At 44.4% G+C, this 144,179-nt stretch overlaps 1 protein-coding gene across 1 annotated transcript; it reads right to left on the bottom strand.

Annotated features, from left to right (window-relative positions):
- Positions 1-28,750: 28,750 nt before the first annotated feature.
- Positions 28,751-111,562, bottom strand: meis1b (Meis homeobox 1 b). The gene is made up of 13 exons (XM_085799455.1): positions 111,085-111,562; positions 108,946-109,166; positions 107,435-107,576; positions 107,009-107,059; positions 106,375-106,425; positions 104,885-105,031; positions 95,122-95,233; positions 72,281-72,426; positions 52,981-53,057; positions 38,905-38,967; positions 37,053-37,138; positions 35,971-36,068; positions 28,751-30,871 (listed from the first exon to the last, which is right to left on the bottom strand). The coding sequence occupies exons 1-12, from the start codon at positions 111,094-111,096 to the stop codon at positions 36,010-36,012; spliced, it is 1,167 nt and encodes a 388-aa protein (XP_085655581.1). The 5' UTR covers positions 111,097-111,562; the 3' UTR covers positions 28,751-30,871; positions 35,971-36,009.
- Between the last annotated feature and the right edge of the window lie 32,617 nt (positions 111,563-144,179).

Raw genomic sequence — 144,179 nt, 5'->3', positions numbered from 1 at the left:
CTTTAAAGTTGCAATAGTTCATCACCTCCGGAGGTTGTGACGCACTCTTCGGGGCCAAGAGACAGAGTGATAGAGGAGGGAGAGAGAGAGAGAGGGAGAGTTTACGGAGTTCTCCTGCATGTTGTGATACAGCTGACCCTGTCCTCAACTCTGACCCCTGACTCCAGCACAGATCTGTCATGAGAGGGAGCTGCTTAACACAAAATGGAGCCTGGTTCAAGAGTCAGGAGAGAGAGAGAGAGAGAGAGAGAAACATAGACGGAGCAGGAGAGAGAAAGAGAGGGAGAGAGGCACACAGATGACTCATTTATCTTCGCTCTCTCAACCACAGTTTTTTTTTCTTCCTCTCGTTTGCTTTCTCTTTTGTTTTCACTGCACAGAAACTGTTGCCCTTTCTTCCTATACATCTCTTCTCTTTCTCTCTGCCCCCCCAACCCTCTCACCCCCACCCTACTTCATCCCCCTCACCCACTCGCCTGGTTGCTCTTGGACAACAGCATGCCATCATCAGCAGCGGCCGCCACCACCGCCACCGCCACCACCACCACCACCACAGGTACTACGGATTCATGGCGGCGAGGACCAGCAGGATTCTGGGAGGGAATTTGTGAGACGAGGCTTTAATGAGAGTGAGAGAGAGAGACGGAGAGAGAGACAGAGAGAGAGAAAGAGAGAGAGAGAGAGAGGCCTCATCAGCCGGAGAGAAATGTATGCAAATGAGATGCACACACCAAAAAGGACCCTGGGTAGGCGAGGCGAGCGCCGGCCGAGCTCCCGCTGAGCTCTGAGGAAAGATGAGCGGCTCAGGTCAGAAGAATGGCAACAAAACACCTCCTACTCCTTTTCTTCTTCTTCTTCTTCTGCCTCTTTCTTTCTTTCTTTCTTTCTTTCTTTTCCTGCAGCCTGCGTCTGTGAGCGAAGAGACGAAACAAACTGGTTAACACATGAACTGAGAGACACGGCTGCAGTGTTGCTCCACAGTGATGCTGCTGTTGATGTGTTTTCATTTCTGGACTGCAGTTGCTAGGTAGATTTTTTTTTTTTTTTTTTTACTCATCTTTGTAAGCACACTGGCATTTGTGGGATGAACTAGCTGGAGATTAAACATCTGTTTTCCTCTTTTAATTGTCATAAATGATGACAGTAAAAAAAAAAATGAATAAAAGGCAGCAGAGAACTTTTTTGTCATTGGATAAATCTGACAATTTCTGTTGACACTTAATTTGGTCATTCAAGCTCACAGCATGATTATTTGCTCATGTGATTTAATTAAAAAACCTGCTTTAATTCTACAATAAAATGCATTTGTCCATGATTACTGGTAGTTATTTCATGCTAAATGTGGTGTAAATTTACTTTTGGTATTTTCAAAACTGCTTCTAATATTGTGTATTGTAATAATTATGAATTGAATATGATTTTTCTTTAAATATCCTACATAGAAAAAAACGTAGCATTTTTCATTATTAGTCTGTTTCCTAATTCAGTAAATGAAACGCATTTATTTCTCTTTAAATCTAATTAAATAAATGAAAATAAATTTTAACTGAAATTAAAATTTTAAAATGCAATTTTTTCTGACTTCATAATAATTATGTTTTATTTTAGGCAACTTAATTGAGGTTTTAAATCACGGTGTTTATACCTAAAATGACGCTCTCAATCCAGAGAAGAATAAAAATACACAGATTTCCTCCGCATTGAACAAAACACATTGTTTTCATCTTTAATTGGTCTGAAAATGATTTAGTTAATTTGGAATAATAATTTAACCTGTCAGGGTTTTTTTTATTTAATTTTTTTTAAGCAGCTGAGCAACATCAGCCGCAGCCCCCCGCTCTGCTCCGAGCATCGCTGCTGCACTTAAATGCACCGTCGAATGAGAAGAAAGAAAAAAACAAACATGGAAAAAAGGGAGAAATAGAAACGAATAAAGGATGATGGGACACGTCGCTACGACAATCTCCACGGCGTTAACTAGTGCGCCTCCGTCCAGACGCATCACACATGGAAACCTCTTTTCTTTTTTTCCACCGTCGCCTTCGGCGGGAATAAACAAGAAGAAACGGGAGGAGAAGCAGAAGAAAAGGAGGAAGAGGAAGAAGGAGGAGGAAAAAAAACATCCAATGAGTCTTGGGAAGAAAATGAGAGTGGCACCTGATGATGTCGACTTTGACACGTGTTAATTGCTGCTCAGCTCTCCTCATTAGGGAGTCTCAAATTATTTTAGCGCTCCGGGCCACAACGCCTTGTTTGCTTTGCTTTGCTGAGGACAGGAGGCAATCTGGTCCAAACCTGAGACGGTGAGAGCTTTGGCCACGACGAGAAGGAGGAGGAGGAGGATTTTGGCGTCAAATATCACAAGAAATGAAATTATAAACGAACCTAGAAAGATTTTAAATTTACTGACAAAATAATAAAAAAGGAAAGGAAAGGAAAAATGCCGAAAATAAGAAAAGTATCGTAGCTACTAGTTAATTGCTGTGGCTGTAGGCTGTGTTTATGAGGGAGGGAAATAATTAATTAGTTTCATTTAATTTGACATAAATTCAGATTTAAATCTAATTTGTTTTATTGAAATAAATTACAATCCCTCTGTTTTCTCTCCAATTAGGATTTTTATTTTTGCTCCTCTGCCAATAATGAAGACTCTGAGTGTCATCTTTCTCTCTGATAATCAAAGATTTACAGTGGAGTATTTGCCTCTATTGCTAAATCAATAACATGTTCAAAATCAATAACATTCCCAGATAAAAATGGCCTCATCAATAGTGTGACAGAACTGCTTCACTGCGTTTAAGCCTCCAACAAATAGTGACTTGCGCTCAGTCAAACGTATATACATTCACACACACACACACACTAAAGTCCTCTTCCTCATGTGATTATTATATATATTCAAATGTGTGTTTGCAGCCTCGACTTCAGTGTGTCGCTGCATCCTCACAGCAGACACACACACACACACTATAACACACACACTGATTCAGTCCAGTGCTTGAGAGCACCAACCCTCATCCATTCAGCTAGATTACTTGTTACCTGTTGACATGTATTTATATGGCCTTGCATGGTGAATTATAAAGCCTTTGTTATTGCCCTGGCTTGGGGTCGGCCACTTGTTTATGACACCAGTAATGGCGGTAATTGTTATTGTTGAGATTACCTGTCAAGAGGACCCGGGCGGCGAGCTCGGAGAAGGCGTCCCTCTCTTGACAAGGGGTGACAGCGAGGGGATGGGGGGGGTGGTGGGGGGAGTATAGAGAGATTGGGGATCTGGTATGGAGGGAGAGGAGAGGAGGGGAGGAAGGGGGGAGAGGCTGGGACACCCTGATGACTTCTCCGCTGATAATCAGTTGCCGCGGCCTGTGGGATAATTCAGCTGTCAATGCCACCTAGCAGGGCCCAGCATCAGCCGGCCGACCCCAGCTGGCGTCATTCATTTGGACCCAAGATGGGGTTGGAGAGGAGGAGAGGAGGAGAGAACCAGGCGGGGGGGGTGAAGAAGAAGAAGCAGGGATGGAGGGATGGAGGGAGCGGTGGTGGTGGAGGCAGTGTCTCCATGTCATGGCCTTCAAATGCACTAAATTCAGCCATCATGAACCATTTTGCAGTTCCGACGTGAAATATCTCGGCTTTTAAAAAATGTCTGTCCCCCATCATTTCATCATTACAAAATGACACCATCAGTTATCTTTAATATGCATTGGATGCTCTGACTCCTGTCTGCAACACTAAATACTCAGAAACTCAAAGCTTCCAGTGGTGATTTTCTGAAGATGTTTACCAGACACTAACCCCATCTTTATCATCAAGACCATAAACCTCCTATATTCACTTTTTCACAGGATAACAGTTGTGTTTTTTTTATGTTTTACAAATGAAATTAATATCAATGAAAGGGAATTGATTTTAATATGTGTGCAGCAGCTCCTCTGTGGTGAATAATCTGAACGATGAGTTGAAGCATTCCTGCAAACACCACCCACTAAAGCGACTGCGACAGATTCTGCAGACGTGGCCTTATAGTTGCATCTGAAAATTAATGTGACACTGTAATGGTGGATTTTTTTTTTTTTCTTCTCAACTTTAAATTGATTCACTCGATCAAATTTGGAAGTTTAATAATGCAAAGATTAATTGCATTTAATATTTCATGTACATAAATGGGGAGGGGAAAGTTGAGCACCTATTTGTGCCCTTTTAAGGTCCCACCTAATTCCTCCTGTATAAGCAGTCTCGTTGTCTTCCCGGACACGTGTGCATCATAAAGAGGGCAGCGGCAGCTAAAATGGCAGGCAAATCACTTTTCGAATGGTTTTGGAGCAGCTATCAGTGTCATCCCTGAAAGGCTGTCTTTATCAATGATTCTGCCTGATATGGAGGAGGAGGAGGCGGCGGCGGGGCGGTGGGTAGAGGGGTTTCAGGGCTGGTGGGGGTTTCCCTGTATCTGTCGCTGGAATCTTTCACAGTTTAAGAGCTGGGAGCTGCTAAGAAACTGTCAAAGATTTGGACAGCTGAAGTCCCCGGGTAGCGAGCGCTGAGCTGTTCTCTATCTGTATTCCACTGTGGCAACACGCAGGGTTGTAACACCGCGCCACTGCTATTCCAGTGGGATAATGTCACTGAGGAAATAGTGCCAGGAAATTGTCTGCACTGAGTGTGTGTGTCTGTGTTTCTTCATCATATGCAGGATTGAGGTATTTTTGGTTCCTATTCTTTTTAACTTCCTACATAACAATAGTGAAAATGCACAGTTTCTAAATATAATGAAATGAATGAGCACTTTACCCTGATGTAGTGTGAATAACATGGTTCCCCTCACTCAGGTCACGAAGGTAGCGTTTAATAAATTAGACAAAATACAGCAAACACCTCACACAGTGTGACTATTAACACATATTTTTGGTGTTTTCACTGTTATTTGGTTCAGAATTACATAAATAATAATTCAGTTTCCTGCTGGATCATCCAGTTATTCTGTGAGGTTGGTGATGATTCTTAAATTAAAAGTTTTAAGTGAGTGACTGAACTTTTTCTCCTTTTTTTTCTTCTTTTAGTCCATTTAGCAATCAACACGTTCAATATTTCATCCAGCTGAAGCGTGATATTATTTTCATAACAGCTCCTGTGTTATTGTGATGATGTTTCGAGCAAGATTTGCTTTTCCTCCGTCACTTTAACAGCTCGAAAAAACTGCACTTCGCTGCACTGGATCTGATGTTATACGGCCGAGGCAGTTTTAGTAAATGCGTCAGAATGGAAAATAAACACAGCGAGAACTTCTGCACATACATCAGAGCTCATGTGAGCGAGGTTGGATTTAGAGAAACCTGTTTCAGCGTTTGAGTAATGCTCACAGAGCATTTTGTTTTCTTTCTTTCTTTTTTTTTATTTTTTAATGTCTGACTCAGTAAATCCACTTTTCACTTCAATGCAATTCCCTTTTCTTTTTTTTTTTTTTGCTTTTAACCACTCCTGTTTATATCTTATTGTCACGGCCCATGAATCACAAACAATTGCTTCATAACTTCATTTTGCATCTTCACAGTTTTATTGCCACGGCTTAATCCTTTGGCTGCTTGACAAAATGGAACATCATCATCATCATCATCATCCTCCTCAGCATAATCATCACAACTTTACCAAGAAATTTATATTAACACAATCTCTCCCCGATATTAAAATAAAGCACAATCTCATTTCTTATTCTAATGATAGCATTAGGCGCGTATGCATTTATCACCCCATACAGGAGTGAGGTTATAAACAATGCCATTCATTATCTGGCCCAGATGCAGCGATTGTTGATTAAAGGGGCTCTGAATATAACAGCCACACACACACACGCGCACACTTATACACACACTTACACACACACAGATGGGTGGACATTAGGAAAAGAGAGAGGCCATCTGAATAGGCTGGAGGGACATTAACGGCAACAATGATTGATATTTGCCGCACAGGCTTTTTAATGGTATTGTTATTCCTCAGAGTTATACCCCGTCCTCCCCACGTCTCGTCTCGCAGATAAATGGAGGTGTAATAATGAATAGAAATTATCCTGATTATTTTGGTGGTGGTGGTGGTGAGAGAGCCACAGCAAGGAGGGGTGGGGTGTGTGATTCATAATCTAACATGAGGCTTAAAGCTTAGTCAACAGTGTGTTATGGATATTCTTTAATGTTGAAGGAGAAAAATATGTTAATGTTTTGAATGCTGCATTTTTTTTTCTTCCTTTAATCAAAATTTATTCAGATTGCTCAGTATTAAAAAGCATAATGCACAATTTGCATAGTCCCAGCAAATAAATGAAGGTATATATTAACCTGAAAGAGATTAAATATTCATATTTATAATCAAATGTAGAATAAATTTGTTTTTTGTTGTTTTTATAAAGGGTTGAATAAGTCAACCATGCAGAGACCACAGGTAACATTAAAATACATATGAATATACATTATTCTTTATTAATTTAAGATGCACAATGTTGGCATAAAAGATGTAAGAAACAGACATGAAATATTTTCTGAATTTTTAATAATATATATGATCAAATTGTGTAACGCTCATTTCAAAATAAAAGTCTCCATTTACCAGATTTGATACAGTGGTTGAGAGGAGGCACCATGCAACAGAGGAGCTGTGACTGAACCAAGATGAGACTTTAGATGTCGTGGTGCTGGAGGATCCCTGCTTCCCTGTGAGAAACTGTAATATTAATTAGTGGCGTTTCCTTGAGAGGCTTCGCCGCTGCTGAGTGTTGATCGTGAGAACAGCTGAGGTGGACATCGCCAGAACACATTATTTGATGTGAGAGGCCAGCTTGTCCAAAGCAGTTGTGTTTATTACACACTCCTCTGGCACCTGCTGCAGTGAGTCGGTCTGCCAGGACACACACACGCACTCAGACACACACAGTCTTCCAAAATCTCTTCTCCATTTAGCCACTTTCCACTCAAATGACGGCCATTATCACTTTCCAATTACATTTGCAGGACTCAGCTGTTGTTTCAGTGGCGAGCTGCACTGTAAGTGTGAAGCTTGAAGATATGCAACCAAAACACTACTGTATGAGCCTGACGTCTTTTAATTTAAACTGTTACTATCACATCATACACCTGGAAAAATGTCATTAAAATAACATTTTTAGAACAATGAAGCACTTTATTGATCTTTAATGTGCTGCAGAAATGCAAGAAAAGAACCTAAAGCTGCAGAATGAATATTATCCCATTGACCCGTCTCTTGATGCTCGTCCTCTGCGGCTGTCACCTGTTGTTCCTTATTCTCTATGTCTCTATTTTCTCCTCTTCTTTTTTATTCTCCCTCCTCCCTCCCTCCCTTAGTCATTGTTGTCTGTCTCGATCACACCACTGGAAACTGACATAGTTCTTGCTTGAAGGAATAATTCTTTTTGCTTTACGGCCACAGTGAGAACATGACGGTCCGTACTTTGTTACTCCCATGCTACGGCTCCTCGGCTCATCTTGCTTCTTGTTTGCAGAAATGAAACGCTGCATTTTTTTTTCATTCTTTCTTTTTTTCTTTTTTTCTTTTTGTCTTTTTCTTGGCATCTTGCGTTGATCGGATTTTCACTTGAACCAGAACAAAAAATGCGTCTCAGTTCCCCATTAAAGCTCATCTACTGGACGCACTCACAATAAAGTGAAATGAAATTTCTTTGACTGCTACTTATTGTCGTCTCTCTCTCTCTCCAGACCACTTGGACGTCTCCTGGTCTTCTTATCCTTTTATTTTATTTTTAACATCCTTATTCTCTCCATTTCCCCCCCTGAGGTGTTCTTCCTCCCCCCTCCTCCTCCTCCTCTTCCTCCTCCTCCATACCAACATGTTGTGCATCATCCACTCCCTCCATCCCTCCTTCCTCTCTCCTTTTCCTCTCCTAGGGTGTAATGGTGTGATGCTTCCCTCCAGCGCCCCCCCCACTCCACCCCACCTCAACCCAGCCCACCCCGCCCCACCACACCACCCTTCCACTCTCCCAGTAATCAGGGCCAGATGGAGGCAGAGATGGAGTGATGGAGGGAGGGAGGATTGGGTTTGGTCCTAGCAGTGTCTTAGAACGTGGGGAGCTGTCAGCCCTGCAGGGAGAGAGGAATTCTCCAGCAATAAAATAGGGATTTATCACCACTCTACCACAGAGAGAGAGGAGAGAGATGGAGGGAGTGGGTGTGAGGTGGAGAAAGGGACGAAGAGATCAAGAAAGTCAGATAGAGACGGGTGACGTGGGGGAGAAAAGGATATGGAGGGGAGCAGAAAGAGAAACCCACACAGGGATAAAGAGAGAGGCAACAAAAAAAATAAAAAAGATAGAAAACTCTTCATCATTGTAAAGCTCCAGACAGATGAGGGAGGTTGAAGGAAGGAACGTGCGCTGTGCGGGGATGATAGACACCGAGAAAGGTCTGGAAGGAGGACAAAGTCAGAAGACGAGAGGGGGAACGAAATTGAGAGAGACAGTTGTGTGATGACACCCGCGGCTCATCTGCTCACTTTCTCGCAGCCTGACAATTTCTCTCCCGCCATCTGTAGCATCAGGAGACAGGCGAGCGTCTGTCCACAAAGTAATGCCCGGTTGTGTTGTGTTCGAACGAAGGGGATGGGGTGTTAAGCAAAAAAAAAGACTCAACCTCCCCTACTGGGCCAAATGAACCTGCTAAAATAACCAGCTCTCCACAATCGGCTGTGTAATTGAAACCAGAATGTGCAGGATTTGATAAATTGCTTGACCCTGCAGGAATGTTAAGGTCGTAAATTTTTAGTGCATTTTGGCCGTGCTGAGGTGTGCAGAGGTGTACGTTAAGAGCATGTCCATTGGTGTGTGTGTGCGAGTCTGAGATTCACACAGAGACGCCGTGTGTGTATTTATTGTTTCAAAACATAAAGGTCCTCCAGAGTTGTGTCGAAGGTGGCAAGACGCAAAACACTGGTGCGTACATACCCACACTGTGCAGAGACACACACATGCACATACCTACAAATTACACTGCATGTTCCCCCTTCAGTGACCAGATAGACTATAAATTGTGCAGCAGCCGTTTACATCAAAGGAGTCAATTTGGAAATCTTCCTAAAGCAGAAATGCAGCTGCTCAGAGTGCACACACATAAAAACATACAGTGTATAGTATTCAGTTTTAAATTTACCACATCAGATACCCTCAAATCTCAAAAGGACATCGCTGATAAACCTACACAGTATAAAGTCGGTGGATTTTAGCAGTTCATCCAGAACCTGATGCACGCAATAAATACACCATTTTCAAGAATGTACCTGAGTAAAACCTCCATCTGCTCTGATGATACGTTTAAAATGTTTATGTCCCTCTCTAGGAGGAGGCAGTAAAGCGCTGCCTTACTCCTCTGCATGCGTGATAAACTGAAAGCTACTTTCCTTAAAAGAGCTTCTTTCTTTCTTTCTTTCTTTCTTTCTTTCTTTCTTTCTTTCTTTCTTTCTCTCTCTTTTTTACAGTTGAAAACATCTTCCCCTCTTTCTGTCTGGAGCGAACGGTGGTGGTAATGAGCGTTTTTTTCACACGAGTCGGACTTTATGACTGCTGCTCACACGCGGCTCCGACTCTTCCAAATGCTCTGCGGCTGGCAAACATTTCTGTTCACTCAATAGTCTCGTGTTCGTAAAAGCTGTTTGAAATGATCTCTCGAAACGTGCGTCGGTCCATAACTAACCCTTGCACAGTCAGCTGTAAAGCCTCGAGGTCAGGTCTCAGACATCGGTGATATTCAAGAGTTGAGAGGTGATAAAAACAAAAAATCATTCAGATCCATGTGTCTCGATTTTATTCAGTTGCTGTTTTGTTTTCTAAATCAGTCTGTGGGTATAGACAAAGTTTATTAGCAGGATATCAGTCAAGCAGTTTGCACTTGTTTACCTTATAAAACAGATTAGTCCTAGACTGTTGCCTTGACCTTGACCTCGTCTTCCTCTTCTACCGAAATCCCTATCAGTGCAGATACCATAAGTGCACAGGAAGTCCACAGTTGCAGAGGCAGAATAATGAGTCTGTGGACTATGTCAAAAAGCAAATTCATTGGTACCTGGTCCAGGCCTCTCCTGAGCATCCATGCTGCTGCTGCTCTTGTTTGGCATGAAAAGAGACAGAGGTAGATGTGTTAAAAAAAAGAAAAAAAAATTATAACTTTGACTGAAAAGTTCAAAACCTGCATACTTTCTCACTCCTGCATACCAGTCGCTGAGTAAAATGGATGTTCCTCGGTGGTTCTGCCAGTTGGATGAAGCTACAAAAAATAGTCCGACGATGTTCAACAATTCAACAACCACCTTGTTTGAATCATATCATTGCCTCAAGTGCTTCTTCTCATCTCTCGGGTGGGTGCCAGACAAAAACCTGGCTAATGTAGAAGCTGATTATCTACTAATCAGATGATGGCTGCCACACCCCCAATGTGGACTCAGTGGTCTTCCTCGAGCCAATGGGTTCACCACCTTAGACCAAGGCAGCAACCTGGACCAAACAGGACCATCAGTACAAACCATCCTTAGTCATCAAGACAAGCCCAACACATACATGCATAATTACGACCTGTACTTTAGTGAAAACAGAGATTACAGGATGATAAACATCCACAGTGCAAAGACAGTCTGACTACAAAACCCAGTGGCATCACAATATGAATGGAAACAACAACAAAAAAGTGTACGAAAATATGGAAAATGGTCTAAAATCATCCCGGTGCAGACATAACACAAGTCATGGAAGTTTAGCAAACTCATACAGTGCATGTATATAATGTGCACTAGGCTCCATGTGTATGTATGTCAACAGTGCTGAGGGCATGGAGAGCCCAGCCAGGACCAGAGGGCATCCAGAGGTCAACCCAATGTAAACACACAGCGCCACACGATTTACGATGTTTGCTGGCTGCTAAGACGAGGGTCTGCACATTCTCACAATCATAATTGCTTTTTGCAGCTTTTCAATCAGCCCGACTCCGTGGACATTGTTTTTGTATTTTTTCACCTCTCATTTTTGGCCCCCCCTCTGTGTCGTCGGAGGGGGAGGGAGGCCGCTCCGTGTGTCAGTAGCTACCCTTGCGTAGCCGTGACTCAAGACTAAACGTAAGCAAAAAGTCTAAAACTCAGAGATTCTTTCTCTTTTTTTTCTTCCCGTCTCTTTTTTCGTAATTAGGAGCAGACATTGTTTCTCTCTCTCTCTCTCCCTCTGCTCCCCTCGTTCTTTCGAAACCCCGACATTGGCCACTCTGGCTAACTGAAAAGGGGAAACCCAATCACACATATGGACATCTGGTTGGACACAGGGATCGTGCAGCTGGTTGGACACGGCGAGCATGCAGTCGACCCCCTTCTTCCCCCACCACCACCACCGCCACCTCCTTGCCTGTTGACAGTCGTTACCTGTGCCCCAACGGGCCCTCGCTGCCCCAAGATAAAACGACGTCTATCCAGAGCCAGACGCATAAATATTTCTCTTTCTATTTTCCAAAATAGCTTTTAATTTTACAAGTTTTATGACCCTAATATTAAGTGCACATGTTTTACAAGACACTGTGTCCTCTGCCTCACCCCTCAGGTTCACTATTGCAAGTTTTTTTTCCTTCGTCTTCTAAAGAAAGAAGGGAAGAAAAGTAAAAAGCATAAATGGAGGAGGGGAGAGGTAAGCCAGAGAGGGATTCTTCTGCGTATCTTTGCGAGGAACCTTTCCACCTTCATACCTGTGGGGTTCACTTAATGAGTATGTTTCATTTCTCTGCTAATGCTAATGCTAATGATTTTTAAATAACAGCTGACATGCTCATCGCCATGACAAGGAAATGAAACGAAAATATCAAAAAGGGCGTTTTCTCTCCGACTGCTTCGCTTTTCCATGTGTATCTGTGTTCATAGCCTCCCCGTGACCTCCCTCTCTCCCTCTCTCTCTCCTCACTGACATGTGTTTCGCTGACCAGTCACAGCACCGAGCTCTGATTCATCTTACAGGCCAACAGATTTTAAAATTTCATCAGCATATGCAACCCAACGGCAGGAGGTCGAGTTCACTTCACTTGAAAAGAGCTTCCTCTGAGAAAATAATAGGATCAATATTCACTTAACACGTCATGACAAGCTTATTTATTGGATAATTCAAAAGTCCAAAATACAAACATAAAGAAAAGTTATCTGCCCCTCTGTAATTAATGCGTCACAGATTTATTAGTCTGCGATAACATCACTAATGTGAAAAGAAATAAAGAACATGTGACACGTAGACAAATTGGAAATGATAAACATCATAAAAATGTTACAACTGTCGCTCCAAGTGAGGTTCGGTTGAGCGATCTGAGTGTGTTTTTAATTCTTCTCGTGTTTTAAGTCGTTTACCATTAAATAGTGCACATTTGACTCGATTCTTCATTTTTCTCTGGCACAGCCACAAGTGAGATCACACTTTTTTTATAGATCATATACTGACGAGCGTATGCCTTCAGTCTTTGTTGCATGAATCCACAAGATGTTGGAAACGTATCTTTGAGATCTGCTCCATGTTGACACGACCGCTTCACATCATTTCTGCAGATTTGTCAGTTGCCCGTTCACGCTGCGAATCCCCCGTTCAAAACCATGATTGGTTCTTAGTAAGGGGGCCGAAGCGAGCCAAGGAAACAATCTGTTGTTGCAGTACGTACTGTCTGCGTATACCTCAGTGGAGATCCAGACTCAACAGACCTGGCTATGCTTTCCCAGTCTCTGGTGAGTGTTGTATCCACTACAGACTTAGATTTCTGCTTGTCTGCTGTGCACCATCCACTTCATGTTGTGCTCTCTGAGGTGCTGTTGCATTACAATAGTAATGGTGCAGTTTTGAGTGGTTCTCTGTGTTACTGTAGCCTTTCTGTCAGCTCCAACAAGCCTGGCCTCCTCTGAACCCTCTCACCAACAAGCTGTTTCTGTCTGCAATTTTTTTGTTTTTTAGGGCTTCATTCTTAGGAAAAGTTCCCAGGAGTTTTGGAAACCAGCCCAACTGACACCAGCAATCCTGATCCTGACATTTACCCACTCGGATGCTCCTGACTGATTCTGTTCATTGCCCGCTACCACCTGATAGCTGATTGACTGGCTGCTAGCATGAATTAGCAGGTGCACAAGCCTTATACAGTGCTTGGTGAGTGTATGTAGAGTAGGCCTGTCAGTTGATTAAAAAGTGTAATCATGATTAATTGCATGAGTCTCCATGAGTAATCAGCAGTTAATCACAAGTTAATGTTTTGTAATTGTTCAAAATGAACCTTTAAAGTGATATTTTTCAAATGTTTAATCTTGGACAAAGATGCAGCTTTTTTGCAAGTGGAACTTTTATTCTACATTAACCAAATATTGTCCAGACACCCTCAAATGCCTCACTGCTTTTGGCTTAAAACGATTATGATAAATTGCATGAAGGCTGTGTCCAAGTGGTGACTGTTAGCAGAGACGGTTTAGCTTTCTATTGTGAATTGATTCATTTCCATGACCAACTAATTCAAGTTCAATACAACAGATGTGTGTTAATTGCATGTTAAGAAAATAGGACTTTGCTTAAACGTGTGTTTATTGTGTTAACTTTGACATCCTTGATATAGAGATCATAAAGTTATGATGTTAAATCAAATGAAACGAGACAAAGATGAGGAGAGTGTTTACGTACCTTGATGCTGTTTATCGTACGACATCGCCGTCCCGGTGCCACTCTGCACAACGATCCCAGCCCACAAGTGCAAAACAGACATCAGAGCAAGACCCTGCATTTGCCTCGGATGAAATATGCCACCATAAATCCCCCCCGTGTATATCTCCAACATGCTTGCATCACGTTGTCCGCTGTGCTCAGATTGAGCTCCAGTGGCGACATGAGTTACGGTGCTTTGTCTGAAACCACCTTGTGAGGATTTATGACTGTGGCATACAACTCTGAAAGGAGGAGTATTTTGGACGGGGCAGAAAAGGGGACAAGCAGGAAAATTCATCCATTTTGCTTTTGAGTGGAGACAGAGGCATTTGGATGAAGGACAGTGGCAGGATTGTGGCAAAGTATGAAATTGAGCGAATATATGGTCTTGTTCCAAAATGAGATATTCACAGTTTGATAAAGATGACACACATCACAAGAAGATTGATAGAAAAATGAAAACAAAGTAATGATATCTTAAAGCTAATAAATAACTGGATGTCTGTTAATGACACATTGATGAAACTGTGATCGAGTCTCTTATATTTTAGATATATCGACTGATGAACTTTGGTATTTTTTTTCTTTCCAATGAAACAGATGTTTTCAAATGTTTTTTTGATAAATGGGAGATGTATACGAGGGAGCAATGGAAAAGTCGTTGCTTTTGTTTTATCGCTTCCACTTTACAGATGGTGGAGACAGAGAATAATGAGAGAAATGAGAGTCAGGCAGAAAAAGTCCCCCCATCCTTTATATTATTTGTCTTTTGCTACTTTCTACGACGAGCTGATATAAAACAACTGTGATTCGGCCAAACGGTTCATGTGAGTTTCTACATCTGCTCTTCCAGCCACCAGATGCTTGATAATTCTTTTCTCGGAAAAAATAGTCTCTGGCAAACAGGAAGTGAAACGTTTTAAATATTATTTGCGGAAAACAATAAAAGAAATATTGATATATGTATACATGCATAGGCCTATAGTTTATTCAGTAAAGGGCAATGACAGCAAGATAGAAAGCAAAGAGGGCACAGAGAATATCTAAAGAAGATGAATGGCCTTTGGCATCAGATGAAATTCCCAGGAATCCTGAATCAGTTTTCAGGAACTTTTGACAAGAGCAGAAATTGGGTTTGAATTTTGGCTCCTGGTCTGTTTTTCCTGGTGATAACAGCAGGAGAGGAAAATTTATTGTAATGTTTATTTACATTGTTTGACCTTCTTGTGTCCTTTCTCTTTAAAAGAAAATGTGTAATAAAGTGGAAAAACTTTGCTTTTTATATTAGGAACAGTACCAGATACCAGAAAATTTGAAAATCTTTCATACCGTTTGTCCAGTCTTCCTGTTTGCTTCTGCACGTCTCCTTCTCAAATATCACATTCTCATGGCAAGAAATAACCAACATAAAGGACAACATAAAGACTCTGACTCCCAACCTCTGCATTTTTATTCACATGTTGCATGAATCTGAGTTAGTTTTTTTGTTCCTGGGACAATTTGCTTGAAAATAACCAGAGGTGACTGGGAGCATTACGACACAATGAGCTTTAAAGTTGCTCATTATTGTTTTTTTGCAGCTTCTCACTTTGTATCTAAACTGAATGCGGAACAAAGTCTGCAGGATTTAATCTGGCAGTTTCAGACCGTTAGTCTCGTTCATCAGGCCACAGTCGTCCATTTGTTCGTCTCTTTCATTTCTCCTCAGATTCAAAGGATCCCTAGCTGACTGTGTCTTCCAGATGTTTTCTAAAACTTGTTGGTAAGTGCCCTCTCATTATCTCAAGTGGTGAAAATCTGACAAAACAGCTGGAAGAAATGAGGAGAGCTGATTTGGAACAAAAAACAAGTTCTGAGTGTAAGATTATTTTTTTCCTTGTGCATAATGTAAGCACACACACTCTCTGTCATGGCACGGAGATTACTCACAGCACGGATTTGTTTTATTCTCAGTCAAATGTTTTGTCATCAACGACCTTCCATATAACTGGGAGGAGTGCAAAAAACTGTCCGTGACCCTTTTTATCACCATGGATCTCGCCAAAATAAAAACATAACAGTCTCTCGGACGATCACAAGTTCGTTTACAAGGCTCATTTAAGACAACAGTGCGTCAGACACTGAGTCAAGGAGAGCTGCTCAGTACGACTGTGATCGTCTGTTTGCTACTCACCTGTAAATTCAGGTGTAAAGTGCCTTGCTCGAGGACACGTCGGAGTTCGTTCTGCAGGGAGAGGAGGCAGTGTGTCTTTTCCAGCTTGTCCCATCCAGATGTTTTGAGGGGGGGGAAAGACAGACAGAGAGAGAAGAAGAAGAAGAAGAAGAAGAGCTTTTGGCCGGGAAACGGAGAGGAGAGAGGGTTTAGGGAACTTGGCCTGGGGCCCCTCCCCTACAGGGACAAATTGATGTCAAGTCTCTGTATCCAGGAGGATTAAGTGTGTGTTTGCTTTGCGTTCACACGTGGCACCGAGGACAAAACAGCTTGAGTCCCCGCACGTCCTCACAAAGACACTGAGACCAGTGTTTAAGCTCAGACCGGGAGGAGATAGCTAATCTTTCCACCTAATCTGTGCACACACACAGACACACACACACGCACTGTGTTCTTGGACATTTAAATGAACTAAACCAAGAGCTACCATGCTCAACCTGCAGATAAATACACAACAGCCAAACGGGGAACATGTAAAGCAGCGTAGTAGTAGTAGTAGTAGTAGTAGTCGTACAGTATGTGGTGTCGAGTATCTACAGACCATTTGCTGGTCATTTCATCACCTTCATCCTTTGCACACCATAATATTTGATTTGCCGGTAAATGTCAGTGCATTAATTACCACAATGTTATCCATCAGCATTACTGCATAGCCACAAATTATTGCACAGACAATGTGACTTGTGTTCCACCTCCCAGCTCCTCTCACCTCCTAACAACAACATCGCCCCCACATCTGAATTTAAATACTGGACACTAATGAAATAAAATGAGTTTGAGTTTGCTCTGCTCCATTAGTTTTATATTGAGCGCAAGTCCGCTGAGAGATTTTTATCAGACTTCTCTCATAATATAATAGTTATATAACTTGTGTTTGTCAAGTTTTATATTTGTAGACTTTATCCGAGAGATGAAATAAGAATTAAAATTAATCACTTGTGTGCACGGGAATCACAAAAGAGTGTCTTAATGTGGACACTAAAGAGACTCGCCCTCAGATTAAGCCCGTAATTTCTCTCTTTAATGGCAGACTGGATGTGCAGATTAGATTTCGGATGTAGAGTTTATATGATATCAACATATCATATGTATGAGATACACACATAGAAATGTGTTATGATGCACCCTTAATAAAAACAGGCCTGTCTCTAATTTCTTTACTGAGGCTACAGGAATAATTTGGAAATATTTCACAAACAAATCTGTTTTATTTTGTCCCTCTTTGTGTTGTTTTTTTTCTTCTTTATTTTTTTTTTTAATTCCAGGTTGAAGTCGTGTCCAGATTGTTAAACACAAACACAAACTCAAACCAGCGTTTCTGTTCAAACCTTTCGTCTCCAAGTGACGCTTCATTTTTCTCCTCTGCTCAACAGACCATAAACCCCCGGTCTTGGACCGCACTCCTCCAGCCTGTGTGTTTTTAGAGAGCCTCCTTGTCCATAATGCTATATAACATAAACACATTGTGTTTGATTGGTAGACATAAACATTGACTGTGGCTGGAGCACAGTTTAATGCCAGGCCACAACTCATGGCCGCTGTTAACGGGCTCGCTGCCATAACGGAGGGAAGCCAAGGTCGACCGCTGCCCCGCGCGCTCAGGGTCACAGAGGAAGACGAGAGAGACATGGGGAGGAATGCTGGGAAAAGGGGCGTGAAAAAAATGACACCTGCTTTTGTAGAGATGGATAGATGAGAAGAAGACAAGAAAGTAGAGGTGAAGTAAATGTGATGACGAAGCTGCAATTTACCAACACGCTGTGGTGTGAGCAGCTTCGTTAACATACATAACTTAACCTGTTGGCAGCCACGGAGGTTGCTGTGTTCATAATGTTAAGATGATGGCAGACGTTACTTCACTTAATAATTGATTTCTGATTGAACACAAACATGGAGTGAGGAGTGAGCGGCCATATTGGCAGCCCTTAGTGAACGGGCAGTTGGATGTATGGTTTATGATACTGTACATTTGATCATTGTATTGTGTTTCAACTGTTGTTGGGTGATTGATGTCTTGTAGATAAAAACAAACAAACAATGCACACAAGCTAATGTGAAGTCAGAGTTGGTGGTGACTGCTGCCTGTGATGTATCAGGCAATTCAATTTTTACTAAAGCTATGACTGCACAGATGTAATGGCAACATAGATCCACATACATTTAAAATAATCCACGGCTATAGACCACACTCAGTCACCTGCACCTTAATAATTGCCCTAAATGACTTGCTAAGTGATCTGTGAGTGAGGATATATAGCAGTTATTATTCAGTCAGGATAGCATGTAGAGTTTGACTAACCACACTCTGGTGGGACATGTGTATCCAGATGTTTTGATCTGTGGGGATATGTTGAAATAAACAATGTAGGTCTTGTTTACAAAGACTTGTGAACTTTTACTTATGTCCTCTTGATATAAGTAAACTCCGATTTCACTCGTTGGTCCACATGGGGAGCAAACATGAGCTTCAGGGATCGTCCAACACAGGAACAACTTATCCTTATTTCTTGTAATTGCAATATATTTTATATTTAGCTGCAACGATCTAATGTCACAAAATAATTTGAATATCCCGTACACTTTCACTGTAGGTAGTATTTTCATGTCTCATTATTTGGTCATGTTGCGCTGAATTCTTAAGTTACTCTTTGAAATGCAGCGCTGGCGTTTTTACAACCTCACCACAGACACAGATCCCGTCTTCACAAAGCAACACAAATGACACACAATCCACTGACATGTGACACTACAGACTGGAGGTGTAATGTGTTTTATCACAGCTACAATCCTGCTGTTTTCACCGACTCTTCAGATTCTGTCCTCACTTTCCTGTTTTATAGGAAAATAACATGCAGCCCCCTCAACCCCCCTCTCCCTCTTCATCCAGCCACCCTCAGTCCACAGTAATACTAAACCATAATGTACTCCATGTTCATGTTCAGGTTACCTTCTCACACAAGTGCTCCTTATTTACCTTTAAATTGTATTTGGCTCATTGGCGTTCCATTTGGAGGTGATGACCCTGCTTATCCGCAGCCTAATAAATTCAGCCGTGTTGTAGTCGGTTAACACTAACATACCTCCGCTTCATCCATCACAGAGCTTAACAATAGCTGCGTCTTCAGCTGCTCCTGCTCTGCTAAAAGCTTTTCATGAGAAACCTGCAGACCTGCTGTGTGTGTGTGTGTGTATATATGTGTATGTATGTGTGTCTCCAGGGCTGTGCATGTGCTCATGTATGTGTAAGTGTGTGTGTGTTTGTGTGTCCTGAGGCCTGCAGTTCTCGTTTAAACCTCTTATCAGATGGATGTGTTTGATAACTCTGCTGCCAAGGATTTCCCATATATACATAAACAACGTCTGAACCGCTGGCAGGTTGCACCGACGGAGGCACGCCGTTGAAACTCTCCCATGTTTAGGAGTTCAGTTTCAGAGCTCTTATGTCGCCCACTTTCTGCTTCAATCTTTCCCCTAAGCTACATTAAACAATATAAACCCAGTTGATGAAAAATGGCCTCATATTCGATTTTTCTCTCTCTTGACACCGGAGCTGCTTTATTTAAAAAAAACAAAACAAAAGACGTTTGAGTATGTGAGCAGCAACGTGCCGCCCATGACATCTTCATTGATGTCAAGCTATAGCTAGCAGTTTGGCCTGTCAGTGTCTCACGGGGGACGAATCCCCCCACCCCCATTTGCATAACAAGCCGCCCTGGTGACACCGACGCCTCGACAGATGTCAGGCCTGTGAGGGAAGTTGTTGGTCACATCCTTGTATGATTTAGTTGTGGCTCCTTGTTCTCTAGCTGCCTCTGCAACAAACATTGTTATTTTGAGGTGAGTCACGTCTCATCGAGCCTTTGCCTCGGAGTCGTCACAGTGTTTGAGGAGTCACTTGACAGTCATAAACATCATGTGAGGACATAATAAAAGTGGATCATTTTTCAGAGGGAACATATAAAGTTTCATACTCGATTTTATTGGAATGGAGGAGCTGTTTTATTTTGGTTTCAGATAACAAGTCGTTTGGGCTATTATAAATTATATATGACATATGTATTATGAACTGTAATAACTATTCTCCTCCTCTGTCTGTAAAGCTGCGGCTGTGTCTTTTTAAAAAAGTGTTTTCGAGGTGAAGCTTCCTCTCAGATGATTGCACGGTGCGGAGAATCTTCATCTTACTCATTGCTGACAAAAACCTGCAGGCACAATACAAATTCCTACCTGTTTCCAACTCGCTCCAAGTATTCCCTAGAATTCTGAGCTTTTATTTTGAAAACAAGAAACATGAAAACCAGTGGCTGCAGAAGACACATGATTTTTAGAAGATGCATTAGCTGAAACTTGTTGTAAAGATACTCCTTTGCATACTTGCCCTACATTTAAGTAAGTGTGCAGCTGTTACAAGTCAAACTTGCAGCAGATGTAGTAGCGCTGGTATTTAATAGTGGCAGGCAGCAGAAGCCTAGGGGCAGTATTTTTTATGGCTAAATTGGTATTGGACTTATGTCCACACATTGAGATACTGCATAATAAACTATTGATGTCATGCTCTTTTCAGTAATTATCCTCTACATCCTGACTCAAATACCACTGACAATTACTTTTGGGAACTGAACTGAGTGATGAAACAGCCCACAAGCACCACAATCTCAACATCTCCACATTTCACACAAAGCACACACTGGAGGCAAAAAAAAGAAGTATGGCAGCTCAAAGACTCTCTTTCATATTTGGTTGGAATAGTAAGTGGCCGTTGGTGCTCCCCGCTGTTTTACGTCACAGGGGAAACATCTTTATCACGGCGTATATTATTCCAAAACACAGCTTCCTGCATGGAAACGAATCCCCCCTGTCCTCACTTCGCCTGCCTCTCTGATAGACTACATTGCTTCTTATAAACTGTCCATGGTCCATAAATTGTGCAGCGCCGAGCATAACACTGCACAGTGTTGGCCTGCAGGGACACGCACATTCAGGGCCCCCGCCTCTTCTCTCTCCCCTGGCTGAGATTTGCTTAGTAAATTGTGCGATGAGATCCCCGGGTTCAGAGCAAAGACAGGGAAAGATCGACGTAGAAGAGAAAAGTCTTGAAACGTGCCATCTCTGTGTGTGCTTCACCTAAACGTCTGCTGATGAGGCACATAGTCACTGTTTATATGCAAAACACAGACTATGACTATAGTATACTGTGGGTGAAGCCATAGAGATAGTACATGCCTTACTAATAGTCTGCAGTAGTTTTTGTTCTTTATTTATATCGTGCTTCAATTATATTATTTATGCAGACATGTTGCCTTAGCTCCAGTTTTGTATCAGGTGTGTTTTGAAAAGCTTTTACTTCTAGTTGTTGTGAATAAATAAAACTCCCAGTCATCGAATTTGCACAATATGTTTTGGAGAAGAGCTAGAGGATTATTATTATATGTAATATGCAGTTTACAAATGAATATCAATCAGTATTTATAAAATCTGACATATGACAATATGAATTATAGCACTATAAAACTACCCCTAATGACCACCAGACTTCTTAAAAAGAGAAAACACAATGCATACACTGCAATGACCATAAATGTGTTACTCCAGGAGTCACATCTGTGTTACACTGAGCAGTTTAAATAAAGGACAGAACTGCAGTAATGAGGCATATTTCTTTGATCCATAGGTCCATAGGATCATAAGTGCAGACAGAAGAGGCAAATAGGACAGAGTTGTGTTGTAGAGACAAGACAGACATCACAACAATATTACAGGATATACCACAGCTGAAAGTTTAAGACGAGGAGGAGGAGGAGGGGAAGGAAAAAGCTTTCGTCTGAGACTCTGACAGAATACAAACCAACGATTGGAAGAAAAAACTCTACTTCAGGTGTAACGTTTGTCTGTAAACTAGAGCACAAGAGTCTGAATCTGCTGAAACTCGCTGTAATTAAACTTTTACCTAATTAGAAAAAGGTGTAAAAAAAAAAAAAAAAAAAAGTTGAATCAGGAGAGAGACAGGGAATACCCTTCTGCTTCGTCCTGTTACTCTGTCCACGTCCACAAATTAGACCAGAACTAAGATTCTCTGTAAATGACAAGGTCACACACACACACACACACACACACACACACACACACACATACAGACACACACACACAGTCCCAAAGCTGCATTTTCCAGCAGACAGGGAGAAATGGAGACAGAACAGCAGCAGCAGCAGAGATGAAGACGCACATTGTCACGGCTGGAGGGTGGAAAGCGGCTGACAGGGTGAGAGCGCGTGGAGCTGACATTTTTCTTCTACCCATCACTGTTGTGAGGCTGATGAATATGCGAGATGGGTCGCACATTCACCAGCTCCAGCAGGAGTGTGTGTGTGTGTGTGTGTGTGTGTGTGTGTTGGGGGGGGGGGGGGGGGTGTTTCACTAACTGTTTCACTTCCCGGCTTTATTTAGATGAAATTCCAGATGCAAATGTTGCTGTTCATATGTGTATTAAAAAAATTACAACTCCTTTATTGAGATCAGAGATTATTTCTTAATGAAAATCAACTTTAAAATGAACCTTTATGTTGTTAAAGGTTCATTTCCATCTTAAAACACATTAAAAATGTCAAATACTTCTCTTATCTATATGGTATTAGAGTAAAAGTGTTGCATTTAGTGACTCATTCCAGTATATTGCACTTTAAAAGCAGCTGTTCTCCTTCCTACAAATAATAAACTCACTATTCTACTCACTTTTTTTAACAGCCCAGCGACTCCCTAAACACTCCCAATCACCACCATCACCCTAAACACAGAGTGAGATTATAGAGCACGGATTGGATTGTGGTACAGTGTATGATGAATGGTGAAGTAGCCTCCACGTATAAACTTAATGACAGACGTGGCTCTGGGCCAATAATTTATCAGTATTGTGCCGTGGCTGGAATTCAGCCCCTCTGTCCTGTCTCGACTCGCCTCCTCGCTGTTTACTTTCGGAGGCCGAGCCAGTCGCTCACTTCCCCGCAGCCGCTCAATGGCGCGTCTGTCTGTGCTGCAGAGGAGGCGGCGGCGGCGCGCGGCCCTGCCACTGCACACGCAGGCCAGGCGCGAGACAACAGAATTAAAAGTCAGCCATGCACGAGCTGATTGATGAGGGCGGCTCCTCATCCTAAAGCGCAAAACTGGTTTGACGCACTGGAAAGCTGGAAACGTGAACCTTCATTTAGATCATAGTGTTGCTTTGAAGATAATAGAAAATTATAAGTGATTCCCACATTAATCTTTTTTGTTTTTAACGCACAAACAAAACAAAAAAAGAGTAATCTATAAATGTCGTATAATTGTTTGGGAAAGTAAACATATTGTTCAGACGCAGTGCTTGGAGCCTGTTGGTGACGTCCGTTTTTACACACAACTACAAACAATGGCGCCTTTCTTGTCAGACCTGGTTTCAGAGCTTGGCAGCGACACCGAAGTTTTTTTTTGTTTTTTTTTCAAGATCCTCTTCCTACAGGACTCGAGGCCGAAGCTGAACGGCTGAGTCACAGCTTCTTGTTGCAGTGGATCATTCACTGACGGGCTACTTGGAGAAGAGAGGCGGGGAGGGGGGGTAGAGAGTGCTGGTTGTAAATAAGCGTTTACTTTATGAAGAAAAACAAAACAAGGAGCTGAGACTCTTGTGCCAAAGCTGCTGCTGCTGCTGTTATTATATCCGCGAGCAGGTGGGAGGGAGGGGGCGAGATAGGTGGGAAGCGTGAGCGTGTGTCTGAGAGGAGAGGAGGGGCGGGGGTCACTATTATTGGATCCGGCCTCACCAGGTGAGCTGAGGAGCCGACATCCCCCACCCCACCTCACCTCACCCCTCCTCACCCCCTGCTCCTCTGGCCCTCCCTCCCTCCCTCTGCCTGGCGCTGCCAAGGTGACTTTCCAGAGTGTGTGTGTGTGTGTGTGTGTGTGTGTGTGTGTGTGTGTGTGTGTGTGTGTGTGTGTGTGTGTGTGTGTGTGTGTGTGTGTGTGTGTGTGTGTGTGTGTGTGTGTGTGTGAGAGAGAGAGAGAGAGAGAGAGAGAGAGAGAGAGAGAGAGAGGCGGATATTCAGGAAGGTGCTGACAGGAACATCTCTGGTTATGAAGCAGCCGTGGTTTGCTTCTCTCCGCTGGAAAGGTGCGCTGCCAGCGGCGTCTCCCTCCTCTCCTCCCGGCAGGAGCAGCGGAGCACGGGTGGGGTGGGGTGGGATGGGGGTGTGGGGAGGGGGGGGGGTGCACCGAGGCCAAACCCGTGTGTTGTCCCGTCTCTGGTCTCTGGTTTGGAACCGGAGAGAGAGGGAAACACACCGAGCCGCCACAAAAAAAACACCCCGCGCTGCTTAAGTCAGTTTCTCCACAAACCGGTCACAGGGCTGTTTACCTGTGTGTGTGTGTGTGTGTGTGTGTGTGTGTGTGTGTGTGTGTGTGTGTGTGTGTGTGTGTGTGTGTGTGTGTGTGTGTGTGTGTGTGTGTGTGTGTGTGTGTGTGTGTGTGCCACGTACCGCCGCTGTCTGGCTCATGATGCCCACCACACATCCACTCTGCTACCTGCTGACAGGCCCCCCACCTTTTGGGCGCCGCGAGGGCCAAGCGCCCAGCAGCAGCCGCAGCTTCTCTCCCACAGAAACTAAAACAGATCACTGAGAGAGAGAGAGAGAGAGAGAGAGAGGGTTTCTCAGAGCATTCAAGGAAGCACGGGAAAAAAATATTCCCCCAAGTAGCAAAGGAACCTTTCAATCCACGGTGACTCCCCCATTTAATTTTATATTTCAAGAAGCAGAAGATGTGAAAATGCGAAGGAACCACCGAAGAACCGCACTTAACTTTAATGGGAAATGTTGTGTTCATGCGCATCAGTCACGTCTCTGACAGGATGAATAACTTCAGCATCTGATTCCTCCACCAGAGCCCTGAGAAAGACTTTGTGATAAGAGATGTGGGTCCTGTGCCCGTGAAGATGCGGTGGTAGGGTGTATGTGTATGTGTATGTGGGTTGGGGTGGGGGGTGGGGGGGTTATGGGCCTATACTTGAAGCTATACCACGTCACAGCAATTATGTCGGTTTTCCTTATGGTCGTTTGGAGAGGGAGGGTATCACATTCAGTTTGACGCAGGAGAGGGGGGGGGGGGGGGGGGGGGTCGGTTGGCCTCTGAAACTGGATCTCATGACTTCATACCCCCCAACAAGACCAAGAAACAACTTCCACACACTGATGCCCCGTATCAAGTCCCAAACCTTGGTGATCTCAAACGCATCACTTCGACGTTTCTCTCTCTCACACACACAGATTCTCCACTTTTATTCTCTTCTCTTCTGTTCTCTTCTGTTCTGTTCTCTTCTCTTCTCTTCTCTTCTCTTCTCTTCTCTTCTCTTCTCTTCATATGCATAAGGTCAATTTAAAGGCTTTAAGCACGAGGGCATATTGTTATAGATATTTTAAATCATCACAGGTTATATGACCAGTACAAGACGGATGCCCAAGGGCTTAAAGCTGTGCGCTTTAATTCAGAATCTCGTTTTTCAGACTTAATGGAACTAATAACATAACACTTAATCACGTTACTTTCACTCTCCCTCTCTTTCTGTCTCTCCTTTGCATTTCTAATTTTTTATCTGCAGTGGCTTGGGGTTAAACAAATGAAACGAGCTGTTCCCCCCCTCTCCTCCTCCTCCTCCTCCTCTTCCTCCTCTCTCTGTGAAACCTCAGAGGGGAGCAGACCAAACGTTACTTAGCCTGAACGCAGAGAGGCTGCAGATAATGAGAGCCTGGTTGCATTAAATGGACAAACAGCAATCCGGCATCTCCTGACCCCTCGATGCTCCTCTCGGCTCCATTGATCATCCCCCCTTATGAGATAATGCAATTACAAACATCAATAAGGAGCTGCGAGGGGAATCATTATGTGGTGACAGTGATAAATGATGCTGCAGAAAATAGCGGGCTCCTCTCAAACAATCCGTGCGCCCAAGGGGCTTTTGAGGGCCGGGGCCCCGTCGCCAAGGAGACAGATGACATCCAAAATGGCCCCCGCTCAACAGTCCTCCTCTCTTCTTCTCCTTCTTCTTCTCTCTAACAGATTTTTCTGTTTTTCTCTCCCTCCCTCTCCCCCCCCCCCTCCTCCTTTTGTTTCAAAACCAGCTGCCGCTCGACCTTTGAAGGTTTGAGGTTTTTTTTTTTTTTGAGGGGTTTGGAAAGTTTGTCCTGTGAGGCGTTTGGAGGCCGCAGTTTAATTTGTGCTTGTGTCTATATTGATCTCACAAAGCACTTGTCATCCCGGCCACGTGTGTAATTCCTTTATTATACATTTCTATTGGAAATCATGGGAAGTTGATTGGCTGGTTATTGTCTTGTTGTGCGTTCACCTCACATCTTCACTGTCTCCTTCCTGCAGTGGCCGTGAGCAGAGGCATATCTACATAATCTGCACATTTTATGACCAACATTTAACTTTCGGCTCTCAGGAGGAGAGTATAAATGTAAAATAAAAATATCTATGGCTATATCGCTTTTTGTGTTCAGTCACTTTATGAATGAATTTACAGTCTAACTTGTGGTTTTAATTTCATTTCATTTTCTAAAAAAAAGCAAACAAACAATCTAATAAACTCTCAACTGAAACATCCGGTGTAAAAACACCGCTAAAATCGTTTCTACTGACAAAATATCAACATGAATATCTTGGTGAGAAAAGATACATAATGCTGCAAGTGCGCGTATTTCAGCATGAGAGAAAAAAAATACATTGAAATAAAAGCAGTTAGAAGTGAAACACGCTCAGCACAGAGAGAGAGGAGCAGCTTGATTAACAGGCCGCGTCTCAGCAACCGGTGACAAATCGCTGCTTTGAATTAATAAGCTCACACACACGTTATTGCAGCCGAGATTTGTCATGGCTTGTAGGCAAGTGAAGCAGAGAGAGAGAGAGAGCACGAGGCGCACGGTGACTTGTCCAAGTTCCCGCTTCAACCAAGAAAAGACGCATAAATATCTGCGTTGTTGTGGGAGGAAGACAGGCCTGTCCGGGCACCTCCACTGCTCTGGAACACATTTCTGCTCCATTCATTACTCTGACAGTTCACTCCGCGGTCAGTGTGTGTGTGTGTGTGTGTGTGTGTGTGTGTGTGTGTGTGTGTGTGTGTGTGTGTACACAGACCGACCACCGTCATACTTCAAATTACATTTTGTGACTTTCAGCTTTTTTTAAAAAACTGGCACAAGTCAAACTCTATGTGCACTTTTACGCATCAAATCTGTTTCAGACAAAAAAACCAACACGTCAGAAGTTTGAGTTGTTGATCAGCTGTGACTAAAAATGCACCCAAACATGCAACATCACAGTCATGTAAACGTTTCTACATCTGAAAAAACAAAAGACAATTTACACCAGTACTCACAATAAAAACTCCATATTTAAATAAATATATAAATGATAATACATTATTATTATTTCATGGCGTATTAAGACATTTTAAAAACTTTTGAAACGTAAAAAAAACTCGTTAATTCAAGAATTTATTGAATCAAATGTCTGTATCATTCATGGACACAAGTGTTTGGTTTATAACAGTCAAACTTGCTGAAAAGAAAATCAAATGAATAAAAGCAAACAATAATTTTACATGACTCAAAAAACTTTTAAAAGATCATAAAAAAAAATCTGGATTTCCATATTGCATTTCAGACATGTGTAGGCCTTGGTGAGAAAATAGTTTTCATTTGACTTCACTGTTGCAGTGCACTTTTTAAAAGCAACGCACTTTTTCTGTAACTTGGCGTTTACACTTCACTTCCAAACGCGTTTTTTGTGCGGTTACGTCCGTGCGTAAAAAGGAGGGTTTGGTGCTGTGCTGTGCGCCATCTCCAAACGCCCCTTACCCCGGACAGTTACCAGGCCTCCCTAAAGAGGGCAGTCAAGTATGGGCTTTCTCCTCCTGTCTCCACAGCTCCCAGCGGCCACAGGCTCAGGAATTCACATTTCACAGCCTCGGATTTTCCAGCCATGGTGGAGAGGCGAAGCAATTAAAACGTCGCCTGGGTTTTTTAAGAGCGTGTCTTTATTCCTTCTTCTTCTTCTTTTTCTTTAGTGTAAATATCATTCAATTCGGCAAAGGCAGTAAAAACACAATAGTTGCGCGGGGCACAGATAGAGAGGGAGAAGGGGAGAGTATTGATTTATACGCGTATATTGTTATGGATAAAACAGACTCTCTCTTGTTCGCTTGTTTTTGAAAAAAACACAAGACACTGACTTTGGGATTCTGGGCTGCTTCTCCGAAAATGTATCAATTAGACTATAAACTCGCTCCTCGGCTTCTCCTCCTCTCCTCTCGTCTCGCCTCGTCTCGTCAGTCGGCTCAGCCTCTCTGCCTCCTGAAGTGGAGTGTATCCCGGAGACAACATCGGCTGCAGAGCGCTGGGCTTCAAGCGGAGCCCTTTGACTGCGGGCAACAAGGCGTGAGGGAGAACTAATCTTCCCATTTACATGTTTGTAGCAATTTTACCTAAATGAATTTTAATGCTAAATGAAGGATAATTCGCTTTCTGGCCGAGCCCCTCTTTCCTCGCCTCCTCCTCTCCATGTGTGAGAAAATTACTGCATAACGCATGCATTAGCTCCACATTATCCACAGCAGTGGGAGGAAGGTTGACTTAAGTGCATGTTCCTTTAAGTTCAGAAGTGAACCTCCTGTTTTCTTCACTGGGCATTTGTTGACATGTAAACATGTTTGTGCCTAATTTAGCTTCACAACATTGGGTTAAAAATGACTTGGGAAGTAATAAATGTCTTAGGAAGTCATATCTGTAAACAGGAAGATAATGTGAGACTAGTTATGATTCTGTTATTTGAACAAAAAGTATTTATTTACAACACAGATGCACATATATACCCTTCAAAGTAAAAGCATAAGAAACATGACTTGTCTTCAAAGGAATCTTAAAGATGTGCGTTATACATGTTTGAAGCAATGGATAATGGATGCATTGATAACCCACACAAGGATGTATGCACACACACGCACACACACACATACATGTACCCTCTCGCATACATACTGCGCCCCACACACACACGCACACGCACACATTGTGACTTTTACATTCTCTCCTGTCTGTTGATCAGCATTACATCATCTGGTTAAATCAAAGTGGACTGTGGTTTAAATGGTGTTTTCCCATAGCCTCTGCCTCTCCCTGTTATCAGGCCGCATCAAACACTGAGGGGGAGAGAATCCATTGGTCAAGCGAGTGCTCGGCCTTGTGACATAAAACACATCAATAGGACACTAGAATAGACTTTCAGAGGCCCTCAATCATAGACACAGAGAAAAACAGGAAACAACATGTTTGCGGGACACACACTTGTAGTTTCCCATCCACAGTGACTTTTTTTTTTTCTTTTTCAAGATTGTTTGTGAGCTTTGACCGAAGCTCTGTCTCATGTTTGTTAGCCTGTCAGGATGTTAGACCATGTCGACACCTTTACATTAAGTGTCTGTCCTCATTTGAACCAAGTAAAAAAAAAAAATAGATCAAACGAAGAATTGGACAGTGGCAATTGGATTAAAAGCCTTCTACATCCAAAATGTTAGCGTCTCGAAAAACTTGTATTTATCTTGATATCACTGTGTGTGTGGAAGTTAATCCACAGATTCATACTGTAAGAGTTTAAAGTCCCCAAATAGTCAAGAGAATTTTCTATCCCAATAAAGTCATTGCACCAATAGAGGAACATATAATCAACTGATATGACAATATCTTTAAAAATAATCACCAAAATTAAAGTCAGAAGGTGAAGACACAGCAACAGTAATACACTAAGCTTCACCCTGCCAGTATGTGGATGGGCTGTGTACTGTATGTAAAAAAAAAAATTAAAGAAAAGAAAAGAAAAAAAAACAACAGGACGTCTGACTCGCCATCACACTCTCTTTACCATCCAAAAAAAAGGCTTGCGAGAAATGACAGACTGATCGAATTGTCTGTTTATTCACTTTTTTTTCTTTTAAAAATGCATTGTGATTTAATGGAGGGAGGGGGCAGGAGATCAAATTCGATGGAGAGACGGCACACACACATAGTGTGGAAAGAAACCAGAAAAAAAAAAACAGAAAAAAGTTCACATCCTTTTTTTAAAAAATCTATTAGAAACAACATAATATGCAGAACAATACAATAGCATTTACAATACTTAAATTCCCAGTTCTTGTGAGAGTCCAGCGTAATTTTACAACAGTATACAGTATATTTTCTTTCTCCACTCGTTTCCCAAACTAGGGTTTGATATAGTTATACTTTTAATTTCTTTTCTCTTGCTTTCCCTCTTTCCATGTTTCAATCCACTATATTTTTTAAAGGGCACCTCTGTTGCTTTGTTAGTGTCCTGTCAGATACAGACATTGGCTTCTCCTTGGTCCAATTCCATCGTCCCAAAGAGTGGAGTGCTCTTCGCAGGAAGTCTCTTGTGTTCGCCAAAGAGTCTAGAAAATATCACCAAGTGCCACATTTGCCGAAGGTACAGGCGGAGGACCCAGTGTGTCTCTCGTTTGTCATCTGTTCTCGCAATCGCAATCACTTTCATTGGAGGAATCCGTGTAAAACTAGTGGGCAGCAAGGGGGGGCTGGGGGTGGTGGTGGCAAAGTCTAGTGCCCACCAGAGAAGAAGCAGGGAAGGGAAAGGTGGTTGGTTGGGTGGGTTGGGAGCGGGGCGGTCGAATCTGGATCAGGTGAGGTTTGATCTTCTGTGCATCACCATCACTGGATACATAGACATACGTAGGATTGCAGGCAGCCATGGAGGGTTTCCATGTTGCAGATATCAGCCGAATAAAAATGACGTCGGGTCTTGGAAGTTGACAGAGGGGTCACCGTTGGTTGATGTCATCAGGGAGTCCCGTTCCCGTGCTCTGTAGGCCTCTGTGAGACTGGTGATCCCCGGTTTGCCCTGCAGTTCTGAAGACAGAGAAATCAAAAATGGTTAATCAATGATCTAATCATCAGAGAAATTACTCAACTTCAACAACTTCAAACCAACTTATCAGGGATTGTGTGTGTTCCACCTGGCAGCAGTGATATGTAAATGCAGTTGATGTATGAAGCTGAACAAATGAAAAGCTCAACTGTAAGTGCAAAGTCATGCAAATATTTTCAAGCCCTTAGCGCGCCGGCGTTTTGTCTCCAGCGCTGTGGCTGAAAGCGTTTAACTGCAGAAGAAAACTATTGAATGAGTTCGATATCATTAATCATTCATTAAACACGACAATAGACACACACACACACTAGACTTCAGAGAGCAGACTCTCATGTTACAGCTTCGGGCCAGACCATGCTGATAAGACCACAGAGGAGCAATAGCCTATAGTATATGGCAAACACAACATCGTGTTAATCCAGGTCAGAATACAGAGTGTGGCCGGCTCTTCACTAAACACTGTGTGGACGTCTGAGAGACAGAGAAGGCATTGGAAGGGTTTAGCGAGTTAATCCTACACCCTCAGTAATGCTACTTTAACAGTAGGAGAGGACTTAGAGACCAAACACATGATCAAGTTGAAGTGATACCGAGGTCCAGTACTTAACATTTCCTGGATAATCTGTTTAAACGGGCTGCAGGGAAATTTAAAATTAGCCTTTGATTGTTTACAGTCGGCGTTTGACTAAATAAGATTCCTGCATAAGCGAAGCTAAGGTATTTCAGGTTTAACCTACTAAGCTGAGTCAGTTTAACCTAAACTGTCACCAAAACCTCCTCATAGAATGAAAAATGAGGCAAAGAAATCCATCTTCACCCTCTTCTCTCCCTACAGCCCTCTCTTTAAAGCCAACAATAGCCTCCATCCATCTCTGAAGGTGGAAAGTCACCGCTGAGAAACCGCGGCCATTGTTGTCAAAACCAAAGAGGAGAGGTGAGGCTCGCGGCCGCCCGTCACCTGAGAGCGCCCGGGGCCCGTCCACGTGTTCACCGCGCACAAGAGCGCCACTACGGATGACACAAAGGCAGGCAGGGAAAAGGACAAGGTGGTGCAGCGGAGGGAGGACAATAGGGGAGCGAGTGCAAGGACCCTCGGTTTGTTATTCCTCTCATCCATCAGTGTTCACCTGGACTACTGAGGAGAATAGGTGCGACTTGCGTAAGAGAAGGGCGAGCTATTATGTGAGCCGCGCTCGCTTCAATTAGCTTGCTTTCAATGCATGAGTTGGCGGCGGTGACATAGCTTTCTGCACCGGCTGGCATCAAACCTGTGACCTTTTCTATTGTGGGGTCTAACCTGTGGTGCTACAACAAGCTAAGCCATTAGCGATGCTAGCTTAAATGCAGTGCAGAGAAAGCTCATCCTTTAAGCAATAATCAAATATTGCAAGTTTCCGATCACTCAAGTCAATCAAAGAATCTGTTGGAGATAACTAAACTACTAGGCTCTAATAAACGCTATGCGTGCTTGAAAGAGCACACATTGCTAATACGGTTTTCACCTAATAAGCCAATCAATACATTGAGCTGTAGGCCTCCATTCTCAGACCCCAGGGGGGAATCCAGAGGGGCCAAATCAACAGGGACACACATTCACATGGACAATACAAGGGGGCACAAAATCCCCATTGGGATTTTTTCCCAATGTTCGTTAATAGTAAAAGTTCATCCACCAGAAAGAGAAGTTGAGGGTGGGGGGGGGTGGGGATGACGGTGTGGGGGGTAGATGAGTGGGGATGGAGGTGGGGGTGAGGGGAGATCTTGACCCCTCAGCAGAAGGTTAACAAATTTGTGCTTAATGATTGAAGCAATGAATCATGGGACAAAAGGTCTCCAGCCGCGGCTGGCAGCAAAGGGGTTACAGGCAGCGTTCACTCAAGCGTTGTGCCCGACATTTTGGGGAAAAGCTCTGAGCGGAGCGAGAGAGAGAGGGCCGGAGAAAATTCCATACGCTCTGCGCCATAATTAATTCTTCCACCCTGTGATAACTATTGTCCTGAAACTGAAAATTACAGTTTTCGGGGGCCACCCTCGGCTAATTTCGTGGAAGAGGGGAAAGCAGGGGAGAGAGGAAGAAGGGAAAAGGGGGTAAGGGTCATCTGAGAGTCATTTTCGTTGCTATCAAAGGCTCGGCTCGCTTCTGCTTCACTTGCCGGGCTTCATCTCTGCTGACAGGTGTATTGTTTCGCAAGGGGATATAAGCTCTGTAATCATCATTGGGTGGAAAGCATAACGCTCTTCACTAAGCAGGACTAATTGGCTTTAGTTTTAACTAATGTTGCAGTGTGACTGCTAGGCACACCTTCTGTATCAAGGCTCAGCACTCCCCAGCACAATAACCGCTCAATTTAGCCCCGCGGTAACAAAACCTCAACTCTGCTAATGAAAATTGCTTATAAAATATAATGAACCTGTGCTCTCTTAATCAAATAAGATAACCGTTTCCCCCCCCCTCCCGTAATAACCTATTAATTTAATTGGTCATGAAAGAATATAACACATCACTTACATTTAATTGACCTAGAAAGGAAAGTAGCAATTTGACGGCTATGCTAGCAACTAGCATCGGCTAGCTGATGAAGCTGTAAAGAAAACGCTTAGTTGCGAGGAAGAGTAGACATATTTCTGTCACCATCTCTCTCCCAGCTTCTCTCTACTTCTCTCCCTCCTCCTCCTTCTTTCTTCCTCCCTCCCTCTTGTCATTTACTCTTTTCTCTCTAGCCATCTCTTCATCCGCCCCTCCCTCCCAATATCTACCCCACTCTCTCCCTCCCTCCCTCTGTCTTTTTTTTTTCTCTCTCCGCCGTCTACTCGTCTTCTCTGCGCTTTGCCCGTCTCGCAGAGGATTCCTCTGGTGGCCCAATTACGAGATTCAGCAGGCAAATTGAGGCTGTTTAAAGCAAGGTCTGCTGGGAAGGCTAGCAGCTGCTGGAAAGAGGCTGCTTGGACACGGCGAACCAGCCCTCATGTTTACACACTCGCTCGCATAAACACAGACACACACACAGACACACACACACGTCTCATTCTGAAAGCACAGCCGCTCTATTACCATGTCTCCCTGCATTTCAAACCTGAAAGATGCCATTCGATGTGAGATTTTCTGTTTTTGTTTTGGCCGTGGACATTTGTGACGGAAACAAGGGCGACATATTTTCATCATGACACGCACACGCATGCACGCGCGTTCTGTGGAGGGTTAATGGTCTCTATTTTTGTAAACCGAATAAGTCAAATCCATTGGTCACACCTCTGGTGATGGCATATTTAATTTGGATCTAGTCAATTAGGCCCAGCTAAGCTCCATACCCTGCTGGCTACGTCCTCCATTTTGCACTAGTTTGTGTCCCCTCCCTGTGCCAGGAGTAATCCTATTACCATACACACACATGCACATACACACACACACACACACACACACTCACAGTTGTACAGACCCACACATTTGTACGCGTGCACACACCCACACATGGACAGATGCATGTATTCCACATATGGATGTTTGTGTATGGTATAGATGCATCAACGGAGGTATAGACACACACACACACACAGAGACACAGGTGTGCACACATATGGCGTAAAAACACACACACACACAAACACACACTCAAAACAATGATATTTCAGAACGATTGGACCCTGAGCCACTTTATACACTGTGTTCACTGTGACAACACCAAGCCTGTATACATCCAGAATTATGTGGGAGTCTATTTGGCCCTGGGGCGAGAGAGAGGGAGGGAGGGAGGGAGAGAGGGGGGGTGGGGGGGGTGGGGGTTGGTGAGAGAGACAGAGAGAGAGAGAGAGAATTAAAGAGAGACAGAAAAAAGGTGTTTGTGAAAGAGAAAGAGACAGTGAGAGAAACCACAAAAGAGGGAGTGAGAGAGAGAGAGAGAGAGAGCATTAGACAGAGAGAGAAGGTGGGGTGGTGGTGGGGGGGGGGCTCTTCTAGCTGGTTAGTGTGTGTATTAATGTGGCTCATGCATCAACAGCAACCCGGCAGATTTATGACACTTAAGGGGCGCTCACTTCTCTCCCTCTCCTTCTCCTCCTTGCACCAGCGACGACTGCTTACATTTTTGCCAATCAGTCTGTTACCATGGCAACGTCCTACCTGCCCCCCCACCACCACCTTAGTCCCCCCCCACCCCAACCAGCCCTACCCCACCTCACCCCCACCACTGCCTCCTTTCCTTCTCATCACTCCCCCCAGCCCACTTTTTATTTTTATTTTTTGCCCCATTCGCCTTCTCAAACACAAACCAAAAAGAGTGGTTGTTTAATATGAACACGTGTGTGTGCAACAAAACCACAGCTTGATTTTTTTTTTTAAAGATTTTCAATTCACATGTACTGTTGATACACAAAACGCAGTCGTATCACTGATTATCATTTGTGTATCGTATACGAGCAGCGAACACGTGTTCAAACTGTCTGTTTCTTCCTTCTCTCTCTTTTTCTTGTGGCTTTTGTTTTTTTTTTTTATCCTGAAAAACATTCTCTTCTTTCCTGTCCTCCCTGATATGCAGGATGTTTAGTCCTGTAGCTACTGGATATGTGAGAGAGCTGCACACATACACACACACACACACACACACACACACACACACACACACACACACACGCACACACACATTACATACACATAGAGTTACAAGGTTGTGATCAAAGGCTCTTATCACCACACCGAGGGTGGGAGAGTTAGAGAGAGAGAAAAATCAGCCTGGCAAGAACAAGAGGCTGTTTGTAACACAAAAAAACCCATTTAAACACAGAGGGGGGAAAAGTAAGAGTGAATTATTCCTGAATATATCAGAATGGAGAACAGACACTTACAGCACATTATTTTATAGGAGCACACTGGTACAAAACGTCAGAGATTATAGGTGTTTTAAACAAACAGCTAGAAGCTGATCCACACCTGAAGTGTACATGTCCGTGTTGACATGAGTACTGTGCTGTAAACCCGAGTCTAAGACCCCCATTCAAAATGTTGTAGCTGTAGCTGTGTCTCTGCTGATGTGGAAAGTTCAATAAATCTGCACGTGCAAAGCAGTGTGTGTCAGTTTGTACTTACATCCCCCTATGTGTTGCGATTGGCCGGACTGGGGCGGGGCTACATGTAGTGCCACTGACCTTCCATGCCCATGTTCATGCCCATTCCACCCATTGGTCCTGAGAGACAAAGAGGGAGTCAGTTTAAATGTGTGTCTACGTGTGCGACCGAATCTCAGTTTACGGCAGTTACTGCAATCAACTGTGTGCGTGTTTGCACACTGAAAGTGAAAACACTGTGGTAAAAATACCAGAGATGGTCTCACCCTGAGCATAACTTGACAGACAACATAGCAGAGGAGCAAAACTGGCTTAAACCTGGCAGAGCGAGGAGGAGGTGGAGCGGGTGAGGAGGGGTGAAGGGGGGGGGTGAGGAGGGGTGGGTTAAGTAGCCTGGCAGTTTATCCAAACCTGCTGACTTTGAGTGGAGGGTGAGATAGGGTTAGAGACTTGAGAGAATCCCAGAAAACAGGGGATAGAGGAGGAGGAGAGGAGCTTAAGGACAAACTCTGGGATTAGACCTGATGGCGTGAGAGAGAGGGACTGAGGAGTGCGAGGGAGTAGAGGAAGGAGATGGTTGTGTAATGTGATTGACCACACCTGTTCTGGTTTGTGTGTGGAGGGAGTGGGAGGTATCAGTGTGTATGTGTGTGTGTGTGTGTGTGTGTTTGTGTACATTACGTGTGCCTGTGCAGAGTGTATCTTTATCACTGTGTTGAGGGTGCACAAGCTGCACAAGCTTACACTTAAATCACCACACAGTGACCATATAGCTTCCACTAAGTACTCGTGTGTGTGAGAAAAGACAAGGAGCACGCTGCTAGAATCAACCATAATAATGGCAGACGCTGCTGCTGCGTGAAACACACCGACACCTTAGAGGTCTTGTTAGAAGGCGAGAAAGGTGAGCGAGAGAGAGAGAGAGAGGAAAAGATGAAAGCGATGAGACGGGAGTGCAACTACGTGAGGAAGGACTGATGAGGGAGGGAAAGGAGGACAAAGGCGTGAAAATGAGCTCAGGACAGTAAGGAGAAAAAAAAGAAGGAGCAAGACGGGAAGAGAGAGGGAGGAAAGAAAGGGACAGACACGCAGAGAAAGCCTTACCAGGTGGTCTGATTCCCATGTGCTGCTGGCCGTCCATGACGAAGCCCCCCATCGGCTGGCCATCTGGATTGTAGGGAGCTCCTTGACTTACTGTGGATGGAGGAGGAGGAGGAGGAGACAGAGGGAGGGAGGGATAGAGGGATTGGAGGGAGGGGATGGAGTGGTCAATTAGTGCTTTTAATTAAGGCTCAGTGGCCGAAGCAGGATCATCTGTTGGCCGGTGCACGCACAGGGAGCCGCCGTTGTCTCTCAACGCCATTGTGCTCCGTGTCTCTGCAGCCGACTCTGCACTGTAAGCCCCTGGTAGACTTTAATGCGTCTAATGCTCTAATAGGGATCGGACTGAGAGAGTTCAACGCACACTGAGGTGCATTTAAGACACACACAAGGACTTTTGTTTTAAAATGAGATTTGACCCACGTGGATGAAGTTTTGACATGATGACTTTTTTTTTCCCTCTCTAAGGTTGTTAAAATCATCATAATCCACACTGTCTGACAATATGAGACATATTGTCTGTCAGTTTCTTTCAACGCTAATTGATGTTTATACTACAAACCCCAAACTGTGATTTTTAACGGCTGCTCCATCCAATCAAATGGGAGCACTCAAGATCTTTAATTTCATAATTAAAAAACTTCAACTTGATATATTTGGGATCTTTGGTAACTCCAGAATAATTGAAAGTTGTGAGGGTTCAGAACAACTGAGCTACAACTGAGTATAGTTGAGGTTGTATGTGTATTTTATCATCCACAGAAGAAAAATAACATCACTCAAAGAATAAAACATGTATACATTTTCATTCAAACATTCAAACATGGTTGCTTTTTAATAAATAAAAAAGGCACTGAAACTTTTTATGTAGCACAAACTCACACTTGATTATACATGTGATCAAACAAAATGAACTCCAGGCTAAAGCTCTAATTGGTTTCCCTTTGTGACAACACTAAGTTATTCTTGCTGACTGGCCTCAGAATCTGCTCCTACCTAAATGCTTTATCTAATAAATGCTGCCTATAACTGAGCAGCAACGATAAGTGAAACCCGATAGGGTTCCTATTTTTCGCTCGCCTCCATTGTTCTGCTCTCATAGAAATCCACTTACCTTCGATTTAGGCTGTTTGGGGGTCAGTCAAGCAAGAGCAAGAACTCAGCCCCACTGAATGCCTTTGAACTTTACTGCGCCCCTAATGCCACCCTGACCTCTGACCCCTATTACAGGTAATAAAGTTTACGGCAGTCCAAACCAAGCCATGCACCAGGGGGACCGCTCACTCACTCCCCTCGCTCCCTGAAACAGCCACAAATAGGGTCGAGGTGGGGAGTTTAAAGGAGTGAGGGGGGGTGGGGGTGGGGGGAATGGGTAAAAACAGGTCTGGAGCCAAAAAGCCAAACAACGGTCACCCAAAAAAAGAAACGGGTGTAGCTCTCTTTATGTTTTGGTTTGAGCCCAGGGAGGAAGGGTTGAGTGTTTTTTTTCCTTTGCCTGGTTGGCAAAGGGGGGAGGAAGGGGTTAAGAGCAAACTTGACTGGGAACACAGCAAGTTTTGTTTATGGGCTAAGAAAAATAAATCCACTCATCGTTAACTCATTTTCAAATGATTATATTTTATAATTAATAAATAGTTTCTCACCCCAAATGTCACGTCAAAGTTGATTAATGATTGATGTTAATGTTGTAACGTTAATGTAACGAAGGGGACAGCCCCTGGAGGTTTTGGACATTCCAGGATGGGGGAGGGGGGAGAGGGGGTCAGTCCTGTATTTACCAGCTGAGAGGCCTCCGAGTGCATGGAGTGTGGACGGCTTTCGCCTGCGCGACTTGAATACAGTAACTATAGGAGACTTGCCTGCACGGTTTGACTGGTCGATCATGGGCTGGACTATTCTCCTCCTCGCGTTAATGAACCTGGAGAAGATGAAGAGGAGCGGGGAGGGAGGAAGAGGGAGGAAGCAGAGGGGACAGAGACAAAAGAGATCAGGCAAATATTGCTTACTAAGACATAGGAAATCTTGGCACACAGCATGAAAACAAACACATTGCCAAACCAGCCTCTGTCTCTTAGCTAACCATAACAGTGATATGGAGAAATGATTCTCCTCTAAGCAACCCTGAGCCCTCGTAAAGCCGCTGCAGAGCCACAGCGAAAGTCACATCTTAATAACCTTAACAACCGAGGCGGTTGTCTTTCAAAACGCAAGAACTCAACGACTTGTGCAAACTTGCACAGCCTCAGTGTATACACAGTCACATCGACCTAAACACTGGGGTCTTTGTGGGGCGAGGCTTAACCGGGATTTTCTCTCTCTGCCTGTTTGAAACATGTCGACCCATCTCGCTTTGTTGGAGACGTTCCATCTCACGACGAGCTGAGATTGCTGACTGTTTAACACACTTGGCTTCGAGCGCAGCAGTGTGGCAAGTGTTGCTGACAGAAACATGTCACGTTGCCACTGGTGCGAGGCATTGTTTTGGGTGATACTCTGCTAAGACAGGTGACCATGTGTTACTCTGTGACAGCAGGAGCTTTTTTTAGCGTGTGTGTGTGCATGTGTGTGTGTGTGTGAGTTTCCACAGAAGCAGGATTTGGTACATACAGCCTTGGACCAACCCCTTTACCCCATGACCTCCAATAAAAGCACACGGTCAGACCATTTATTGTGCACGCAACCACTAACACACACATACACACACACCATTACTCATATTCAAGTCTGCTGCTCGCTCATTTTCAACAGCACACACACACACACACACACACACACACACACACACACACACTCTTAATCTCCCTCTCCTACCTCCATTCACACACATTCACGCCCTCGCACACACTCGGCCATGCAGGCAGCGCTCTGGCCTTGCTCAGCCTAACCCCTTGTGAAATGACCCTTTGACCTGTAATGACCCCAAGGAGAGAGGGGCTTTTGGGGCTTCTGACTTGATTTATGTGTTCCTGCTGTTGCCCCACCGGACTCTTCTATTTCATCTCTAAAAGGGGAGCATTAGCTAAACTTTAAGGAAACAATAGCCCCCGCTGCACTTCTGAAGCCGGAGAATGGAGCGTTTCAAGGGGGCGAAGGAAAGAAGAGCAGGAGGAAGAGAAACAAAAGGAGACTAGCTGGTGGATCAGTTTGACTCCTAATTAGTGAATGGGAACTCTCTTGTTTTATATCTCTCCAATATTCCCTCTCTAGCTGCTTCGCGGTGTTTCCTTTGCTTTTTTTTTTTTTTTTCCCTGCCTGCTATCTCTCCTGTATCACCTTCTAAAGACAGAGCTGCAGGGAAATGACGGGAGTGTGGGAGACAGATAGCAAAGAGAAAGAGAGAACGATTAGCAGCTTAATTGTTTCCCTGCTTTATTTTTGTATAATTGCTTTGTTATATCTTGTAAGCTGCTCTAGAAAAAAAAATGTTAATTTGTTAAATTGTTAAAAGTGGAGTTTCTCCTTGAGATAAAATGATGAGAGAGGGAGAGAGAAAAAAAACTGACAGTGATCTTGTGAATCTTTGAGCTAAATTTTTTTTGTTCTGTATTTGTTATAATAAAGTGTTGAATTGGAATTTTTCTTTGTGGGGGGAGAGAAGCAGAAAAAGCCAGGGAGGAATGCGAGAATGCACTGACATGGCAGAGCACCATCAAATGAGGGAACGTCTGGAGTTTTATCACCAACACCCCCCCCCCCATCCCTCCCTCTCTCCCTCTCTCCCCCCTCTCTCCCTCCCTTCCTCCCTCCCTCGCTGCCCCTGTTTTGTTGGGGGAGATATGGGAGGAGCAGCGAGGGAGAGAGAGGGCAAGGAGGGTTGAGGAGGCCTGAGCATTCCTTTAGCTCTCCTCTCCTCTCCACTCCTCCTCTCATGGTCCTATATAGAAGGATGAGGTCAACCCGAGGCCAGCGCTGGCTAACTGTTGACCTCTCCCTCTCTTCACCTCCTTCCTCTTGTCTTTTATTGCCGACTCCTCGCCTCTGTTCTTCCCCTCTCTCTCTCTCTCTTTCTGCCTCTTTTGCTTTTCTTTCCTTCCTCTTTATTTCTCTCCTGCCCTCCTTCCTTCGCACTGCACTGATGCAACAAAGGAGGTTGCTTTGGCAATAGGTGTGTGCACGTCTTACCAAGTCAGGGTGTGTTTCTGATACAGCTGAGCTCATCTTCATGTGACCCCCTCCCCAACCAACCCAACCCCATCACATCTCTCAGAATATGGCACCAGCACTTATAAGGATTAAACAGACTATGTATCAGTGAAGTAATAATTCAACCGTCACTGTTACGAGCTGTTATACTACAGAACAACTGCAGTGACTCTCATACCTCCCTCCCTGTCCCCCCTCTCTCTATCTGTTTCCTTCTCCTGCTCGCTCCCTCCTTATCATTCCTTCCCTGTATGGTGGAAAGTGGCGGTCCACCTCCCAGCAATGAACCCACTCTCTAACCCACAAACCCCCAACCCGCCCCGCCTCCTTGCAAAAACTCTCGCCGGTTTCCTGTCCCCTTCGTCCCCATATCTGAGGCCAGATGCACCATGGGGGCTGGAACAAAGGATAAAATGCCTCTCATAATAGCAGCCAGGGGAACGGAGCGATGGAGAGCGGGAGAATGGGAGGGAAGGAGGAGTGAGAGAGAGAGAGAGTGACGGGGGGGAAAAAAAGGCAAAAGGGGCTCTGGTCTGCAAACCAGACACTCTTGCTGTGACCATTAATAAGCTAACAGAGAGGGAGACTGTGAGAGGGGGGAGAGGTTGGGGTGAGGAGGAGAAAGGAGGGGAGGAAACAAGAAAGGGAGAAGACTCGCAGAGATAAAGAGTGATGGAGAGACAGAGAGGAAGGAGAGAGGGAGAGAGAGAGAGCGGGAGAGAGAGGGGAGAAAAGCGGAGCTCCTCTATTAGGGGAGTGAGGCTTCACCTTTGCACGACCCCTGGGTGCTATAGGGCCAGTGTTTATGGCCTGTTCATTCCCCTGCCTCCCATCACAACACAATGAGCTGCACTATTCAGCTCTGCTCGGTGCAACAATAGCTGGGCTATTTTGGCGTGACACACCCCTGGTGGTACGGCTAAAGTTGGGCAAAAACACCGGAGCACAAGAGGGAGGAAGGGGGCAACAAAAAAAAAAAAAAAAAAAAATTTGGCCATGTGTAGCTGAGCCGAGCTGACCCAGCCTGGTGCAAAAACCCCTGCCAGAGGTTTGATTCCCAGCGTGGGCACACGTGCTTGACACATGCACCCGTGGTAAAGTGCATCAAGCAACATGTCAGCCATATGTTACGCCAGAGCTGACGCCTCTTAAAAGTCATGTAGGAAGACTGGGTGAATTTATTCTTTGTTGTTTCTTTTTTGTTTTTTTTGCCTCCAATCTATTTCTCCTTCTCAGATTGCTAATGTCTGGATTAATCCTCCCGCCCCTCTCCCTCCTTCTCTCTGGAAAGAGTGGAACTGATTGCGACGGCGTCTGCCAAGCCCTTGCTAATGTCCTATTCTCATTACACCCGAGACACGCACACACACATACACAGGCACACTGAGCCGAGGCAGCCGCACACAGGTGTACACGAAGCACACGTGAAATGCCCAATTAAAAGCAAGAAATTGTCTTTTTCATCAGCTGCCTTTGATGCGTGACCAATTAGGGGATAATTTAATAACGAGCAGTGGAAAGATGCAGATTGGATATACAAAAGGTTACTCTGCGAGCTCGTTGATTTAAATTCATGTGGAGTTCTCAATTTCTGTGGCACACATACTCGCACACACGCACGCACACCTCCTGAGCCTACTACCAATATTATATTAGTAATATGAGACACACCGAATCGCACATTCACAAACGTGCACATGCACATACTGTATGTACACACATGTCCTCGGCACTCGCTACCAATATTACATTAGTAATCTGAGAGAATGTGCACGGGGCGCACGCACGCGCACCTCACGTTTTATGGACAACCAGATATTTCAGCATAACGCGCACTCATCAGGACCCGCCATTGGATGTCAGTGCATGCCAGCAGAGGTTTACATGCATATTCAAAACCGAGAGCCGCTTAAAATAACTGTGTAACCGCACGCTCCTCCTGGCTGCCAATCAATGTGATTTAAAAGCACTAAAAAAGAAAGCGAGCTCCTGACGGGTAGAATCATGTAGCTTATCATCAGGTTGTCACTGCGCGGCCAGCATCGATTGTCTGCTGCTCAACCACAATTAACGCCTTGCCCATATATCCTTCCTTTTTCACTGCTGAACACACACAGACACACAAGCACGCACTCACTCATGCATACTAAAAACAATGTTCTGTTCTTTTTATACCAGTTCAATGCCTTTGTTTTGCTGGGAAGAACTCGACATAACTTAATGCTGCATAAAATAATTATTTAAAAAGAAAAAAAACTTAAACTACACAGAAGCGCTTGTGCACCCACACAAATACAGTTACCTGCCTGAAATCACAAGATAAGCAATCACACACAAAGTTATCGCTACACACACACACACACACACACACACACACACTACACTACACACTCAATTCTATTGCTGTGTCACACATTATATCCCTGCAGTACTTTATTATCCTGTCCTGTGTCCCAGCACATCTCCATCTTCTTAAGTAATTAGTTATTTTATTATAGAGCTCACATATTCTCTTATGTGCAGCAGGGGGTGGCAATGCATTCATGTGCACGTACCTGCACAGTGAATGTGTGTGTAGATATACAGTTATATGCGTGTGTGTGCTGCGTGTGGGTGTGTGAGGGAATTACAGTTATGAGTTTCTCCCCTTGTTCTGCTCAGTTGACAAGTTAACTCGTAAATCACCTCCTTCTCTTTTCCCCACATCCATCCTCCCCCTCCTCCTCCTCCTCCTGCCTCCCTCTCTCCTCCTCAGTGTCGTTCTCAGGTCAGATACTTGGATTTGATGCTTCAGACAGGTTTAAATAGACTAAAACAGCTGCTTGCAGAACAAATCCACAAACAGTTAAGAGGTGAGGAATGTCTCGAACACTGTACATGAAACAAATGTCACTACTTTTACCATTACCGCTTCATTAATAGTGCTCGAATGATCTGGATGTGGATCAACGCTGCTAAAACAACTTAGACAGTATTAAAAACACTGAGGAGTGAATTCCTTAGCACTGGGGTGAAAATTCTTGGTATTATATTAGGAAAAAGAATATCTTCTCATGAGAAAAAAAAGATTTTATCTTCTTTGTTTTTTTTTTAAATGTTTTCTATTGTGGAGGTGTAGAACGATGATTTCAAGTGATTAAGATTTGGGAACGTTTACAATAAATAAGAAAACTTGTGACCCCTCATCTCAGGTCGTTGCCTTAGTATGGACATGAGCATGAGTATCTCAACCAAAAGGGAGAAGAAAGAAGATTTATCTTGGAACAATCTGGACGGGTCCTGACCTCCAGGCTGCCAGGAATTTTAAGCTTCGAGCTGAGATGTGGATTGTGCAAAAAAAAACAAAAAACTGCAACCGTCTTTGAGTAATCCATAACTAATATTGTGCAAAGAGACTGTTTTCTTCCTAATGTGTCTGCTCAGCCTTCAACAGGTACAAACACCTACACACACACACACAGCCACATGCACTCACATGTTGACAAAAAGCATCGTTTTTTTCCCAAAGCCGCTCAAACAGCTTCAAATAGCCACAGGTTTTAGGTCCATACCACTCCTACACACACACACACACACACACTCATTCCCGTGATCCTCTCTGTTTCTAAACCTCCTCCTCCTATAGAAAAGGGCTGTGTGAGTATCACGCTGGGGTTAGCTGTGGCGAAAACAAGCAGACGAAAACATACAAGCATGTTCACACACGCACAGACGTACAGACACACTTGAGACAGGAGGCCTGTGTTTCCAGTCACCGATATACTACATATTTATATACCTATATATATATATATTTATCCTGTGAGTCTTTATTGGCAGGCAAACAGTTCCTGAACCATCTCCAAACGCAGCCTCAGACACTCCCACTGACACACTGTGCCGGCCCAGTACACGCCGCTCTGCTGATCCAGCTCCTAATAACATGAGGTGGATTAGTTGGATCCAGAGCCACAGAAGGAGGGAAACATAAGAAAACTGTGAAATTTAAAAGCAGCGTTAGAGCGAGAGCAGCCATGGGGTCACTTAATCCCCATTACTGCACACACATAAAATACAAGTATGTAAGCACCCACACATACACACACATACACAGTCCCTGTTGCTCCACTACCTAAGAGCCCAGTGTCCATTAAGAGAGCCATGAATCTACCACTAAAGCTGGTTTTACAGAGTGGAGCGACAGGCTGGGCAACCACACACACACACACACACACACACAAACTGGAGAAGAGCTCAGTGTGTGTATGTGTGTGTGTGTGTTTAGTGTGTACGTGTGTGTCCATGACAACCAGGTGCCTCACAGAGTTACAGAGAAGAAATGTTGGCCACTTGAAAAACATACATGAACTCATTGGCCGGGCCGGCTTCAACAACACTCGCTGACTTTTAAATAGGATTTGCCAACAGGCGAAAATATAAACAGAGGGTGGGCGAGGAAAGAGAGAAAGAAAGAAAGAGAGAGAAGTTCTAAAAACAAGAGACAAAGACGAAAAAGAAAACGCAGAGAAAAGGAATAAGACGTGAGAGGGGAGTGTGTAGCTCTCACTTACGACCTCTGTCACTCTCTTTATCTCTGTTCCTGCTTCCCTTCACACACATTCAGACATTCTTGGACTCAGCTCGCCGGTCATCCATCACTGCCACACAGAGGGGATGGCTCCACGCCTGACTTTACCCAGAAACAACATGGCTGCCCTGCGCTGCCCACTCCACAAACACAACACTGGACTGGAGAGCCCGTGTCCTTTAGCCTTTGGGCTTGGATCGAAATATGTTGCACAAGCGACCGTGTAGCTCTATATGTGTGTGTAGAAACTCGATTAGCATCATAGGCTTGTATGTGTATTTGTTAATGCAAAGGCTCTGGCATTTAAAAACATACTGTATGTGTGTTCTTGTGAAGAATAAATACACAAACATACAGTAGCTACCAAAAAAAATACAGTTCACACACACAAACACAAACACACACAGATGACCACAGTGTCACACTGAGCCAGTATTGCTGACAGGGCTTGCAGTGGGGACTGCTGCAAACACAGTGGTTGACCTAAATCCCCTCACACTACCCGTGTCATATCCTGTCTGTGCGCGTGTCACTTCCCCCCGCTGGCTCACAGCAGCCATCACTATGGGGATCCCTCCCAGTGCCCAGAAACAAGCAAAAGGCAGTTTTTTTTTCTAAGCACTTTACTGTCCACAAACACAAAAAGAAAGTGAGGAAAACAGGGAATATTGTAAGAGAAAACAGACTGATCTTAACAAACGTGCTGTATTCAGAAATGACAACATGTTTCAATGAACCTATGTTGAACCTATGTATCAATTAACCAGGCACCGCTGAGGCTTTCTGATGTATTTTAGAACAATCCCTGTGTTAGCCTCATCGTTTTATGCTTTGTCTACAAATCCTTTACAGTACATAGAGCCGTCACTTCTCTTAATTGCATGAAATCAATGTCAGTCGTCTGCCTGTTAATTGTAAGGGTAGGTGTCCTAATTTTTTTCCTAGATATTTAATTTTGGCACCAAACACTTTGCGCCGCACCGCAACCCCCCCTCCCCACCCCCCCCACCCCCGCTGCGCCGCTCCACAACAGCGTTTGATCAACACTATAAAACATCAGCGTGAGAACAACAACTGACTGACGGTGGCGGTTAAGACAGCGACCATGTGTGCCTTCGACAGACACAGACCCTGGCATTCACGTTCTGCCGCCTTTCATGTTTTGGACCCCTACCCCACCCCTCCCGTTCCCCCCCCCACACCCCCACCCCACTTCTGTACTACAAAAGGAGGTTGAAAAGCAAGGGGAGAGGAGTGGGGAGAAAGGAGCAGGGAATAAAAAAGACAGAGAGAGAGAGAGAGAGAGAGGCGAATGAAGAGAAATGCAGGTTTGGCCTCGGGCAGCGTGCTGTGATGTAAGAGAAACAGAGAGAGTGAGAGGAAGAAAGGGGGGGGGGGGAAAGGGGGGGTGGTGGGGGGGTAGGGTCGGTTCAGAGAGTGTCTTTGCACATGGACACCTATATGTGAGTGTGTAAGCGCACCCACACGTCGTCTGCACACATTTTCTGTTGACATAATACAGTAAAAGACAGGGTCGTGTCTGCACAAGCTAAAGATTCCTGTAAAAGGCCGATTGGTAGCAACAACTCACTTCAGACTCGGGGAGAAAAATATCGTTTCTGACACGATTCTCGCTTTTTAACTTCAGTGTTGAAATCTAAGGGTGAGGTCATATCTAGTAAATCTAGTGTCTCTTCAACTGTGTGTGTGTGTTGTGAGTTGTGTGTGATCTGCTGTAATGTCAGGGAGTTTCAGGCTGAAGCAACTTGACAGAGCTGCAGTGTCTGTAACAGGCTTTAGGGCATGGACTGAAACTGGGCCTGCTAATTCCAAAAACACACATACACACACACTTACACACACCTCTGATGGATTTCTGTGAACAAGTTCCAGCATCTCTCTCTCTCCCTCTGACTTGTCAATATGTTGAATAATACAACTCATCTCACCCGACCTGTTTGTCTTATAGCTCTTTATTATCTAAAGCAGGATCTAGATAGTTCTACATAGTCTTTATTGTCATTGTGTCAACATCTATACAATGAAATTGTGCAGATTCTTTGTCCTTCATATTGTCTTGTCTGTCATAATCTCGTCGTTCTGACAGCAACATGTGCTCGCTGAACCGAATACCTACAGCTCCTGATCAGAAAATCACTAAGTAGCTTGTAAACAGGGCAGATTTCTACTGTAATTCCTTCAATTGGTAAGAAAACAGGAAGTAATTGCAGACAAAACGTCGCTAATAATTCAAAACCGTGTAAGAAATCTGTGAACGTGCAGCTATGCTAAGTAGGTCAAAGTGTGCATCAGGATTTCGGTATGTCAAAGGTGTGTGAGTGTGGTTTACAGTTAAGGAGACCATCAGTGTGATCCTGTCTCTGTTGTTTTTTCTTGCTATGTCTTTGAAAACCTGTCTGATCATCTGACTTGTCCTGCCAGTCTTGTTTTCAGCTTTGTCAACAGTCAGGAGGAGGAGGAGGAGGAGGAGGAGGAGCACGCTGTTATCAGAGCCACAACCTGAAATAATAGACCCAAGCTGTAATAAACCGGAATTATCCTTTAATTAGATTCAATATGCTTTGTTGCATGTACCACGGTATTACTAAAAAACTGTGATGGGATTTGTTAGGAATAATAAAAAAAAACAAAACAGGAAGTGTTTCTCTCCCTCCTCCCCCCTCCATCAGTTTCTCGCTCTCCTCCCCTTCCCTCACCTCTGCTCGTCCTTTCAGAAACCCGATAAGAGACGTATATGTACGCGCCGCGCTGCTCCTTCCTAAGTAGCCTCCGCGTCCATCCGCTCTGCCCCTCTTAAATACTACCTCTCTCTCTCTCTCTCTTTCTCTCTCCCTCGCTCTTTGCCCGTCCATGCTTTTAAGACGTTCGTAAAAGGAGGTCTTATTGACAAAACAATCGCTCGGCGAGGCTTAAACACTGCCTTTAAAGGGGCATTATTAAATTGCAGGCAGGAAGGGGAGGGGCGGCCAACAAGGGAAACCTGATGACCCCCGCCATCGATTTTTACATCACCGGAGCGTTAGGAGAACTTAGCACAGAGATACTGACTGCCTGCAGAAGACGAAGAAGAGGGAGAAGGAGGAAGTCGACAGAGAGAGAGAGAGAGAGAGACCTTGGATGTGTCGCACTCTGCTGCTTTAGCTTAAACGTGGGAGCAGGTACGGGCTGTTGATAAACATGAATGTGGGACAAACTTAAAAAATCGCAGCCATCTTGAAATTTCAAGTGGTTTCTTGTCGAGTGACCGATGGAGTCAACTCATCCCAATTTTCATGTTGGTACCACCACAGCAACTTTATATATACTGTATATACCCGTGCTGTCAAAACGGTGGAATTTATGCAAATGTATGCAAATTTACTCATGTTAACAAACAATTAAAAAAACTTGTAATACATTTTTTGTTTGTCTTAATGTAAGTAATCAACTGGGTAATTTTCATGGTGATATCTAAAGGTTAAAAAATGCCTATTCACGTGAGAAAAATAATTAATACTGTGTAGGCGTATGAATGGGCTATACAGTATTTTGGTCTTTTTCGAAACTTTCCCCTAATGGGAATCTTCTGGGCTTTTTTTCCCTTACTCAGGACATGTTGAGGATACAAAATCAGTTGAGTTTGCTTCTGTTGCATTTGTTAAAGCCATTTTGGTTTAAAATTACTGGACTAACTGATAGCTTTTATGATCTGATGTCTTATATTCATATCACGTCCATTATGGCGTCTCTTATCTGTCTGTATTTGTCACAAATGCTGTAAAGAAAAAAAAAAGTCCCCTAAAAGTATCCAGAGTGAACACCTACATGTGTATAGATGTGTTTTTTAATTAATACACAGTGGTGACTTACCTGTGTGTGTCTGTTGTATGGGTGTGTGTGTGTGCTTTGTGTGCATACCTAATGTTTCAAGGAAGTGCGTGACCATGCATTAATGTGTGTGTTGTGCTGTACGGACAACTGTGTCGGGATGTGTTTGCGTTTGGGTGTGTACAGTATTGTGTGTACATTCTCGATATATGATTCAGCTGTGCAAATGTGGACATGTATTACCACACACACATACACACACACACACACACACACACAGAGACGCACACAGAGACACACACACACAGACACTTTCTCCATTCAGAATGAGATTCCCTGGTGCAGAGTATTTCTGCCAATAATTCATGAGTGATCTGCGCCCCTTGCCGGCCTTTAGCATTTTTATTTAATCTGCTGAGCCCTACCGCGTGCTCGCTCATCAATAATACACACCGACATGTGTGTTAACACATCTATGGTGTGTGTGAGTGCGTGAGAGAGAGAGAGAGAGAGGCAGACAGAAACAGAGAGAGAGAGGGGGAGAGAGAGTTGTTATTATAAATGTGAATAAAGAGATTGTGTGCGTCTGTGTGTCCATAATGTTCCGTGCTGTAACATGTGATAGGATTCGGCTCTGTCCCTTTCAACTGTCAGTCGTCCATGTTTTTCATGGTGAGGTCTTCCCCCTGTTGGGACAATAAACATGGCCGACCCACAGTTCATCTGCGGCCATTCAATGTGAATTCAATTCACTTCTGATGGTCTGCGTATGACCGTGTAACACACTCCCACTAAGTGTTTTATGCCTCCTGAAGTCTCTTTGGCTTGATGTCACAGTTGTAGACCTGATTTGGTGCAAGTGAACGCATGAGAAAATGTGTGTGTATGTGTGTGTGTGTATGTGTGACAGAATTTGGACATGGCACACATTTGTGTATAAGTGTGTGTGTGTGGGAGCGTGAGTGTGTGTTCTTCAACAGCACTGACAAACAGAATCACAGCTCGGGAAATTGACTTCAACAAATCAGTGGGTCAGGAGGTAACATCACCGGGGGTTGCTATGGAGACACCCAATGACGGGGCTTCCCAATCAGCACAACAACACGCCTGCGAAATGGCAGTTCCCCTAACGTAACCTCTCTCTCTCTCTCCTTCACTCTCTCTCTCAGTGATTGTCTCTTTCTCTCTCTCTCCTCTACCTCCATCCCTCCATTCTCTCTTTACGTCCATCTCTTTGTCTTTATCTCTACGTCATCCCATCTTTTCACTTTATTGTTTTCCCTCTCAATCACCCTTCCATGCTACAATGTATCGCTTGCTCAAACAACCATGCATGGAAATATGCCTGTGGACAAGCGTACGCACACACACACACACACACACACACACACACACACACACACACACTTGTATACAACAAAATGTGAGGGGGCAGCGGGATCCCAGCATGCAGGGTTTAACAGCTAATACCCCTTAGATTAACCACCCCCGGTTCCTCTCTCTCTCTGACACACACACACTTACACACAAACACACAACATCTTCCACAAACCAAGATTAACCTCCCACGATTTACACTGTGTGTGTTGGTCTTGCACACACACACACGTACGTACACACACATGCACACACACACACACACACACACACACACACACACACACACACACACACATACACACATACACCTTCAGGGTGTGTTGCTATCCCCCTACCAATAAAAATAACAAACAGAATGAGAGCACACAGTCAGCCTTAAGTGACCAAGCTACTGTTCATGTGACTGTCTGTCTGACTCACACACACACACACATGTACAAAGCGCGCACACACACACACACAGACACACACAGCTTGGCTTTATCTCAGCTGTAAGAATTGATCCCCCATAGATTTCAGAGGGGTCACGTGATTTGATAACCTCGACAGGATTCCCTCTGGTCAGGAGGCCTTTTACTGCTTCTACAGTGTGTGTGTGTGTGTGTGTGTGTGTGTGTGTGTGTGTGTGTGTGTTGGTGTGTGTGTGTGTGTGTGTGTGTGTGTGTGTGTGTGTGTGTGTGTGTGCATTGTTTTTGGCCTGGTATAAAATGAATTCTCCATAGACTGATACACCATACCCTAATCTAACGTCTGTCTGTCTCTGAGGTCTCAGATTGAACAATGGCTGGGAATAATGTTAACATCATTAGACTGCTGGTAATGGGGATTTATCGTGTCTCATCTCTTTCTCTCCCTCTCTCCTTATCTTTCTCTCTTTTCTCCTCATCTCATTCTCACTCCGTCTGGCTCTCTAACTCTCTCTCTGCTGCCGCTGCCCTTTGCCTTTCTGCAGTCTCCACTTTCAAGCTCGTACCCACCAACTGACTGATACTTTCAAGGATTATTTTAAGGGCCACTCAGATCAAACACCCTCTGCCCCGGCCCTGCCTCCGTTACCCAGACTCCAGCCCATTTAATTAGACATGGCTAATAACACTAAGCATGTGCTGATAGCCATCTCTCTGATAAGACTAGCCGCACAAGGACATAGGGCCCCTTTCTACCTTTTACAGTGCTACCTAAGGTTAAAAACGGCTAGTTAGCAACCGTATTTTATGGCCCCGGCCAGTCACGCTTGTGCCCAATTAACAGGCTAGTTGGCACTTACAGAACATTAATTTGCAAAGGCAGGTTAGCAATCAGGCACTGCGCCTCTAATACAGGCTCCTCTCTAACAAGGACAACTCCACATGCTACATGCATTATGAAAGAGGTACTCGATAATATGTAAAAGGATATATGGTCATTTGACACCCAATAAAAACGGCTTTCAACCGTAACACTCAGATGAAAATGAGCAGCTACAGCAGCCGAAGTCCTTCTTGTCTCTTAATTAAAGTTTAAAGTTTAAACTGCAGGACAATGTCAGAGAAAATGGACTTTTTAGGATAAAAGTTAATAAATGTTAGTTTTACCATGGGAGCGAGATGTTCACATTTTATTAAAACAAATGTAAAAGGAGCAAACCCGCCCAAAAATAAGTCAGCCAAAGTAAAATCCTATAATTAGTCTCAGAGCTACCACTTTCCAGTAATCATTCTTGTATAACTTGTGCATGTTGGATGTTTTTATTGGATGTTTTCAGAATGTAGTTTGACTCTTAATTAACATGGATGCCTCATGTTTGGGGCTGAGTTAGGCTGTTGGTCTGGAAAATCACTCCAGGCCATATCTCTTTAGATGGATTGATCTAGATGAGGATGATTCGGTAAGTGGTGTGTGCATGTGTGTGTGTGGGATGAAAACAGGGGTGGAGTGGAGGCATTAATTCCAATCATTAAGAACTGGGATAGCCTGGGGGGCCGAACGAACCCCCTGAAAAATCGACTACGTGTAAACTCTGAGATGACTTACCAGTTGTTCACTTGTAGGATGGTGAGGCCTGTGTCTTGCGCCAGCTGTTTCTTCTGTTCTTCTGACGGGTAGGGATGCTGCAGGAGAGGAAGAGACAACACAACATGTATGAGATAAAGGCTGACCGCAAATTGTTAAATGAAGCTTCCTGTTTTCTTTTAAAAACAGGGGGGGTCTGATGTGCTTTTTAGTAGAGAGAGAGATGTTGCAGGGGCACAGGTTACACACACACAGAGACACACACTGCATAATGAGAGGTAGCGAATAAGACGTGTGCTCATGCTCACTGGTGCGTAGGTGTCAGTATGCGACTGTGTCTACGTCTATCCGAACGTATATATGTGTGCGTACGTGCGCGTTGTCGTGCCTTTCTACCCCTCCACCCTCCCTCCAATCATTAATGGAATATGAAATCTTGTAATTAATGGCAGCCAAAAAGGCAAGCCAATTAGAAAGTTAAGTGAAGTGGAGAACCAGCTCTGGTAATTAGGCAGCCTCTTACACAAATATATTCGCGTCGACGGCCCCCCTCTCACCCCGCTGCATATGTAATCAGTGAGCTGGGAATATGTAATGTTAACCCGATGGAATACAGACAAGAGAATGTAAAAAATCTCTTGTCTTTATTGCCGCTGCTTGCTTTTATCCTTATTGCAGTTGGTGCAATAACATGACTCTGTTAAGTTTGCCACTTTGCTGGAATCATTTCTCCAGGCACAGAACCGAGAGGAACCGTGAGCACAGAGAGCCGCCGAGGTTTCATTATTTTTTTAAAGGACCACCGGCTTATTATAGAACAGGAATTCCCCCCTCCCAAAAAAAAACCAAAAAAACATATTGCCATGTCAGCAAGTCATTTAATCTAATTTTTAGTCTTTTTAATCTTAAATATCTGCCACCAGGAGGATAAATCAATTTAAACTTTGATTTACTTTTTTTTATCTTGTCTTACTTTTGTCACTTTGTCAGGAATTTGTATAAGATAAGCACAAAATGACAATTTGCATTGATACACGATAGGTTTTTAAAGATTATTTTTTTATTATAATTTGAATACTCATAAATGACACACGAGCGCACGATAAACAAGTATTGGACTGTCGGAGGGACAACCCAAACTGACCCAGTGTTTAAATAGAAACTACTGACTCCATCCTCCTGACAGCTGAGAACAGTTAAAGTCGAGCCACCTGTTTAAATATATAGAATGAATAAATTGGATAAATGTGAACTTGGGGAGTGTGTTGATTTATATTAGAGTGAAGGGAGGGTGGGGGGGGGTCGCAGATGCACGGAGCCTTGTTCATGGAGGACAATGTGCTGTTCATGACTGAGACAAGACATGGACTGTGCTGAACACACCATAGGCAGGGCCATAAAAAAGGAGGAGAGGAGGGAGGGGTGGAGGGGGGGTGAGGGAGAGAATAGCACAAACTGGACAACTATGTATATTTCAAAATGCTATGTATACATTTAGGAAAGACACATAAATAGATTGGTGATCATTAATCACAGATGAATGATCCATTCTTCAAGAGTTTTCATTCGGACAACCGGAGTTTGAGTCGAGCCACAGATTTCGGAGGATTGCAGAGAAATAATAAAAAAAATGTGTTAATTTTCCACGTGTGTCGACTTATTTAAAACCAAAAATGAAAATAAAGAGGGAACGTCATATTTCGATGGAGCAGAAACTGTTAAAAAAAAAGTCTAAACCAGCGATTTCATCAAAACCAGCGACTCAGTTCTTTGACTTCATGCATCTGACTGATAGGAAGAGGATACACAAGACAAGACCCTGACATTTATCCGGTTATCATCGCATGTCACGGCAACCAACAGTTGTGTGCCGCTCATATGGCTTCTGTACAGTATGTCTACCAAGAACACACACACACACACACACACACGCACTAAATAGTCAATCAGACGTGCAAAATCAGTGCGGCGCCAGTGTTTTCATTTTTTCATTACAGTTTTTTCGGCGCATAATGAGCAGGATTGTGTTTAATGCTGGGACAACCCAGCGGAGAGAGAGAGGAGACACATTTTTCTTTTCCCAGCCTTCCCCTTGTCCATGTGATTGGTTGTGGGGGAATGGGAACACAAGGAGGCTAATTTCACGCGCTAAGATATAATTGCATTGTTGCCTCTGGCCAAATGTGTGTCCACTTCTCTTCTTTGTCCATTTTTGTGTGCATTTATGTGTGTGTGTTAATGACGTGTCCACTCATATGTACTGTACGTGTGTGTGCGTGTGTGCGTCTGTGTGTTGCAGACTGATCGGATAATATCAGTATTAAAATAAGTGCAGCAAATCTGGGGCGCCACTCGCCTCGCTCTGTGTGTGTGTGTGTGTTGCGAGTGAGAAATCATTCTTTAGGGCGTGTGTCATGTGATGTGTTGACGCACTGAGCACTTTACATACAGACGCCACACACACACACTGCTGTCATATTAAAGCTAATCGTGTGAATAACATGTCTTTTAAGTCTTTCCCTTTCAACAGCAAACACAGTTGATGGGACATGAAAACATCAATGTGTCCATTCTACATCTTGCAGATCTGTGGGAGCAGGAGTGTCTGCCTCGTGATATATGGGGGCTGCGGCCATGCCAGGGGCCACAATACAGCACAAATACACCCTGTTTCAATGCTTCCGTCCCCCCAAGCTCCTCAGCACACACACACACGCAGGCAGACAGACAGATATACACAACTAGTCACACACACACACACACGCACGCACAATCTCAATCTCACACAGCTGGGAGAAAAATGTGCTTGCTGCAATGAGTGTGTTCTCTTCAACACACATCCTGCCTGAGGTGAAATGTAACCAAGTCTATTTACTCAAGCACAGTTTTGAGGTTCTTGTATTTATATTACTCATTACACTGAGTTATCCCAATGTATATAATGTTGTTAGACTTTAACACCATGGACGTGAATGCACCGTCTAATGTAATGTAACACATATGGGAGCCGTTCTGCTGCATCATGAATATTCTAACTTTTAATATTTGAGCGTTTTTACATTGTGGTAGAACTATTTTTTACCTAAAGGATCTGAAAATGTCCTCCGCCGCTGAAAATCCTCCTCCTAATACAACTTTTAATGCGCTGGATTTACCAGAAAGAGCTGCCCCACGAAACATCCAAACTGTTTTTCTCCTCCTCCTCCTCCTTTTTTTTTTTTCTAAAACCACCAAATTAGCTGCTATCTGTCAAAACACTGTGATTTAGGCAGCGAGTCGCCCAGTTTTAATATTGTCTGTGAGTGATTCTGGTCTCTTTTAACGGCCTTTGGCTGTGGAGAGGGAGAGAGGGAGAGACAGAGAGACAGAGAGAGAGAGACATTCAGTGAGAAAAGCAATAACATGTTCTTTAAAAGAGCAGATGGAAAGTTTCTGCGCATCCTTCCCTCCCTTCCCCTCTTCCCTCCGCCTATCTTAATGATATGTCTTCTCCAAATATACAACTCCTTTCATGAGAATTTCCACCCTGCTCGCCGCGGAGCATGTGGGTGCCAGGAGGGGTGTGTGTTTTCACTTCTCTCCCCTCTGTGTGTCTTATCAATCCCAGTGTGTGTGTGTGTGTGTGTCATGAGAGTGAGTGTGCATGCGTGGGTGTGCGCATGCATGTCTGTTATGTTGCGTGTGTCCACTCGAGTCAAAGATTTTGCTTGTGCGCGCCTGTATTAGTAAGTTTGACTGTGCACAGACATGAGTATGTGTGTGTGTGTGTGTGTGTGTGTGTGTGTGTTTGTTCTCCTCTGAGCCACTGAGCTTGCTGGGTGTACGAGTGAGTTCAGCCGTGCATGGTCATCTCTCTGTGTGTGTGTGTGTGTGTGTTATGTGTATGTGTGTGTGTGTGAGTAACAGAGCATCAGTAACATCCCCTCCCTGTCTGACCGTCTTCCTCTCTGACCCCCTCAGACGAGAACAAGAGAGGGACAGATAGACGGAGAAGAAGAAGGAAGGAGAGGACGAGGGAAGGGGGGAGGCAGGGGAGGAGACATGGAAATGGATATCTGGAGCCCCAGGGGTTTAACAGAGAGATAAGAGCATAAATATTCTGCAAGACCCCCTTCTTTACTCCCCCCTGTCCCATGGCTAACCCAGGAGGAAACTATTCTGGGCGAGGTGGTAGAGCCGACCGTTCCAGTTACCAATTACGTATTTAATATGCTACAAGAACAAGAGTAAACACAGTGTAGTGTTCCCCTCTTTTTCATGTAGGTTTCAGAAACCTGATGCACCAGGTGCTGACCGGACTGAACTGAACCGAACCGAAATCTTAATCTCATCTGCAGAAGCAACAGCTCGCTCAAACTTTTGCCGACTTTAACTTCCCGGTTCTGATTTTTTTTTTTTGCACCTTGTACAGTAAACCACATCGAGCCTCGTCTTAGTCCCTCGGTGGCAATAAGAGGCGGAGAGAGGGGGGGGAACAAAACAAAAAACGAGTCTGAGTCACTCTTTTTGTCGGGGATGCTCCACTTCACCACAAGGGGAAGGCTATTTCAGAAATGTCTTTTATCTCGCTGATGTTCTCCCTTCTCTTCTCATCTCGCCTCCTCAGCAAAACCAGCTCCATTTTCTCCTCCCTCTCTCTCTCCCTCTCTTTCTCTCTCTGGCTGTCTCTTACCCTCACTCTTCCAAATACAGTTAATATTATCCCAGCTTTGCTTTCAAAAATAAGGTATACATCCTTTAATAACGACATAAACACAGATAAAATTACACTTTGATATATGATTTTACATGGTTTTCTATTCTGGCTCCTGAAACCCTACATAAATGTTAAACCATTTTGTTATATTTAGATCTATATATATTTTATATGTTCATATATTTATATATAAACATCTTCCGTGTAGGCCTGTTACATCTCTATCCTAATATGTGTGACTCCATCCTTATTAACCAATTCACCAGCCAGAGTCCTGCTCCCTCTCTCAGCCATTAGTGTTATGGTGTTATCGTTGCATATATTTCTATTTAAGGCTGCGCTTCCCAAGCCTCTGTGCATCCCATTAAAAAGGCTTGACATGCCACATTAGCTTTATAAAACTGCTTCCATGAGACAGGATGGAGGGGTGGAGGGGGGTGGGGGGGGATAAGAGAGAGGAAAATCATATGTTGTCACAGTCATGTGATGTCCCTCAAAAAAGAGACCATGACACTGCACAATCTGTGGACAACAGCCATGGGTCAATGGTATTTCGAGTTAGCTGCTTTACCACCAGATGGTTGGGGTTAGCCACAAGGCATACGGACGGCAGAAAATGCAACAAATCGCAGTAAACAACTTGTGAATGTGCGACACTTCGCTACAGTGAGCGCACTTATTAATAAGATATTCTTGGCTGCTTCCTCTCTCCCTGAACACTTATAAAAGAATTAACTGCCCCAATCAAAAGAAAAAAACCCAAAAAGTTACAGCAAACACCAGTACAACCACATTATTCATGGTTATTGACTGTTGAGGTACAAGTGAACAGCCTTGGCTTAGCCAGGTCTGCTCCCCTCGCTGTTCCCAGGTCAAATCTCTGTGGAAACTGAGCTGCCCATCAGGAATGCCTGACGGCTAATCCGGGGGCCTTTTTGGCTAGAAGGGCATCAGAGTATCATACCAAACTGTCTTTTTACACACACTCACTCACACACACACACACACGCGTACGTACACGAGCACACGGTTTACTGGAAGTGTAGTATTGCTCCTGCCAGAAGTGTATGAGATTACCTTAAATATTTGGGGAGGCAAGCACATTGTTATGCTAACAACAAATGCCCAGAACCCCCGAGCATGAGCAGACTTTGAAACAGGCGTTCCAAACTGTAAGCCTGTTGTATCTCATACAGCAAGCTTCCAATTTCCCCAAATTTCTTGCTCATTCAGTGGAAGTTTCATCCTCCGTGTGTGTGCTCACACTGCGCTGGGAGAGCTACGCCATTTCAAATTCCTTTCTGTGTAGGTGGCATCGACTGACATCCCTTTGACTTCATTAGGGAGCAGGGACCCGGCAACAAAGCTGGCTCTGGGAGAAAGGGGGGATTAAAGAAAAAAAAAGAAAAGGGAGTGAGGGCGAACAAAACAACAACAGAAAAAAACAAAGCACCCCTAACCTAATTTCCTCTGATTCGGGCTGCTCCGATGCAAAATAACAAAACAGAGCAAAAACGGATCTTTTGAGAGACTCAAAATGAACCAACTTCAGGATGAGAGCTGCAGCGTGCCCTCTGCGCAAAATAAACGCTGCCTGTCTTAATTCTGTAAAGCACAAAAAAGCAGAAAAGTCGTATTTTATGGCACTTGGGCTATGGTAAACCAACTCAAAGCTTGTCGCATGAATAATTCACTGCTGCTCTTTTCTTAAAGCCCCGATATTCGCCCCAAAAATGGCAAAAGAAACCCCCCTACAAACTGTTTGTGCCGTCAAATCTCTCCATCTCTTCTGGAAATAAAGACAATGGAGGAAAAAAAACAGATGTTCTTGGGCTCTTTATTCATTAATGAGCATTTTCCCTCTCAAAAAAACAGCTTTTGTTGATTTAGGGAAATCTCACAGCGCTCTCGCCTATGGGAATGAGATAAATCTAGTTAGCTGGAGAGGCAAAGGGTGAAAAGTATGTCATTAAAGCTCTAGTACAAAGTGGATTAGACAATGTACGGCGTTCTCCGCTATGATAATTGATGATTAGCATCATTCATGGCTTTTCTAAAACTCTACGGGCACGTAACATAATGCAGGGCAGCAGCCACCTCTGGAGCTGGAGCTGGAGCTGCAACCGCTGCTACAGGGTGTGAACAATGATCCGTGTGCTTTACAGCTGGGTGGGTCTCCGGTCTATGTGTATACTGAAGCTTATAGCATGTATGCACATGACCAAGTCTCAAGTCTTAACAAAGTACTGTATTGTCGCACAGAATGTGATGGGTAAGGTTTGTTGATACTGAAGAAAAAAGCATCTCATATTGTGTGGTGTCTGTGCTTTCTGGTTGCTTTCACTAAGAGCAAGGGTGTGCTTCATTAGTCCTCCCTATTCCAGCTCAGGGGAGGCTAAATTTATTAAGGGGGCCGGATGTTGCACAACACCTGCTGCTGTGCTTCCCTCCGTGCAATAAAGGGAAGGGGGTGCGGCGCGATAGCTAGTGGTAGTAGTAAGCGCTGCTCGTTGGACTGAGGCTGATGAGCTGGGGCTAATTCAGGGGGTGATTATGTAGTTTGCTGGACCACTAAACCTCTTTAAGCCCATAATTACCGCCTATTTGAGCGAGGGGAGGCACTCCAAAGCAATCGGTACTTGCACCAAGCGGCGCAGTGAACGGCAGCCACAGCTGGAGGTGGGCTGCCTCAGGGCTGCCTGGGATGGAGGGGGTGTGTAAATGGGGAGTAGGAGGGATCCGCGAAGCCTCATCCCAGTCAGGTAGCACATGGCTGAGGAGAGAAAACAGCAGGACGCACCTCAGAGCACCGTGGCGTGCCATCTTCAAGCTTACGGCACTCGTCGGAGCTAGCATTCTAGCAGTGATCTCTAAAAACCTAAAAAACAAATGGTCTCTTGTTACGCTGCACAGCTGCAGAGAAACATCGTGCAATCAGAGCGTTTAAAGCAACAACACAAAAACAAGCAGACCTCCAAAACTTCTTTCAGACTCAAGAGGAAGGAATCAGACTCTCAGATTGCACCTCGACCGTGAGGGAATCCATTTTCATTTCACCTGACTTTCAAGGAAATTTGACTTTACGTAATGCCACTGAAATCTGATCTCTCCGAGGAAGCAATTTGGGGACCACAGAACATTCTAATAACCCTGGCGATATTATTATGTTATTATCATAATTACCCTTTTGCTCCCGACGTTTTAATTAGAAACTCACCGTTGGCCCCTAGGGGGGTTAAAAAGAACCTGGGTTGGGGGGTGGTTGCAGGCGAGGGGGGGGGTGGCGGGCGCTGAAACTAGGTAAAGGTATTTCACAATTGCTCCCTTATGCTCTTTGGAGCGGCAAGCATGAGAGGGAAGGAGGACGCAGCCGCTGCCATTGAAAAGAAGAAGCGTATTCTCACCCGGCCCCCCCCCCCCCCCGTCTGACATCTCTGTCATTCAGAGTACACCTACACCCATCCCTCCTCTGTCTCCCAATCTTCCTCACCCGTCTCCGCCCCCTTCCATCCCTCTGTTCTATATTTAGCATTTTGCTTAACTATCTCATAGTGCCTCCTTTTCTCCCCTCTTTTTCTTCCTTCCCCACTTAACTCCTGTCTTTTACCGTTAGCTCTCATCTTTTCCTTCGATTTTAATATCCTCGCCTCCTTTCCCTCCATCTCGCTCCTCTGCCTCCTCCCTCTCTCTCTCTCTCTTCCCTCTCTCTCTGCGCTCGTCTTCAGCAGCAGAGGGCCTTCTCCATCAGTGCACCGCTTTTACAAATCAATGACTTAATCTGTCGTAACAAACAAGTGAGCAGCACCCTCAGCCGTGTTCACTTCCCCCCACCATCGCTAACACTACAACAGCACGCCTCAAAGAGAGACAGAGAGCGGGGGAAAAGAGGAAAGCTGACAAATATGCCATGTGATTGTGAAACACACATGTAGCAGAGAGAGTATTGTATGTCAGAGGACAGTGAAGATTAAGATAAAGATGGGAGGAATAAAAGCCTTAGAAATAAGGGGTCATGGCAGAAAAGAAAGACAGGATAATAATAGATGGTGAGGAAAATCAAAGTGTAGCTATACGTCAGTGAGGGTTTTCCCACCACATCTCCTCAGCCCTCAGCTCTGTCCAACTCCTCTACCATGAGTTATTTCCTGTCTGCATTCACCACCTGGTTCACTAGCTATGATTTCTCTCACTCCACTGGACACACAAACACACATACACACACGTCCACGTGCATACTTGTGTGTTTGTTTGTGTCACAGATGCACTTACAACACACACCTGACCGTCCCCTTCCAAAGGGGCAGATTGGGTCAGCTGGCCAAGTGTAAACACACTACCAGCCTATGGCCATATACCTTCCCGTGCCACCTGCCTCTACGACGTATAGTGGATCTGGAGCTTCACGGTGTTTAATGCAGAAAACTTCAATCACAAAACGATAGGATAAGTAGGTGTGAATGATGAGTTGTGGGTTGATATCACAGGATCTCATCTATAAACCACAGCGCTGTGCCGGATGCCTTTGAAACAGCACAAGTGCAACTATATTGCTATGATATCATGGTTCAAAGCCATTAAAATGTAAGGCAACACAGCTGTACATTATAGAAAACTGGAATGAGAAAGGGAGTCATGGAAGAAAGGAGGAGAGGGAGAGCAAAGTCAGAGAGGCAGAAGGCATGCATAAAAGATCGGAAACCCTTTTTCAGAAAGAAGTGTTTTGTCTGAGGGAGAGACGGAGACAGAGACGGAGCGAGGGGGCAAAGAGAGAGAGAGTTCACGCATGGGAGAGAATACAAGTGGGAGGAACTGAATTGATAAATTAGTTCAGCCAACGCGCAAACTGATTACCACGACGGCAAAGCCACAGGATCCATCGAGCACACGCATGGAACCAGGCGCACGCACACACTCACTCACAAGCACTTACAAAAGAGACATAAAGCTGACACATACAAATAATAGCACGACTGCATATGCAATCACAGACAGATGCACACACACACTCACACACACACACACTCTCACACACCAAATGTATCTAGGGCAGGCTGCTGCAGTTGCTGTAAGTAAAAGGTATTGAGCTGCTGACTCCAGCCAGAAAAGATCCCACAATCCTCTGGATCACCAAACACAGCCTAATGGATAATGGCTAACAGCTAGCGCTAATGTGATTTCACACTTAGCAGAGTTAATATATCACTGGCTGAACAAAATCATGCTACACCCCAGCTATGCTAAAACTCTGGTTCTTGAAAAGGTGGCGAACATTTTTTTTTTCGCAGCCAAAGCTTCATTTAAGGAGTTTTAAACAACAACTAAACTATTATGGAGGTTGTGTGTTTTTGCTTGTGGGTAAGAATGAGAGGCTGGTGAAGCTAATCTTAAAGCGCCGGATAGCAGCATACCATCAAGCTAACCACAGACTTATGACAATATTTTTCCCTGACTCTTCCACACGTCAACTTGCCACTCACTCTCCAATAAATACCACAGTGATGGTGGGGAACTCCACACCCCACACAGCCACTGACGTCGCTTCTAAGAGCCTATAAGTGTGTGTGTGTAATGTTTGCATCCTAGTGTGTGTGTTTATGTGTTTGTGTGTGTCTGAGAGCTGAGACTGAGCCTCTTCTTCGGATTTGCAAATCATCGTAAACTGATTAGTGGGTACCAAACCAAGAGTGATTTCGCACATCCGAGTTAATGGGCCTTTGTCCCGCTCTGAGGACGCGCACGTTCATGCACACACATACACACACACACGCACACACACACGTATCACACACAGCTGATAATGAAAAATAGAACTAGTGTGAAACACAGCTTCAGCATGAAGCCATCAATCACTCTGACGTACAACAATGAAACCACACACTGAACTGTTTCATAGTTTCCCAACTATGAAATTATATGAGGGGCTGGGGAGAGGGAGAGAAGGATGACAAAGAGAGGAGAAGAGAGATGGTCGACGGCGGCGACGATGGTGACAAGGTGATTGAGAAATCAAGGCTGATATTCAATATTCCCTCACCTTTATGTTTAACCAAGACATTAACAACCACTGAAGTGTTACTGAGCTAAAATGAGTTTCTCCAAACAGGATTTTCTCACCAGACAACTTTTAAGAAATGACAAAACAAACTAAGAAGCTTCTAAAGTTTCAATATGAACAGATCTTGGTGTGTTTGTGTGTTCTTGACAGCCATATTAGATCTCTTGTGACTGCTGATCCCCTCCAGTGCTACTGACCGACCTTGAGGGTCTGTAAAGTTCTCACGTTCTCAAAGAAACCCATCGACCCACCCCTCGACGAAGGCCAGATCAACACACACTCACACACAGACACACACACATGCATGCTTGCGTTCAGTCTAGCTCTATGGCAGCCATTTTGGAAAGGTTCAAAGGTGACTTGAATTAAAAGTTAACTGCCCTGGAGGGCTTTTAAATAGAGGGGTAAAATGATACAAGAGGAAGAAAGAGGAGAAAGTGGGAGAATAAGCTGAGATGAAGGGATGTCAGAAATGTAAAGAGACTTCGTAAAAACACCCGACCTGCACGTATTGTTATATAAATGTTTACAACTTATTCTTCTGTCTGTTTTAAGATATACTTTATTTTGACTCTCCTGTGATTGACAGCTATCCAACCTGCTGAAATGTCAAGCAAGTTAAAAGAATTATATCCTTCAAGCTTCAACTGATATGATGTTTATTTACACAGAGGTTTGAATATTAGAATTTGGTTTTATGAGACAAAATATTTTTTCTACGATCCGGATGGAAACGCCTTTGACAACCGTCACTGGACACCATGGAAACCCAGACTTATGAAACGCATTAAAACAGGCCAGCAGGTCATAAACCACATCCTTATAAAGGCCTGGAGGGAGCCACTGGTTTTAAATGAATGAAATAAACCGTAAAAGCAAACAGGGGGGGTTTGTTTTTTCTAAACATTATAGTCTCAATAGGAAGAATGAATCTCAGCACACGATCAACTAATTCCTGCAAACTCTTTTGCACGTCTCCATCTGCCATGTGTCAGTCTTTGTACCCAACTACTGTATCCCACTATCATCTTCTCAGCCATCCATCACTCCATCCATCAATCATGAAACAGATGGCCTTTCAGGAGCCCATGTCAGGACTGATGGCTTCCCCCTGCCTGCCCTGACCATGCCATTACCCCTCCCTCTGACGACACCCCCAGAGAGACACACCTCCTGCCCCCTACACCTCCACCAGATGGACCAGACTCACTATCTACTATCTACGCACAACCGCCCTGGAAGAGATGGATGGGTCACCGGCCTATCAGCTTTTAATACACACAACAAAAAAACAAGCATGCATGCACCATATGAAATGGTTGCAAATAGCCAAGTGTGTGAGAAGCAAGTATGTGTGTGTGTGTGTGTGTGTGTGAGAGAGAGAGTGAGAGGGTCAGTTCACAAAGAGAAGCCCCCAAAGAGAGCTGTCTGCCTTTGGTCCCTGGGGCCTGTCAAGAGGGATAATTGATGATGTTTTCATTACAAGGTGTGGGGTAATGTGGGGGTTGGAGCACAGTATGAGTGTGTGTGCATGTGTGCGTGTGTGCGTGTGTGTGTCTGTGTGTGTGTGTAGTGGGGGGTAGGCAGGTTGACTCAGCTGCCTCCTCTTTGACACCAACCACTCCTGCGATTGGTACGGACAAGTCATTGCTTCCAAATGCCCTCATACACACACACACACACTACACACACACATGCACACGCACTAAAGCAATCGCACACACACATTTACACACATTACACAAGCCCTCACAAACAGATACAGACGTGCACAAACACACAGCCTAAAGCCAATTCCATTCCTAGAGATAAAGTATCTGAAACCAAATAAAAATGCTAAGAATAAGACTAACTTGTTCTCTTGTTTTCCCCTGCCGCTCTGTCTCGTCACAGTGTCACGCAAGGCCTTTGGCAGATCTGTCCGTCTGTCTGTCGTCTCTTAAGGCCTCTTTGAAATCCTAATGCTGTGGCGCCTAAGATTCTGACTGCCACTTAGATTGAATTAAGACCTAATCGGAGACACCAGGCCACATAGACCGCCATATTATTTACAGTATCAAGATGGACATCGTGCCTTTGTTGTCGCTTATGAATAAATTAATGAAAACACTTAAAAAGTCAGCTGATGTCCTCCTTTTTTTAAAGCGCTCCTTCCTGATGTCTTTTCAAAGCTATTAACGAGGCATCCCGGCAGCTTGGAAGGTCAATTGAAATTATTTTTCATGAGAAACTTAATTTGTGCCGTGGATAACTAAGACAAACAAGTCTAACAGCAATCACAGGACAGCCGCGTTCATAAACATGAAAAAAAAAAAAAAAAAAAATGCATGTGAAGCCTTCTGTGTTATGGATTCAATTCAAGCATTGTACCTTTGTAGTTGGAGGCACACAAATGGAAGCCCAGAAGGAAGTACCAAGACAGGGCCAGTGTGGGATAACACCCCGTCCAGGCCTGCATGCGTCGTCGCCGTGGCGGGGGTTAAGGTTGCCGCGGGTGACCAGGGTGCTGACATGTCCAGGCTCCAGCAATAAACAGCCGAAGACTAATGGCATCTGAGGCGATGTCGAACTCTGACCTCTGGGAAACTGTTTTTTTTCCCCTCACTTTATGTTGTTTAGATGAAAGTTCAGCTGCACCAATAATATGAATCTTCATATGAATCAATGCGAATAAAGCAACAGCAGCAGCAGCATCTCCTGTCACCGGTCTGTTTCCCAGAATGCCCTCTGTTCTGTTCTGTGTGATCCCGACCTCGACCGTTTGTGACACGATGGAAAATATTTGGTAACACTTTACTTGAGTAGGTATTCATAAGATTGACATAACACTGTCATAAACATCAATGAATACTTATGACAGCTGTCGTTAAGTGTCATTCGGATAGTTATGACACTTTAAATGCAAAGTTGACATTGTTTGAGATGTTTTTGTTCTGACAACTTGACATAAAGACAATTTAAACTGTCATAGCAGACCTAATTGCCAAACTTAAAAAAATTATGTCAAGTTCTCATAACAAGGACATCTCAAACAATGTCAACTTTGCATCAAAAGTGTCATAACTTACCGAATGACACTTAACGACAGCTGTCATAAGTATTCATTGATGTTTATGACAGCTGTTATGTCATGGCTATGACAGTTTTTTGTCAATCTTATGAATACTGTACCTATTCAAGTAAAGTGTTACCGAATTTTCATATGAATCAATGCGAATAAAGCAACAACAACAGCTTCTCCTGTCACCAGCCTGTTTCCCAGAATGCCCTCTGTTCTGTTCTGTTCTGTTCTGTGCGATCCCGACCTCGACCGTTTGTGACACGATGGAAAATATTTTGTCTCTAATCATTAGCGCACCTATCCATCTGTCCATCCATATATCACCTCCTCTCAACCCTGCCTCCTACACCGCCCCCCTCCTCCCTTTACCCCCCAGTCTAGATTCCTCCGCCACCCAGGGCCCACAGCAGCGAGGCTCCTGGCCTCCTCTGCCAGCGCAGAAATGAATTATATCACTTTTCACACCTGTTTCTGCTCAAAACCCCCGCTGCACGCTGCTGCTGCTGCTGCTGCTGCTGTGGTGGTGGTGGTGGTGGTGGGGGGGCGAAACAGCTCTCCCCCAGCTCAGCTACATCTGCGTACGCGAGCGGTTAAATTAGACTCTAATTGTATTAACGGGGGATTATGCCTTCCAGTTGGATTTTTTATACTCTCTCTCTCTCTGTGTGCGTTTTACACGTTTTTTTTGGAGAGAAAGGAGAAGGAGAAGGAGGAGGAGGAGGAGGAGGAGGGGGGATGTGGAGGTGTAGGGGGGGGGCAGCTCATTGAGGGTTTGCGGGTTGGCTTCTTTTATGAGCTGCGATCACGGCTGCCCCTCGTTACACTGAGTCTGTGTACAAATAGGAGGGGAGGAGAGCCAGAATGAGAGAGTGTTAGTGATAATGTGTATGAGAGTGTGCGGTGTCCCAGTCTGCCAGGCTAATATACTGATGCTAACACTGTGAATGCCAACCCCCCCCCACCCCCCCTCCCCTTGCCCTTCCTTTCCAGACACACACACACACACACATACACACACACACACCTCCTTCAGTTTAGCAAGGCAACAATCTAAACGGGGATACGGGTGGTGCGCGTAGCAGGGAGGCGGGGGTGAATTCCATCTAATTACTCTATCACATAATTTCACAAATTGCCTTTTCATAGGGGAGTGGAGAGCAGAGCACAGGGCGCGTTGGGGATTTGAGGCCTGAGCTTTCATTTACTACTCATTTCTTGTTAAATTAAACAAGAAAATACCATTTGTGAGGAGAGGAGGGTGCAGGCAGGGGGGGGGGTGAAGGTGGTAGAGGTGGATTCCAACCGTACAATAGGAGCGATGGATGAAAAAGAGATTGGGTCTTTGCTATTTCTTCATCTCGACGCTTGTCGCTTTGATTGTAACACAAAGCGAGGAGGTAGCTCAGCCAGTTATGCAATCAGCGCAGAGCCACATCTACTGCTTCAATTATTTTGTTAAACATATGTTTATAATAAAGCTGTTGCCACAAAAAAAAAAAAAACATTACTGCACTCCCGATCAATATTAACAGGATTAAACACATCCTCACTGATGTCAAGCCAATATAAAGGTGAAGTCTGTCAATAGAAGAAAAGCATTTTTTCCCCGACATCCCATTGATTTAATCAGTAAAAAAAACCAAATGACTGCTTGTTGTCTCATATGTTTAATTAAGAACGTCGATGGAAAACAAACATCAAAATGAGATGAGGACACAACCCCCCACCTCTTTTATTTTGGTTCCCCACCAAGTTTACAGCTGCATGTCAAGCTGGCAGCGAGCTCGCGCCGCGCGGCCATTTGTGACGAGCGGTAAACGCTAATGTTTTGTAGTGGCTCCAAGTCGGAGCAGCCAAATTCTTCCGATGAACTTGTCCCACAAGCGCCGTCGACAACATATGAGCTCATTGGGCGTGTTGGAGGAGAGAGAAGTCAGCGAGCTGCGACTGTCGTCATTGTCACAAATTCAATACCGCTGCTGCTCTGTCTGTCTGTCACTCTACTCTACCCGTCACACAGGAGACAGCGGCTCAGTGGAGAAGCTGCTCTACCCACTCTTCCCACTTATTCCCATCTCTTAACTTGTTTTTGTTTTTTTTTGATTCCTACACAGCCTGCTCATCACATGGGAAACAGTGATCACACCCAAAACACTGCGGCTTCGGCTCTTTGGCACTGATGATACCTAGTGATGTTTATTAATGCTTATAACAAACATGGCACTGCTTTTTTTCTCCCCTCTTTCATTTCCTGCTAGAATAAGTCATCTGAAATTAGCTGGATTGATGGGTACGTGAGCAGAGATGCAGAAATAATTTCAAAACAAGCTTTAAAAAAAAAAAAAAAAAAAAAACAGACATATGAATGCCACCTACCACCTACTACCCCTGCTGGTGCTCTCACTGCCTCAGTTCGCCACCCACCTTCCCCTTCCGCTTCAGTACAAGAGGAACTCCCTCGAGGGTCCAAGTGTGAGGGCGAACAACAGAAAAACACACCAAGGTGGGTATCGAAACATCTGCCCAAGTCGATTCTATTGTAATTCTGGTTTATTCTGTCCTGTAGTGTCAGAATCCAGCGTATTTATATTATACTTGAGACGATTCCCTCGCTCTTTTTATTCAAGCGCGTCTTTGCGAATATGTGTGTGTATATGTGGGTGCATGCATGCATCTGTGTGTGCCTAATTGGCATTGTGTCTATCTCTAAGAGGCCAGACTCGCATCTTCCGTCCCTGTGAATCCATGTGAAACAAAGGCAAGGCAAAAAAAAAAAGCAAGTTGATGGTTGTGTGGAGGAGCCTGCATGGATCATCTGCACACACAGTGTAAGAGATACTGTAAATGTTTTTGCATTAGAGGTGCTTCGTGTAGCACTTATAAACACAAACGGTGATTAAATTAATCGTGACACTGAAGAATGATTAGTGTAAACAAATGAGGCCACTGTGAGCGTTTATCTGACACCAGCGGTATTGTCCGTGCCAATGTTTGCTCAAAATTAAGACCACATTTCCCATAAACAAAGAGGATATTGCTGCTCTCCTGCCTGGGTTTCATTTCTCTTTGGCTTCGCCGACGAGCATCGACATATTGGAAGTGATTTTTTCATCAACTTTTCACTTTACCTCTGAGTTTTATAAGCGGCTGGCACAGAAGGAAGCGTATCCCTCCTGTTTTGCCATAAAGCAATTTAACCTATGTGCCATTGTGTGCCTGTATGAGTGCATGTTTTAGCTAAACCCCCCCTACCCCCTCTCTGCCTGGGAGAGGGAAAAGGTTGATGGATCCTCCTTATCCTCCCACTTCATCTCCTTGCCTTCTCCTCCTCTTCTTCTTCTCTTCTCCCTCACTCCCCTGACACTCACTTATATCCTTCCCACTGTTTGAGATCTAACAGTGCAGAAGCCTCCCATAAGCCCAACTCATGGTGTAATATGACACAGTAGGTGTGCTGCGTCTGTGTGTGTGTATGTGTTTCGCCAGGCATGTGTGTGATGAACTGTATTTCCACAGACAGGATGTGTGTATGTTTCAAACACCTTTCCTCTGTGGCCCTGAAGGTTTCGGGGGGAGAAGGGGAGGGAGGAGGGGGGGTGTACGGGCTGAGGTCAGGGGAGCTGGAGGAGAGGTTATAGTGTGTGTGTGTGATGGGAGAGCTGGTGGTTTGTTTAGGATATGGAGGGGGTGAAATGGGAAGGGTGAGTACAAAGAGAAACAAAAAGTGTAAAAAGGCTTGTGAGATGTTTTTGTATATGTGCTGTGTATATATATATATGTGTGTGTGTATGCAGTGCACACATATACACCACATATCTTGTGGCCTAGCTGCCTCCTGAAAGTGTACAAACTAGCAAAAAAAAAAAGTTCCTCTCAATTTTCCACTGTTGGAGACGCAGGAAGACGCCGTACAGCACATACACATGCCATCAACATCAAAGACAGGCTACAAATAAATAAATAAAAAGCCGAGCCTGTGCAATATCCATAATCCAACAACCAAATTACTTTCCCCAGCATCCTCCCTGTTGGCTTGTGCAATTCAAACCAACACCCACTCAGCCAAACTGTATCATGTTCTGCACAAACTCCTGACATAGGCAGAATCCATTAGTTTTGAAACATATTCATGGGGAATTCTTTAACAGGAATTTGACTGAGTAAAGATGTCACTGTGTCAAGCTTTTCTCTTTCTCTTTTTTTAAATGACACTTTTACTTATGTAAGTTCAACTTCCATCAGTGTCTTTGTGCAGTACCATATGTACTTTTTTTTTTTTTTTTTTAATGGGAACTTTGCGACATCAATCTTTTCTGATATTCAGTCTGAATTTCCAATTTATTTTCTTTTGGTGTTCAAGTGGAAAAGTTGAACTAAAAAAAGAGACGTCAGCAGTGACCGAGGTTAGAAACCTGCTGTTGTGGAACTTTTTTTTTTTTTTACATTTGCAGCCAATTTCAATTAGTTTTAAAAAATGAAGATTTTATCCACCTTTGAGGATTTAATGTCTTATCATGATCTTCAATGTGGATTATAAAACATAATTTCCCCCAAAGGGATGAATAAAATGTAACATCATTGTTATGGTTATATGCTCTATCTATGCATTAGCACAGAACAAACTAAAAGACTTCAGAGTGACTCCTTAACAGAGCCACTGGTGCAAATCAGTCATACAGAGGAGTTTGTTTTGACCTTATGAGACTCTATAAACTGTAATGTTTTTAACTCAATATGAGAACAAGTCTCCTTTCTTTCCCTTTGATAGGTATTAAGACATGTTGGGACAATGTCTAGCCATGCTAACTGTAGCCAGTGCATTTCAAATGAAGCTTTCGCTAAAGAAGTTAGCATTCCATTTAGTACTGTCTCCATTTTCACTTTGTGATCTTCCACTGTCAAAATAAATTTCTTCCCACACCATTTTTCCCCCCTCAGACTGTTTGGGATGCCGTCAGCTGGTGCTAAAGGCATTGGTATTCTCTGCTATAATTGAGCAGAAATAAAGCCAAACCACAGGCCTTTGCAGCATCCCAGGCATCTGTTAAATAATGACAGATTTGTTCTTAATAAGGTTCATCTATGTATCTGCAGCAGTTATGGCCAGGGGCGTCTCTCCTTGGCTTCAACCTTATTCAGTTTCAGCAGATGAGGAGCGAGAGCGCAGGCTGCCGAGATCGCCGGCAGATTACACGGCCCTGTGTCTTTGAAGTGTTCACCGTACAAACCGGGATACATTGTGGAGAAGAAGAGGGGGCTGCTCTGGTGTGTGTGCGTGTCAATGAGTGTGTCGGCGTCTGAGGGTGTGTGCGTATATGTGTTCCTTTGTGTGCAAGTGTACTTGTGTCAAATGAGAGAGGAGCAGAGCTAGAAAGACAGAGAATGTGTGTGAGAGTGTGTGTGTGTGTGTGTGGGTAAGAAAGCCTGTGGCTGTGAAGTGAAGTTCAGTGTGCACACGTGATATGAAACCGAGAGCGATCGAGAACAAATGCCGTTTCATTCAACTCACCGTTAGGTGCTGGAAGAGCCATGCTCTCATGATGTTGGTGGCCACCTTAGGGAAGATCCCTCTCTTCTTGTTGCGTTTCTTCTCTTTATCCGGGTCATCGTCATCCCCCGTGCTCGGTGAGGCCACACTGTTGTCCAGGCCGTCGCCTGTCACATGACAAGAAACAGGAAGAGACAGCGGAGATCAGACTCACAGTTTGTTTACTTCCTGCATTCGCTGCGCCTCTGCGTTCAAAGGGAATAAATACGATTTCGAAGGAATTCTGGAGGGCTTTGTATGCACAGACGGAGGGGTATAGAGACACAACAATGGCAAGCAGAGAATGGCTGGAAAACAGCACCTCATAAATGCATTCATTTTTAATACATTTATAAATAACCCTGCCTTTCATTTTTCTCCCCCTGCCACTTGAAAACACAGCGAGCGCTCGCATCTTTCTGCGAGAAAGAGCGGGAGAAGGGGAGCACAAAGGACTTGTAAGGTCGCATTTCCCCACTCTCCCATCCAAGCCCGCGCAGAATTGAAAATGACAGAGAGATTTAGTCTTTATTATCCTGAGGGGAAAATAGTTATTGAAGCGTCGCCCCGGCGCATTCTGCCATTTTACCTGAGGTGGAAAGAGTAACATGGCACTACAAAAGGGGAGGTTGCGAGGAGGGGGAAGGCAGAAAATAAAAGGAAAATAGGTGGAAAAAAAAGAAAGTCAGAGGCACAAACAGCGCTAACAAAGCTAGCTGCTTTTCATAACAATGGCGTCATGGCTGCTTACAGCAACCTGTAGGGCTTCGATAAGGCTCTATTAAGGCCAGTTAACCTCACCTGAGGGGAACACTGAGACAGCTTAGAGAATTTGAGCACTGAGAGGAAAAGTGAAAGGTGTGCTCCACGGGCCTATTCTCTGCATTCACACTCAACAACATCCACCCAAACACACACACACACACACACACACCACATATTCAAAACGACCCAATTACTGTACGCTTTCTATACAGCTCCCATCTGTGGCTATGAAAAGCCTAATTGTTATTATCATTATTCAAAAATGCGAGCCACCCTCAATGAAGACGATAATCATAAAAGAAACATGAGAGGGTATAAACAAGTGGCACCCTCACTGCCTTTCTTGACTGGAAGTGAGGGGAAGGGAAGAAGAAGAAGAAGAAGAAGAAGAAGAGAAAGAAAAAAAACGCTGAAGCAGTGCACAGAATTGGATCCAGTTATTTATTGATTACACACAAAGCACTTCTAAAGCTTCTAGTTCTGTTCACTGTGGTGGGAGCAGATAACTGCATTCAAGCGGGGCCTGCACTCCGCTAACTTGCACAGGGCGACACCCAGCACCTAGCTAAACCCTAAGCCCCCGATTCATCGATAATTAATGGGGATGTTGGCGCTAATCCGGTTGGAGATGACTTTTTTCCAGCCTGCCACATCAATGGAATAATCATGGGCCGAAAATCCAGGCCTTTGCTCCCCATTACCTCAGGCAAAAGAATTCCTGAAAGCATGCCTGGAGGGCACCTGAATTATATACACCATTAGGAGAGAGAGGCTCTCAACGATCCATACGAAACAACATTCTTGGCTAGCTCTCACTCCCTCTCGCTCGCTCTCTCTTTCCGACTGTTCTGGCAGAAGGAGATACATATGCACACATATTGAAGGCTTTTTAATGAACCTCGTGTGGAAGTGGAGGTGACTCTACGCCGGGCGGGGGGAGGGATAAAACAAGAGCTTGCTTTCTTTTTTTTTTACATAGATGCCGCGATCCTGATGCAAACAGCAGCCACTGCACATTAATAATGCACATATTCATGTGAGGCTGGTGGCTGCAACATCACCAAGAGGTCAAAAGTTGTATTTAGGCAACCGCCATGTGGCAGGGTGAAGTTCATGCGACCCAGTCTGTGACTTCTCCACGGTCATGGTTAAAGCTACACACACACATTCAATCATTATCATCCTGCAGCTGAAATTACCATCATTGATTACTCTGTTTGTTATTATCCAGATTATTCAATTAATGATTTAGCCTATTGAACAAGCTGATCCGATAATCAATTAAATGATCCACTGACACTTTTGTGTTCCACTGCACACACAATGAACCACGTCCAGCCGGCGCAGAGACTCTCGCCGCGCTCTCTGTGCCTAAAAACACACTCACATTGCAGGCTTCGGTTACATCATTAGCCTGGGACAAACACAGCCCGGGCTTAACAAGTGAAGTTTTTCCTGCCTACTGTTTCACGGCTAAAATACACCCACCCTCTCTGTCTGTCTGTCTGTCTCTCCGCACCGGCCCGCTGGAAAAAGAGGGGTGAGCTGAGCCGAGGCCCTGTAATCTAAGACCAGATTTTCATTGGAAGCAAATGCTTTCAATCCGTTGTAAAGACCGGCTCATGTTCAGCAAAGCCTACAATAACAAACCTAGGGGCTCGTCCCATGCGAGTTGGGGGAAACAGAAGCAAACGGCCGGACTATCAGCTCAGAGCAGGAGTGAATGTGTGAGCGGGGTGGGAGAGAAAGTGAGCGGGTGAAAGAGAGGATGAGTGAGTGAAGGAGGGAGAGAGAGAGTGGGTGAGCGAGTGAGCAGGGAAGGAAGAGGTGAGAAATCGTGAGAGGCATGGAGAGAAGGGGGGAGCAGAGGGAGGAAGAGAGAGAGCACATAATAACTAATAAAAGTGTGTATTTGCAGACAACTGTCACAAGAAATTGCAGGATTCTGGGTGTGCTGTGCATCTTCCACCGCACACTCCTCCTTTGATCCTCTCAGCCTACTTTGATCGTTAAACCTTCATCTTACTTTATCATCGTCTATACGATTGAATCTGTTAGACACTTTATTTATTTTTATCTTTTAACCTTCATTTAAACAGGGGGAAGCATCGCGGTGGAGAGCTTCTTCGCAGTCTAGTAATCAAACCGCTAACCTTCCAGTCACAAGCTGCCTCTCTAACCTTGAGGCTGCCACTGCCTCGTAGACACTGGTACAATATCATGCTGCATGATTATTGCCCATATTTTTTAAAGTAGTACATCGCATCTATTGATTTATGGTGAATGAAATGGTATGCAAGCAAGCAGAAAGTGTAATGTTTAAAACTCATAATCATGAGTCTACAGAATGTAAAATAACCCCAAAGACCTAATTAATCACACACCAAAAATGATGCATAATGTGAAACATTGCATGCATTAGATACCCATATCATATCTGTGAATCAAAGAACATACATCTCGTCAATACGTCTACACAAAGTGTGAATGAAAATGGAAACGACGACCCTGATGTAACAGATTTTAGGGCCTAAGTCAGAGCCTCTGCTCTTAACACCTCCCACTCTTCCCTCTTTTCTGCAATGGGCTCTGACCTATCGACACTTATTTTACCTAGAAGGGGGAAAAGGAAAGGAGGAAGGCTGGGTGAAGGGCCGTCAATTTTATTGGCATTTCCATTTTCACCGCAATTTGATACCAATCACCTCCGCAAGGTCTGGGGCTAATTTCTGCTTTTCTTTAACCCCAGCGAGCGAGCGAGGGAAGAGTGGGAGGAGAGAAAAGAGAAAAAGACTGTGGGGGTGAGCAGCGAGGGCGAGGCGGCAGGCAGCGAGAGGTGCTGAAGTTGTGTCTGGCAGCCATGTTGGGGAAATGTCAATGGCGTTAACTCAGCATGTTAAGAGACAGAGAGAGAGAGGGAAGAAGAAGAAGAAGAAGGGGATGGGAGTCGGTGAAGAAGAGAGGAGGGCGAAGGAGGGATGAGGAATATTCAGTGAGAGCGGGACAAAAAGTAGAAGCTCACTCATGCCACTGAAGGAGGCAATGAAGGGGGAGAAAATAATGGATAGGAGGCGGAAGAGACGCTGCGTGGCACACTGGAGTTAATCAGATGAAACAAATTGGACACAGGACAGTCAGTCAGGACATGTCCGCTCCGTCCACTGTAATGTAAATCTTTTTTTTTCTCTGTTTTGGCTTTTGAGGCCGACAACCACAACAACTTTTCAGAAAAAGCTCCTCCATCAAAAAAGTCATGTGACTCATGCAGAGTTTTGCCATTTGATGCTCAAGTACAGACCAATATGATGAACTTATGAGGTTTTTATCCTGATATAAAAACAATGGGTGCAAGGTTTTTGCCATTAAAGCTCGAAGCTCAAGCATCAGAGCGATAATCAATAGTCCACAGTTAAAGATTTATCACTCCTTGTGGACTGTCCGTCTGCTCGAATGGGCAGGAAACTTCTGACACATAAGCAGCAGATTTCATATGCAACCATGTCGATGTCAACATGGCCTCAGTGGCGCCGCGGTCACCTCATCGTTCAGCCAATCAACCGTTCGGTTGCTCAGTCAGGCAGATTGTCCACCGTTAGCCATTCAAGCAGTATAGCCATTAGCCAGTTAGCTATAGTGACCAAGCCAGTCGAGTCAGTCATACAGAAATCTCAGTCAGTCAGCCGATCACTCACTCAGCCAGTCAGACTGCTGCTGCCCAGGCAGCTAGCAAGCCGGTCAGCCAATGAATCAGTCCGTCAACTCTCCATGCGCAGGCTACCAGGCTCATTAAGAGCATCAGCAGGCTGTAACCCAGGGCTGCGTAGGCTACACACGGCGCGGGGCAGCTAGGCTAGCGAGCTCCAGTCTCCCCACGAGGAAAAGCCAGAGGCACAACTCTGGGCCTGGCCCACTGATCGGCCATGACAACGTCTTTGCAACTAGTTAGAGGAGGGGGAGGGGGTGGGGTGGGGTGGGGTGGGATGTGGGGTAGGGGTGGTTGTGGTGGTGGTGGGGGTGAATCAATGCAGGACGGTGGGGGTGCATGTTCATGTGTGAAGAATGCATGCATGCATGGATGTGCATCGGTCTGTATGTGTGTGTCTATCTGTCTCTCTTTATGCATGTGTCTTTCCAGCCACAGAAGCCCCGAATGTCGTGTGTGTGTGAGTGTGTGCATGAGTGTGCATGAGTGTGCATGTGTGTGTGTGTGTGTGCGTGTGTTTCAATTAGGGAGCAGGCCAGTGACTGGAAGGAGCCAGGGGCAGTTGAAATGCCCCGGGGCCAACCAAGGGAAGGAATATTTTATCAGTCCCCTCGCACGCTGTATACACAAATACACACTTGCACACAAACACACACAGTGAGCAAACACATAATGACGTAAAAACTAGGTTAGCCTTCTTCATGCATTTCCATGAGCTTCGTTAGCATTAGCTAAACAGACACTTACTTCTATGCTCATTCAGCTTCGATGGCTTTTATTTAAGCCTTTCCTCCACTTCATGTTTCATTCTGGCCTCCCCCCTCCTCCCCACTTCATTACCTCCCTCTCTCCTCTTTCTCTCTGTCCGTTGGAGTGAGGGGTTGGGATGGAGGATATCTGCACAGTGTTGAGGCATTGTTATCTTTCCTCACTGTTAGTTTGAAGTTTTTCCTCTTCACAAAACAACTGAATATTTCCCTTACATTTTAAAGCAACCTGTGTGAACACTGTTCAACACCCTCGGTCTTAACGTTTTCTGTCTTCCTCCATAACTACTGAGTACTAATAACGCTTCTTCTCTTCATGTCTTTATCACTTCTCTACATCTCTCTGTCTCAAGGCATCCCCTGACATTATCAAGCAGTATCTAGGCTAATCTCTCATGATCTGATTATGAACCATATCTCAGCGTTGCTACTACCTGCCCCCTCTGAGAGGGCACATGTGCCATTCCAAGGTGTCAGCCATTTTTCTGCTGCCTGGCAAATTAACAGCCACGCATCCATCTGCAAACAGTGATCTTGTCAGACACGTTTGCTTCGAGTGCGGCGCGAGAGATTTATGACATTTAGCTTTCTAATAATTGCTTTTTCTTCTTCGAAGCGCCGCTGAGTTTGAGGAGCAGAGGTTGTGAATATTAGCTTTGTGCCAGATGTCATGAGTGGGAATCTGGGCGAGTGTGAGGAATCATTCACATATGGCTAAACGCTTTTTGGAGGTTACTGTGAGATGTTTTTGCGAGGTTTTATAGGCCGTGGATGGACTGGAGAGGGAGAAGAGGTGGGGACAGGTCTTTTGAGTTTACGACAGTGCATTTAGTCCAAGGGCTATTTGTTGTGAGAGAGAGAGTAAGGGGAGAGAGAGCGTGTCTTTCACTATGAGTGCGAGTGACCTGCAGCTGATCCCTCATGGGCCACTCCTAGAGTTTCACACCCCAGAAAGCTCACATGACCCTGGGTTGGCTGGCCAGGCAAGACGCAGGCCTCAGGGGCCTGCTATCCTGTTCCACATGGGATACACACATCTCATATTGGCAGGCGAGAAATTCATGCACATAGACACACTCAAAACATGATACACAAAACACACACACACACACACACGTGCTGAGGTGTACTCACTAAAGTGCTCTCCTTCTCACTACTTTTCTCTCTTGCGCTCACACACACACACACACACACACATACACACATACACATACACATGCATTGCATTCCCAGAAATCCTGAGAGGGGTAAAGAAGGGCTCGCAAGAGGGAGGGAGGGAAGGAGGGAAGAAAAAAAAAGTGGCGTTTATTGTATTCAGGCCATTCATAAGCTCTAGACCCGAGGAGGGAGGTGGTGGTGGGGTGTATAGAGGGGTTGTAGGCAGTGGGGGGTTCCCTTTGCATGGCTCTGCATGGAGGCCCCTCCCATCTCCAAATATTCTGAACATGCAGGAATTCCTTGCAACGCAATTCCCAAGTAGGGGCACATTTTCAAAAGCGTCCCCTCTGCCTTCCTTTACTGCACCGAAAACACACTTGAACACACTCACATTGCACATGCAGCACCCACTTCCTCGGATCTTCCACGAGGCAGCTTTCCAATAATGACTAGCAAAGTATTTCCAAAGCAACACACACACTCACTCGCTTCAATACAAAACACTCTCTGTGACCAATGCTGTTTCGCCTCCTTTTTTATTCCCGAGGAGGAGGAGGAGGAGGAGGAGGAGAGACACAGAGAAATCCCCTCCACTGTTCTGCCGGATAATGACATGCGCTGTCGACAAAACAATATGGCCAGTCTAGACTTCCCTTCCTGCCTGTGCCAGAGAGACACCCCACTATTTTCAGATCTTTGCTTTAAAACTTCAGCCAATGCGTTTTGGAATCGCATCACTGTGAAAGCGTAGATTAATCACAACACCGGCAACAACTTAATGAATAAATAGATTAGGTAGTCACAGAAAGTTGCCATTACTACAAAAGAAGAAAAAAAAAAGGTGGGGGGGGAGGAGGGGGGTTGCCAGGTAAACAATCAGGGGAGAGCTAAGTAATTGCTTCCTGTAATCAAAGACAATTCCATTGAAGTAATTACAGTAAATAACGAGTGCTTTGCAATAACAAAGCGGGTTACTTTGAATGATGACAGTTGTGTGGATCAGCGCTGACAGATTCAATAATGACAGTAACTAGTGAGTCATTTACAAGGGTTATTTGTAATTAAAGCACACTGGAGACTTCTTGTTGTGAGAATCCGAGCCAAGTTTGGAGCAATTATTTCATTTGTGGTGATCAGATGAGGAGAAGATCAGGAAGCCAGTCGCACGGAGAATGTGTTTAGCGACAACAACAACAGCAACAACAACAACAAAAATACCAAACAGGCCAGCTATCGTATTTGTGAGTTAATTAAAAGTGCTTGTCAAATCCTCTGATCTGTCAGATTTGTCAGGCTATTGTAGGGTGAATGTAAGTGGACATGTGTGCATACTTTCGTTTCATGTTAACATGTGTGTACAAGGAGACGGATGTATTGATCTGCCAATCTTAGAGCTGAGATCAAATCAGTTTGTCAGCGAGCAAAATACCAAAACATGCAACGACAACAGCGACTTTTGCTTAGTGAGGTTGTGTAACAAGTATCTTGTCGTTTTGAATGAGCGACACGCAGCAGAGACGAGACCGCACTGAGCGTTTTTTTTCTGTTTTATGACAAATTTGTGGTGCGAATGTTTTAACCTTTAAGTAAAATATTGAATATTAGAGCCGTGTTAATGGTCATTTCTCTGTGTGAAAGTGTTTCTGTGCCTCTGTGTGTGTTGTTGCTGAGGCCCGTCCACTGTTGTCTGTGAGGGGGCGGGATGGGATGGGGGGGTGTGGGGAGATGGGGGGGGGGGGGATCAGGCCTGTTGACATAGCTATAGGTGATGGCAAAAATGTCAGTGTAAATGTGACTGCTCTCTCTGTGCCATTTTCCCCCCGTAAAGGGTCATCACCACAGGCTGCCTGACACGCTGGAAACTGCCTCAAGCGCAGGGCACCGACACGACATTAAACTGCAGTATGCCTCCACGCACACAAACACACACACACACACAGAGCGACTGCCTTTTATTCCCACTTCCAGATCAGTCCAGAGAGAAAGAATAAGAGAGAAAGAGGCAGACGGTACAAGCTAAAATGAAAGTGTAGGGCGATGAATTCACCCTTTCATGTTGAGCACTTTTGCTGTGTAACTATTGATTTTTCCCCCTCTTCCCTTTGTGTTGCCGTTTTTTTCTTTTTTTTCTAACCTGAAGATGGAAGGCCAGGCTCGGTTCAAATGGGAGCACTTGTGAGGGGGGCCCACAGATTCTTCGCCTCAGTGAAGGGGAGTCCTCACACTCACACACTGACACACACACAGAGACACACACACACACACACACACACACAAACACACACATACACACAAAATGGTTCCTAAAATTATGACAAGATCCCTGAAATTGTGCCTCTTCTGCTGCTTTCTCACTCTTAACTCGCAATCTCTCAACTGCTTTGCTTCTTCTCCGATGGCTTTTGACACCTTCGACTCTCTGAGCCTCAAACTCAACACACAACAAATGCACAGAGAGAGAGAGAGAGGGGCAAATGCACTATGGAAGAAGAGGGGAGGTGGGAGGGTTGTAGGGGGGGTGGATGGCAGAGAGGACAAGGACTATAACAAAAGCTAAGAGCACTTAACAGCACAATGGCACGGCGGTCCTTTCCAAAAGTCAGCTGATGTGCTGAAGGGCGTTCCAAAGTCCTTCAGTGTCGACGTGCGACAAAAAGAAGGAACCCTCGGCTGAACTAAAGCAAAAACATCCTGTTTTAATTTCTGCTGTGGACTCACCTTCAGTCAACGTGTAGGGAAAACTAAACATACACACGTGAGCCCTGTAATAAACCCAAAGAACAGCCTTTTTAGTCAACTTGAACTCTCTGTAAACGTCTTAGACATTCTCTTAACTTTCAGGATCTGTACTAAACTACTGAATAAAGAGTATCATTTTTTTAGCCAACATCAATTTACTGAAAAGAAATCCTTTCATGTGATCTATGCATCTTTTTACAATGAGCTACATTTAGTGAAATTATATCTTGCAGCACTAACTTCTTTGACTTGTACCAGCCTATCAAAACCACCAGTTTAATTAACTCAAATTAAGTGGAACTGTATCATCTCAGCACCGACAGTCGAGTCTGTTCTGTCTGTAATCATCTCCTCATGTTTGGGGTGTAGAGATCTATTAACCGGGCTTAAGTCCCCCCCTGCCCCCCCAGAGCTTATTTCTCAGAGCCAACGTGTACAGCTCTGGTCTGTGTGTGTGCATTTTTCCACATGGTAACTATCTGAATGGCGCAGCCTCTGATAAACACTTATAATGCACAAGGATTTTCCCACTCATGCTAACCTATCAGCGCCAGCCAAACTGCAGTATGTAGTTAGATAATGCAGGCACGCTAACCCTGCGGTGGCACAAGCTAATAATAGCGCATTAGCTTCCAGTGAGTTTTTTTTTTTTTCCCTTTTTTTGGGGGGAATAACAGACGGTTTTAGTATTAGAGAGGGAGTATAATATGGTCTGCACCCACAAGATCAGGTTACTGAGGAGGTGGTTAGAAAAACAGGATAAGTCATTATCTGAGCAACAACCTACTCCATTTAAATACATTTGGTTGCGGAGTTGTTGCATTTACATTTTGGGGTTTTGGCTGATTTTTAATGAGTAAACACATGAGTAAAGCAGACAAAAGGCGCTGTTGCACTGTTGTGATGATTGAGCGTTTGTCATTTTTATCATAGGAAGCCCTCACAAGGACTCCTACTCTGACAGGAGCTCCTCAGCTTCACAATCTCATAGGTATTAAATGAATATTACAGGTCGTCCCTTCGTCTCCGTGTCCCCCATCCTTGTCAGCGTGTCTTTGATCGGCACAGGATGTGCTGTTTGCGGGGATGCGGGGGATTTGTAGTCCTATCACCATCCACATACGCAGACCTGATAAGACTTTCGGGACAGAGGAAGAGGAAGTGAGTGGGGTTTACAGCGGTCCTACTTCCTGTGGAGCATGTAGCCCATGTGGTCCGGAGTGATATGCCCCCCGTGGACACGGGCGCTCTCGCCACACAGTCCCACCAAGTCACTTCCTGAAAAGAGCAGCCCTCGGTGGGGGTGACTTCCTGTAAGAGTATGACCTCTCTGCCGCTTAAGAGAACCTCGGTGGAACAAAGAGGGCTGCCCATGGGGGCTAGTGTGTACAATTTATATATATCTGTATGCAGAGTATGTGTGTTTGTGTGTGTGTGTGTGTTTAACACTGCCACTCAGGCCTTTAGTCTAAAGGTTATCACTAGTGAGAATCTCAGCCCCCAGTCCCTGCTCATCTCTTTGAGTTTCACTGGCTCGGAGCGAGAGGGGATGATCGGGTTACATCCAAATGTGTGCGTTCACAAGTGTGTGTACCGCAAGTGGCATGGCTTTGTGTTGTTCTCTGCAAACACACTAAAGTAAACGCCCATGCTGCCCTCCAGCCCACCCTGCTGCTTTTGTGTTTACCTGCAGGTATTTGTTATCTAAGACCTCTCTCCGCTCTCTTTCTCTCCCCTCTCCCTCTAAACTTTTAGAAAAGCTTGCTGAGGTGTTTATCTCTCCGTTAAATCCCTATAGCAGGTATCCATGTCAAAAGGGCCGAGGGGAGGGGGCCTCAGGGGGCAGCATGTTTGGTCTGGGTCAGCCCTGGGTCAAGCTTCGGCCCTGTTGACATACTTTACCTCCGACATCCTGCAGCCCAGGTTACCTGCACTCACAACACACCACAGCTCAGCCTTTGGTATTTCACATCTTAATGCTTTTTAACTGACGTAAATTGAAACAACACATTTGAGCGAGTAGCTGCCCAGCATCACCGCAGCAACATAAATGGTTGTAAAAATGTGCTGCAGGGATCAAGTGTGTGACCAATCCAGGAGGAGGTCTGACTGATGCTGTTCCTCTCTGTCACTTTTAAATGAGTGAACACCTGTGAAGCAGCGCCTGGTTTGAATGTTAGAAGCAAAAGGAGTTGCATGTGTCATATCGGGGTTATGAAATAAGCCCTAACAGAAAATTAAAGTAGCATCGACCCATATTTAGTGATAAAGAAAATCCACAGGGATGCAGGTTTTGACCAGAGCTGGCGCTTCTGCTGGTGTTTTCCCGGCATGAAATTGGCTTTGTGTGGGTGTCGTTTGGAGAGCCGGCTGGTAAATTCTCCCGTTCTTTTGTTAGAGAAGGGGAGGGAGGGAGAGAGAGAGAGGGGGGGACTCCATGCATAATGGTCTTAGCCAGGGAGGTCTGGAACTGTGTCCATAAATTGAATTATTTCAATTTGAGGGAGAGAGAGTGAGAGAGAGTGAGAGAATAATGGAGAGTTGCTGTGTGAGTGTGAGTGTGTGTTGCATTTACATGTGAACATATGCATGTGTGTTGATGGAGAGAGATGCAGAGAGAGACTCATTCTTATTCTTCTACAGGGCTTATATTTTCAAATGAGAATATAACCCAAGTTGCAGGAGATTACAGAAGAGGCCAAATGTTACCTTGCAGCTGGAAGCTACTGGATAAAAAAAAGGAGAGAGAGAGAAAAAAACCGACTGCAGGTTGAAGCCGCCACCTCTGAGACGACAATATCCTGCCTGAAAATTACAGTTTCCATCTAATCTGACGTCTATTATTACACAGATAAACTGCATCAATAAAAACAAACTGTGGGACGTCACGTTACAGTGATGGCGAAACAAACACCCCCTCAGGTGTGAAAACCCGCCGTTCATCTGTCTAATAATTGTAAAAACATTTGGAAATTATCTCGACAGTCGCATCTACACGTTAATATATAAAGCATCATTAGCGGGTGAAACAACAGATATGAGGCTGTGTTGGTGTGTAAATGTGTATATGTGTATGTTTGTTGTGTTGGGGCCGGGGTGGGGGTGGGGTGAAAATATTCCTGACACAATATAATCGGCGGGGGACCATATGGCAAACTGGCAGCAAGCTATTTATCCTTATCCTCTTTGGAGGCTAAAATTAGCACTTCGCTGTTTGTAGCTTTAAGCTGGACTCCAACCACTGTGATAGGGCTAATAATAAAGAAAAAAAAAAAAAAAAAAAGAGGCAGCCCAGCTGGCACAGCTACTCCGCCTCCTCTACCTCATTCTGCTTCCAACCTTTTCACTCTTTCAGTAACTTTCTGGCCGTCTCTCTCGCTCTCTGTCTCTGTCTCGCTCTCTGTCTCCACAGAAAGACACAAATCTGACCAAACCTCGCCTCCATGTCCAGGCCTAACCTTGTTAATCTGACCATTAGGAATTGTATTAATATCACATAAGTGTTGCTTGAGCCAGGTTTCCCTATAAGCCCATGTGTCAGGAAAGCCAGGATTTCCTGAACATGGACCCCCTTGGCTAGCTTAAGAGCGTAGGATGATGGGGCTAATCTCTTTATCAAAAGCTTAAATAAACGTTGTTGCTCTGTGCATGTGTGTGTGTGTGTGTGTGTGTGTGTGTGCGAGAGTTGCTTATTTGTGTGTGTTCTTGTGTGTGCCAAGGGGCCAAACAATGCTTCCCTACTGAACAAAGTGCTAATACCCTGTCTCTTTGCTCTCTCTCTCTCTCTCTCCCCCTCCCTCCTCCGTTCCTGCTCTCCCTCTCCTTCCTCTCACTCAGTCTCCCACCACACAACTACAGTTCGCCTCTATCGTGCCCATCTAAAATTAATACTCTGGAAAAACTCTAATTGTAGCTTTTGCCAAGATAAAATACGAAGGAAAAGACTAATAAAAAGGCTCATCTGGTCTTTAACCGTCCATTAGCAGAGGTGATGGTCTCCAGCCTGCTATCAGGGTTTTCCCTCAAAAGTTGACATCTATCTGATCAGAGGCTTCCTGGGTCCTGAGCTCAGCTTCTCTTCAGGGGAGGAGGAGGAGGAGGAGGGAGGGAAAAAAGGGGGGAGGATGGAGACACAGACAGCAGAGAGATGGAAAGATAGAAAGAAGTGAGAGAGTTTGGGGTGGTTTTATCGTCCAGATGTAATGCGTTGTGACACATCAGTGATGAGTCGCTGTGATTTCACTGTCAGATTCCCTATGAACCTGTACTGGCCACGATTAAGAAACCGGGGCATTTTCTGTCTGTGAGAGACTCTGTGAGTGTGTGTGTCTGTGAGTGTGAGTGTGTGTGTGCGTGAGTGTGTGTACGTTCCAGGCAATTTGGAGCTGAATTGAAAACAGACAAAATAAAGGGCGCAAACTGGTCACAAATTTGGAATTTGTCACATTTCTATTTCCATCTACAGTACACTATGACGAGGACCCAACACCCTATACACACACACACACACACGAGCACGCGCATGCCCACAAACGCGTGCACGCACACACACACATACACAAATGATTTCACAAGTGAATGACTATCCTTCAACCTTACATCCTATTCATTTGCATGACAAGTGCATTACCACATCTCAACTTGTTTACATTTGCAAATCAGAGCTGCAGCGTTCTGTTCCAAAAGGAGATATCCAGTAATTTGACAAAAGTGGCATCTTCTTTTAGGACACGATTACACAAGAATGGCGCAAATTATGGTCCTTCATACCAAAATAAACCTGAATGGAGTCCTCGGATGACACTTTTCAAACAAGATCTCAAATGTTGATGCGCTGAATGAAAATATCTTCAGGTTTAAATGGACAAATCATTGGCGGACAATAAATGCTTTTATCCTAATTTTTATTTCCTGCTCACGGACAGTAATAAAATTGAGAAAACTAATCTCAACCAGGCTTTCATGTCGAACTTTTTCTCGTCATAATCTCTCTACCCCCGACACACAAGAGACCTCTACGAAGCAAAAAAAAAGAAAAAAGTGTGTGTAAATAGTATCTTTTAGCAAACACCAGTAATTAGATATAGGCATTTGGCATTCACGCCAGTCGCAAATTAAAGAAGAGCGTTTCCTGTAAACAGACAGTGAGAATGTGTCTACATCATTAGCGTGCCACAATTACAACATGGGAGCTAAAGATACATTTCCCTCCCGCATGAACTCCCTCGCTGGAGCAAATGAAGTAGAACCTCTCTCTTTTTTATTTTTTATTTTTATTTTGAAATGAACGGCTGTTGTGCTCGTTCTTGGAGCGGCACCAAAGCTACATGGTGCGATCCAAAGTGCCTTTATGGGTAAAATAAGGATGACAAATGGCAAAACATACAGAAACAAAGAAGAGACGCACAGTTTTCATGTGAAAACTTTGAGAGAGAAAAACACGTCCTGAGCAACAAAGACCGAGAAAAAGGCACAAGAGATGAGGCGAGAGGGAAAAGGAGAGAAGGGAGAGAAGCTGCTCCGTGTGCACACATGTCATGAATGAATATGTATTTCATGTAAATTGTGCACACAAGGCATATTGTAATGGTCTGGGCTCGACTTTGCATTTCTTTGGTCATGCAAACATGCCCACATGTAACCAACAGACAAGAGAGAGGCAGACGGGATGAGTGCAGGGGAGATTTAAAGTAACAGAGAGGAAGAGGGGGAAACATTTTATTCACCTTCAAAATGTGCATGACATTCTTCTGCATATCATTAGAGAGAGGCAAAACCAAGGGCATAGTGACAGCAGAGGGCTGATGGGAAAATACAGACGATATAGAAGACAAATATGAGGCTCACATGATGATCTTATGTAAACACGCAACAGATACTGTAAATCCCAAAGCCAAACAGTCAAATAGGCTCTGACACCTTATCAAACAGTTTTATGAGATGAGACGATCACCCAGGACAATAAAAATGTAGGTTTCACATGAGAGGAGAGGAGAGGAGAGGAGAGGAGAGGAGAGGAGAGGAGAGGAGAGGAGAGGAGAGGAGAGGAGGAGGAGGAGGAGAGGAGAGGGGAGGGGAGGGAGGAGAGGAGAGGAGAGGAGAGGGAGGAGGAGGAGGAGGAGGAGGTGCAGGAAGTCACTTTGTTTACTTGTATTTCTGACTCTTTCTTCCACGCGACCCCAGCCGCCCGGTGACACCGGCCCTAATCCTAAAAGCAAACTGGCCCCTCGCTGTGGGAACCTGATACAATTTCCTCTTTTTTCAAGAGGGGCAAACTCAGGCCACTCCTATAGTTTACTTATTGCCCGTGAGGCAATAAAATGCCATCGAAGGGCCATCATTTTTTTCTGCCCCCGGCGAGTCACTACATGTAGGCTGACACGGCAGCAGCAGCAGCGGCGTTGTCGGCGTCGTGCTGCTGCCGTGATAAAACCCGGGTCGTAAAAAGATCTCAGTGAATCTGAGAAGAGGAAGGTCGTGATTGGACACAGAGAAGCCAAACATCTCTTTTCCCAGGTAACCACAGATAATAATGTTTGAGATGCAGTAAATCCAGCTGAGGCTCAATAAACACTGCTACCGGCAGCAGCGAGTTGCTGAGGGATGTTTTCTCAAGGTGTTTTGAGACACATTTACCTTTTTATGCCTCTCTGATATTGATTTTCATAAACAGCATATGAACAGGAAAGAAAGTGTATATGTGTGCGTGCAGCTTACACATGCTTACACACACATACATACACTCTTGACACACAGAGTGAGCTTCAGACTTCAGTTTGCCATTGACTGTCACTTATTCATCTGTTCATTTTGATTAATATTATTTTATTGCTATATGCTTTAGCAATATAAGCACTGCCTTGTCATGCCAATAAAGCTATTTAAATTGAAATTGAGTGAGCTTCAGGTGTCCTGGCCACAGCTCCTCCACCTCTGGACTCATGGTGGTGGATGGAGAAGATATAGCAGCGGTGAAGTCGTCTCAATAGACTCCTGAACAACACTCAGCAGCACTTAACACGCTCATCAGGGATAACTGCTCAGCCTCACTATCTCTCACTATAAGACTTTCTCTCACACACGGTGCTCCAGTCAGCATCAAAATGCTTTCACAGCATTCACCCTCAGATTCTCTCCCCTCCTTATCTTACACTCTCATTTCGCTGTTTTCTTTCTGTCTTTTTCTTTCACTGACATCTTTTTTCTCTCCCTCTCTCTCTCTCTTTCCCATGTTCAGGCTCTGAGGAAATCAAAGAGAGACTTCATGTTTGTGTGTCTGCCAGCTACTGTGCTGCTGACACACACATACACACACTCAGACGTGCACACACACCTCCAGTAATACAGACTGCTAGACTAATCAAGGGAGCCACATACCTTTTATCTACCCACAGAGCCTCACATTTAAACAGATTACCGGGAAAGCTGGACACCAGTAAGACAATTACTGGACTGAGGATCTTCCTTGATAACGTCTAGACAACGTCTAGACAACACAAACACACACGATACGACGTGCTGCTTCCCTCAGGTACTGTATTAATATTTGCAGGTTTATGCATATTTAATGTTGCATATTTCTTAAAAACATCTTATTGACTCATTTCTTGTTACTTTCTGATCAATAACTAGCTGATAATGTTCAATTTAACATCACGCCACTGCACTTTCTTAGTGTGCAAGTGTCCGTGTATGCCGATGAAACAAACACACAATTCTCTTTGCAGCACTTTACTTCTTATTCTCTCTTTAACTCCTTGTTTCAAACAGAACATTTTCAGGAGCAGCGGCCACTGGGAGAGAGGAAAAAGCAAAGTCAGGGAGGGTGGGGGGATACGGGATACACTCAGTTCTCTCTTCCAGTCTACTGGACAATCGGACCAATTAATCGGTGACTTTGAGGGGGCCACGTGAAGCCGAGTGATTGGACGAGCTGGCTCTAGCCGCTGATTGCCTGGCACCCCTGTCCGTGTCCCCGTTTGCCCGCCCCGGCCCTGGAGACCGGCCAATGAGACGACGGAAAGCAACAGCTCCTCTGTGGCCTGACCTTGTTGGAGGGTACAGAGGTCGCACTCTGGATGGATGGATGGATGGATGGATGGATAGATGGATGAGAGGATGACAACATCAAGAATATTCCCGCTTGATCGATGGGGAGTCAAAGCCAGTGGAGGTTATATATATATATACACAGTGATTCAGATTGAATATAGATCAGCACGTGATTCAAACACATATCAGATCAAGTGCCACATCTTCCACCGTGGTGATCCCAGCTAACAACCGCCGCCCTAGCAACCTGTTTCCTGCTCCACCTGTCTTTTCATTTGTGTTTTCCATAGTTTTTTTTTTTTTAAGTATATATTTTTCGGCTTTTTGCCTTTATTTGATAGTGATGACAGTAGAGATAGACAGGAAATGGGGAGGCAGAGAGAGGGGGAATGACACGCAGGAAAGGTCTGCCCGACGCGGGATTCGAACCGGGGACGCCTGCGGTGAGGACTGTAGCCTCTACATGGGACGGCCGCTCTACCCACTGCGCCACGCACCGCCCCGTGTTTTCCATAGTTTACAGGGATCTATTCATTCATACATCAAAGTTAAATTCCCTCTAATCATCAGGTACAGTAATTAATGCAGGAATTTCATAGCAGAGCAGATTGGAACAATTAGCTGGAGGATGACAGGATAACAGGACCTTGTGTGCAAGAGAAATGAACTACATGTTAGACTAAAGGACACACACACAAAAACAGTTTAGGTCTGTCGAATGGCAAATATCAGCATAAATTTGGTGTCCAACATTCCTCCAATTACACCAGGCAAAGAAAAGAAAACCCTCAGAGCTCGATATCAGACCAACAACCCAGAAATCTCAGGCCAGTACTCAGACAGCAGAAATGTATGCAGACACTAACACATCGCCTTACAGGGAGCTATTTGCCTTGGCGCAGCACACTGTACTCTTTACAAACGGTCTGGGTAATTGGTGATACATATCTAATATCGCCAGTCATCGCCTCGCTCCCTGGATGTTTCTGACAAGCGGAGAGGGAAACCCTGTAGCTTTCAAAAACAGAGCAAACCCTCTGCTCCGGCTCGTCTGCTCCCGCTCGCATCCACACCGCCGCAGCTGCCCGACTCGGTGCCTGAATGTTATTCTGTTTCCCTCGCACGCCAGGCCCTCGGAGAAGCCGAGGGGTGTCCTTACAAATTCACACAGGCAAAGAGGAGTACTTTATACTGCGAGAAAAAGAGAAGGCCCGCTCATGTCCGTGAGGGACCCCCCCTCCTTCCATCGCATGCATATATGATCTGTTAGCTTTTCCTCTGCCCTTCGAGCATTACTCTTCACAGAAAGGCATGATCCAAGGCACAAAAGCTACAATGAGGCTTCTCCAGAGGGCTTCTGGGTATTAAACAAAGAGGCCTGTTGGTAGGAACTAGCTAACAAACAGCTGGGCTAATAGAGTGGGACTAATTAACTACAGGGCCACTCTCCGACTCTCCGTGTCGGAGCTTGCTGGATGTTTACAAAGATCTCCCAGAGAAAGGGAGGAGAAAAATAAGAGGCTTTCTTCTTTGTCTGCTCTTTAGGGAGAGAGGAGACACCCAGGACTGATTTTAATGACATGTGTGAAGCAAATGTGATCCTCCCTCCATTTTTTTCAACTGCCAATGGAATTTAGTGCTAAAAAATACCATCGCCATTGTGGTCAAAGCATAAACAAAATACCGAGGAGCTCGGCATGTGAGCATTGTCAACACATGCAGAAGTTAAAGAAAAGTCATTTTTTTTAACTGCACACATTATCACAGAGGCACGAAGCACTGCAAAACATCTGCTGATGAGTAAGAGAGTCCAAGACTTATCATTCATTATCACATTACGCTCTGGAAGGAGCATCTCCTCCCCTGCACACACAGCTCCACGACGTGCACGCACAGACCTCTGATCTTACGTAATGCGGAGACCTCCTCATGATTCCTGCAGCTCCTGCATTAGAGAGCGCGAGTGCTACATTTCCGGGGTAGATATGGGGATTTTTATACCAGTGGGCAGTGAACCGTTGAGAGAAGGGGGCAGAGCAGAGCATGTGTTTCTCTCAGGAATAGCCTCAGAATAAAGCCTGGGAGAGAGAGAGGAGGCTGGAGTTCACTAGTTAAAGGCCCTCGACCGTCCAGCATCCTTCCTCGGAGCTGTTTCGCTCTGCTGGAGGGGCAGGATGGAGGAGGAGGAGGAGGAGAAGGAGGCGACAGAGACACAAACCAGGAGGAATCAGAGAGAGACTGAGTGCAGGAGGAGGTGTAGAAAGTGTGAGGCTGGATTGAAGGATGGATGAAAGGAAAAAACAGAGGAGAGAGACGGCTATTAGCTGTGCAGCTCTACGGGCAGAGGGGAGGAAAATGAAGAAAGTGTAAGAGAGAGACAGAGGGAAAGGTCAGGGAGAAAGCAATCTGTTAAAGGTAGAGGAGAGAGGGAAAGATCACAATAACAGAAACAGAGAAAAGGAAATAAGGAAAGAGGTAAGAGAGAAGGAGAGCAGGAGGATGAGTGAAAGCGAAAAGGCGAAGGATGGAGGGTGAAAGGGAAGAGGAAAAATGAGTGAGAGGGAATGAGTTAAAAAGGTGATAAGATGAAAAAAAGCACAAAGAGGGAAAAGATGTGCAAATGGAAGAGATGGAGAAGAACAAGAGTGCGAAAGGAACAAAGAGAGGTGAGAGAAAGGGAAAGAAGAAGGATAAACAAAGGTAGTGTTTAAGAGCGAGTGGGAGGCATGGAAGAAAAAAGGGGGAGGAGAGAGAGAAAAGCACGGGGATACACAAGGAGAGAGAAACCGACTGAGAGCAAAATGAAAGAGAGAGACGCGAGAGTAGGTGGGAGACAAGGGAAAACTGGAGAAGAGAGGGAGGATGTGAAGATGAAAGAGCAAGAGAGAGAGTGAGAGAGTGAGAGAGTGAGTGAGGGAGGAAAAGACAGTGGGGTGAAGCTGTCGGGGAGGGAGCGAGCAAAGTGCCAAACAGATAAATAACCAGCTTACTGGGATTACCAAGTGACTGACACACAATTTGCCAGAGCCAATATGACGTGGCAGTGATAGCGCTTAACCCATATAAACCTGAAACCAGTCCAAGATGTCCTCCGGTATTTACTGTTGTCACTGTGTCCTGATGCTCTACACTGTGCATGTTTCTGTTCCTGTGTGTGTCTGTGTGTCTGTGTGTGTATGTGCATGTGTGTCTGTGTGTGTGTGTGTGCACCCACATAAACAAAACAGACGCACACACATTTGTACCGGTCGACATCAGGGTATCTGCAGGCTGCAGGAAGACACTGACTGAGCTGTTTAATGCTGGATCCCGACTTAAAGCCAGTGTAAAAAGCTTGAATTAAAACACACACAGCATCATCAAAAGTATGTAGACACCCGAATGTCACAGTATGCCCATCTATTGTTATTAATTTAAACTTTATTCCAAAACTACAGGCATTTATATGCTGCTATAATGACTTCATTGTGCTTGTGCAGCTTCGGGAAAATACTAAATGAAACTTTAAAGAGATGATAAAAGTGTTAATACACATGAAACTGAGAAAATTAAGACTTAAATGTCTCAGCTCAGAACATTCAGTGACTCTAAAGTTTCATTATTCCTTAGAAGCTGCAGATATCCTCATACCTACATGCACAAATCATGTTTGCCCCCCACCACCCCGACTCTCCAGCCCCGAACTCTAATGTAACACTTGGACAAATCAAAGCACCTCATTCATTAAGCTGACACACACCAACACAGGGGCGCATGCAGACTGTGCACATACATACACACACTATAGCCTACATTTTACCCTCTAATGAACTCCAACAACAAACAAACCCCCAACAATGGCCGGGGAGAGTCGGAGGGAGAATGGAGAGATATGAGGAGATGGAGGGAAAGAGAGAGAGAGAGATGATGAGAGAGAGAGAGAGTGAGTGAGAGGAGGCGGGTCAACATAAGGAGTGGGCCTATAATTGGAAAGATGTGAAAAATGAAGTGTCAGTTTGGTCAATAGAGGGCAAAGGTCAGAGAAGCAGGAGCCCAAACTCGGCACAGAGCACACTCATTAGAGCGACCAATCAGATCTTGCCTGGCTGCCCCAGACCATTAGTCATCAGAGGCAGAAGCGTGCACACACACAACCACACACACTGACCCACACACACACAATATTCATTTGTCTTCCCCTGTTTCACTGTGATTTCACTGTTTCCTATGAGTGCGTTCTCCTCTTCCACATCATCTGTCTGTCCGTCTGTCTTTTATTTTTATCTCGGCTCATGTCTCACCTCTCAGTCCCTCAGCTCCTCGGCGAGAGCGAGGGAGAAAGACGAACAGAATGCGAGGGAGAGCGGGAGAGAATGAGTGTGAAAGACAGAGAGAGAGAGGATGAGACCGAGTGTGAGACAGACAGAGAGACAAAGACACAGAGAGTGTGTGTGTTGACTATATAAATGGCTGCTCGTTGGAGTGGAAGTGCATGGCGGCGCTCTCTGCTCCCACCCAGGCTCTGCCTCCTGGCACTGGCAACCCTGCAAACTGCTCGCCTTGACATCGCCTTCAATAATATATGAAGTTGCTTTTTTGCCTACAGTTTGTTTGCAACGCCGCCGCCGCTGCCCCCCCACCACCACCACCACCAACCCATTCTCTCTCTGTGTGTGTGTGTGTGCTTCCCTTTAACACCGACACACATATACACACCAGTGTGGTCAAAGAGGGAGCCTTTAAATTCAAATTTGAGGTTACAAACAATATCATTAAATAAAAAATGAAGTCAATTATAATCAAATTGTGTGCACATTTTGCATTCTTGCAAATTTAAAAATGCTGATTTTTATCCACAAAATTTGCCTCTAGAATAAATTCAAGTACATTGATGTAAATGATACAGGCAACCCGTAGTAACATGTGCAAGATTTAAAGCCGTTGTTCCTTAATATGACATGTGACTCATCATCAGTGTCATAAAAACATCTTCAACCTGTCACCTCTTTTCATAAACTGTAAGAATCTAATATCATGTGTCCACAACATGAAAATCACCGTCAGTGGGAGAAAAAAAAACTGAGACGGGAAGCAAAAGAAAAGTCAGAGTAACAGAGAACAGATCGTTTGACCTGGCCAGTGTGAGATAAAGTGCAAACAGGTGCACAGACACACAGACGCAGCCACAAATCTGCTCAGATGTAAAACTACCTGCAGGACTTTAGCATGGAGCTGCAGTATAACAACAGCCAGGATGGCAGCGGGAAAACAGAAACCATGTTCTAGTGCACATGAGTAAAAAAGCCACAGAGAGTCCGTCCCAGGTCCAGAGGAGATCCCACATGTCTGACTGTGACCTCTGACCTTTCTAGCAGCAGCTGTGATCTAACGCACAAACACACTGAGCCTGCCAAACCTCACCTGACTGCACCATGAAGTCTTCAATCATGTGCTCGTGTGTGTGTGTGCGTGTGTGTGTTTGATGTCAGTGATACGACCTACGTATGTGATGTCACACGCTCGGCAGCTCAGTCTGTGTTTACACCGACGCCTCTGAGCCCGTTTGTCTCTGACAGCTGGTGCAGATGAAGAAAAAGGAGAAGACGAAGAAGAAGACGCAGACGGAAAGAAGACAAAAGAAGAAAAACTCGGTCACGTACCCTGTTCGCTGCTGTTGTCTCCGCTGTGCGATGTGTGTCCACCGCTGGACGGTCCCGGTGTTCCTCCGGAGCGTGTGGACGCCGTGTCGTCATGATCTCTGTTCCAGGACGTCTGTTGCACAGAGAGACACAGAGGGAGAGACAGAGAGAGAGAGAATGTCAGCACATCGTTTTCTCTTTTTTGTTCCCATCATTAGCTGTGTTGATTTTATTTGCTTTTTTTTTTTTTAATTGTGCAGATTTTATTATCTGTCTACATAAACTGTACATTCTGTGGAAGAAAGCCCGCTCACAAAATCACAAACAAACTTATAATTTGCCAGCTCTCGACCCAGTCACGCAGTATGTATGTGTATGTGTGTGTGTGTGTGAGTGTGTGTGAGAGAGGGAGAAAGCCCCTGCAACAATCCTGCGGAATGAGGACTGCTGGGGCTCGATGAGGAGAAAGACCCAGACGAATAGCGAGCGAACATGTTGTATTAGTTCCCAGCTTTCTGAGGCATGCAATGCACGGCTGCCTCCATTTGGCTCAAACCACTAGCAGATGAAAATACAAAACAGCTACAACTTAAGATAGGCCGCGGCGAGAGCGCCAGGGAGTGATGTCATCCGAGCAGAGCAGACCAGAGACAGAGGGAGAGAGAGGTAAACTAACTGAAGTATTGCTACATACGTATAAATCCTCGGGTTTTATTCGCAAACGACAAAAGAAATGCATGTCCAATCTGGCTAATGTAGATTTAAATTTCATTTTCGGGAAGCAGAGCCAAGACACAGACAGAACCAAACAAGATGAAGTTTTCCCACAGTCCGGCGAGACGAAAATATTGCATGGGCGGCCGAACTGACGCCCATTTAAAACTTTATAAAGACAAATGGAGAAGTCTGAGTATTATAGACGTCCATTACTTTTCCCTGTGACAAGACAGATGAGACTCATCTGATGTTAAACTGAGACGAGTTGGTGTCATCAAACGTCAGCAGCTGACGAGACCAAAGAGACTCTGGAGACCTGGGTTTATATATAGTAAGCTGTATGTGTGTGTGTGTGTGTGTGTGTGTGTAGGGGACAGTCTTAGGCCAGATGAGTGTCAGCTGCACAGCGGACAGTGGGGAGCAAATGGTCCAGACAGGGAACACACACACACACACACACAAACACACATAAATATACACAACAAACAGTATTCAGACACACAAACAGGTAGACGTCAAGTACAAAATATAAATCCTCTGATTCGGTGCTTACATCTATACACGTATATAGTACAAACACACACACATACACAGTGTGTAATCTGTCAAACAAACACACTCCAATCACACTCTGCCCCATACGAAGCTGCTACATAATATTGAAACTAAACCAGATGTTACCTCTTATCTCTCTGTGCCTCTGAAAAGCAACATTAGCGCCGAGGACGGGAGAGAAAAGAGACTTCAAAATCGAAGGAAATGGGATCTTGTGTCTTATCGCACGCAGCCAGCTATCACAAACAAACACAACAAACAAAACATACACTTACTGGAGCCTCCTCTACCGCCCGCGTGAGCCTATCTTTGCTCTGTCAAATCAAATGAAGCAGATATCAAGGGGGGGCAATGTGGTGTTTGCATCGCGCTTTTAGGGGCTAAGCGACGAAATGAGTGATAGAAACCCACACGGAAGACGAGAGGAAGGAGAGGAGGGAGAGAAGAGAGAGAGAGAGAAACACACTGGGGAACAACTGGTTTCAATTGGAATACTACGAGCAGCGCTGCCTGTGCGAGGAGGATTTGGAGCTGAGTTTAGCATCATAAAAAAAGTAGACATTAATTCATCGCGCAGGGTTTGTTTAAAACAAAATGCAGAGGGAATAAAGTCACAGAAAAGAAAATACAAGTCAGCAAATTCAACACATTTGGGGCCTATTAGAGCCCGCTTGATGTTCCTGGGCTATGAAATTATAATCCAGTGCTTACATGGACGATATAATCGTTGTTTTCCAAATTAGGCTTTGAGGCTTTGCAATAAAGAGGAAACTCACTGCACTGCACAAAGGCATGACTGGTGACGGTGATTGGGAAGATAAATGTTGATTTTAACAGAGATAAGATAGCGAGAGAGGGGTCTTTTTTTTTTCTTCTTTCTCCACCTCTTGCAAATTCTTTTTTGCTGACCGTGGGGACGGGAGAACACTGAAAAATGAAACACCCGTGCATGACTGAGTAACTCCAGAGAACATCAGAAGTGAGGTAATCCAGACCACATGCTCAGCACGCAAACAGTTAACACTGGGTTTTGCCAGCTCCTCCAAAAAAAGTGCAGCTTTTAAAAAAAATGAGTAGAACTTGTTTATTCAGAGCTCTGTGAAAAAAAAAAAAAAAAGAATAGCACAGCAGCACCCCGGGGACGACGAACCCAAGAGCCTCAGCTCGCAGAAAGGATGTGTTTCTTTTTTTCTCTCATTGTCTTTTTGTTTTAATTCTGTAACAAATTCCACTTGAAAATATAATTAGAAAGATGAGGAAGGAGGGGGGGGGTGGCAAACTACTGCATTAGCTGTAATTGAACAAAAGAGCGCTTTGCCTGCTGGGAGGTGGCCGCTGAGGCCCCATGGGAAAGGGGGCGGGGCTGAGACAGGGCCTGGTGGCATCTCCACAGGGAGAGGGAGTTTATTTATAATCACAGGCCACCCTTGGACAGAACAGGGCCCAGCACTGATCTAACACGCAATTAATACACACACAGCTGAGATCACACACTCACACACACATATACACACACAGGTCACACAGCATGTTGTGCACACTTTTTTTGGTCACTTAGCTTGTACACACCCACTGACACAAATACTTTTAATCTACCTTGTGCAAACATCAGAGAGCCGCCGCACTTTAACAAGAGCACAAACACTGACCTCAAGACACACAACGACAAGAAAGAACACACACACACACACACACAGACACACACACACACACACCTTGTGCCAACAAGTCCGCGGCTCACAATGCAGGAGGTCCACCTTTAAAAACGTGGGATATGTAAATGCACAAGGTGAATAGATGCATAAACAGAAAGCTGGAGGTGTCCCAGTGCACACTGACTGAGCACACACTTGATTTATTCTGTCCCCTTAATGAGCTGCTCTCTCTCTCTCTCTCTCTCTCTCTCCCTCTGTTTCCCTCTATGTCTCTCTCCCCTCGCTCGCTCTCTCCTGTGCAGGATATAGATTAATTCAAAGCTTAATTGTTTAGTAAATTCAATTTTCCACATTCTATTCTGCCTAGCTTTAGCTAAAGTTCTTAAATCTGCCGCGCCAAGCCGAGGGAACCCTGTTTGTGAGCCATGCATACCTTTTTTTTTCTCTCTCTCTCTCCCTCTCTCTCTTTCTCTCTTACTCTCTCTCTCTCTTTTTCTTTTTTTTTCATTACCATTTTTCTTCCCTCCACCACCCTAATTCACCATGAAAAGATTTTCCTTGCTGGAAATTCTGATTCCGCTATGATCGGTGAGGCATTCCAATCCAATGCATTCTCATTGTGCCGCGTCTAAGATGCAAGGGGGGGTCGGAGAGGGGGGGTGGGGGGGCTTCCCTTTCTCGCTGTGCCAGGCCCCATATCATACAAGCGCTCATGCAAGAAATGTTGCCTTGCCAATTCATTTGCAATAATAAAGAAAATGGTTAAGGTTGTTGTGCTTTGCCCCCCCACCACCCCTCTCTTCTTTCCTCACTCTGAAATATCTTTTGTGATGATATGGATATTTACTTTTCACTCTGTGCCAGCAAGCGTGCGGGAATAATCATATGTGCATACTTAACGGCACCAGACATAAATATCCAAATAACCCCCCACATACACACACACATACACATACACTCCTCAGTGGTGGTACATCTGAATCAAAGATGACAGTTGGACTACTCCATCCCCCAGAATGCTTTGGTGCATCTGTTCTCTGCAGTTTTTTTAACACATTTTCTTTAACACATTTTTGACCTTTTGCAACAGCGCCGCCCGCTTCCTCCGGTTGGGAGATCTGCGAGAACGCCATGTGTTGTATGTTTGTAGCAGCAGCAGCAGAGAGAAGCTCCGGACACATTCTCCCACTCTGCTGCTGCTGCTGAACGCTGGTGAGGAAGCTGTTAGTGAAAGGAGCTGAAAAGGCCGCCTATTGTAAACTCTTGTTTACTTTGGTTTCCACTGTGACTAGATAAAGCAGGATCTGCCTCTCTGATAACCGGCCAGGCAAGCGCTTGCCCAACAACCACCTCCGCTGCTCCCTCTCTCCACCCCGCTCCTCCCTTCCCTGCAATATTAGTACTTCCAAAAAAGAAAAAAGAGGGGCTGATAATGGTATGCATGGTGCAAAGAAAAGAGGAAGGGGAAGAAAAAAAAGGCAAAAGACCCCACCCCTCCCCTCCCATTCCTCTCTAACTCTTCACAATAGACAAAGAAAGAAGAAATAACCTTATAATTGCTGAAGGGGGTGAGGGAGAAAACTGGATTTGGTCTCTTGAGTAAGTAAAGTATGCTACATTGAATAGCCGTCAGGTACTCTTCAATCGGCTTTTTAAAACCGGTGGGTTAACCTCATAGAGACAAGCAAAGATAATTACATGTTTGAGATAATTACCAGAGCTTTCAAAGTCCATTTAAATGACACTCACGGAAACTGATTTTCTTTCTGATTTTCTTTCTCTGTGGCCTCTTCGCCTTCAGCTCTCGCTACAGACTCCTTGTTTACTCTCTGTGAGCTGAAATCCAAACAAAAACATTAACTTGAGTGCCCTCCCCCTCCACGCTATCTAACCCCAAACAGAGCATATTCCTTTTTTCTTTTCTTTTCTTTTTTTTTTCCTCCTTCCTCCTCAGCTGTGAATGAAAAGGCGGGCGTAATTTCTTAATGACATGTTTTGTTGTGGCTCCATCGTTAGCTTAGCCTAGCTTGACTTACAGCCGCCGCGCCGGGGATGTTCTCTGTGGATTCCTTGGAGACGGGCTGTTTGTGATGGTGGCCATTGTCAGAGGCTCGCAGGGGGTTAAGGGGGGAGAGGAACTTTCCATTAGCTAAGTACACATGTGTTAAGCCAGGTTATTGTTTACTTAGCCAAAGAAACCACAGCAGGCCTCAGGGACAGACATGGCCGCCCATCATAAGTAACACGAGACACTAGCCAAGAACTTTATTTGCAATCGGGATCTTGTGGCCATATCACGACGGAGTATCTGTGACACACAGCGGCTCCGCTGAGTTTCCAGCAATAATGCACGACTTTAAAAAACATCTAATAAATCAACCGGAGGAATCTAGAAACGAGTAGAAAAAACAAGCGCCCCGTGGACGTCTGAGAATATATGAAGGCGTATAAGAAGCTCCTGACGTTCCTATTCTTTGAAGTCTCTCTCTGGCCTTGATTTGCTTAATCAGAATCACCCCTACTTGCTATTCCACCACAATAATAAAGAGGCTAAGAAACACACAAGTCACGTGGTCGCCTCTTTGTATCACTTGTTGAATCCTTAACAGCCGCCCCACATTCACTCCCCAATGGAAAAAAAAAAGCAGGGGGGGGAGTTCAGGAGGGAGGGAGGGAGGAAAGGGGGGGTGAGTGGGGGTCAAACCTCTCCTCTATTCATCTACAAAAGCTGCTATTACCAACAATCACCGCGATGATTCAAAAGTTTGTATTAAGAACAGCAGCGTGCCACTGTAGGAGAGAGAGGGGCTGAAAACAGAGAGAGAGTAAGCGCCTGTTAAGTCGGGTGTAACTCGATCCATACTTCAACGAGAAGCGGATAGATTAGCGATAGCGGTGTACTGATTAGGAAAATAGTGGCTGACCCCGGCGGTCAGGGTTTCCATTGAGTTAGGAGGCGGGCGGGTGGGTGGTTAGGGTGGAGGGGGTGGAGGGTGGGGGGGCCAGGGGTCACTCTTTGACCGCCAGAGTTACCTAAACCAACACTGCTGGGTCTCACTGACCTGGAAACCAGCACTTGTATGGCATAACAGTGCCAATTGTTGGGGAAAAGATACCGCGATAGCGCTATCAAGAGAAAATTCTTACACAGTGACCACAACACTAAGCTCACACAGGCTGGGGTTTGTTTAGGAAAGATTGTGTGAGACATAAGGGGGAGAATGTAAAAAAAAAAAAAAAAAAAGCAAAATATATAGTTGTTATTTCAGAGGCGACTCCACATTCTTTATACATGATTTCAACAGTCAAAAAAAACAAAACAACAACATAATGCTCTGAAAATGCCAGCTCCACAAAGCCTCTCTAATACAAAAATACCTCTCCACTAAATTAACTCAGCAGATCAACTGCTGAGCGTTCATAATCATTTAAGTCTCCCTCACATCCACAAAAAGTCAGGCGCAGAATATTTTTAACGGAAATTTCAATTATTTCCAGCCCCACTTCAGCCTGCATGGCTCAATCAAGTAGAGGAGCTCTTGAGACTTGGAGTGAGTCCTCAGCACCATTAGTAGTGTTCTGCTCTACAGTGGAGAGCCCGGGCCCTCCCGAGTTCATTAGCAAATTGCTCTGCCCCTCCTCTTGCTCTCTGTGCAATTAAAGGCAACTGTGCAAATGACGTACAGCGCCGTGGAAATGCCTCCTCGCTTCTCCAGGCTGAGGTGAACATGTGTGCCAGGCAAATAGGGACGGCAATCAGCGACCACACTCCCACAACAGCAACAACAATAACAACAACAGCAGAAGGGCGCATTCAGTGTGGACATGAGCCTCTCCACATTAAAAAGGCCACTGCAAAATTCACTCAGAATAATAGAGTTTTATTGTGCCTTTAGTGTTTATACACAGCTGAGCTGGGAGCAGGATGTATATGTCTAATGGGGCAGCTGAAAATGTGCTGCTCAAGTGAAGAAATGAGGCAAACGTGTTGGGAAGCTCTCCAGGGAGTGGCAGGGAAGGGGTTAACAAAGTCCAACTGGTGCTAACCAGTCACTCCACTCACATAGCACCTGAGGGGGGTGCTGCATTTATCAGGCCAGTCTGAACACACACATGCACATGCTCATGCAGCAGCGTACACACAAACACACAGACATATATGCATACACTTACAGACAGCTTGTGAACATTTGCACACACACACACACACACACACACACACACACACATTCACACACACACACGCGCACATACAAGCACAGGAGGGTGAGCCCAAACTGGCTGGGCTGCATTCACAAGCCAGCGCAGAGCCTCTCTGACTTTTTCACCTCTCAGCTATGCTCTGCTTTTCTTTTGAAAGGGGCGCTCAGCGTCCCTCCATACTCGCCTGCATAGGCAGACTAAGAAAACAATGTAAAGAATATTCAGAAAATTACTCTTATGACGCAAGGGTGCATAATACGGCAAGAGAGTCAGCGTTGTTGAATTGTTGAGTTTAATAAATTCAAAGTATTTTTTTTTTCCTCTGACATTTTTTTTTCTCCTCTGCTACAGTCGCCTCACTGGAATAAATTGCTTTATGAATAAATGAGCCTGCTTTCTCCGTCTTGTTAACATTGTTCTTTTGTGCAAATTCTCAGCATTTTTTTCCAGTCCACTTCAACTTTATGCCCGAGGGCATATATTAAAAATACATATGGAAAGAGATAATGCCCACACAACGCAAATTCGTTAAGGATGTCACTGCCTAACAACTGCAGATAAGATGTCACACAAAAATAGCCCACAAAAATTCAAAAAATATATATATTCAGCCGAGAGTAAGTCATGAAGTGCAGTGCCATTAGATTGACAATATAAGTATTCAGCAGTGAGAGGCATGCAACCTCTCTCTCCCTGTTTAGATATGCCCATTTACACACAGACTGCTGCTGTGGACGCTCTCTATGTTATTGTACTGGAACATCAGCCCATTCCTCAATATTACACATCTGTCAAAAAGTTTTCCCTGCATTTTAATGCAAACTCTGCCTGTGGCTCATTTATATTATTCTGTCAGCGTAAACATGAGCTCATGTGGTTTAGTCCTGAATTGCCTATATATGTATATAGATATACTATATATATATATAAATATATATATGGAGGGACCATCATTATATTAAATTAGGCCATGTCTTCATCTTACAGTCAATTAAAGATCGGCATCAGAGCCCCAAGCACAACGTCATTTTCCTCATACACCTTGAAACCCATGGGTTTTTAACACAGTCCATTTCCATATCTATGCACCATAAGACTTCACTTCATGTCCTGACCTGTCTATTAAAAAAAAAAAACTTTCGACAACAGAATCCCCGAGAGAATACAACGAGCCCCGTTCAATGAGACACTTAAATGCACAAGTGGCGTCTGTGTTATTTAATTCTGGCTTCTGGATTAAATGAAGTATTATCTTCCGGGTGATCTTTCTCATTTCCATAATCAGACATAAGGGCCGGGGATGGAGGAGTGCATGCGCGCCGGGGTGGGGTGGTGGGGTGAGGGGGGTGATTCCAAGTCGGGCCCCAGTCCGGCTCTGAGTCCTGCCATTGAGCCCAGGACATAAAAGCCGGTGGCTCTCTCTCTCTCTCTCTCTCTCTGCACTCAGACCAGCCACTCAACCATATGGAAGTCCGCGGATTTAAATTATTTAGCCTAATCGCTTCATTACTTTTTATGTGGGACTATCCAACTAATCCCTTTAATTTGGACACTTGTTTTTTTTTTTCCTTCGCTCTCTCTCTCGTCGGTTTCCATAGGTTAAAGCTGCTACTTTCCAAAAAAAAAAAAAAAACTATTCTTTAAAACTCTGGGATAGTTGAACTTATTGAAACATCGTCTCATAGCCTGCAACCACGTCTCAAATGACTCCAGCTATTAATGGCCGAAAATCCAGATTTGCATAATTCTAATCATCGGTTGCTGTTATCATTATTTAACGGCAGTGTGTGGACCATTAGGGTCATGCCTGTGCGCACACTACAATGTCCCCGGAGTGCCAACAGTCAGTGGAGCACATAATGAAGGCTGTGGTTATCTGTGATATCTGCACAAAGGGAAACACTCCCTAATCTACCTTTAATACCCGCTGCTTCTATGGCTGCTTCGAAAAATAAACGCTCTTATTGGCGCTGAATCTGTGCGCTCTGAGCGAAATGAAGGAGAGAGGAGGAGAAGAGGAAGAGGAGGGGAGCAGGGAGAGGGGAGGGGAGGGGAGGGGAGGGGGGGTCCTCGATAAGCAATGTGCACTCATGTCTAAGGAAAAATACTGACAAGACGCGTAATGAACCGTGAACTTCACAGTGGAGAAACCGAGGCACCTAAACCACAGTTTGCAGCCCATCCTCTCTCTCTCGGGCTGCACAACAACACAGGAGCTCATCACGTTTGGTTTTTGTTTCAAAAAAGAGAAAAAAAGGAGAGAGAGAGAGAGAAAGACAGAGACTGATAGAGAAAGAGAGAGAGAGAGAGGTGCTAAATTAAAATCGACATGAAACAGGTCAAGTTTATGGCGATGCTTTTTCGAGCTAATCTCCCCAGGTCGGTTCCGGGTTCAAGTCTTAATGGGCCAATAATAGCAACGTTATTCAGAAAATTTTTCATTCCGATGGACGGAATGTAAAACGGCCCTAATCATATGCAAATAACAGCGCAGCAGAGTAGTGACCCAGAATAGCTGAATAACCAGCAGGGAGAACACACACACATAACACACACACACACACACACACACAGAGAGAGAGAGAGAGAGAGAGAGAGAGAGAGAGAGAGAGAGAGAGAGAGAGAGAGAGAGAGGGAGGGAGAGAGGGATGTACCTGATCAAGGGCCACCGATGATCTCGTGATTTCCTCGCTGTCTGATTTGGACCCGCCCTCTCTGTCGTCTATGACCAAGTCGATGGGCATCTTGCCTTTCAAGCAGCTGATGTACCGGTGACAGAAATTATCACACAGCTCGTGTACCTACAGGGAGGAGAAGGAGGCACAGGCGTCACACACACATACACACTCACCCTGAAAGGGACATCATCACACAAGCAGTGACATGTGCGCACACGCACAGACACATACACATACACTGCAGCCTTTGACATGCAAAATAGCCCCGAAGAGTTTTAAGGCAATTTGTGGAAGAGCTAAAAATAAAAATAATAAATAAACCTGATGATCGCAGCACAGTTGTTGCTTCAACTCTTTCAAACGCTGAATCGACGCATGACGCTTTGACTCATTATAAAATATGATCCACAAAAAAAAACTATTAGTATTAATTATTTATTCCCACACCTAAACGTTTTTTTTTAATGTTGTTTCGGTAATTTAAATAAAAGCTGAAAATAGATGACTCGTGGACGCCTCCAGGCTGAGGTGTGTCCAGATCCCGTGCCGTGCCGTGCCGTGCTGGCAGCGCGCGCCATCCATCCGGACTGTGACACCAACTTTATTATATTTTTTCCTCCCCTCCTCCTCCTCCTCCTCTTCTCAAAATAGAGATATCGTTGAAAATTGACAGTGACAAGAGGGGCTCAGGGGCTACAACGCACTCAACACCCGTGTTAAATTCATCACCGGTGCCCCGGGTAGTGGCCATTAGAGCAGGGTGACCCGCTTGACTGACATTTAAGGTAAACTGTTTGATTTCGTCCTACTTATTACATTATCAGCGCTAATGCGGCGCGTCCTGCTGCACTGGAGACTCAAGTGTCATATGCACATGCAGGGGGGAATAAAGAGAGGCTGAAACTTTATTTAAACTACTGTTTGTCTTCAAATATGCTCAATAAGCTTCAGCTTATGTGTTCAGTCTCCAACCTGATCTGAGAGAGTTTAGAGGAGTTTCTTCAAGTGAAATAAAACTTTGAACAGCTTTGCCAGTGTTAGAGTCGAGGTTAGAGTTGACTGTAGAGACTACTGTAGTCCATCTGCATGATACGCAGGCAAAAGCAGAGAGTTTTACACCCACCACTCCTTCTATCCACAGATGGCTGCCTGGGGCCTTTTGCCCTCCGCAGAGAATCGTTTCTAAAAAACCCGCAAAAAAAAAAAAAAAAGTTCGCCTATATGTTTCACCTTGCATGCAATTTCTGCCAGCATTAAACTTCATTAAAACACGCGGGGAGATTTGGGCACAGAGATATCCGTTCCAGTTGTAACAGCTTGCGTCGTGATTAAACGCGGAAGAGAAATGGCCCCATGATTGATTTTGACGCTAATTATAACCGACTAGCAAAAATACATTTATGCAAATACAGCCCATAGGTCTGAAGTGGCACACTGGACAGAAATGGCGAGAGAAAGAATATTACCTTCTCCAGCTCCAGAAGATGAAATCGTAAAACTTGAATGGCTTGAATCATCTGAAAAATTAAAATAACAATAAAAAATGAGCTGCTCACATCTCTTGATATTAAACAGGCACGTTTCTCTCAATACAAGTAACTGCAGATGAGGAAAATATTCATGTGAATGGGGTTTTATGTGGAACTGATATTAAAACTTGGACGTTATTGCAATATGGAGAGCAGGCAGCGCAGTGCAGGCTGGCGCTGCAATAAGCCTCAGAGTCAGAGATCTATTAGCCACCAACTACTACAACTACAGTCGTGAGGGGGGGAAAAAAGCCTTTCCTCTCATATCACAGTCGAAAAACTGCACAAAGTGAGCGAGGAGCAGGAACTGAAGAAGTTTCCAGGCAGAGTTCAAAGGTTTGTGACAGCTGCCAAACAGCGGCCCTTCATCTGCAGATACAACCGGGGGCCATCGTGATATCAAACAGCCCAAAAAGAGGAACATCACCTCCACTCTGCTCTGCACTGCACTGTTCAGCACCACCCGCATGGCTCTGACACACATGTACAGCCAATCAACAGCTGCTACGCTAAAAACTCTGATCACATACTAGTAAAAGAAATATATAATAAATAGATAGAAGCATCTTACCAGATTATCCAACTCTGGATTCGATGAAAATAAAGGTTTTTCTGCCCGAATCTAAAAGCAAAAACATTTTTTTCAATAAAATACAAAATTATAAACTGTTATAAAGTTATACATAATAAATAATATAAGATTAAATATAACATGCACGTGCTGGAAAATATGTGTGTTAATTCCCACTTTACGCACAGACAGACGCACAGTATGAAATGAAAACATTTAACATAACTTTTAATTTTTCTTTTCTTTTTCTTTTATGTTAATCTGTGAGTCGATTTATTTTCTCTCACTTTGAGCACAAAAGTCAGAGCTCCACACTTTGGACGTGCAGGTAAGAAGAGCTCAACGACCAGCCCGAGCATGCAGATGAGAGAGGGAGAAGAAGGAGAAGAAGAAGGAGAAAAAGAGAGAGAGTCAAACTCTCCTGACCTGTTTTGCAAACACTGCTATGTCTTCATTGAAAGATTCCGATGAACAGACGTCTCCTCCCGCCACCCCGGGCTCTCTGGGGGTGCAAGTCGCTAATTCACATTTCTCAAAAATCAGTGCAAGCAAGGGGAACAGGGGGTGCCTGGGAACACACACAATAGCAAATGTCACCAGAGAGAACAGTGCCGGGGTCAAGACTACTCCAGGCTAGATTTAGCCAGCCCATGCTACTCTTCAGCAAACTCGCCCATGGGGACCGTTGCTGCTGCTGCTGCTGCTGCTGCTGCAGCCTCTGCTATTATATTATGCAGAGAGGCTCGGAGGAGAAGGGCTGCAAACAGCGGGCAGACTTCTGTGATTAAATCTAGGCGCGCCTAATAGTATAAAAGCTTTAGAGTCAGTCAAACAATTTCTTGCACAGGTCTCCGTTTGGATCGTGTGTGTGTATGTGTATATGTGTGTGTGTTTAGTTAAAAAAGAAAAAGAAAAACCCTCTGACACTGTATGTGAACGTGAGCGCGCACATTTGTGTGTTGTTTGCTGTTGGGGTCAGCAGAGTGGATAGGTGCAGCCTGGTGGAGCTGCAGCTCCTCAACTTGTGACACTGTGGCGTCAGATGGTGAAACTCTTCGTGGCGCGTTCAGCCACCGTGAAAACACGAGGCTGAAGGTTTTTAATTGACCTCTGTAAAATAATAAATGGCGTGCATATGGTCATGTTCCTCTTAAACGTTATATATTTATATAGTTTAAATTTCCACACAATTACGCACAATTAATTAGACTGGTTCAAAGGCAGAGGGTAATTGTTTTTAGTCATATGGAAAAAGAAACTGAGTTATAACCAATTATAAATAAAAATAAAAATTTGAAGTTGTAATTAAATAAAACTTTGCGTTGCCATTTTCTCTTTGGAGTGAAAATACTTTTTTTTCACTGAGGAGCAGGACCTCCACGAGACATGAGCCCTCAACAAGTTTCCTTTCTGCTCCTCCACTTGTTTGTTCAGTTGTTTACTCAGCAGAAACATGTGGTAAACATGAGTGACGCTAAAAGCATTAAAGTCCAAACTGTGCAAAAAAAAATTAAGGGGACAACAAAAGCCCCAGCCGTGCAGCAGCAGCAGCAGCAGCAGCAGCAGCCCCACACTGCTCGTGTTGCTGCTGCAGCAACCTGGGCTCCAGTCAGTTCAGTGTTGCTGCTCCGACTGTGGGAGCGGGACACGCGGCTGTGTCCCGGGCACCGAGCCGCTGTTGTGCCGTGGTTGTGGACCGGAGCTCCCCTGCAGAGAGAAGCAGCAGCCCCTGTACATTTGGCGTTGTTTTTCCTGTTACGGGACTGACTGACTTCACACCCCCCACTCCTCCTCTTCCTACTATTACTATATAGCCCACCCCGGCTGCTCTGCTCTGCTCTGCTCCCTCCGGGGCCTGGATCCACGGCTGCTGCCCCGGCGAGTTTTCCCCCTCACTCACTCCCCGCCGCTGAACCGGAGGCTTTTGCACCACCTACCCGTATATAGCGTCTTTATCTCTCTTGAGAGCGTCGTTAACGGAGGAGCCCATACTGGGAGGCATGGTGTTGGTGTGGGCGGTGTGCGGGTACTGGTGAGAGTGCAGCTGGGGCCCGTGGTTGAGGTGCACCGCCTGCATGGACCGGGCGCCGTGCGGGTCTCCGTACATGGTGGTCGGGATGCCCACCCCGTCCATGGCGTAGTGGGGCAAATCTTCGTACTGTACAACACAACACAATAAAACAAAAGAAAACAAAACAACGCGGGGTCCACAAGTGAATACACATGCATAAGAATATATATCTATATCACACTCTGGGCTGCAACTTTGCTGCAAATGCACAAGTCAGAAAAATATTACAAAAGTTGTGGTGGAAGGCTCCAGGAGAGAGTTTCTCCTTTCTTTTCTAAAACTCTGTAAACTGAGCGAAAATAGTTTCATTAATTTCCAACATTTTCTTTATTAAAAGTGTTTTTTTCCCTCCACCTCACACGCATGTATTGATCAGCTTTTTTAGTCTGCTTTCAAACTATTGATACAAACAGACAAAACATTAGAAACAACTCTAAGTTATTTAATTTTTTTTTTTTTATAGTTACTGAAAACAAGTTTTACAGAGTGAGGTCGAAGTGGCTCGTGCAGCAGCAGTGTGTTGTTGACAGAGGGAAAAAACTACAGCAACTTATTCTGCTGTTAAAACTAGTTTTGTCCTCAGCTCATTCACACAGACAATAAACATGAATTATTCAACATGTTCAAAATTACTGAGGGAAGCTACAGTAACGTGGCTCTGTTCTCTTAATTGTCCTTATTATTAATATTATTACCATGAAGCCAGTGGCTTTAATGCGCCTGGTGTTTTGTGTTTTCTCCGTGCAGCACAACAACAAATGTCTTAAAACTTGTTAATTGCAATGTTTCCTAATTTTAAAGGCTCATAATTGTGCAGCATGTTATTACCCATCAAGCACACTGTGATTATAGAGCCATGCAGCAAAAGCAAGTCGACGCGTGTTGTGTATTTTTCAGACCCTGTTCAACCGGAGCTGGATATTCAAACTTTTTTTTTCACGTGTCAGTTTAGACTTCAATAATGCAGTGTGGTCTCTGCCCTTGTTGTTTGCTGGTTATTAAACACGCTGCTGGGCTGTTAACACGCCGGGCTGTTTTTTTGGGGGGGCAGGTTCTGTACGAGCTGAAATATATATATTAAAAAATATTTTATTTGACTCTGCTTCTCTAAGAGATTATAAGAAAGGAGAGAGCGAGAGATGGGGAGGGCTGAATTATTGATGGTGCTCTCTGAAAGTGACAAACAAGACTTAAAAAAAAAAAAAAAAAAAAGCATTATCGCTTAAAAACCTCGAGCATTTCGACCCTCAAGGCAAAAGAGGTGCAAACCCCAGCGTGGTGCAGCTCCAGTGCCAGACCGAGGCAGCTAAATGTGCCCAGTGTGTCCACAACATCTCCGCTGTTTACCAGCCGAGTGAGGATCCAGCCGCTGTTTCTGAAGCAGGACCCGGAGTGTATGAATCAAAGCGTTTGTCATCACCTCATTACTAAAAACTGCCCCACTGGCATTATGCTAATATTGCGTGTTTTTTAGCACACTTTACGCCGGCGAGAGGCTGAGCGTGGAGCAGAGAGGAGCTGACGGTGGAATTAAGGATTTTTTGTTGTTGTTGGTTTGTTTGTTTGGTTCTGTTTTTGTTTTGCTGATAAATGCTCCGCTCGAGCTGAAATCTTTGACGGAGCAAGTCTGAGGAGAAATGTGGAGATTTGTTTTGCCTCTCTGCCCTCCCCCCCATTTCGCTTCCAGTAACTGGCCTGTCATAACTAATCTAAAAAACATAGCCGATGTGAGATATGATCACGCTTCCAATGTCCCTCGGTGGGCCGGTTTGTGGAGCAAACGAGTTCGGCCGTGCGTAATACCGTGCCAAAAAGACAACAAACGTGAAATTGTGTCTCCATGTGTCAGCGAGACTGCAGAAACTTTCGCCGCGAGTGTGTGTGTGTCCGTGCGGGTATGTGTGTCATTAAGCCACGTTACAGTGCAGGATTGCATTCAAGCACAGTAAGACTTGGAGAAACTTTTTTTTTTTTTTTTTTTTTTAGGGGGGATAGCCCTACGTACCCGTTGCGCCATAACCCTCCTCACTCCCTGGTCGTCCTTTCACTTTAGATAAATCCCCTCTGAGGCCAGGGTGGAGACGAAATGAAGAAAGAAAATCCAAATAAATGGGAAGATGTTTCAGCCAAAATCCCGTATGCCGTTTCTTTTTTTTCCACGGAGCGATGAAGCCAGCCCCCGCTTTCTGCGCAAGTTTAGCCCAGGCGCGGCGAATAGGTCCTCGGCTATCCTCGGGGCAGCGGCGCCAGACTCCTTTTCCAAAACCAGGGTGAAAATAAAATAGCCCCTCAAACAGAACTGGCGACTCTCATGGCTTTTTGCCACTCCGCCTGTCAGTCAAAACGCGAGGGCTTGTCAAAAGTACCGGATGAATGATGGTCCGACGCGCGTCTCCACGGGATCGGCACCACCTAAATGTTAATGGTCACAATCACAGTTAAAAAATGAAGCAGCTCTCCTCTCGTTTTCTTTGATCACTCTCGGCTCCCGGCTTGATTTTCTTATGCAAAAGCGTCTAGAGATCAAGAGGAGGTGGGGTGATAATTCTGGCTTAGGCTTTCTTAAAGGAGCCACGATCGATGCTGTGTGCGTGTGTGCGTCTGTGTAATGTGTGTGTGTGTGTATCAGAGTGAGTGAGTGTGTGTGTATGTGTCTGCATGTGTGTGTGAGTGCGTGTGTATGCGTGAGCCGCCTGCCCGTTTGTGTACAATGGATGTGTGTGTTGAGCTGAGGAGGAGCGGAGGATCTCGACCAGACTGCTGAAACCCGGAAGTAGTGGTGGCCATAACAGGTCGCGTCTTACACAACGCACCGGGCTGCAGCAAGTCGTGCGGAGAGGAGGGGGGTGGTGGGAGGACCAGCCGCGCTGCGAGCTCCAACAACACGGGGAGAAAAAACAGCAGAATATCCAGCCATGACTCCGGCTCCGTGTCTCATCCTCATAAAAGTGACTTTAACTCTTCAACACGGACTCGTTTGCAAACACTGAGGGCGTCTGAGTCTCGCGGGATGACGCGTTCAGCATCCACCTCTCTTTGCCTGTAAACACTTTATTCTTTACGACTTTATTGAACCTGCTCTCAACTTTGATGTGAGCTGTTGTCAGGTAGGCTATGTTATATCCACAGAGCATAGTATACACAGTATGCGCCCTGAGCTGTAGATTAAGGCTTGATCTGGGTTTTGACTTCCTAACCAATCATTTCATTCCTATCACCATATGTTAAATTATGATCCTAAAAACCGGTTCATTTCAGTAGTTTCATGTTCAGCCCAGGGCTCTGATAAGCTGTCAGCATCAGGTCTGCATGAAATCCACACTGTGCTGCAGCCACAATCCAGTCCTGCAGGTTCTGGGGCCTCTTGTACTTGCAGCTCATTAGCTGTCAACTTCACAGCCTGTTTGTTTCCACTTTTGCATTAAAGATAGAAGGCAGGAAATGCATGAAGCATGCAAAAGAGTTCAGAGCACAATAAATGCAACTTCTTTCAAGTTATTTGAGAGCACTGACTGGATTTAAATTTAAAGTAGTTTGTTGTTTTTAAAAATGCAAAAGCTGTGTAATTAGCCTTAATCTCCACACTGGGTGCAGATCTGAGGTCTGAGTCTGAAACATGGAAATGTTAGAGGATTTTCTAAGCATCTCTTTTTTACGTCTAAACAACAGGCTCTCATGCCGTCTGTCCCTCTCTCCCCCACAGCAGCGCCGAATGGGTCGCTCCAGTCTGCCCGGGCTGTCCAATGGCAGAGAGGCACAGGGATGGGAGCCCCCTATTGGCTCCCCACATGATCGATCCGCGGGGCTGATTGATCGGTTATGGGCCACATTGGCGAGAAAGCAGCAAAACAAAGCGTCGTCCGTGAATGGGGAAAACACACACTTTTGTGTTTCCCGTCACTTTTTTTTTGCAGGCAGTGAACTCACCAAAAACACACAATGTTTGACCAGGGTCTCTCTCTCTTTATCACTCACTGTCTCCCTCTCACACACTCACATACACACTAATTTTCACACCACCAGCTTAATTACCAACTTGTAAATGCACTCACACGTTGACTGAACTTCTACAAACCAAACACACACACACATACACACACACATTAGGACTCTGTAACTTTCTCCTCAGACACTGATTCAACTTCAGTCTCTTCATAATGAACCGCTCGCTCGAGTCTTCCCTAGTTTTTTTTTGCACAGATTGTAAAAGTTTGGTCAAATATTGATGAGCTTTAATTTATGGAAGGGGAAACCTGGATTCTTGAGTAATTTCCCGAGAGCAGTAATGACAGCACTCAGTTAATGTGTGGATGTAAATGAAGACGCTTTGAATTTACGTTATCTCGTTATGTTTGATTCCTCACTGGGATATAAAGGGGTGCAAATCTTATTTCATTTAAGTTTATCAAGTTTTTTTAATTAGGAAAAAGTTACTTTAACTGCCTCAAAATGTGTCTGAGATATTTATGAGATGGGAAGTAATTTAAAAACTGGATAAATGACACGAGCAGGGATTCATCTGAACGCGCGTAAAAGCGTTTCCTGAAATTCAAGTAGATTGTTGTTTATTTTTGTGCTTAGTTTCCTCATGATGAGAGGTTGACTCAACTTTTTTTTCTCTTCTATTTAATTCTCAGCTCATCACACGTGGATGAGGAGTCGAGTGTGTAAAAGAGCCACATTATCTCCTGATTATGCTCATGAGGTGTTGCTGGTCGGTGACAGCCTGTTTGAAGGAGTTTTTTCTCTCTCTCCCCCCCCTCACCCTCACCCCACCATCCAGTGCAGCGCGTCCACTCATCGATCATCTGCCCCCGGTGCCAGAGACGGTGTCATAACATGATAATGCGGCTTCACACATTCGCCGGTGATTCAGAGACAAAAAAAAACAAAAAAAAACTGGAAAGAAAAGGGAAAAAAAACCCGTGCGCTGGGATCCGATGGGACAATTTTACAGGCATGAAATGACGATCAAAGCCTCCCGCAGTCCAGCCGGCGAGGCTCCGGGGGGCGCGAGCTGCACAGAAGCCGAGAAGCCGCGCAGGACGCACGGACTTTTACGCACAGAGACACCGGATCAAATAATAATCCTGTGTGAGCGTGCTCATCGAGTTTGTTAATTCACCCATTCGTTGGTGAGTAGAAGCTCTCCTTCTCACATTCCTCTGTGTGTGTGTGTGTGTTTCTTTTTTCTTTTCTTTTTTTTACTGCATATTAAATTATTAAAAAAATCTTTATCACTGCCACTGAGATATTTTTCCCACAAGGAGAAGTCATTTTTAATTAAAGGAGAAGCTGGTGTTTTAATCCACGCTCAGATAAACGTGTGTGTCTAGTGTAAAACAAACAGGATAACACACACCACAAGGTACACTCAATTTTTTTAGTGAGTGGCCCCAAAATTAACATGAAAGGAGATCACAGTGTAAAATAACTACCATGGCGTTATAAAGCAATTAAGCTCCTTCAATTAGCGCTTGTAAAAAAGGAAGGAAAAAAAGCAGCACTTTCTCTCCTGGAGTTGCTTTTTCGTGAGGGTCAGCGCATTTTGGCATCCTGAAAAGAGAGCAGGGAGGAGGGAGGAGAGGAGGAGGGGGGGGGGGCAAATACCGTCATTTCTGTTTAATCCGCTTTGCGTTGACGGTAATGCTTTGAGTCGTTTCAATAAAATCAGCAGGTATTACTTTCAGACGCTTGAATGTAAATTGACAGCATGTTTGACTGGAGAGCGTTATTAGGTGGCCTGTGCGCCTTTGACTTGTGCTGTTTGGAGACAAAGGCAACTTGCAGCCTTTATGTGTCAGTTCATGAAAACATTAAGTGTGTGTTCCTCACTCAGTGTTGCATTTCACAATTTTTAGTCAGCACCTGTTATTTGGAGCTGAGAGAAACGTCGTTAGAAATGACGCAAAATTGAACTTTATTTTTTCAACCCGAGCAAGTTTGGAGTTAGAATAAACAGATAAATAAATAAAAAAGCAAAAGAGATGTGAGTCACTGTCCGGCTGCATGTGGTCGCCTGTATCGCTGCATGTCCGAGCGGCTGTTTGAAGAACCAAGGAGCAAACTGGCAGCCCAGAGGAGTCAAACTGAGGTCAAACTTTTTGCAGCCCCGCAGCTCTGAGCCCAGACGTGTTGGGATCTGCAGAAAAAAAAAAAGAAAAGGCCACTGAGCCTCTGTTTTGTGTCACTGCTGCTGCAGCACAGGCAGACACAGAGACCTGCTGCAAAGTTTTCACAGCTTATCTAATTACATGAAACTACTAGTATATTATCGTCTGTCAGGACATCCAGCCGGAATCATTATGGTGCGTTCAGGGCGCACGGTCTGAGGGGGCTCAGTCAGAAAAAAGAAAGACGCTCGGGCTTTGTGAAAGTAAAAAAAAATCTCTTCCTTGGGAGATTTATTTGAAAAGTGTGTGTAATGAGCTATATAATGCAGTAAGGTATAGCGCGCCCTGATCTCCGCTCATACTCGATTTCAAATGGTTACTAATTAATGAAAGTACAGGAAATTATTCCAATATTCACTTTGTATTCATTTCTAGTGACGTGAGGTTTAGCAGGATTTTTTTTCATTTTTTATTTTTTATTTTTTGCAAAAGTGTGATTATTTTTAAAAAGAAAAGAAAATAAATAAAAGAATGACACTAATATCTCGGGAGAAAAATGAAATGACATGGCACCGAAAAACATCATAGTGAATACACCGGCCTGTGGTTACTGGTGTAAAATGACCAGCTTGTGGTGCAGTGGAAATAAATATCATCTATCAGCAACATTCATTTTTAAACCGTGGAACCAGCTCCATTATTTTTAAATCATGTGTAACTCTTTTCTCTGGGAGAGTAGCTATTCACTTGACTTGTGCTGGATCCTGCAGTTTGGCCCAAATGTTCATCTGAGCTGCTCTCTTCTCGTCTCGTCTCGTCTCTCACACACATTAATGCTTAATCATTTGCGCCTTCTACCGGAGCTGCTGGAAATTACAGGTCATGCAAAAAAAAATACAGATGAGAAGTCCTGCTCAGATAATTGAGATAAAAAGCTGTTTTTTATTTTACTATTTTATGCTGAACCCAATGAAGAGTAAACTGTTTGACTCTATATGGAAATTAATTGTTTTATTTCTCATTATTACTGTTTCTGTTCATAATAAAACATACTAATAAAACCTGCAAGTGTGCCTGGTGTCTTTTGGTGTGTTGCCTTTTGTTGGAAACTTCCACTTTCTGTATAGTTTTCATGTGTTGAAAACCGACTGACAGGCTTCCAGAGAAATAAAGAATATTTCTGTATTTACTGTGGATACGATACAAGTAAGATTTCATGTAGAATTGACCTCTGAGCTTCTGTGGAGCTGCTACAATCATAAACAACTTCTAAATACAGACACAACTCCACCGACAGAAGAAGCCTGAGATTGAGTTTGGTTCACTAATCAAACTAAAGTCGCCTCCTGTCTAGACGTTTAGTGTAAAAACTGTGATGTGATTTGAGTCTAAAGAGTCACTTAAAGCTTCATTTAGTTCTGTCAAAGCCTCAAAGTAAGAAAACTGCTGCTGCTGTTGTTTTGTTCTCTCCGAACAGTTGATATGTAGGTGTTGTGTTAATGTGAACATGTGGACTCACGATAAAGAACTGCAAACTGCTGAACCTGAACAGATTACAAAGAGCTGCCGGGGATGTGACAGTCACACGCTGACACCGCTGCATCACACCTATAGATGCACAGTGACGAACAGCTGCTTCGCTATGTGAGAATTATGTGAAATTAGATCCATTCCTATATATAAATATACACACATATAGACATATAAACCTACACATTCAGGCAAATATTCACACACACACACACACACAGATAGAGGAGAGGAGAGGCCGGCTGCAGCAGTAGTGGTGCTGAACGCTGCCAGTCAATTTTCACATTGTGCCACCGGCCACCAGGTCAGCAGCTCCACTTTTACTCTGAAAGGCTGCTGAGTCTGAATTAACCCCACAGATAGACAGAGAGCGCATCACTCTGTCACACACACACACCTCCCTACCTCCCTCACTCTCTCTTTCTCTTCTTCTCTCCCTCTCCCAGTGTCTCTCGCCCTCCCCTTCAAGCAGCATTTGTCACCACTGCTATTATTTCAGGTGTGCTAATGGTGTTGCAGACACTTCTGCAGAAAGAGAGCGAGGGAGAGGAAGAGACAAGATGGAGTGAGAGAGGAGGAAGAATTGGAGGAAAAGAGGAAATCGTGGTCATCATCATCCTCACACGAGTCAAAAATGGAGGGGTGAGGGGTTTGGGTGAGGGGAGAGGAGAGGAGGGTATAAGGGCTGTCACATGTGGGGCAGTCGCACCGTTCAGGGTGGAGGGGTGAGGGTGGCAGTGGGTGAATGGGTGAGGACGGAGGGGGAGGGGGGGTGGGGGGGTTGTCACACCTCCCACAGATACTGTGAATTGATCAGCACCTTAGAGAGAGAGAAAGAGAGGGAGAGAAAAGGAGGGAGGGAGGGAGGTAGGGAGAGGGGGAGTGAGGAAGGGAAAGTGAGAAAAAAGGGAAAGCGGCAAAGCAACGAGATGAAGGATGACGATGAGGAGTGGAAAAAGCTGGGTGTTGGAGCCGGGGCTATAAAACCAGGAGGGGGAGAAAGAAAAAAACACGCACATACACACACACACACACACACACATACAGGGCGATAGGAAGGGAGGAGTGAGGGAAGGCTGCAGAAGAGGTGTGAAGACTCATCTTTTCCTGGATGGGTGTGAGTTTAGGCTGGAGCAGGGAGAGTGGCCTGGGAGCACAGCATAGCCTAGTGGTAATAAACCAGCAAACCCCAGCAGAGACGCAGCCGCATGCAGCACCGGCCTCCATTCACAATATAAGACAAAAATTGTTTAGTAAAATAGATCCAAATAACAAATTTTCTCTATTTCTTGAAAAGGCTTGGGCAATGAGACGAAGAGTGATATATAGTTGAGTACCGAAAGTGATCTTAAGTTGTTTATTTATGTCACACCTGTGTGGCAGGTAACACCAACAGGAAGGACTGTCTAGTCTTTGTTTTTGTATTTGTTATTGTGTCTTGTTATCTCATATGGGATGGGCCACAGTGGTGGCGTGACACGAAAAAAAAAATTCATTCATTCATTCACAATATGAGAGGTCAGACTTCACATGCAGCAGGTCACCGTGTTAGAGGGCAGTTTAACTGTCTGACTGTGTCATAACGGATGCTACATATATAGATATTAACTTTAAATAGAATAAAAATGAAGACAGAGAGTTATCTTAAATTTCAGTCCTGTGACGGTTGGTTTTAAACACTGTGTCCTCAATATAAATAAATACTAGCTGTTACCTATAGGAAGCAGTTCAATATCATTCAAAGGATGGTCAGCAGAGGGCTTTTATTTTGACAACCCAACCTGTGTTGTTGCTGTTTAGTGCGTGTGATGTTTCTCTTCAATGATAGATATTTAAGTTGAAGAGAAAAGTAATATAAAGAAAAGACATTGATGTTTTTTTTTCTTCCTCAGGCTTTACAGCCACATGATCCCCTGTTTTTGCAGTTTCACAGTAAAACCCATTCCTCCACATGACGGGCGGTTTCTTAGCCCGAGCGGCTGGTAGAATATAAAAACCTTTACCACGAGCAGCATCGGGCTTGTGGCTGATCTGTATCTCCCTGCCTGCAGTAAACACATGGTCACCATGAAAGTTCAACTCTTAACACACACACGCAAACACACACATGCCACAAAACCACTGTGCAGTACTTATACAGCAGAATGAAGGTGATAAAAGCTCGAGCTCTTCAGCTGCCTCTCTGATTCATCACTGATTAATTATTTGCCAAAACATGTGCAGCGGGGTACTTTGACAGGATCCCTTTATTCTATTCATCACTTGTAAGACTGTAATTTAAAGGTTATATTGTATAAATATGAACAATATATAATAAATACTGTAGATACTACACAAATATAGTAATATGAGTTTATCAATAATGTAAAAATACACAAAATAAAAGGGGAAGATGTTATATAAAAGGTGTTTAATTGTATAATATCATCAGATACAGGTCCTGTGGTGGACAGCTATAGAAACCAGGGCCATGCAGACTGTACGCTGCCTCCTCACTGGTCTTAATCTTGACCCGCCGGGTGCCAAAAGTCAGGAGATATCATGTCTAACATGTATTCAGGCACGAGGCTGCTACTGATTTGAAAACCAATAACAGATTCGCAAAAAAAAAAAATCTTTCCTAAAACAAGCGGGCAACCAACAACAAAAAAGGGATCGGATCTAGACGTGTGTGGTTCTTCACATGTAGAGATCAGCAGCTTGAAGGATCTGCAGTTCCTCTCCAACGTGGCATAGGTTAAGATTTGTCTGTCAACTTCGCAATATGCTTCGGATAAAGAGCGAGGTTTGCTGATGGTTGCGATGGCAGACTTCAAAATACATTTTAATCAGTCGGTCAAAAACGCGGAGGAAAGAAATCGAGAGCAAATATTTGGCATATCAGCTCAGATGCTTCAGATACTCCAGTTCAGCAGCGGGGCACTCGTCCATCCTGGCAGCAGTGAATCAGATTACCAAACACACTGATTGACTGCAGCGGTTGCTAGTGAACCTACAGCCATCTCTCCTAAACAAAAAGTCTCTACTGAAGTTCATGAGGAGGTCAGCGGTCACATCATCTCATCTAAGATCCCTCGTATACTGTACAACTCTGCAGGGTCCTAATAAAGAAGCTTTCAAAGCATAAATTCCTGTCATAACAACAAATGTCAGAGACACGCTGAAGTACAGACGACTGCTTCTGCTGCGCACTAACTGTGGCTTTGCTGCAATAAATGGAAGCAATTGTTCTGCTCGTGTGCAATAAAAAAAATAAAAAAAAACTACACTAAGGCTTTTCAAACAATGACACGCAAACTTGTTTTCCGCGAAAAGTTCTTCCAAACCCACACAGAAAACTGTCAAAGAATCAAGGTAGTGTGATTTGTTGTAAATTTATTCCACTTAGCTTTTGTTAATTATCACAAGTGTCATAACCATCAAAAGACAACAACAGACGACTTGGCACTCGCTAATGTTTGACACTTCTATCTTTATACTCTTTGTTCTGTCGCTTTTTCTTTCCTCCTTTGTTTATCACACATTATACCACACCTGCCTCAGATAATTATTCCTCCCTCCCACTTTTTTTTCTTTTTCTTACCTCGTCCTTGAATTTCTAAATGCAGACAGAACCAGTAAATTTCTATTCCACTGAGCCATTTACTGTGTCAACTCTGGGGCTGAAGAAAAGTCATTAAATTGTCATAAAGATTCACTGATTTATCGAAGCTGTGTATGTGTGTGTGTGTGTGTCTGTGTGTGTGCGTGTGTGAAATCTTTAAACTGGTTTGATTGTCTGCAAATCCGTCTGCCAGCATCGGTCTGATTTACTTTACATGCTAATTAATTGACTCGGGGAATTAACCTCCTCATGTGTTGTGTTTTCAAAAGAGTAGAAAACTTCAGTCACGTATGGAGGTTAAAGTGCACCAAAAAAACCCTATACATTAGTATTATTTTGTTTAAACAACCCCAGTATAGATTGATTTGTATTTATTGTATTGCTGCTTAACCTGGTTTAAAGTTGCAGAAAATTAAAAATCTACATTAACACTGCTTTTCCACAACACGATTCAATTTTCAAACAATTGTCAAAGGTCAATTATCGACTGATTTCACTTCAAAAGGAAGAAAATTCCACAAATATATAAATAGTTTAAAATCTAATAAATAAAACAGGTATTTTTTTCTTTGCCCCTTAAAATGTCAGATGAGGAAGTCATATTTTTAGTTAAATAAGATGAATTAAGTTTAGATTAACTTTTGAATAAACAGAAAAGAAGTAGAAAACAGAGTTTAAATAATTCAGTAATTCAACAAAGAGACAAACGCAGCAGCAGCTGTGGCGACATCTGACCACTCGTGCTTCACAGAGAGGGAAAGAGAGAGAGAGAGGAAAAAAGAAAAACCTCCAAACATTTCCATCCAGAAACAGTGACAGAGTTAATCAGAGTGAATCGACATGTTCGCGGTAATTACATTTGTGCCTGGATTTGCTCCTCGCCACCAAAACCACCGAGAGCTTCCATTGCAACAGCGGTTCAGGTTCATGGTTCCCGTCATTTCCACCAAACTCTGGTATCACAACCTAAAATCAAACATCCTCCACATGCTAAGTGTCACAGTTTCACAGCACAAAACGCAGTTAACTCTAACTATCCTCGGTGAGGGGAAATAACTTAGCTTATTACTCAAGTACTGCACTTAAGTACTTCCATTTTTATGGTACTTAATACTTCGACTCCAGAGGGAAATATTCTATTGATGAATATGATGCATTTTTATAGATTAAATTACCTGACAGCATGTGAAGGGGTTGGAAATTAGCCCTTCCTCGACCAGCTGCAACATTAAAATGGTGCTTTCACATTAATGCATCAAGATTAACAATCCAACAGTGTAATATATATAAGAATAAAGCACCCTGAAAAGCTCCGTTCTGCATAATGAGTACTTTTTTACTTCTCCTTAGGATGCGAGTACTTCTCTGCCACTGCCTACCTGTGATATAAATCCAGTTGGACTAAGTGCAAGAATTATTTGCGAGTATTTTCTGACCTGTGTCTGTAAAATAATATGGAAATATAAAATCTACCGGTGATTTAAGGAGCCGTGTGGGTTTCATCCCGAGGGAATCAACATCACAGGGCCACACATAAACATTTTAGAGACTGACCTTTCACCTATCAGGGCACTGGAAAAGAGTCTGTTGGAGGAGGGTGGGGCAGGGGGGTCAAACGTCCAAAACCATTACACATCACCAGCTAATTCCCCCCTCTGATATCCAGACAGGTAAACTGTGTGCATGCATAGCTAATGAGTCGCATAGTCGGACCCCGAAACCAAACGCTCCTCAAAGAAACATCTATCAACAAACACACAGAGAGAGAGTCTGAGAGTCAGTCTCCGGCTGACAACATCAGTGCAACCTGATCTGGCTTAATAAAGACCCTTACCTGCATTTACTGCTCCGTTAAAACGCCCTCTTGTTGTTCTACCAATTCACCACACTATAATTGCACCGAGGCTGCATATGGTCCTCATCTACTGCCCGGTGCAAGATAAAAGCCAACAGGGCTGCGAGTGTACAACACAGGGGAGCAGTGAGCTGTGCTTGTGTGTGCTTGTGCTTGTGCTTGTGCTTGTGCGTATACGTAGCCTATGTATGTAAGCATTTTAGGGCAAATTGGACTCAACATAACTCAGGGGATAGTTAGGAAAACTGCATGATGTCACCGTTATTACACTGTAAACGCAGTTGATTCGGCTTTGAGGATTTCTGCACACCGCCGCCGCCGCCGCCGCCCTGACATGTGGGCCCGGGCTGGTTCACAGATCCCACCTCCACATCCCCGGCTTTGAACTGCTCGCTGAGAACCACAGTGAAGTATTAACACATCAAGCCAAATTAGTCTGCTAATTAGTCACTTATTGAGGGTGTTTTATTACTTTTCCAGGAATATTTGGGGCAGTTTTACTGTAAAATGAGATAAGAAAAGGCTACTAGAGAGTAATTAAAAGTGCAAAATTAAACATCCTCCAGTTGTTTTTAAAGGATAGTAGGTCACTTCCATCCTTGGCTGATATAACTGCACCACTTGTACAGACCGGGGCCTCTTATTTTTCTAAATTATGACCTTAAGGTGATGACTTTGGCAAGAAACTAAATAAACTAAATAAACAGTTCAATAACTGGATTAAGACTGACAGGAGATTGGCTTGTGGACAACCCCACAGTGCTTCCTTCGTGCTAATGCCAGTGCTTTTGCCTGCTCTGCCCAGTCAGGTTTATGAAAGTCAGCCGGATTAGAGCCCAGCTGGGGCTCAGTAAACCAACACTCGGTCCTCAGACTCACACCACCATACATGACTTCCCAAACAAATCTCGACGTCCACCCCGCCCTCCTTTTTTTTTGGTAAAATTTCTGTGGCTCCGTCACCGTTTTCTCTCCCCTGGCTGTTTTTCCCCCTTTCACACAAACGCGGCCTTTACACAGCAACTCACACAAAGACCCCACAAACACACACAGACACACACATGCACATACGTTCTGCTCCAAATTAAAATACGAAGGCTTATTGAGCAATACTCCTCTAATGGTTTCATCCCCCAATGGTTTTATCTTTGCACACATAAACACACATGCAGCCTCTCATCTCCGACCAAAAGGAGCTGCTCTCCTTCTCTTCTTACGTAAGCTGGCAGAAAATCTCCTAAATCCCTCTCTTTTGCTGTTGTTGTGTTGCGTCTCGGCTGGCGCGCCCCTCTCCAAGAGCATCTGAGACCGGGGCAATTAGAACCTGAGCGGGGGCCTTTGGCGCATCAGACCATTTAGCATAGAGGCTAATAAGGCCGGCTATCAAAAAAAAAAAAAAAAGGCAGGCAGCAGAACCCACTGGCACGGCAGCGCTGCGCGGTATTGACGGCGATTTGACGGCGCTGAATCGTATCAAAGAGCTTCAAGATGTTTGATTCTCCCCGCGAGAGCTCAAATTTCGACACTTTTTCTGGAGCCAGTGTGAAGAATCCTGACTTCTAAAGAATTTACAGCACTGTCATCTGCTCCTGTTATTTCGGTTTTCTTTAATATATTGGAAAAAAGTTGAATATTTTCACTCTTTTGTTGGATACAGAAGATTTTTTTCTTTTTTTTTTCTCTGAAAAACCAGGTGTGGAAGCAGCTGTAGAGAGAAATGTTACATAAGGACACGGCCTTCTCTGTCATGTAATAAGCTTAAACTTGGACACTGATCTAAAATTTATAAGGAGAAGAATGAATTTTAGTGAGCAGTGGGTTTGTAAAACTATGACAGGTGCTCACGGCTCTCAGATCTGACCGAAAGGGAAAGGGAAAGGGAAAGGCAAGGGCTGGAAGAAAGCGTTAGAGTGTTACAAGAGATCCAGCCACAATGTGTATGCAAGAGACAATGAGAGGAAAGGTCATAAAGACAGAGAAGAGGAGGAAAGAAGGAGTGAACAAGGCAGGAGAAAGGCAAGAAAGAGAGAAAGAAAGAGCAATGGAAGGTTGCTGCTAATTCTTCCATATCTAAGCCTCTTTGCAGAAACTCCCTTTGTCTTCCAAGTCCCAGTCATTAGAGCCTAATCCTATCAACCAGGGGCTAATCTGAGGGCAGAGGGTTCAGCCCCCTCAGCTCCACAGGCCAACACTCACACACACACATACACACACTATCACACACACACACGCACAGGTACACACATAAACATAAAAAAGACACAGTAACTCATATAAACCCTGTGAGATTCGGAAAAGTCGCAATTTGCAATACACAATGTGCACACGAGGAAATGTACAGATGTTTTAACACACACACACACACACAGTCAGAAACAATGTGAGTCCCTATTCTTATGAAACTAATTAATTAAAACTATTACAGTTTAACACAAAATCAATAATTTCCCTCTGAAAAGTCCAATTCCAGTCCAAACTTTTTAGCTTTTGTGATGATGTGAGCTGAGACTGCTATGTGTGTGTGTCTGTGTGTGTGTGCGTGAGACAGGAGGTGGTGGGGGTAGGAGGGGTAGGAGGGGGGGGGGCATCAGTTTCCCACACATTCCAGCAGAGCCTCTCCCCCTGCCATCATCATTCTCCTCTTTATTTCAGTGCTGACTATGCCCAAGATTAGTTATTGATCAGCGAGGATATAAATTATTCTAAAGTGAAAGCTCAACAACACAGTCATTATAGATCGACTATTGACCAGCTCCGATATATCATTCCATTTCCACAGCACTGCACCCCTGCCACCGGCCCGGAGAAATGCTCAAATAATGAGATGGGGGATTTTTATGACTTGGGCACACTCTGCTTGACCTTTTTCAGGGAGAAGGTAGATGGATAATATCAGCATCGGGTTCTCGAACGCGCTGCCATTTGGAGAGTTTGGCCAGAAACGACCTGGTAAATGAAGACAGAGACAGATTTCGATGGAGATGAATTGCCAACATGAGAGGTTGTCTGAGGTTACAACTCGACTTCTAACTGTTTCAAAACATTTCCTTTATAACCACATTAAAAGGTATTAGATGATGAATTTCAGAGACACTATCTTAGATTATTGTTGTATTTGACAGAACACAACGTCCTGACGATTAGTTTAATTATCGGCAAATCCTCTCATCTTCCTTCGAGTAGTAGTGGGTCGATGAAATATCATTAAATTATTAATAAAGACGCAGTCACAGTTTTGCAGAGTCAAGTTGAAGTTTTCATATCTTTTGTTTTCACGAGGCAAACAGCAGATATTCAGTTTAAAAGAGAAAAAGCAGTGACTGAGAGGCTGAAACCTCTAAATATTTGGCATTTTTGCTTCATGATTCACAGACTCGCAACTGGTATTTTTCTGTGAATCCAAAATACAGTTAATAAAACAATGTTTTTTATTGAATTTATTGATGTACAACGTCAGTGTTTTGTTGTGTATTTTACACATTAACTCTGGTTGTTGTTCTGATTTGTTGTTGAGGTTTGGTTCAGATCGGAGGATCGTCATCGTCATTGATCAATTAAACAACTTGTTTCAGGTTCAGGAACCATCTTTCTCATGGTTAAATAAACCAACACTGCCTGTCTGTCTGTCTGAAACAAACTCTAACCTTCTCTTTACGCTGACGCTGTCACTATACCTGACACTCGAAGGTAAACATATCATCGTTTTTCGGGCATTCTGTGAAACCACTGACGCATTTGTATTTTATTTATTTCCTCCCATTTTTCCTGCTGCACAATACTTCAGCTGTTTAACGTCTGAGGATCTAATGTGTCATTATTTCCTGTGTTTCTGACCTGAATGCGATGTAAGCGGTTTGTGAACGGTCCCTCGTCTCCCTGTTGCGTTGAGGGTCCATCACATTTTGTTTTGTTGTTGCTGCTTTGTGCAGCACCGTGAGGAAGAGGAGGAGGAGGAGGAGGAGGAGGAGGAGGAGATGGGGCTGGTACAAATGGGGGATTTTATCCATGGAGGTGTCAGAGTTTAGCAAAGTGTAAAATACTTAAAGCATCAGGGCAACACAATCCCCTGCTGGTCACAGTATAAATCACCATATATTCTTATTGGCCTAAGCCCTTGTTATGAGTAAATACATCCACAGGCAAGGGAGGCTGGCAAGGTTCATGGGAGATTCATCCAGCAATAGCGGAGGGAAAGTCTTGTATGTGTGTGTGTGTGTGTGTGTGTGTGTGTGTGTGTGTGCATGTGTGTGTGTGTGTGTACCACATACCGCTTAGGGAGGCTAAGGAGAGGATAAGGAGATCAGCAGAGGGGGAATATCACGCCTCTTAAGCATGTATACACTTTCTAACTTTTACTTTTTCACCCAAAACCTAAATAAATCCCCACTCATCTAAGCATGATAGACTCCCCTCACCCCTCTCTCTCCCTCTCTCTTTTCCCTCGAAATAATCAAACCTCTTATTTACAGACTTTGGCACGGCCGCGACGCCCTCAGCTCGGCAAATTTCAAAGAAAACCAAATATATTTAACAACTGCGTATTATTCCCAATCAGCGATGCTTGTTTACAACATTTCCTACTCACTGTGTTGGAAAAGCCGGCCAGACGCTAACCAAAACCACACAACATCAAGTCATTTTCCATCCCAGGGCCAAATTATTTATTGCTTTCAGTTCCTTGTCTATTTAATGGATGAATTGGGTTAACGGACAGAGGAGGAGGAGGAGGAGGAGGAGGAGGGAGAGAGGAGAAGGGAGGGAAAGGAGGAGGAAGGGAAAGAAGAGGAGGAGGGGGGGAGAGAGAGAAAAACAGTTTCATATTTCTGTAAGCCTCAAACTTTTGGCAAACAGAAGAAAAGAGAACTTGGCCCTAATTCCATCTCACGCTGGCGTTTGTGCATTCGAAGTTCTCGGGGGCTGCTCTGGCGGAGGGCCTGAGCCCGTAAATTGGATATTAGGGGGCGATATAAAGGAGCCTGTGTGTGCTCCCGTCCCGGGGAATTATTGCCTCCAATATCCCTGCGTATGCGTCTCGGGCTTCCGAAGCCAGGCCAGATAGATCCTCATCTCATAAGGGGGCCAAGACTATATCCATCGCTCCTTAACTTTTATGAAGCTCCCAAGCTCTACAATGGGATTTGCTAGGGTGTCTTTTCCCCTTATCCAAGCAGAGGAGGGGGGTGGGGGGGTGTGACAATGCAGATATAGCTGCATCTTTCTGGCTGCAAAGCTCCGACCTCCTATTTGAATACAAGCATTCAAAATTGTAAAGTGGCATTCTTCTCTTCCCTCTGTGAAGCCGGCTCCGTGGCGAGATATCTCTCCCCCTGCTTTTAGACATGCTTTTTTTTCTCCCCCCTCCACTCGTTTTCTTTTCTTGCTGCTGTTTTGTCTCTGTAAATTCACTCCTGCATCTTTTTTTCTCTCTCTCTCTTCCTCTCCAGCTCTTAATTGCCTCTCCCCACCTTCCATCTTTCTTAAATCTTGTTCTCTCCTACACGAACGGCTTCAGCGACTGCCCCCCGCCACTCTCCTTGTGCCCTTGTGCCCCCTCCCCACCACCACACCACCACCCACCGCCCTTCTTTTCCTTTGGGTAATCCTAAGAAGGGGGCAACACCATCAGAGGGTGTGAAATTAAATACATTACAGCATTGCGGATTAAAGTGTTTCATAGGCAGTTGCTCATCCACATCAAACTTTAGCTTTTTAAAGCCTAACATTTGATCTAGGTTAGAGAGCGAGGCCAGAGGAAGGGATTGGGACACTTGTGGGCCCCAGAGAGCAGAGAGAGAGCCACACTCACCACCGGAGAGGAAAAGGCCCCTGGTTGGAAGCAGACGCAGTCTCGGTTTTATCCGGTTGCCGCTACGAAAACACCTCGAAATGGAGGAAGTTGCAGCGAGAAGAGGAGTTGGACTTCGAATTTACAGCATTTACTGGGGAGTGCCAGCGAGCGGGAAAATAAAGCAGCCATGTGTTCTCTTTCACAAGCCATGTATATATATGAGGATAGCGTAATCTGGGAATTAAACCTGCTTTGCACGCAGGGCCGCGTTCGACCAACGCAGGCGCAGGTAATCGTACCTCTTTCGAAAGTAATAAATGTTAATGTGCCATTTCCCAGTTAATGAGAATTACTCACATCATCCATCGCATCATCCCAATCTGGGCCACACATGGCTGCCGCCTCGCGCCGGACCGCCGCCGCTCCAGGTGCACGCACGTACCCGCAGGCTGTGGAGAGGTCTTGTCCTCGTACTGTGAAAGAAAAACACACAGGCAATGGCATTAAAGATTATACAGCAATTCTGAATTTAACAGCTTGCTTCAAAACACCATGAAGAAAATATCATCTTTAACTTTATTATACGACAGAAGAATACAGTAAATCCTATATTAACCTCATTTTATCTAGATGAATGTTTTAAAAGCATCTTTAAAGTTGTAATACAATATATTTTATGTATTCTGTTCAGTTTAGAGTAAAAGTAAAAAACAGCGATAAAAAAAACTTCTAATAGTGAATCTTACTTTCTAATTATGTGACATTACTATGTATTATATGAAAGATTAACACAAAAGCACAGCACTGTATATACGTGCAGCTCCAGAGGGCAGAAAAATGGTTGTAAAAACTATGTTTCTGCAGAAAGGCGTCTGTTGTGAGTCATGATAAATGCACAGTTATCATGTATGAGCAGCTCCCTCCACTGCCGAGATGCCCTTGAGCAAAGCTCCGGCAGCAGAGCTGCTCAGTAGATAATAGTAAACGCCCGCGGCTGCTGCACAGTGTGGCTTACATGTGAATGTGTGAACCGATCATGTTCAGGATCGATACAGATTCAAATTTAATTTGTTATGAAATTTAAAAGGAGCTGCCTCCGAGCCAGAATTCACTTAACGCAGGTTGAAATCTGGCAACACGTAGAGACTCAGACCAGGTCCAAGTTAAAGCGATTAGAAATTAATCAACAGAAAATCTATACAAGCAATTAACAGTTGAAGCTCTTTACAAAGCAAAGGCAGCTGAATCGCAGGAGGATCTGTGACTTCGCTTTGTTATTTGATTGTTTATAAAATGAAATATTTTTACATACATTTGCATTTAAGGATTTAAAAACAGTCATTACAATAATCGTTAGCTGCGACTTTGCACTACATGTGTTGATTGCCTAATTGTTTATTCACTCAATGACTGATCGGAAACTTAACACAACGTCAGTGTTTGTGTATTTTACACATTAACTAATCTGGTTGTTGTTCTGATTTTGTCTGAAGTTTGGTTCAGATCGGAGGATTGCCATCGTCATTAAACAATTAAACAACTTGTTTCAGGTTCAGGAACCATCTTTATCATGGTTAAATAAACCAACACTGCCTGTCTGTCTGTTTGAAACAAACTCTAACCTTCTCTTTACGCTAACCCTAACCACATCTAGTGTTAAATCGAACTGGTCTCCACCTGCCACGGCCACGATGCCTTCACATTCACACCGACAGCACAGCGCCTCGGTCTGGTCTGAGTACCTGACCAGCTGGACGTCTGTGAACCTTTTTCTCCCGGTGATGAGGTCAGACGCGAGGGGAAGTCGGTCCAGCTGGGATCGGTCCTTTTCTCTCTCTCTCTCCTTATTCCTCTCCTATTCTAATGAGCCTCCAGGGACGTCGGCTCTCACTTAATCCACTCGTCTATTTTGACTTCCTCCGCTTGAGAACAGTAACCTCAGAACTGCGGTAAAGGTCATGTTCTGTCAGCTTTGTTCAGTGACATCTACTGATGCAACTCCCAAGTATAAAAACCCCCGAGTTTGGGTTACATGGCATCAGTGAATCCGCAGAGAAAAGAGATATTCTGAAGGTAATAAGACTTCAACATCAAAGGCCTCACCAGAGAAAAAAAAAGAGTTTCTCATTACATAAGCATCAGAGGTAATAATAAGCCAAGGAGTGGAGGGAAAAGTTGATCATTAGATTTATATATTTGAACCTTTTTTGCGTCCTGCTGGTCCGACTGGTCTTTTCTCCAGAGAGACGTGGTCGACAGAAACCAACAGCAGCTGCCGTTAAGACTAAACACAACAACTACTTAAAGATCTAACAGACACAACAGAAACATCTGGTGGTGGTGGTGTCTCGCCACGGCAGCTTATTAAGAAAGCCCGAGAGCAGCACAAGGTCGCAGCGCCAACACTGAGAATGAAAGTAAGCTCCATTTCTATGTACTTTATTATAGAGGTGTTGGCAGCGCAGTCAACCAAGGGACCTGCTGCAGTGGAAAAGGCTTCAAAAAGTCAAGTTTGTGTATAAACGTCCTCCTCCAGAGACTGATTTACTTCAGTTTAGAAATGACAAATTCAAAAACAAGAAACCGACTCTCATCAACACTGTTTTTTTTTGTTGTTTATGGTCCAAAACTGTCTGCTGGCTACTCACAGTCCAGTTAAAGTGAAGCTAAAGAGCAGAAATTAGAGCTAATGACGGAGGCTGCACTCAAACACAGGCCACTTATTCATTTGAATGGAGCCGGTCTGTCAGTGCAGGTGGGTGGGGAGGGAGCTGGAGGGGCAGCACAGGGGGCTACAGCATAAAAACACTGGGTCACAATATCATCCAGCACTGCATACATGCAAGCTCACATTCCTGGTGGATCACTTAGTTGTAAAATCTTATCTGTGACTGTTATAAACTGTTTTTGCATCAGACTTTAAACGCATCATTCTCTTACTTCCTGGATCATATTTCAGCGAAGCCTCCTGCAACGTTTTATCACAGGGTAGTTTTCAAAGTCTGAGTCTCTACTTAAGTTTTTCAGTCTGGTTGAGCCTCTTCCTGCTGAACTGAAGCAATTTTTAGCTTCTTAAAAAACTGACAATTGGACATTTCCAACCATTTCACATAGCAATTAGCCAGATGTGCAAGAGTGAGGAGGAAGCGAGCTGCATTTAAACTTGTCTCTCTTCCTTTATTCTTTACACAACAACCTTTGTCAGCTTGGCGAACACCACAAAAATGACATCAAAGTGTCTGAAAGTATGGGAAGTTCCCCCCATTTCTGCCATTATCACATCCAGCTCCTCCCTGTAATCACAGACACGTTGTCTTCAAGTGTGGACCTTGTTGTAGCAATGCAAACTTTTAAACTCAACTTTCGAATGCAGTAAAATGTGTTACACAGAAGTGTATCTATACATCCACACTACAACCATCTCCTCTCAGATACGTCCTCATTTTCTGCTCCTGTTATAACAGGAAGCTTTCTGAGACCTGACTGCAAATCCTCCATCAACATTTGAGTCATCTTGAGATTGCTGCTTACAAAATACTGCACCACTGAGAAAAGACTCATCAAAAAGGTTTTTGAATTATTGATTGAAGGATTTCAGGTCACAATATTTTCCTGATATTAGGTTCATTATAACTGGAACAAATCCTCCATACATATGATCTCCAATCTTTCCCAGGTTGAGCGATGCAGTAAACATGAACCAGAAATGGAAGCAATCCAACAAGATCTCCTACTTATCTGAGCATGAACGACCAGAATGACACGCGCCGAGTTCCCTCTGAAGCTAACCTGACAAACGCATTCACATCTCCACCTCCTCCACGAAAGCGTTGGCCTTTGTGTGGTGGCTGACTGAAACATCTAGGTTGACGCTCCTGTCATCCCTACATCCACTGTACGCACCAGCTTTCGCCGGCGACAAGTCAATCATCCTCAACCTCCACCGCGGTAAACAAGCCGTTTGCTTGAAAGAAGCGCCACGTGCGAAACCAGCCGGCGCACGAGGACACTTGCCGACAATAACACCGGAGGAGAAAAACAGATTAATAAAGAGAGAAAGGGGAGTAAAATAAAGATAAACACAAACAGAAAGGAGAGCAGTCGGAGGTGGTTGGAGGGGAGGGGAGTGGGGGGTTAAGAACGCTGGCTGGCTGTGTCTCTTTGGTGAAATCTAAATGAGAGTGTATAATATGGGCCCTTCATAGGATTGATCCAGAACATTCCCCCCTTCACTGGGCTTTTCTTCCTGTTCAAATTGAGGGATTACCCCAGGAGGAAGTGCTTTGATTAGGCACAATAGGCATCTATCCTCTGTTGATTTGTGGGATTGAGGAAGCAAATCCCTGACAAAAAGCTGATACAGAGAGCGAAGGCCACTGGATGATGCCTGGCTGAGGAGGGGTTGGTTGGGTTGGGGTGGGGGAGCTGGTGGTGGGGGTGGGATGGGGGGAGAGAAAGAGGGGTGAGCATAGTTCCATAGAGACTCAGCCAGGGACGGCCTCTTCCAAAAAAATTTTGGCAAACGGCGGAAAAAGGAAGAATCAAGGTTGTGTCGGAGGTCACGTGTGAAGGGAGGGGGAGGGGGAGAGAGGGGGGGGGGTGTCTCATGAAGTTCACAGCACAGGAAGATGAGAGTGAAGAAAAAATAATGAAATAGAGATACAGATTCTTCCGTCGCTGACACAGACAGTTTTTTTTTTTTATAGTCGTTTTCTGTAAATCAAGAAACAATGAAAAGAATTCTGTGCAAACTGAAGAGAAGAGGAAAAGGTCGTCGCGACAGACGTCAAGCTACGACGGCGGCGGCGGCGGGCGGCTAAATCCAAAAATCACATTGCAGGGAAGATTTTTTTTCTGCAGAAGACAACTCCTCACTCATGTCGTCTTGGATGACTTTTACAGCTGTCAAAACTATCAGTATAAGCACATTAAAAAAAAAAAAAACTTCAAGGAAGCCAAAAAACCCACAGACAAACACTTTTGACCTATTTCCTCATCTTCTTCTCTTCAACATACAGTAAGCAGCCGAAGCAGCGGTGTGTAGCTGCAGCGAAACAAGCCAAAAGCTAATTGTGTCCTAGAATAAAGTTTTCTGTTGACTCCCCATCATGAATTTCAACGGGGGGCGTGAAGGAGGATGATGGGACGGCAATGTAGCTGTGTGTTTTTACCTCAGAGCGGCAGTGAGGTAAATAAGAGGATCAGCCTCTTTTGCAAAACAGTTATCTCAAGTCCCTCCATTGAAACTCTCTAATCTGCCCCCCCCACTCCCCCTCCTTTCTTTCTCGCCCTCTCTCTCTCTCCCTCTCTCTGGTTACTGTTGCTGGACGCTCCCTCGGTCCATCAGGCAAGTCCTGTTATCCCAAATGAATCCCTTGCTCCTCTAAACACTGCTGTTATCCAGTTTCCGTGGGGACCTGGAGCTACAAGGCACAGACAAATGTGGACTGGGCGGGAGTGTTGGGCTGGGGGTGGTGGGGAAGGGAGGAAGGGGGGATTTTTGTCGGATTTACACATATACAATTTCAGGGTTTGAAACTGCCGCTGCGACGCCCCCAAAAAGGTGCAGCAGCAGCAGCAGCAGCAGGAGGCCACATGATGCAGCAGCAGCGGCGAGGGAAGGTGCACGGAGCTGTGACGGAGCGGGCGTGTCCTACCTGCTCGATGCTGGAGGTGCAGCGATACGGTGTGAAACGTGAAAGGGGCAAAACTTCAAAGAGGGTAAAAGGGGGGTGGAGGTGGTGGTGGTAGAGGTGGTGGTGGGGGCTTCTCATTTAAATTCTTCAGTCCAGTCCCTGGGATTTGGTTTAATGAGCTGAGAAGCAGGGGTAGACAGCTGACTCCTGACTGGGTGTGCATGCCTGTGTGCATGTGCGTGCGTGCGTGCATGCACACGTGTTGGAGGAAGTTTTTCCCACTGCTGAAGTCCGTATGTGCACGTAGTATGCAAGTTTGGTTTGCCAGACTACTGTGGCCATGCACTGACAAACACACACACATACACACACACACCAATGCACACACACTTTTTCTTTCCTCTGAAGCTTCTCCAGCATCGGAGAGTCCATGCACACTCACTAGCAGCAAGCACGCACGCACGCAAACACGCACGCCCACTGTAAAGGTCCGGGGGTTTGCCAAACTGCAGCAGACTGGGTTTCTACTCAGAAGCCACAGCTCTCTCTCTCTCTTTCTCTCTCTCTCTCTGTCACTGCTGCCACTGAAACTGGTCGAAGCTGGCTGTTTGACTGGCTCCAGAGCTGCTGGCAGCGACTGTTGGCAGACTTGTATCTCCTTATTTTTTATTTCTCTTCATGCCTGCCTCCGTGTGTGAGTGTGTGCGAGCGTTTTATTCACTTCAACAAGTGGCATCTAAAATATGGGACACCGAGCTCAACCTCTCACAAACCCGAGCTGACAGACTGACACATTGAACGTTACACTAATCCATCCTCTGTATTCATGCCTTGTAACGTTGACGTTTGGGGTGTGTGTGTGTGTGTGTGTGCGTGTTGGGGAGTCACCGTTTCTCTCCAGGGTTTGACACAGCATTGGCAGCCGTCAACCAGCGCCTTTTCTTCTCGCTGTTGTTGTGTTTTTTTCCACAGACGTCATCATCAGCCTGAGGGAAATGATGCTGTGGGCTCGCTGCGCTCTGGCGGAGAAGGTGGACCTGGAAAAATAAGTAAGACACAGGAGGGAAGCCTTCGGGTTATGACGACTGCCGTTTTGGCTGCTTGCTTTTATCAATACATGAAATACACTTAAAAAGAGGCCCAAAGCATATTTCACTGCGTCTGTAAGGGCGCTGACTTTTATACTGATGCCTATTACAGCCAGTCTAAATATGCAGCAGAGAGAATATTTAGAATCTTTGTTTTTACATCAACTTCTGCAGGAAAAAAAAGTAAATATAAAACCATCTGTAGTTAAAAAAGGCTTGAAATTTTAACAATGCTGAACAAACGCTGCGGTAATCTATGTAGATATTCGGTCTCAGGCCTGTGAAATGTTCAGGCTTGTTAGGGAGTGTGACAGAGAGGTCCAGCTCTGGCAAACAGAGCCGAATATGACACTAGTGTTAATCTCTCCCCCTGCAGAGGAAGCAGCCCTACAGAGGGATCCTATTACATCTTTCATTTGGCCCCAGCGGGCCCCATCCTGAACAGAGGGATTACTGGGGGCTCTCGCAGTCACTTAGCCATGCGCTGCCCCCAACCAAAAACCCACAATCCACCTCTGACATCATCAGACGGGGATACGGCAAAGTAGGAATGTGTGTATGTGTGTGCATGTGTGTGTGTGTGTGTGTGTGCTCTTGTGAACACAACATCACGCTGCTTTACAAGAGGTAAACAATTAGATGTCAAATTTTTTGCCTCGGCGCTGCAAATAAACGGGGCTGCGGATCATTATTTGTTAATGAACGGCAATTGAGTGAAATTAAACTTATCATCAGCAGATGTGATGGCCGGGGCAGTGGCACGAGGCCCAGAAGCGGGCCGAGGTGGGTGGAGGGGGGTGGCAGTGCAGCAGCAGGACTGTAAAAAGAAAAGAAAGAAAGAAAGAAAGAAAGAAAGAAAGAAAGAAAGAAAGAAAGAAAGAAAGAAAGAAAGAAAGGAAGAAAGAAAGAAGAGAATGAGGGTGGGGATGCATTTGTATGGAAGTGTGTGCGAGTGAGTGAGCGGGGAAACAAGAAGAAGAAAGAAAAGCGTCTGTAGTCGGCGGTAACAGCTGCTCGGGCCTCAGCGCCTCCGCTTCAGATTGAACTTGAGTCTTGCGGTGTATGACAGCGTGTACGAACGCCGCCGTATGCACCGCCGTCCACGTCCTGTCGTGTGCGAGATAGACAGAGCAGATAAAACGACAGCTCTATTGCGCCGCTCTGCTGTGCACCTGTCCAGTAGTTTTTTTTGTGTTTTTTTTTTCCCCCTCCTGGATTCCTCTGTGATTACCCGGCAGCATACCGCTGCGCCGTGACATCAGCCTGCAATTTACATCCAAATTAGAATCAGATGAATAAGAAAAAGTTCTTTCCTTTTTTTTTTGTCTTCTGGCCATTTCTCATTCCCTCTCTTCCCTTCTTCCCTCTTCCTCTCACACTCCATTTTCCCCCCTCCCTCCCTCTCTCTCTTCCTCTCTTCCTCACCGACCACACTGAGGCCAAGTTAGCACAAATGTGAGATGACTTTTCAGTGAAAGCGGCCTGGATGTCTTTATCAAAGCAGCTCTCTGAAGTGGGCAAGTGCCTCAGATTGGAGTTCTGGAGAGAAGAAAAACTGTTTTATCTGACTCACATCTGAGCTCCTATGAGACCAGTAAACTCAAGTACAATAACTACACTGATCAAACACGTGACAAGTGAAAAATAAACTGCAGACAAAACTGAGTCATACTCAGAAAATAATCATTTGAGCTAAAGTTCAGGAGATCTCAGGGGCTTTGTTTTCTTTTTAAGCAGGTTCAAGTTCTTTTTTAGTCCAAGTTTGGAGTTATTCCTGTAGAACTTCAACTATCCTGGCCCCCTCTTGTGGCAAAAGACACACAGATTATTTCTTTCCCAGTAAGTCTTCTTGGAGTATTATTGTCCCAATCAAAACAGCGGTGCTGATATCTCCCACCACAGAACTATAAGGTCTTGTATCAGACTAAAAAGCTGATTAGCAGTTGCTCTTCCTCTGTTATTTTTACAGAGTAATAAGATCAGTGTGATGGTCAGAGAAACCTGCTGTTAGTCTGTCAAAGAAGTACACACAATACTTATGATGATTATCACCTTGTGGCTACAGTGGGAAGTGTAATGTGACTTAACAGCGATTCAAGAACTTTCAGTGGTTCAAACAAAACACAGATCAACTATTAAAGATACAATATACAACGTCTGGGCATCAGACGGCGTGCTGCATATTTATCTCCTCACTTCTCCATGCTGCACAACTTACAACACAATAGAAGTGTTTCCAGGGAAAGAAAAAAATGACAGAGCCAAAAAGACATTTTATCTACTTCCACTTGATTTTGGCCCTCGCACTCATTTTTTTTTACACGAGCAAAACCAAGTGGCAAAGGCGCCTTTTGTTTTCTGCATTTCTTCTCCGTTGGTTCATCAAACAAAGAAAGATCATCGTAGCCCACGCTACAGTAACCCTAACCGCTGGAGCCGACATTTTCAAACCTGAATGAAAACCCACTACAGGTCGTCGCTACGTGTGACGTAGATGAACACATCGGCTACTCTGAGTGGTGTCCCATTTTCCCATCACTTCTCACTTCACCGTCAAGGGGCATCTCCCTTTGGAGGCCACTCGAAACCAAGTGCTAGTGTTAAAGGGATAGTTCAACATTTTGGCAAATTGGCCCATTGGTCCATAATCCCTATAGTTTTAGGAGTATGTTCGTTACCTTTAATTGTCGGTGCAAACTATTTTCAGAATGGCGGAGCAGAGCCGTGAGCTGCTCAGAGCTACGCTACAAAGGCTAATGGGATTTCTTGGTTTCCCTCATAAAACTCATCAAATACACAATCCAACAACTCCAAAACGCTCTGGTGGACAAGTTGTGACCTGCACATTCACCACGCTATGAGATAATAACAGAACGTTACAAGACGGAGTTGTTTTCGAGGTAAAATCATGCAAAGCTGTTGATGCGCGTTACTGTCAGGGGCAGTTTTCCGGCGAGCAGTCTCTGCATTTGCCTCAAAAACAACTCTGTCTCTAGTTTGTTTGGTTTATTTACGATTTATTGTTTCATTATTGCATGATTTAGATATTATTGCCGTTAGCTTTGTGTTAGTGTTTGGGTGGGTCTGTCTTTTTGTTGTGTCCCCGCTCCGTGTTGTCTATTTCTTCCCCAGTTCTTTTCTGAATTTGTAGTGTTTTTTTTGTCCTTGCATGTGTTTTCTTAAGTTGCAGTGCACTGGGCTCTCAGGGCCACCGTAGAATTGCAATATTTGCCTTTGTCAAATTTGTATATACCTCCAGTGAAACCGCTGTGGATCCCTGTGTGACAGGACACACAAGCTCAGCCAACTGTGACAAAGACACGGCAGGTGATAATGGCTTCACTATTTGGGTCCACGAACAGATGTCACAGAGAAGTTATATCGAGCAGCATGTTACACGGTGTATATATATATACGGAAACTGAATCTTCACGTCCAACTGCTGCAGCAACAAGAAAACCCAGATAAAGACACAAGCTTTACCGCTCACATATCATTCACTTCATTACAACATGAGAAAACCTGACTGGATAAGCAGACTTGAAAGGATCTACAGTCGGTGTAAAGCAGCTTTCCAGTCTAACCATCGGATTCCACATGGTCCACATCCTCCAACTACATCCCACGTACTGTTCTAACTAGACCCCACATGATCCGTGATCAAATCTGGATCGTGTGCACTCAGCTGCACGGGCGACCACAATTTAAAGGCGACCCACCATTTGCGGGGTGGAGAGGGTGTTGTACAGCAGCAGTGGATTGGGGCTTTAAACCTCAAACATCTCTCCTTTAAGTTGCGTCTCCAGCTCCTCTCCTCATCTTCACTCAGACTCCACATCAACATGTTTGCTCTCCTGGCAGTGGCACAGTCTGAGGGGACACACACTGGGAGCCTGCATGGCTGGTGGGCCAAGAGATCACACAGACAAACATATGTTCACTGGCAGCCTGAAACCCTGGAGGATGGAGACTGGCAACCTTTTAACCCCTACACACACACACACACACACACAATAAAAGTTATATGTGCACAAAACAAACACACGTGAGAACGGATAGCTACAGTAGATCAGCATGCATGTACAAACACACACACACGTACATGCATTCACTCCTGGCCTCAGGTACGCACACACAACACACAAACACTTAATGTGGTCTCATGCAAACACACACACTTTCTCTCTCTCTCTCTCACACACACACACACCAACACAGCGCCCCGTCCAGCAAGCAATATCTTTTTATTATTCATGAGGGAGAAAATATTCAAATAATCATGAGCTTCTGCTTCTGTGCCCAACACTGTTTCTGTGGTTCATATTCCAACATGAGAGGGAGAGAGAGATGGCACGAGAGAGAGAGAGACATAGAGATGTAGAGAGAGAGAGCAATTTTAACCACCAAGAGACAGATATAGCTTTGTTAAAATCATATTGAAGACTGCACATGTTTAAGACCTTTGGCTGTTTGAGTAGAAAGTACAATAGAATTAAATAAAATGTAATAAAATCAACTAAATCTGACCGAATAAATTGATATTGATCAAGACTGCTACTTAAAAATGCATTTGTTGAGAAGATGTTGCTAATTAGAACAGAATAGAATAGAACAATATATTGTAGCCTATATATGCTGAAATGATCTTAGTTGTTGCAATATAATAGATAAAAGATGTACAAGTTTATTTAGCCCTTGTGTCAGTGATGTGAGATATCGGTCAACATTGGTATGATTGTCTTGTTTAGCACTGTTTTTTTTCTTTTTGAATATTTTTATTATTCTTAAAATCTCTTATGTCTAGCATATGTTGTTGATATTGATAAATTGACAGATTAATTGACTGAGTGATTTGTTTTTATGTACTGAGTGTTGTATGTTTTTATTATGGATCTTGAGTCTGACAATAAACAATGATGAATAGGACTGAATTGAATGCAGTGATGTTATATTGTCTACAGAACAAAGTTATATCAAACAGAACAGAACACAATAGAATAATTGTAAATGCTGAAAAGATCTTAGTTGTTGCAATAGAATAGAATAAGACAGAATATAATGCAATATGATATTATATTGTATAAAGAATATGGTTATATTATAGTATTGTACAGTATAAAGAATAGAATAGAATAGATGGAATGGAATGGAATAGAATAGAATGTTGCATATGCAGAGAAAACCTTGTTTGAGCAGAACAGAAAAGAATAGAATAGAATGGAATGGAATAGAATAGAATGTTGTAGAGAAATCTTAGTTGTTAGAACAGAACAGAACAGAACAGAACAGAATATCCAGCTCTGCCCGTGTTTCCAGTGCTACATGAAGAGCAGCAGGATGTCTCCTCAGCAGAGCAGAGAGTCTCCGAGCGTCCAGGTGTCACTCAACCTCCCTTCACCACCAAACTGACTAAAACAAACCGGCTGAGCGCAGCTCGTCTCTGTTCTGCCCATGTTAGCTGTCCATCACTTTGATTGGCAGACAAGTGTCAGAGTGAGGGAATGTCGCGGGGAGCTGGGAAGAGTGCAAAAGCCACGGCAGCAATCTCAATATTTCATCTGCACCCCTGAAGAAGGGCTCGGCGGTCTCATAGTTTAAATTCTAATCGTGTTAGGCCACAGGGGCATGTCATTTAGAGAGCCTGCCTCCGACTCTCCGTCCCTCTGCTTTCCTCCCTGGCCCAAACAAATTATTAGAAGATTCCATTATTTCTCCATTATGCATATGTGTTTGTGTGTGGCTGGCTGTTACAGGCCGGGGACAAAGAGCACGGGTAAATAGGCTTGGTTTAGCTCATCACGGGGCCAATACGTCTGGCCCTGGTCACAGCTGGGGTCCTCAGGGGTCCTCAAATTGGTGATCATTAGAGCCATAATGCTGCTGTTTTGCTTCTACTAATGCCTCAGTGCAGCTAATCACAGAGCAGAGAGGATGCTACTATCTGCGTTTTTCTGTGTTTCATTGACTTTAGTTTGAGTCACAGGGGACAGGTAGTATATGTGAGGACCTCAGATAATTCAGGAATTACCCTCCGACCTCTGCACTCTTTGAAACTCATTCACAAAACCTGATTGAATTTGGCTTTTGCAATGAAAACGCCTAAAAAGAGACTTGGTGGTGAAAATGATTTGTGCGTTTCCAAGGTCAAGAATGAGAATCACTCTCAATTCTTTAGCCAAAATGAACTAGAGAGACGTTAAAAACCTTCAAAGTTATTTAATACCACCTGGTATGTGAAAATTTGAACATCTACAATTTCAACCAGGAAGCTCCACTGTGTCATTTCTTGGTCAATGTCTTTTCTCTATTCCACATCTGCCTGCAACTTTATGCATTAGTCTGGAAAGTTTTCACAAAACAACGATATTTCTCGTCTTATAGCTTTGTAATAATTTGATTTGACAGACCAAAACTTGACATCTGTGCTAAAAACATATTTTTTATAGGTTCCTTTATGGATGAGGACGGGAACAAGATATTTTCTTTAAGAAACGTTATAACTTTGCTACTTTCACATCAGAAATAAGAATTATGGCTGATTCACACAGGATTTAAATGACTGACATTCAGTTTTATGATGTCCTGTGTTATGGCAGGGTGGAAAATGAGACAATACAAGTCTCCAGTGACAATAATATTTGTTCAGGTTAATCTACAGTATAAATATGAATATAATCTCCATTGACAAATAATCTCAAAGGCAAATGGGACAAACCCACACAGAGAGAGCAATAAAAGCAACCTCCACGGACATCATCAGGAAAGCATAAGACATTGTACATAAGGTTTCTCCATTCATTATGAATGAGAGCAGAGGGAGTTTTCCAGATCATGAGAGATATAAAGAGAATTGTATTGCATGAGGCGATAATCCATATTTCTGTATGGGCAATGTGTCAGGGTTATTTTTGGCAATGTCAGCTGGCTGTTTTTAATGGTCTGCATATTTATAATGTCATGGTTTTATATTTTACAGCTTCTAACGGATTTCCTGCAGTCACGGGGGCTATAATCACGGTCAGTTCATAACTCACCGGGGATTATTGATGCACTTTCACATCAGCATAACGTATCCCATTTGGTCCAGCAGATGCCATTAGCCCATACACCTGACTGTATCAGGGGTAAATGTATTCTTAATGCGGCGTGGCTGCAGATGCAACCACACCACCACATAAAGCTGGCATGCAGTGCCTGTGCTACCACTCCAACCACAGTCAGGGATGAAAGTTAAAAAAGACTTTGAGCACTCACCGACGGCCGCACTGTGGTCCCTGGGTTCATCCGTCAAACAGCTGATCGGCTCAGCAGCTCAAAGAAAACTCTGCAACACAAATATAGTTTTCAATGACAAGATTTTAAAGACAACTTTTGGCCTTCAATGTGTGAATGTTTTTCATCTTTATGTAATAAAACAATGAAGCTCAACCTCCCTCACAAGCTTTTCTTTGATTTGAAGCTGTCAGCTATTATGTATCAATTGTTTCACTTATGAATTGAACATACAGAGATAAAGGTTTCCTCTATTCATCTATTCATCTTTTTGCACAATGTATACAAATGAGAAATTATTGTATTTTCACATATAAAGTTGTAAGAGTAGGTAGAAGGTTATACGTTTTGATAAAATGTGGCTGTGGTTCAGAGGAAAGACGATGTCGTCCATGTGTGAGAGAGAGAGATAAACCTGCTCTATAAATGCAGCTATAACATGTGATTGTCTCTTAGATTGTTAAAGCTGAAAAATATACTGCAGCTCTCACTGCTGCTCTGGTGAAGGGAAGCTCATGGGTGAAATGTTTCAACCTGTGGTCGTGTCACATGACCAGGTGTCCAGAGTGAGACACATTATGGAGTCTGAGACTTCAGTTTTTTAGTTTTCGGAGACGACAGCGCCGCCATTCAGCTCGCTCGCCTTCCCGACTCTTCTGTCCACACTGGTTATGATGTGAAGCCTCCTGTCGGTAAATCAAGTCAGAGGGGATCATTTAACCCTAATGGCTCCTCTACAACTGGACCCCCTGTCTGTCTGTCTAACAACAGGCCCCTCAGCGCTGCAGCCCAATGTGGCAAAATGTCACCTCTGAAAATTAGCCATCAAGCGTAGGGGGCAATTTTACCCCTAGCTAAATTGCTATATAAGTAGCGGGGCTGTAATAGGTGGCAATCTGGGGCTAATCTGATGAGATCATTTAGAAAACGTTGGACTGGGGGGTTGGGGGTGGGAGCTCAGTGTCTCTATGTGTCCCCATGCATGAGTGAGCTGTGTAACGGCCGTCTGAGTCTATGCAAATCACTGCATGAGTGCACGTGTGCGTCTGTGTATTTACAGGTGTACGTAGTGTGACACACTGGTACAATTATTTATGATGGTTTGTGTATATGCTTTAGATTACACATGCAAACAGGCAAAACAAAAGCATGGAAACATCCTAATCAGTTTGAAAACACACTGCAAATATAGAAACGACAATGGGAGTGTTTCCAGGAGACAGAAAAAAGTGACAAACAAGAATGTGACGGATTTATGACATTGTATATATTTGTCATTTTTGAAGATGAAAGCATTTAACAAAGAGTGTGCAATGTAAGTATTACACATCCCAACGCAGTTCATCACTTTTCTGTGTCCCCTGGAAACACGTCCTTTGTCGTCTGTGCTACCTGCAGCACGTGTCGTCAAATCGATGAAGATGTTTTCAGAAATTTTGCTTGTGCGTTGTGTAGGTTTGCACGCGGTTTCTTGAGTTGCAGCGTGTCAAACACTCAAGGCCACCGTAGGAAAACAGCTGGAAGGAGGGTGTGTCACTGTGCATGTGTGTGTGTATGTGAGTGTGTGTGGGCTGGGGGTAGAGGTGGAGGTGGTGGGGGAGGCAGAGGGTGAATATTATTGTCAGTGGGCACCAGATGCCAGCTGGCTGCGGCACAAAGGGAATAGACGAGGAGTGGATCGAACAATTACTGTTATTCATAGCTGAGCCAACGGAGAAGGTCTCTGCCATTAAGGAAGCACACAGGGCTGGATTCATGCAGATACGTGTGGATTTAGAGCCGTACACACAGGAGCGAGTCTGCCAGTAAACACACAAACACACACACATTTTCTACACGTTCAGTGGGCAAACACACGTCCTCTATCTCCGCCTTTCATACACACTCGAGACCGTTAATATGTTTGTGCATCTACTCGGGCAATTACACCAACAACTAAATCTTGTCAAGCTTGTATAAACACACATCATCACACAGTTTGCACCTAGCTGACAGGATGGCAAAATAGCGCTACCTGTCTCTCCGTGACTGACGTATTGTTATGATTCAGTTACGGGTATTAACGCTAAACTGTGAGCTTGATTGTGTTTCATATCTCACACTTGTGCAGCACAGCGGCCGGGCTTCCCTTTGTTTTAATAGTTAAGTTGCTTGTCTTTGTACAACCTCATTTTCTCCTAACCCAGTTTTACAGGGAACTACAGTAATTGTTAT

Source organism: Trachurus japonicus, chromosome 15 (genome assembly GCF_045865225.1).
Source record: "Trachurus japonicus isolate A0001 chromosome 15, Traja_1.0".
Taxonomy (NCBI): Eukaryota; Metazoa; Chordata; class Actinopteri; order Carangiformes; family Carangidae; genus Trachurus; species Trachurus japonicus.
This window is presented reverse-complemented; position numbering and strand designations above follow the sequence as displayed.

Excerpts from the sequence above, each read along its gene's own strand:
- meis1b (XM_085799455.1), bottom strand. Across the intron at positions 107,060-107,434 it reads TAGCAGTGTTTGCAAAACAG|ATTCGGGCAGAAAAACCTTT; the intron begins GTCAGGAGAGTT and ends TTTTGCTTTTAG. Across the intron at positions 72,427-95,121 it reads AGACAACAGCAGCGAACAGG|GCGACGGCCTGGACAACAGT; the intron begins GTACGTGACCGA and ends GTCATGTGACAG.